The sequence below is a fragment of the Vulpes vulpes genome, chromosome 9 (genome assembly GCF_048418805.1).
Source record: "Vulpes vulpes isolate BD-2025 chromosome 9, VulVul3, whole genome shotgun sequence".
NCBI classification, from domain to species: Eukaryota; Metazoa; Chordata; class Mammalia; order Carnivora; family Canidae; genus Vulpes; species Vulpes vulpes.
In genome coordinates, this window is record NC_132788.1 from 40,135,893 (window position 1) to 40,280,071 (window position 144,179).

General features: G+C 39.9%; 1 protein-coding gene and 1 pseudogene across 2 annotated transcripts; one reads left to right on the plus strand and one right to left on the minus strand.

The window, feature by feature from the left end:
• The window catches only part of LOC112918522 (protein max-like), a 12,180-nt pseudogene extending 11,880 nt beyond the window's left edge, over positions 1-300 (plus strand).
• A 21,711-nt stretch (positions 301-22,011) lies between these two features.
• Positions 22,012-110,625, minus strand: USP12 (ubiquitin specific peptidase 12). 2 transcript variants are annotated; one of them, XM_072719870.1, is made up of 9 exons: positions 110,236-110,625; positions 62,354-62,434; positions 52,405-52,618; positions 43,703-43,932; positions 40,054-40,130; positions 39,863-39,946; positions 30,154-30,351; positions 26,516-26,594; positions 22,012-25,198 (listed from the first exon to the last, which is right to left on the minus strand). In XM_072719870.1, exons 1-9 carry the CDS (start codon positions 110,281-110,283, stop codon positions 25,097-25,099), a joined length of 1,113 nt encoding a protein of 370 aa, XP_072575971.1. In that variant the 5' UTR covers positions 110,284-110,625; the 3' UTR covers positions 22,012-25,096. The 2 variants fall into 2 exon arrangements, with proteins under 2 accessions (XP_072575971.1, XP_025852481.1); XM_025996696.2 differs by lacking the exons at positions 52,405-52,618; positions 62,354-62,434; positions 110,236-110,625 and adding an exon at positions 48,018-48,100.
• Between the last annotated feature and the right edge of the window lie 33,554 nt (positions 110,626-144,179).

Consider the following 144,179-nt stretch of genomic DNA (forward strand, 5'->3'; position numbering starts at 1 on the left):
CAGCATCCCAAGCAAAGGAGGCATCCCGGCCTGAATCCTAGACAAGGCCACCGAGCGCATCCAGTGTATGCGAAGGAAAAACCACACACACCAGCAAGACATTGATGACCTCAAGCAGCAGACGGCGCCTCTGGAGCAGCAAGCCCGGGCCCTGGAGAAGGTGAGGCAGAGGGGCAGGCCAACTGCCCCTCCTCAGACAGCAGCCCCCATGCCAATGGCAGCACCATCTCCTTCGTTGGCGGAGGCTGGGAGCCCGAAGAGCCCCAATGCAGGAAGAAGCTCAGGGTGGAGACCAGCTAAGCTCCGTGGGGCCACTCAGCAGCACCAACTGTGCATCTCCTCCATCGTCTCATCTGCCTTTCAGTTCATCCCTAGAGCCCTCGCAAACATTTAAGAGACTATTTTTCCTTTCCCCTTTTTTCTTTTTTTATTTTCTTTTTTTTCTTTTTTCTTTTTTTTATTTATGATAGTCTCACACACACACACACACACACACACACACAGAGATTGAGAGAGAGAGAGAGACAGAGGCAGAGACACAGGCAGAGGGAGAAGCAGGCCCCATGCACCGGGAGCGGGACGTGGGATTGGATCCCGGGTCCCCAGGATCATGCCCTGGGCCAAAGGCAGGCGCCAAACCGCTGCACCACACAGGGATCCCTTTTTCTTTTTTTTAATTTTATTTTTACGGAGAATCTCTTGGACAACAGCTCACATTCTCCTTCCCCATTTCCACAATTTTTTAAGCCAGTTCCCTTCAGGGATTCCCTGTCCCCACCAGCAATGTTTAAAACAAAACACCTCAACTTGGCAGCTTTTTCTGCAGAGGGCAGACCGCCCACCGGCCCTCTGAGCACATGCTGTACTGACCAGCCACCAGCGTCTCCAGCCCTGCTGGACACAGGCCCGGAGGACTCCCGCTTCCCAGGCCCTGCCCCCAGGGCCACCCTCACCTCTGTTACATTGACTTTATGAATCTATGGATTGCTCCACGTTAAGAAGATGACTGGTTTGGAGTCAGAATTAATCCCCCTTCTTTTTGAGGAATTTTTTTTTCTAAAAGGCTATTTGCCATTCCATTCGAAAAACCAGATCCTTTAAGAAGTCTGTGGTATAAAAACAAGAGGGGACAGATTTGCAGCACAGAGTCTTTGGCCTGTTTCATGCCTGCCTGTCTCAGCCAGCGTTAGGAAGGGCTGTGTGACACTCGTGCGGTACTTGTGGGAGACCGTGCAGCAGTGAAGTGGTAGCTGCCCAGGGGTGGTAGGGGTGGGACAAGGAGGGAGGATCGGGTCTGGGAGAGGTTTTGTACTGGGGGCCAGTGATGACGATGTTTTGATACTATTTCCTGCTACTGAAATTTGAACCTGAGTGAATTGTCCTCATTTCTGATGATACCAGTATTGCAGAGCAACAGATTCAGAAAGTAATGATCAAATCTTCCTTTCTTTTCCGTGTACATTTCTAAGAGATAGAGCCAACTAATTTCGTATATAAATACTAAGAGCAATTTACCCAGCACTAAACCCACACCCCAGTGTAGACCCTTCCCCACCCTCGCCCCACTCCTGTTCCAACTGCCTTGGACCTCATTCCCATTGTGTGATCCAGCCCTGGTGCTGGCTACAGTCAGCAGGTCACAGGGAAGGGCTTTTTGTGTTTAGGCCATATTTCTTTGTCTTTTTCCTACTCCATTCCTGGCCTCTGCTGATTCTAGTGTGTACTCTCTAGTCTCAGTCTGTGTTTGATTCCATTCCATGGAAATAAAAAGTATGTTGTCCACACTGCACAGGATTTGTCTTGCAAGTTGAGGTTTTCCCCTTCACTCTAAGACTATAAATAAAAACTTCTTTTATCCTTAAAAAAGAGTATTTATTGACTGGATAAGTACATACATGATGAAGAGAATGACAAATTCACAAATATCTGGAGTTCTATCCTGAGCTGGCAGGAAGTCCATCCTCACACATACCTGAGATATGATAATACCTGAGAGTATTATCTCACCCACTGGCCACAAATCCCCCTGGAGCTGTGGGGTGAGCATGTGGAGACGCCACATATGCACACAGCTGAGTTTCCCATGCTCTGATCTGCAGTCTAGCAGGTGTTCTGATGGGAAGTGGCTGTCCTTAAAGCTCTGCATCTTCTCCTCTGCCTCATTCCAGTCCTCCCGAGGCAGTGAACTGAAGATCCCCCAATGTCCCTGAGCACAGAGGGGCTGGGTGGTTCACTGGGGAGCAGCCTTATTTTTCTCTCTCCAGCCCTCTTCAGTTTTCTTTTAGCAACTTCACTTTGTCTTGGGCTCTCTTCTTCCCAAGGTCCTGGAGGCAACAAGGTTAGAAGCACAAAATAGACTTTAATGCAAAAAAGCATTAGCAGAGGTAATTAGGGTCATTTCCTAGTGATAAAAGAACATTTGGACAATTTCCCATTTGCGGCTATTGTTCAGTGTAGTTGGCAATGCATAATGTTCTTATAAATGTTCTTGAACCTCCAAATTGTTTTGAATATGATCAATTCCTGAGAAGATATAACAATTTTACATACCTAATAACATATAGCTTCAAAATAGAAAGCAAAAGAACCCCAACAGAACTCAAATGATAAATAGACAAATCCACAAACATAGTGGGAGGTTTTGACATGCTTCTCTCAGGAATTAACAAACAGATAAAACTTAACAAGGCTATAGACTTGGAACAACCCAATTCATCTTTCTGGAAAACAGTTTGGTATTAACTTTAAGATTCTGGATATGTGAACCCAGAATTTCCAACTCTAGGTACACATGCAGAGAAAGCCGGGCACATGTGCACCATGACTCACAGCCAAAGATATTCATCACAGCGTGGTCCATTGCCAACAGCCCTGTACAACAGCCAATTTCCCATCTACAGTCAAATGGATAAATAATCATGGCATAGTCATATGAGAGAATCATATACCTCAGTGAAAATCAATGAACAAACATAACGGTATAGATGAGGCTCAAAGAACAATGTTGAGGGAAAAGGGGCAAGATAAAAGAACACATCAAGTATGATTTTATTCCCATGCCATTTAAAAACAACTGAAGCTAGAATTTATTCTTTAAGATACACACATCAGTGATCACACTATAGAGGAAAGTAAAGAGATGTTACCACAAGGTAGGACTATCGTTCCTCTGGGTAGAGTGGTAGGGGTTACCCAGGGGGATCTCAGGTGCAGGATCTGTCCTACTTCTTGACTAAGCAGTGATTACCCAGGTGTTCTCTTTAGGATTCTTCATTAAACCATACCTATGCCTTTATGCAAGTATATGTATGTTGGTTGTATTCATTCACCAATAAAAGTAATGTTTCAAAAACTTAAGAAAGGCACCCCCTCGGATCTCTCCTGGCCAGAGAAAAGTTCTGCTCTCTTTCTCTGCCCCCTTCACTCTTTGCTCTTCCTCCCACCTTCAGCCTCCTCCCACATGAGTCCTCCTCCCTTCCCCCAGGGGGCCTAGGTACAGCAGGCTACAGGTCTGGCTGGGAAGGCCTCTGGCTCTGGCTTCTTCCCAGCATGCTGGCCTTTGCTGGGATGCCTCCCAGGAAGATTCAGGTGTGGGCCTGGAGGGAGTGTCCACTCGGCCTGTTTTGATTCTGGGCCCTAGGCTGCCTCCAGCCCTCCACAGGGCCAACACTGGCTTATTAGGGGCCACATTAGGCTCACTGTCACAAAGAACCCATATTTGTCTTCACCTCCCCGTGTTGGGCCCGTCAAAAGGAGGAATTGGGGTGTTAGTGTGGAATTCCTAGGTGCAAGATCTTCAGTCCCTTGCCTCATCTGTTTCCAAAGGCCAGTACCTAGGGGTGGAGGCAAAAATGGCAAAAAATTAAGGCCAGGCCTGTAGGGTAAAATCTCTGAACCAGGCTCTTTCCATTCCTCTGCCAGAGAGAGCTAATCCTCAACAGTGACCTGATGCCTGGACATTTCCAGTCCATACTGGGGTCCCAGCCAGGTCCCAAGGCTGCCAGGAACCTCTTTCTCTCCCATCAGATTGCTGACACCTATATATAAAATAGATTCCCATAAACAGACATTTTTCAAAAGCTTTAAAACCACAGACAGTCTACCTAAAGCCTGAGAAATGTAAGCCTTGCGCTTATTTTTCCTCTGACATGGGAACCCTGCCGAGTAGCATTCCCCAACAGCGACTGCCAAAAATGGGCAAGATCAGCCCCCACGGGCACCGGGCCATCTCCCTGATACTCTGCAGGCCCTACCACAGGCCCCTAGAGCCACCCCCACACACACACCCGCCCATCAAGTCTGCTGCAAAGACAAACAAAAAGCAGACTCTGGGCTTCCTGACTGGGCCCTCCCCACTAGAGGGAGAAGAAAACCGGAAGAGCAGAAGACAATGAGGAAACAGCTCCTAAAGGCAGGCCAACTGCTTCAGACGGTGAAGGCAGTCAAGTTCTGCCCGGTCATCTCACAGCCAGAAACCAAGCTGTCTCTCTGCTAACTCACAGGAAGCTCCACATCCGGCGTGGAGGACTCTGGGAGGCCTGCGGGGCCACCTCCCGGCCCCTTCCCGCCAGCCTACTACCTGCACCTCTGCTCGCACAGGTCTTCCTTCCCCAGCTCTTGTCTCTCCTGCCCTTCCCCTTCAAGCCACTCCAAAGGGCTCAGGCTCCCAGCGCTACTTCCTGTGCGTCTTCTGGTCTCCCTTCCTCCCAGGCTTCTCCCCACCGGCCCCCCAGGCCTCCAGAGCACCTTCCAGCCCCTCTCAGGCTTGCACTTGGCTTTCTGGGAGCACCTCTCCACTGGGCCCCTCCCAGATGGCTGACGCTTCCTTGCCTGTCCCCTGTGTGGCTTTTAGCTTCCTCTCTTGCCCCTCATTCTCACTCCATTCTCTTTATACAGCAGCGGGGTGACCTTTTAAACATAGGAATCAGACCTGGCCAGTCTCCTTCTCTTTCTCAGAAATAACCCAGTGGCTGCTTCTCGTTTGCAGGATCAGATCCAAAGTCTTTCCCGGGGCCCCCATGCCCTGGATGACCCCAGGGTTCACCTTAGCCTTTGTCTCCAGGCAGGTTGGCCTTTCTCTTCCTTAAGTACCAGCTCAGGCACAGCTCGGGGTGTCAGCCTCATCAGCCCCTCTGTCCCAAAGAGTCTCCCCTAGATCTCCCCATGGCTGCCCCCGGAGGTGCATCTCCACTCTGCTTCCTCACTGGCAAGGCCTGTCCTATGACTGACTGCCTGTCCCCCGCCCCACCCCCCATCGCGAGTCTGCTTACGCTGAGTTCATACACGTGCATGGTGGCATACATTACGTACAGCGTATTATATGCCGTTCTCCACCGTTCTGTCACCTTCACCAGAATGTTCATCTGAGGGCAGGGATGTTGTTGGCCTTATTCATTTCTGCATTCCCAGAATCGAGAATTCTGACACACAGTAGGCGCTCAATAAATCTATGTTACATGATGAACCAAGGATAAAAATACATATTATATACTTTAAACATTTAACTTAAAAAACATATATCATTTATTTATCAATATTTTAAAATATATACATATATTTCTTTAAAGTAAACTCTACGCCCACATGCGGCTTCAACTCAACCCCAAGATCAAGAGTCACAGGTTCTACTGACTGCCAGCTAGGTACCCCTATTTGCCAATATTTGGACATAGGGCCAAAACCCTTTCTTTGAGCCTGGTGCCCTCACTGGGGATCCTTGCTGTCTCGGTTTTGCATAACTCACACCTATACTGTGTTATCCACAATTTTAAATCTCAACTTCTTTAAAGTGGCATGAAATCTTAGTCTTGAAAAGGACTTTTGCTATAGAATTCTTCTATATTCTTATTTACCCCAATCTCTACACACTTAAAGCAAATCTTTAAGTCAATTTGCTTTCACTGAGTCTTTCCAAATAATTTCACTTAGTTCTCAAGGAAATAACGCTTTCTTTTCATACTCATCGTATTGGCTTACATAATATTAAGTTGGGATGACATAGTAGGTAATTGAATCACTTAATTACTATAACACGTATTGTGAGTATAACTGGTTTAGGAATAGACACCACTCAATTCAAAGGGGGTGTGGGTGGGCTGGAGGGCCGTGATGTTCACTGGGCCTGGAGAGGCCGCTATGAGGAGGGTGGAAAATAGAACCTATTCTGCAATATAAAAATCCTGGCAAAAGCACATGGCCACTGTGATGGAAACCAGCATGGACCCCACCCAAGAGAATGGGCAAAGCAAAATTAGGTCAGCCAGATGCAACAAGGATCCAAACAGAACCCAGGCAAGAAATTTCCTTCGGCCCCTCCCAGCTAAGGAAATAGCCCACATGCAAAGTTAGTCCACAGCCACGATGAAAGCTGGGTTTTGATAAATGTAATTATCCCATATCATCAATTAATAAACTGAACATAGTTCTCACTCTCTGGTAAGAATGACTGAACAGTGATTCTCCATCCTGAGTAAATTATTCCCTTCAGGTATTTTGAGTTCTGAACCCAAAGTGACACTAACTTCTGACTCTTGCTTTCTTCACCTGGTAACATTTTATGCCAAACCCAGACGTCTCAACCACCTTGTTGCTGTGCCCATTTGTGACCATGTGCTCTTGGGGATGTAGGCCTTGGCTATGGACCTCATCCCAACCACATTCACCATCCTGTCATTCACCGGGGCCCTCTGCCTAGTGGCGAGGGAACTATGAGCTCAGTAATGGGCTCTGAAACCAGTGTCAGGGACGCCTGGGTGGCTCAGCAGTTAGGATCTGCCTTTGGCTCAGGTCATGGTCCCAGGATCCAGGGTCAAGTCCTGCATGAGGCTCCCTGCAGGTAGCCTACTTTTCCCTCTGCCTATGTCTCTGCCTCTCTCTGTCTCTCATGAATAAATTTAAAAAATTAAAAAAATAAAAACAGTGTCAGATGTTTATGACCCTGCAGGCATTTTAGCCGCAGCTTTCAAACCCTCCTGTGGAATGAGAAGGATGAAGGTCAAAGCCAAAATATTTTCCTTTGGGGTGCTTCCACATATATTTATGACCCTTGCTTTCATCAGCCCATAGCTGAACTTCACACCCTGCCCTTTCTGGTGCATTGGAAAGTCGGTTTGTTATATGCAGATGTGAGCTAGTTCTGCTGCTCTGACTCACATTATGGGGCCCACTTCAGAATGACCTGATGGTGGTGGCATGCAGAGGAGACCCCAAAGCACACAGAAAGGGCTGTTTCAGCTGCAAACCCTGGACGTGCCCCTTAAGCCCATTCTCAGATGAGAAGGGGCCAGGTGGGAAGATAGCGCTTCCAGTGTGCCTGAAGGGCACATGCCTTCGATGGGCCGTCAAACCAGATGCCAGGCAACATTAAACGGTGTGACCACTTCCTCTGCTCTGAGTCATTTCTTCATCACTTGGCTGCCTTTGGAGTTTGCTTAAAGGGAGAATACGCTCTTCAGGCCAATGCACGCACTTGGTCTCTTTGGCGGGTATATTTTTAATTATAAATTAATAGCCTCTCCATTTCCTGTTCAGCCTGTGGTCTGAGACCAATCACCTTGAAGGTCTAACAAGATGGTTTCTGAACTTGTAAGGCTTAAGGCCAGACCCCAGATAAACATCTCTGCAAGGCTTCCTGGCATGCGGTCAGCCAGTCCTAGTTGATGAGAATGAGGGTAGGGTCCTCAGCCCTGGCACAGCAGTGTATCCAGACACACAGCCTCAGCTCAAATCAGTTAAAAGCAGAACCTTTGGAGGCAAGACCAGAACAGTGGCCTGTTTTAGAAGCTCCCCAGGAGATTCTGAGCTGCCAGAGTTGAGAACCACTGGCTAAGTGTATCTAAGATGAGCCCTCAGGTTCTGGAACCAATGTAATCCTTTGATCTGTATTCTACTAAGCATTTGTAGTATTATTAGCTACCATATACCGAAGCCCCAATATGTGCCAAGTACTATGTCATGTACTTTCATATACAGTATCCGAAACCTAAAAACAATCCTGTAAAGTAGATATTGTTATTCCCATTTTTAAGTGTTTTTTTTTTTTTTTTTTAGCTAAGAAGACAGACTCAGAATGGGTAAATTGAACAAAACTCGCACAGCTGGCTCGGTAAAAAGCCAGTATCTCCATCCAGATTTATCTGATTCTGAAATCCAAACTTTCCCTATTAGGGACATGTTGTCTCTTAGCTTTAGTGACTATAAGAACTATGGTTCGAATGTTCAGATTCAAAGTGCTTTTTTTCCAAACCCCAAGTTCCATCCATAGAAAATCTGGGCCAGGAAGATTGTTCCTCCGGAGGCTATTGACATGAGAATAACTGTCTGTTCAAGAGGCTTAACACATTTGTTATCGTAATCTAATTTTGAACAACAAACTAGAGGATAATTTTGAGATAAATTACATTTGTGTTTTTTGACTCAAGGGGCCAATGTTATTGTTTATGTAACAACCCATCCTCTTTGCTTATTTTAATCCTTGAGGAAACAGTTACCTTCCCGACTAACTCACTCTGGCCCTGATTTTGGAGACTTATTGCAATGCCTGGATCTGACCACTTTATGCACGGGACAGTGGAATTAGGTGCATAAAATGTTGAAACGGAGGAGAGCCCTTCTAATTGCACAAGTTACTCCTGAGGGATAGAGCATCCCTGACATTACCCGAAATGAACTTATGGGGACGAGGCCTCCCCCTCCACTCTCCACACCCCCAGATTGACAGCTGTGTTTGGCGTCATCACAGGGTTGGCTGCACCAGCTCTGGGTTCTATCACAACCGTGACAAAACGAAGGAGCTGAGCTGAGCTATCCAAACATGAGCACACATGGAACTTTGATAAAAGCACACGTTGCTTATGAAGGTAACATCCCCCTGTAAACTGGGCAAGGAGGCTTCCACAGTCAAGGCCAACGAGGAGTGCAGTGTGGAGGGTATAATCTACGGTGTGGGTGCAAGAGGAATTCTCATAGCAACACGGACATTTTACTCAGCTTTGTAAGTTTGTAATGATCTCTCAGTTGGGGCGCTGTTGGGGTACTCCCAGCCTGAACTCTGAGATACTACTCCATGGAACCAACTGATAAATACAATGGTGAGCACAGTGCCTCAGGTTTCATGGGAGGTCCATAAATATTTGTGGAGGAAGTGAGCAAGCTGGGGACAGAGATGGCATATCCCTCAGGACTTTTTGTATTTATTGCATTATTGCATTATATAAATCTCACAACGATTCCCAAGTGAGGAAATGGAGCTCCAGGGAGCACATAGCTAATAGGCGGTGGAACCAATTTCCAAACCAGTTCTGTCTGCCTCTGGGCCTCACGCTCCTCTCTGCACCACCTACTAAGAGTATCGCAAGAGAGGACTTGGCGTCTGTCGGGGATGATGGGCTCCGACATGTGCCCAGCTGTCCTCCCCATATGAGGTCCTGGGAGTGGCCCCTTGAGAGAGTCAGCTCGAATCCGTCCGTCTGCAGGGCACCGCGGCACGTGCGGCCCGGGCACCTGGGGGCTGGAGATCTGGTAGCCGGGGCGGCCCAACGGCCAAGCGGCCGAGAGCAGCCGGTCAGCGGAGATGGAAGAAAGCAACCACGTCCAGCTGAGCAATCGGTGAGGCTTCCTGGAGCGGCTGCTGTTCCAGAGGGGCCTCCGAGAGAAACGGAGGCAGGGGCAGAGGCCGTGGCCAGCCCAAAGCCCCCCCGCGGAGAGCTTAGGACTCCGGGGAGGCCGCCGAGCCATCTATGGATTCCAAGCCTGATTCCCGCAGGTCCTCCCCTCAGCCTCACTTCATCAGCAGGGACTCTGCCCACGAGCGTGCTCACCTCCCACATCCTCATCTCCTCGGCTGCGAGGGGAGAAGCAACCCCCTCCGTGGCTGCCACGCTGTCCTCGCACCACTAGGAACAAGCTGCCTGCCCCCAGGGAGAACCACCCAGATTCTCGCACACGGAAGTGCTCCACGAACAGCGGCTCTGGGTCTTGGTGTCTGGGGTCCATCAAGCAGTCCGATTGGACGCAGGTAGGGTACAGGCCGAAGTGTCTTCATCCAGAGACCTGGCGCACCCTTTGGTACCTGTGAGATGTCCGTGATAACACGGTCCCTCAGCCTCGCGGGCCCTTCCCAGTGAAACAGAGGAGGTAACGGCTACTCCAAAGGGTAGAGGTAAGGGTAAAGGTGATATGCCCAAAAGCATGCTGTACAACGCCTGACACGTGTAAACGTTATGGGAGCCTGGCCGCTTCCAGAGTCCACTCCAGGCCTTCTAGTCCTTTCGGAAGCAAGATGGTACAAGTTGGGTAGTTCTCAAACCGAAGTCTAGAGAATACATGCGTTCCGTGGGATGCTGATAGTGTCTGATGACAACATATCAAAAAATCTTTCCTGAAATGTATTGTAACAGCCATACAAGAAAAACGTTAAGCACTGCTATAGAGCTGTCTATGCTAGTTTTCAATAAGGTGCAGCGGAGACAGAGGAGCACGGCAATTCCATCAGTACAGTCCTGGGCTCAGGAACAGACAGGCAGCTCGAGGAAACTGAGGAAACCCAAAGAGCTACAAGCTCTTTCAGTACACAACACAGATGGCGTTTTATCAACTCAATGGGGAAAAGACATTTTACTTGGTGAATGGCACTGAAAAAACTAGCTAGCTGTTGGATTTCCTCCTTCATTCCATACTTTCAGATTCTATGATATGGGGGCACCTGGATGGCTCAGTCCTTTGGCTCAGGTCATGATCCTGGGGTTCTGTGATTGAGCCCCTCATCAGGCCTCTGCTCAGTGGGGAGCCTGCTTCTCCCACTCCCTCTGCCTCCTGCCATGCACTCTCTCTGCCAAATAAATGAATAAAAATCTTTAAAAAATTCTATGATGTGCACAGAAAAGGGATGTTAATTTTTTTAAAGATTTTATTTATTTATTCATGAGAGAGACAGAGAGAGAGAGAGAGAGAGAGAGAGAGAGAGGCAGAAACACAGGCAAAGGGAGAAGCAGGCTCCATGCAGGGAGCTTGACGCAGAACTCGATCCCAGGTCTCCAGGATCAGGCCCTGGGCTGAAGGCAGTGCTAAACCGCTGAGCCACCCGGGCTGCCCCAGATGTTAATAATTTTTAAGTCATTTTTAAAACCCCTACCTAATGACTCTTCAAACTTTCACACTCCGCAAAAACTTGCTGTTTAAACACAGCAGTAAAGCCATTTGTGTTCAGGACTCCCCATGAATCAGCCACAAGACCTCATTCTGCACTGAGAGCTTGTTCCTATTGCAGGGCTTATGTGTTTGCTATTCATCCTAGGGGCCGGAATGCTCTCCACCCAGCACTTCCCACAGCTGGCTCTCCCCCTTCCAGTTCAGCTCAAATGTCACCTCTTCAGAGAGGCCCTCTTGTTACCCCATATGGATGGCAGGCCTCTCCGGTTCAGTCACCACAGCACATGCCCTGCTCATTCCCTTCCTACGTGTCACGGTATCTCATGCTGTGTTGTTTGCCCCCGTTAGGGGATACATTCCTTGGAGGCAGCCAATCTCATTTGCTTCTTCATTGCCTGGAATAGTGCTGAGCACAAATTACCTGCTTAACGCATATTTCTTGAATGGAACAATGAATGAATGACCCCTTCAGTTTAAGTATCGGTCTAGAGTGTCTGATTAACACTCATTTTCAAGGAAGCTGACTTGTTTTTTTCTCTTAACCATAATAGAACCTTGTTTTCAACCTTCTGTTTTATTATTTTAATTTTTTAAAGATTTTATTTGTTAGAGAGCAGAGGCCAAGGGAGAAGCAGGCTCCCCACTGATCCAGGGCTGGATCCTAGGACCCTGGGATCGTGACCTGAGCCGAAGGTAGAAGCTCAACCAACTGAGCCACCAAGACGTCCCATCTTGTTTTATTCTTTTTTTTTTTTTAAAGATTTTATTTATTTTTTATTTATTCCCAAGGGACACACAGAGAGAGAGAGGCAGAGACACAGGCAGAGAGAGAAGCAGGCTCCATGCAGGGAGCCCGATGCAGGACTCAATCCTGGAGCTCCAGGATCATACCCTGGGCTGAAGGCAGATGCTTAACCGCTGAGCCATCCCCCATCTTGTTTTATTCTTAAATGCCTACCCACCTGTGCTTGGTCTGTATCTTGTATATCTTGAGTTTGAGACCTTCTACTTATTTAATACTTTGACACCAAAAAATGACAGATATTGCCTCCAAACCACAGCTTCTTTGTTGACTTTCTGATGCACACTTAACCTACCGGTCCCACGCTCAGGAGTTTATGGTGGACTGTCAAAGGGCATAGGGGCTCCAGCAGTCAGTGTTCTGTCTACACAGACTGCAGAAGGGGAGCACCTGTGTGGGCTGCTCTCTCCGTACAAGACAACACGCACTCTCCCTGCTTCTAGCTCATGTGCTCATAGCAGACCCAGAGACTTAGCCGTGGGAAGACTAATCCCAGTGGCTGTGACCTCCCCTTGCACAATGTGACCTGCTCCCAACATCTTTCCCTATTGGCATCTCCAGGCCCTGAATTCCTTCCTGTTCTTTCCATCTTTCCTCTGCACTTCTAATGAGGGGCCAAAATGCTTTTACCCAATAAATACGCTCTCTAGATGGCAGATCTCTTCAACAAAGTCAAACAGAGAAGAAACAGGAGGTTAACTGTGGCAGGCCGTATTTCCCGAAGACAGGCCCTGGACCTCCCTCCCACCTGTTCATCACTGGCACCAGGTGGTATTTGAAGCTGTGGGAGTAGATGAGGAGGCTGCCCAGAAGTGTGAAGAGAAGGGAGTAAATGGCCTAGAAAAGAACCCTGGAGAACACAAACCCCCGAGGGCCAAGCAGAAGCCATCCCCCCGCCCCAACTTCCACAGCTAATCCTTCCATCACATCCTTTAGATTCTACCTCAGTATTTTGTGTCCCCCACCCCCACCCCACCTTCCATTCCTGCTGCTGTCACCCTGTCCAGATTCTCGTGCCTTCTCAATCGGATTACTACAGGATTCTCATTGGTCTTCCCCCTCCAGTTGGGAGGGATCGACGTTCACACTGCAACTAAACTGATCTTCCCCAAATGTCATTCTGATAGTCATCACTTGAAATCCTTCACAAGTGCCCTACGTCCATTTTCATAAAACCCAAACTTACTAGCTTAATAAATCAGACCTCTTGGATTTAGAACTCTTTCTTCATATTGCCAAATGCACTCTACCCAAATATGCAATGCTCTTCTGTGCCAGGTGCCTTCCCGATTCCTTTTTTTTTTTTTTTTTTTTTTCGATTCCTGTTTCTTTATACGTGGGCTGCCTCTCCCTCTCCCCCTTCCTGGATCCACATAAGGATCCACTTCTTGAAAGCTCAGTTCAAGTAGCATTTCCTCTGGGAGGCCTTCTCTGCCCAGCAATCTGATTTAGATGCTCTTCCTCTGTGTTCCCACATTATCTTATTTATGTTCCCATTATGGCTCTCAACACTCTGTATCATTGCAATTAATTATTGATTTCTGGTTCTTTCACTGAACTGAATATACAAAGTCTCGTTGAACTTTGTGTCCTCAGCAACTGGCATACAGTAGACAGTAAACATGTACTGAATAAACACACCATTGCTAACATTCATTGGGCACTTTCAAAGTTATCCTCACTTCCTTTTTTTTTTTTTTTTAATTTTTATTTATTTATGATAGGAACACAGTGAGAGAGAGAGGCAGAGACACAGGCAGAGGGAGAAGCAGGCTCCATGCACCGGGAGCCCGACGTGGGATTCGATCCCGGATCTCCAGGATCGCGCCCTGGGCCAAAGGCAGGCGCCAAACCGCTGCGCCACCCAGGGATCCCTATCCTCACTTCCTGAATCCTCATCCACACTATGCGTGAAGTAGACACCACCAAATTTCTCTATTTTACAGACGAGGGCTGACGCACAGGAGTTTACTCAAACGAACACAAGGACTGGTGGGGTTGGGCTGTGAAGGTGGTCTGCCTCTAGAACATGTGCTCTTAACCACACTACACTATCTCTAAATAACTCCTTCAGAACATTTTTTAAAAAATACTATTTATTCCTGAGAGATACAGAGACACAGGCAGTGGGAGAAGCAGGCTCCCTGCGGGGAGCCTGATGTGGGACTCCAGGATCATGCCCTAGGCCGAAGGCGGTGCTAAACCGCTGAGCCACCCAGGGAATCCCCTTTTTTTCTTTCTTTCTTTTTTTTTTTTTGGAATCCCCTTTTTTCTAAATGAACTTATGCTCTACACTGTAAGCTCCATGAGAACAGAAATTGTGTCTTAGTCATCTTTATGTCCTTTGCAGCAACACATACGATGCTTTTCCCATAAGGACTCCTTCCCATAATTCATTAAGTATCTAAGAAATTAGTGTGGGGTTTCAGCCCAAGTTTCTAGACAACACTATCTGAGCAAATACTGCCCTGAAGTGTACTAAGTATCTCAACTCCGTTTCACAACATTCCTACATGACAGTAGTACTTCTGCCATTTTATGAATGAGGGATATGGGCTCAGGGGGTTACGTAACTTGCTCGAGGTCCAGAGTCTGGAAGGGTCAGCTCGCTGTCTATTCCAGTGCATATGAGGATGTGACACGCAAGGAAGGCAGTAAATGTTATGGTCACCCACCAAGTGGTCAACAGTTCAGGTCCAGCCAGGAGACCTTTGCCAGAGCCACTTGGCAGAGATTCTCCTGGAGAGACACACTAGGTGAGATTGAAGAGGGTTTGGAGCCTCCCATCTCTGATGGGACTGCCTCACCTGTACCCCACAGAAGGCAGCAATTGCGGGCAGGTTCTTCAGATCTCTCTAGACTGGGCTTTCATCTATCCAGCATTATATTCGTTTTGCAAAACTTCTTTCCACAAGTTTCCAAGTTGCCTGTCAACTGCATTTTTTTTTCCTTATCCTGAGGCGTCTCAGGGTCCTTAAAATTTATCAGCTTTCCATAAAAGGGAGTTTTTGTTTTTTTAATGCCAGAGCAAATGATACAGACATAATTACTTCCAATAAAAGCTTTTAAAAGGCACCCAACAGGGGATCCCTGGGTGGCGCAGCGGTTTAGCGCCTGCCTTTGGCCCAGGGTGCGATCCTGGAGACCCGGAATCGAATCCCACGTCGGGCTCCTGGTGCATGGAGTCTGCCCCTCTCTCTCTCTCCCTGTGTGTGTGACTATCATAAATAAATAAAAAATTTTTTAAAAAAAGGCACTCAACATGAGGCTGCAAATTTTATGTCTGTCCTGTTATTAAATGTCTCAAAATCACTGCAGACTTTATTGAGACATTCAAGGAGTTCAGTAATTACCTCAGAAGTGCAATAGTCATTTCAGCTTTTTACCAAATCTTAAATTCTAAAGTCAAAGCTTTGTACATGTGGCACACAGGGGTACATCCTGAGCATATGAACTCCTAGTGGTGTACATGCCACCATGGCCAGGCCTGCCCAAACTGCCAGGCAATTGTCGGTATTAAAATCAAGTGCTTAGAAACAAATTGTGGTACTCTGTACCATGCGGCACCCCCATGATCTGACCCCCAAGCCTGGTCCTCTCTGTGGGCTCCTAGCAAAAGGCTTCTCTCCTCCCAGTTGTGTGAGCTAGAAGTCCTCCCAGATATGCCTCTTCCCTCGCCCCCCTCCAGCTAGCCTAATGACCAGTCCTGTCCCACCTGAGGCCTCATCACATCCACTCTGGCTCCTTCCACACCCCTCTTCACACCACAGCCAGGAGTTATCTTCTCAGAGTACAAATCTCCCCACCCCTTCCTGCTTTGGTGTAAGATCATAAACCTTATCCCAGTTTGTAACTTTGCTTTCAGTAAATTAATGTAATTTCAAAGCAGTTCCAATCCATAGCTGTATATGGAGTGTATACAGCATATATGATGTACAGAAATCAGACACTACAATGCCCCTGCTGTGTTCATGACAGGGATTTAAAAATATATCTGATCTTTTGAACAGAGTGCAACAACTGCTAAGAGTTTTAGAATATTAAATATATGGAACACTGGGGTAAAAGGGGGGCTTACCTGTAGTTGTATTTTCTGAGGCTTCCATCATTACATCTAATAATCTAATCCACTGACATGCAATTTTGCAATTTACCTTCCTCATCATTCTATCATCCTTGCTTTTTTCCTGAAAATCCATGCAAAACTGGCAGGTTAAACAAAACTAGACAGTAGAAGTCCAGCCAAGAAAATGTCATTTCCGCAGCCTAAAATAAATACCATTTGGAAAATGGTTTCAACCGAAGGGAAAAGGTACCAGCAAACCAAAGTTTCAGTTAAAAACAACACAACTGGGTAGCCCGGGTGGCTCAGCAGTTTAGCGCCGCCGTTAGCCCAGGGTGTGATCCTGGAGACCCAGGATTGAGTCCCACACTGGGCTTCCTGCGTGGAGCCTGCTTCTCCCTCTGCCTGTGTCTCTGCCTCTCTGTGTGTGTCTCATGCATAAATAAATAAAATCTTTAAGAACAAAACAAAACAACACATCCAATCATTGCATTTATCATCCCAAACTGTGAGCAGATAGCATGATTTCACTCTCTTGTTTCTGGGCCTTGCAGTAGTCAGAGAAAGACTGTAATGACATGGTTGAGTATAGTAAAATCAAGATTCTACTTTATCCTTCTGCAATTTTACTTAGAAAGGACTCAACATGTGATTTCCCAGACTTGTTGAGCGAGGTGTCCTTCATTTAAGGTAAGCAGGTCATTTTGAGTATGTCTTAAGTCAGTCACAATTCAAAAGTCCCTAAATCCAAAGGACCCAATGGTTCTTCAAAAGAAAGCATTTGCAGAGACGGTGGTGGGAAGTCACCCAAGGCCATCCTGCCTCCTCAAACTGAAGGCAAAATGAATTCAACATTGCTGGGGATGGGCAGCAGGCATCTGAACATCTGTACAACTCTCCGGTGATTCTGCTCATCACTCAGATTTAGGAATGACTCATCAAACCCGCAAAGTGGGACTGTTTTCCTTCATCTTAAAACAGAATTTTGCTTATTTGAAAACAATTGAGAGGAAGGAAGTTTTAATTAGTAAGTCTTACTGTCAGCATTTAATTATAGGTCAGATCATTGACAACAGGTGAGGAACTTCAAGAAAGGAACCAATTATTAAAGTGAACTATAGGGCAGCCCCAGTGGCGCAGCGGTTTAGTGCCGCCTGCAGCCCGGGGTGTGATCCTGGAGTCCTGGGATCGAGTCCCACATCGGGCTCCCTGCATGGGGCCTGCTTCTCCCTCTGCCTGAGTCTCTGCCTCTCTCTCTCGCTCTGTGTCTCTCACGAATAAATAAAAAATAAAATAAAAAAAAAATAAAGTGAACTATAGTAAGCAACATACGATGCAGAATAGCATAAAGCTGGTTTCCTCAGAAATCAGGTCCATAGTGGCCACCAGGGTGAATTCCTGAGAGTAAGTTAGAGCCTTGGCTTAAAGGAACAAGGGGGGGGAAAATAGTATTTGAAGCAGGCTTAGACATTCTATTACTGAAGAGTATTATGAGTTAATATTCTTAAATTCTCATTATAGTTAGTATCTCCAAGCCCTTTGACGGTTTTTGACTTCCAGATTTCTCTGTGGCTCTAGCAATCTGACTGCATCTCTGTGAAAGCAATGATACTTTTTTTTTTTTAAGATTTTATTTATTTATATAGGAGAGACCAGAGAGAGAGAGAGAGGGAGGCAGAGACACAGGCAGAGGGAGAAGCAGGAAGCAGGCTCCATGCAGAGAGCCCGACATGGGACTTGATCCCGGGTCTCCAGGATCACACCCTGGGCAGAAGGTGGCACTAAACCGCTGAGCCACCCGGGCTGCCCAGCAATGATGCCTTTCTATTCCATTTTTCTCCACCTGTTTTGTACAGCTGTGTAGAAGTTCAAGCATTCAGTTGACTTTCCTAGCAAGCTGTTTCCTTGGACTCCTTCTTAGGTGGTAGATTCCTCAAGGGCAAAGACTATACCTTCAACTTTCTTAATAGTGACCTACAGTGAGCATGGAAGTATTGGTTATTTGTAAAAATCTTTTGATGCTCTCCTACTCTTCCAAAGAGCTGAAAAGCAGGGAATACTTCCAAACTTAATTCTGTGAGTCCAGCATTACCTTCATAGCCAAGTCAAAGACAATTTAAAAAATTACAGACCAGTACCCCTTATTAAATACTCATGCAAAAATCATGTACAAAGTACTGACAAATTAAATTCAGCAGCATATTAAAGAGACTGTACTACCAAAACCAGATGGGATTTACTCCCCAAACGCAAGAGTTGTTCGACATACGAAAATCACTATAACGCATTAACAAAACAAAGCAAAAAAACCCGCACAAAATCATCTCAATGATACAGAAAAAGCATTTCACAAAATTCAATACCCATTTCTTGACACAAACACTCAGACTAGAGATGAAACTTCCTCAATGTGGAGGCCATATATGAAAAACGCACAGCTAACATCACACTCAGTGGTAGAAGGTTGAAAGCTGCTTCTCAAAGATGAGAAACAAGGCAAGGATGCCTGTGTTCAGCACTTTAATTCAATGCAGTATTGAAAGTTGTGGCCAGAGGAATAAGGCAACAAACAGAAGTAAAAGGCATGCAAATTTGAAAAAGATGAATTATAATTATCTGTTTGCAGATGACATGATCTTATAAGTAGAAAATCAAGATTTACCCCAAAACAGTTAGAATAAACAAATTCAGCAAACTTGCACGATATAAAATCAATATACAAAAATCAGTTGCATTTTTATACACTAACAATGAATAATCCAAAGAGGAAAGTTAAGAGAACAAATCCATTTACAGTACCATCAGAACAGTAAGATACTTAGGAATAAACTTAACCAAGAAGGTAAAGGATGGTTACATTGAAAACTATTAAAAAAAAAAAAAAACCCACGAATGTCGCTGAAAGAAATTAAAGGCAACACAAATAAAGGGCATTGTGCGTTTGTGGAAGACAGATTCAATGCAATTCCTATCAAAATCTCAGCAGCAACTTTTACATACATTTTTTAAAAAATCCAAAAATTCATATAAAATTTCTAGGACCCTGAACAGCCAAAACAGTCTTGAAAAAGAACAAAGTTGGAAGCCTCAGGTCTCTCGATTCAAAACTTGCTATGGTAATAAAAACAGTAGCGAGTGGCATAAGAACAGACATACTGACCAGTGGAATAAAACGGAGCCCAGAGACAAACCCTCACATATATGGCCAATGGATTTTTGACCAAAGTGCCAAGATCATTCAAGGGCAGAAAGAACAGTCTTTTCAAGAAATGGTGCTGGGAAAACTGGGTCTCCACATGCAAGACAATGCAGTTGGACCCTTACCTAACAACATATTTAAAAATTAACTCAAAATAGATCAAAGACCTAAACATAAGAACTAAAAGACCCTGAAACTTTTACTAGAAAACAGAGAAAAAAATTCCTGACATTGGATATAGTAGTAGTGATTTCTTAGGACGCCAAGGCATAGGCAACAAAAGAAAAAAATCGCTAAGTTGAACTACATCAAAATTAAAGACTTCTGTGCATCAAAGGATACTATCCATAAGAGTGAAAAGAAATGGGAGAAAATATTCAGAACTTATAAAGAACCCCTACAAATAACCCAATTTTTAAAATAACCCACTTAAAAAAATAGACAAAGAACTTGAATAGACATTTCTCCAAAGAAGTTATACAAATGGCTAATAAGCACATGAAATGATGCTTAACAGCCACTCATCATTGGGGAAATGCAAATCAAAACCACAGTGACATCAACTCCCACCAGTTAGGGTGGCCACTACCAAAAACACTCAGGAAAAATAAGTGTTAGCAGGGATACAACAGAAACTGGAGTGTTGGTGCATCACTGTTGAGGAAAGTCAAGGGGTGCAGAGAGCAGCAGGGAAGTTCCTTAAAAAGTTAAAACAGAGGCGCCTGGGTGGCTAGGTTGGTTAATTATCTGCCTTCAGCTCAGGCCATTGTCCTGGGGTCCTGAAATAGAGCCCCGCATCGGGCTCCCTGCTCAGCCGGGAGCCTGCTTCTCCTTCTAACAACCTCTGCTGCTCCCCCTGCTCATGCTCTCTCAAATAAAATCTTAAAATAAAAAATTAAAAAAACAATTACCACATGATCCAGCGATTTCCTGTATATACCTAAAAGAACTGAAGTCAGGGACTCAAACAGATATTTGTGCATCCACATTCGTAGTGGCATTACTCACAAGAGCTCAAAACTGGAAACCACCCAAATGTCCATCAAGAGATGGATAAAAATGTGGAATATTACCAAGTCGTAACAAAAGAGATGCTGACACTTGCCCCAACAAGAACAAAGCTTGAAGACATTATGTAAGCACGGTAAGCCAGATGCAAGAGTACAAACACTGTAGGAGTCCACTTACATGAACCACCTAGGGCCATCAAATTCATAGACAGAAAGCAGGAAAAAAGTTACTAGGGCTGAGGGGGAGGGGAAGTTATTATTTAATGGGTATGGATTTACTGTTTGGGGAGATTAAAAATCCTAGAAATGGATGGTGTTCAGAGTAGTGCAACACTGTCAGTGTGCTTAATGTTACTTAGTGGCCCACTTAAAAATGGTTAAAATGGCAAACTGTATGCTGTGTTTTCCACAACAGAAGAAAACACCTTGGTAACAACAGTCACAGTGAAGGGCTTGGCAATGAAGTTCTACCTACTTGAAACCTGCATCTGCTACGTTCCAGCTGAGTGACTCTGGGAAAATGACTCAATCTCTGGAGTTTTAGTTTCTTCTTTTGTAAAATGAGGTATCATGAATGCACTCAGAGGTCATTGTCAAGATGAGCATTAGGAAGGAAAACGTAAAATGCCAAGTATAGGGCCTTATCATGCCATCAGCTAACAAATGATGGCTGATTTTAGCAGCTCCAGAAAGAAAGGTAGTATATTATCATAGAAAACATAAATGAACAAAGTTTAAAAAAAAAAGCTTCAAAAGAACACAAACAGGTCTTGGGGAATAAGGCAACTTGAAGAAAGGGAGGGGCAGTCTTGGCTTTGCAACAGTTTGTGAAAAGCACTGTTGAATACTGAGTATTTCACTTATTAAAATTTCAATATGAAGTGTGTGATACAGATGTTTGAGAGACTGCAGTCTCAGGTCCCCACTGGCAGTCTAGATCACCTGTTACTGCGCTTTTTGTAAGACCACTCCAGAGAGAGGAGTAAACAAGTGTTTCCAGGACAGTCTCCTGAGAGTGAGGAAGGCAGATGACATAATAAAGGCAATGTTAGTAACTGAGTCACTCACTCAACAGTGGAGCAGAGTTTCAAGTACAGGGTGAATACTCAAAAGTTACAGATTTTACAAGAGCAATCACTACACTGTAAGGGATGAGGAGCACTAAAAAGACTGCCTTTTACTGTATTTGCCCCTTTAAGACTCTGTGATCCTAAATTTACATTTTTAAACTTGGGATTTTTGGAAAGACAACACTATAAAACACATAAAAACAAATGCCAGGTACACGATGATTCCATGTGCTGTTTTACACACGCGGAATGCTGTTCTGGGAAAATCTCTTTGGGTAACAGAAATAGTTCACAGCAAGAGCAGTAGGGCAGGTCCCCAAGTGTATCCAGTTGAACTTTAACAACCCCGGGGTGACGGGCACCGTGTCTTTGCAGTGGAAGAAACCTCATCTTACTTCTGACTCCCCCAAAAAGGAAATATGAATAGCCCCCTGTTGTCCAGAAGCCCTACTGATAATGTAAACAGGTCATTAACACACATTTTGTGTATGTTTTATAGCTGATGTTCTTACAATAAAGCTACAGAAAAGAAAATGTTAAGAAAATCCTAGGAGAAAATATGCTCACAGTACTATACTATATTTATCAAAAAAAAAAAAAAAAATCCGCTTACAAGTGGACCCACACAGCTCAAACCCGTGTTGTTCATGGGTCAACTCTTCTTCTAATTCAAAGACATTTGAGGCAAAAGGGAAAAAACACACTTAAAAACCCACAAGCACAAATAAACCAACTTTAATAGATATTATTTTATATTTATATAGCGCCTTCTTCAAGAACCTTAGATGCTTTACAGACATTATATCTAATTAATCCCCACAACAACCCTGTGAGGTAGGTATTACTCCCATTTTACAAGATAGGGAGACTGAAGCACAGAGAGGTTAAGTGACTTGCCCAAGGTCACACAGTTAAATTCACTGAAGAGCCAGGACCGGAACGCCTTAGCCTCCCAGCTCCCAGTTAAATACCTCATGAGAGAATCTTTAATGAAAAGTATCCTTAAAGAAAGTATCAAGAGTAGTATGTTATGAAAGTGAGGCCTTTCTACTGCCATCACGGAAAAAGAAAAAACCCGATACTGATGGTTAAGAGGCAACAAGACCCATATATTACACATTTCCTTTCTCCCCTTCTCCTGAAGTCTCATGGCCCCTGTCTTAAGCAATCTTCTAAAGGTAAAGTTTCCAAGACAGAAACCATACGACTTAGCAGTGAGACTTAATTTAGAATATTTACTTTCAGTTACGATAATTTATAGAAATTTTTATTCCAATATACAAAATATGGGACAGCCATCCCAACAAACATGTACATAGTTAGAGAGCAATCAGCCACCATTTACAACTTAACCCCGCCCTTCATTTCTGTCACAGTCAACCAACACACAACCTCACAATGCTTTCTAGATGGGTCACTTTTCTTACTAAATACCTGCACTTTTTTCCCCCAACCCTAACCCTATGTTTTTAAAGTATACTGAGTTTCTGATAAGCTTCAAAACATTTTATGTAGATGCAGCTGAACGAACAGTAAAAAGGAAATTGAGAACTATCACCCCACAGTCCCTCCCCTGACAAATCATACTATCAAACACGGTGTGGATGTGAACAGTGTGTGACTACCAAGGAACTCAATAAAAATGCTACAGCTTGCTTTAATATGAAATGTAACCTTGCCTTTTACTGTGTTTTTTAAAATGCAAAATGTAGAAACATGGTGCCGTATTCCAATGCTGGACCTCTATGCAAATGACTTCATCTATCTTTCTTATCCATGCTGTGGCCTGGCTCAAGCACAAACGGACTCAGCCTCACTTTACGTCTTTCTCTGTGCCAAAGGCTGTGGAAACACAGCCTGGAGTGCCAAGACAATTTGGTTTAAGCCCTCAAAATAAAAAATGTATCCACTTCCACGTCTGTGACCTTCCCCACATTCTCCGTCGTGATTCTCTGTGCAATGTTGCCATCAGGCAGGCTCCATAATTTGTATAAACCCCCTCCAGCCAGCATAAGGCTTTAAGCAACTCTAATCTTAAAAAGTAACTTGTCAAAATACATCATAATTTTCTCCCAGCACATCTTGTTTCAACAGCCCAATTAGCCAAGTGACCCTGTTAAAAGATCAGTTCATGGAACGAATAGGTGAAGTCATTTCCTGAGCTAAAAGATACAGATAATAAATGTTAATAAATAGCAGCAGACAAAAAAGTTTTTCGTTTTTTTTTTTCATATTCAACAGTGTTAGTAAAATAAGTTTAGAAAATTACAGCAATTAAAAAAAAGTTACTGCCTAAAAGGACTTAAAGGACATCCAAGGCCTGATCACTCTTCTGAATATGTATATTCAACTATTTCCTGCACGGTACAATGGGCCACCATCTGACAACTTACTGATGATGCATGGGAAAGTGTCAACCGCAATGGTTCACGTACATTTTACATCACACATATTACTTCTTAAAACTCCCAACAGAAGGAAGTCTTAACAAATGCCAGGTTTAATTTCTGAACACTCTTCCAGTAAGATCTGTAAAGATGAAGGGGTGGGGGGGAGAGAAAAGGACTTGCTCTGTGTGCTCCTGGTCTGCGTCACCAACACTTGATCCTGGGCGGGTTCGTGGCAGCCACACAGGCTGCTCGGGTTCTGACAGATCACTTCTTTCCAGGGTAGAGAATGACATTTGAAAAGAACGTAACTGCTATGACACGAGGTTTCCAAACATGGCCTCAACCTGAAACGTTAGAGTACTTAAGAATTCTAAAGACTGGTGCACCACTGAGCCAGAACTTCTTTTATTGTTCCAACTGTGACAGGGAATTTTTGATAGCTTTTTACTGTACTGAAATTAAAGCTGAATATTGATTTATAAACTATAACAAAAGGACAAATGTTTAGCCAGAGATATCAGTTCCTCCTGAAAAAGAATATTTACCTCCTCTTGTTGCAATTTTTCTTAAGGTATCCTACGATTTAAAATAGAGTTTAAAATTCACCTTAAAAATAGAAACAAACAGAAGGACTAGTTAAACTGACAAAAACTAATAAAAATATGCTCAAATTTACTGACAGAATCGTGGGCACTTCACACAATACTTAGACTCTACCAGTTTTAAGTAAAATAAATAAGAAAAAAATTATAATTACAAAGCCAGTCTTTCCCCTTGGGGAAACAAAAAGCCACTTCTGACCAATTGTTCCCTACATATACATATACTGTATATTATTATAAGCTTCTTCAGAGAAGCAAAACATATTTGTCTTCCTGACACTGGATTCTAGTTATCTATTAATTTTTACATCAGGAAGGCAACTCCAAGTGTTGGGCCCAAATGTAGTTCTGGTTTACGCTTGAAAAGACCACCAAATACTCCTTCTGTGTATCTGCAACACGGGCAAAGTTACACAGCGTGTTCAATCCTCTCCTTAAGTGATTAATACAACTTAGCACGGATTCCTAGTCTTTCTACTGCACCCCCAAGGAGTTCAAATCATTATTGGTGCAATTAACAAAGAGAAATGCATGTCAATTACTGGAAGGCTGTTTTACAAGAGGAGCTGCTATCTCTGATCTCACTTCCTTGTTGTGTGGAACTGCAGACAGCATGATACCTGAGCAAATAAATCAACTACCATGATAGGAAGAGCGTGTTAATCCACAGTCTTTGCTTTATTGTGTGCAAAGTGTGCTACTGCCCCCTGAGCTTCCTGCATTTCTCTTTTCTTGAAAAATCAGTGCTTGATCCTTTCCAAAATAACCAGAGAAGAAATGAGGCAGAAAGTATCTCTTCATCACGGTCCCTCTCAGTCCCGAGACTGATAGAAAAGGATGTAACCAGACTCAGAGTTCTTTGAGATATCTGATGTCAACCCGTAGAATTCTTCAATAGCTTGTGCATCTATTTTCTGTGAGGTAAAATGGAAACGTTAGTACAGAAATGAGCTCCTGGAACTGCTTTAGTTCAGTAAAATCTTCCACATTTCTTAGAATTGTGCTTTTTCCTTGTTTATTTTTTTTCTTGGTAATTATACACACACACACACACACACACACACACACGTTTGCCAACATACAGTATAACACCCAGTGCTCATCTCATCATGTGTCCTCCTTAGTGCCCGTCACCCAATTACCCAATCCCCTTATCCATCTCCCCTTCTGCGACCCTTCATTTGTTTATAAAACAGCTCTGCACAATAAGAAAGGCTTAAATTAAAAAGAATGGTCATGCCCATACACATTCTCACCAATGTTGAAGCAAACAGGGCTCTCATATACTGCTGGCAGAAACGGAGAATGGGACAGAGACTCTGGGGAAATGTTTAGCATTATCTTTTAAAGCTGAACATAAAGCTACCCTTTGATCTAACAATTCTATTCCTCAGTAATAGAATTACCTGAACTACATGAAACCTTCAATTCCCAACCATTTGTGACCTACAAAAATGGCTAGATGGCAATTTCGTATGGTCCTACCTAACGTACACCCAATAAAAATGAGTGTGTGTGTCCAACAAAAGACTTAGATCTGAGTGATCGAGGCAATTTATCGGTAATAGCAAGGGACAAAAAGGCACATTTCTACCTTGTTATATCCTTACAAGGCAACCAAAATGGACAGCTAGATACAAAAGAAGTCATACTGGAGAAGTCCGTTTATATTCAAACAGAGGTAAAATTAATCATAATGATCAAAAACAAAATACTGGGTTCAGGGAATGGTGGATAGAGGGGAGGAAAGCCATGAGAATTGACCAGGAAGAGGATGGGGGTGGTGGGGCTCAATAAAGAGTGTTGAAAATATACTCAGTCTTCATCTGGAGAGAGATTACTGTGTGTGTGTGTGTTTGTGTGGGTGTGTTCGTGCAGGTACACAGGGGTAAGCATGCATTCACATACAAAAAATTCAAGTGTTGCTTAAGATTTGTGTACTTTCTGTATATTATGGCTCAATAATTTTTTTTTAAACAATGAAAGATTGTTTTAAACTAGCTATCTTGTTGAGGGCTTTTGTTTTATTCTAAGCATTTTTAAGGTCACCTGACCATTCAAGCATGAGGTTTGGTTGTTGGGGAGTAAGAAGTAGGAATCTGACTGCAATCTGAAGACCTTGATATTTGTCCCATAATCGTCACCTGTCATATGAATGAGAAGCTGGGAGAAAGAAGAGTAAAATACACACATAACTTTGAAGAAAGATAAGAAATTCAGAAACTACTTACTTCTACAATGTCGTCATCAAACAACAACCAAAACTCATGACTCTTAACTATTGCAATATAATGACCTCGATTGGGACCACTAAAACAAAGAGAAAGGAAAGTTAATTTTATACAATGTTTATTAATACCATTCTTCTATGCCCTCAACTTCATGTTCTATAAAGTAGGATAATAACTGAAACTGACAAAAAATACCCCTTTATCTATTCTTCCCCAAAATATCAAGCTACATTGATGTGAACTGGCATTCAATTTTAAAATCAAGTAATTATTACTCTACTTTGAGATATAACTAGCATTCTATTTATATAAAGCTATGCTATTCAAATTATTTGTTGTATCTGTAATAATTATTTTTAAAATAGTTTTCAAATTTGTTTCTATGAAAAATTTAAATATATCTATTTTTTTAGCATTTTGAGGGAATGACAGGGGGCCAGAGCCCCCGAGCCAAACTATAGAACAACGCATGTAGAATTCTTTTTTCTGTCTTATTACCTTGGCCATAGTTTTTCTCTTGAGGAAAGAACATGCGATGCCTTAAAAAGCAGATATCAAATCTATAGTTCTAAAATCAAGCTTGACCTTCATAAACTTCTTTAAAAATAAATGACATTGTATAAGGATTATCAGTGCTATTTTTAAGTACCTCGATCTTAGCAACATTATTTGAATTGTCTCTGCATTTCATTTTAAACAATTCTGCAATAAATCTAGAAATGCATAAAAATGCAAGTGGGATTATTTCTAAAAAATACTTTGCTTTATAAAGGACATGGCAAAGATTTTAATCTCTCCCAGTTTATGTATGACTTATTATAAAAGCTTCTATATAATTCTTTATTAAGTTATATTTCTGTTGTAATTATTATAGAATTTGAGGTAATTTTTGATACAAATTGTGGTTTATGGTGAATATTATCTTAAAAGTAGCAACATTAGATAATAGAATAAGCAGCATCCTGTGTCTGTCTTGGCTCCTCTGATCCTGCTAGGTGAGACGAGTACCTTAGGTGACAAAATGACAAAAACAAGAATATAGAGGAAAATGCCTCAAAACTTTCTTTTAATGCTTTAAGGCTTTTAATGCTAAAACAAATCTTAAAAAAATAAGCTATAAATATGTATGTATATTTTCCCTGTTTCTATAGGGTTCCTCTAAGAATTTTTTTTTTTTTTTTTTTTAATTTGTAAGGTGGTGAACATGAAGAAAAATCCCAGAAAGGCTGAGGAACGGCACCTGAGAGAGAGGGAGACAAGTGGGCTGAGGGCTGGCAGGTATGAGACTGCAAAGGGGAGGAAGCATTCTCCTTTGGCAAAGAGGTAGTTTGAACAACAGACAAAAGTTAATTACAGAAACTATAATAAGATGAGGGAGGGCTGAAGCTAATAAATTTATACCTAAGAAAGCTGTGAATTAGGGATTTGCATCCTGAACAGAAAACATGCTCGGTTCAGTACATATGAATGCCTCCTGTATTGGTTGCTGTGGGGATTAGAAAGACACCAACAATGCCCGGCCCTGAAAACACTGTGACTACAGCAGAGAACCCTCCAAAAACACAATATAGGGCCAAATAGGATATAAGAGTAGAGCTGCAAGGGTCGTGCAACCGACATATCTCATCCAGCAAGAGAGGAGGTGGGAGGGAGAGGGCTGAGGAGTCACGGGGACCTGAGATGGGCTGCAAGGATCATACTTAATGATTCTGCAAGCACCTGCTAGAAATCTACTATGCCCTAGACATTAAGGAGAGAGAACGTGTAAGCTGGATTGGCACAGACTTATTAATGATGAGCATCCTCCAGAGTTGAAGGATGTGGCCAAAGCACACCCTTTATCCTTGCAAATGAAATATAACTATGAATAAATCTTATAAATAAAAAATAAGAAAGATCTGAAAATGTTATTTATCTTTTGTTAATGGACAAATTATTTCCTGTCTTAAGAAGTGTCTGTTCTCATAACGGAAAAAGACCTACAGAATGATAAATATAATAGAGTCTTAAAGCAGTAAGTAATGGCTAGCAGTGCGCAGCCAGCAGTTCTGTGAACACAGAGGCTTGGCACAAAATGGAGCCGGGCTGGACAGGACAGAAGAGCACCCAGGACATCCTCCAGAGAGGTTTAAAGGGCTGGGGAAGGGGAAAAGGCAGGGGGAATAACAGTGAGAGAAGGAGTGCGGCAGGGGGCTCTGGTTGTGATCAGGAATCTCAGAGTTCTGGCCTCCTGAGTAGAGCAATTCCAAAACTCTATCATTATCTAAGCAGACTGAAACTACTCACTGTTCCCGAATTTGAACATTAAAGAACCCTTAAAGAACTGAAAGGGCAACATGATGATGTTATTGTTATGCAAACGTAGCAGCAACTAAGTGATGTGCATTCCCCCTTTAAACCTACACCACAGCAAGGTCGTTAATTAATATTGTTTCCTTTTTAAACAAGTGAAAGCCGGCACTCAGGGAATTCTGTATGAAGTCATACCAGCCATAAATGGCAGGATCAGAACTGAAAGCCAGGTTTCTTGGACTCTAAAACCTCTGGGTTCAATCACTGCACCAAGGCTGTTTCCTCCATTCAGATGTCTCTACCCTTCCTTTAGAAAGAATGTTCCAAACATGGAAAAGGAAGATTACTGCTGAGGATGGGAGACTGGGAGGTAGGCCTGACAGGGACAGTGGAATTACAGCAAGGTGACCACCCTCCTGTGTCCTTACAGGTTCTGAACAGAAAGCTGGGAGGGACAGCTCAAGGTGAGAAAGTCAGGGACTTTTTTTTTCATTGGCTGTAACATCCTGTTGGTACAGCTTCCCCAAGCCATGGGGAAAAGAATGAGTGTCTCTTTTAAAATTATTACAGGAGGGCAGCCTGGGTGGCTCAGCGGTTTAGCGCCACCTTCAGCCCAGGGTGTGATCCTGGAGACCTGGGATCGAGTCCCATGTTGGGCTCCCTGCATGGAGCCTGCTTCTCCCTCTGCCTGTCTCTGCCTCTCTCTCTGTCTCTCATGAATAAAATCTTTAAAAAAAAAATTATTACAGGAAATTCTAAACAACCAATGAAGACTGCATTTTCCAAATATAAATTTTGATTGTGTGATGCTCCTGTAGTTTTGAGAATTTTTTGAGCTATTTTATAAATCCACATACACAGAATGACATATCATACTAAACTATCAGGAAATAAATATACTGACTGATAAAATAAAAAAACGTGTCTTTAAAGATGATTTCCAAAGCCATCTTAAATGTTTTCATAACCATGAACAATTAATCTCAGAAATAATTTATTTCGCAAAATCTATTTAGGCAGCATCATTTTTACCAACAAGAGGGAAAGAAAGAAGAAAAAAAGAAAAGAAAAAGAATAACAAAGAGGTCTTCAAGTTCCTTTATAGTACTATTTATAGAACAATAAAAATAAAATTTGGGCAATAATGTTTCAATATATAAAAGCTTAAGGAGGAAATAAGTATACTGTATCTGAAACACCCCATTTTGCAATCAAGTTACCCTGATACTGAAGCCCTGAAGGATAAGGAGGCCCGGAAGGTCCGCCCTGGAAGCACCTGGAACGATCCTGAACACCTGCCCCAATGGCCAGAGAGCCTCGCAGGCTCATCCCATGGATGCAGTTACCTTCCACAGTGAACCACCACGGCAACAAGGTCGTACATTCTGTCAGGATTGGTTGCATCGCCAGAGGTGTTAAACAGACGAAGTTCTAAAGGAAAAACTACCCGGTAAGACAGTTTTGTGTATCGATGAAGTTGATCCATGTATTTAAACCTCTTCAGGTGCAGAGCTAGAATCATGGGCAGTTTTTTAACTTTCATCCTATTCAAATAAACATGGAAACAAAATTTCATGAAAGGCATTCATACCACGTCCTTAAAAGAACTATCGAACTTTATGACTCCAGTAACAAACAGTTTTAACATTCGCTTTTAATAGCCCAGCACTGCCCACTTTTGCATAGTTCTACCAATTATTTTTCTATTGGCAAAGCGACATTCTAAACATCTTAAGACTACTCACTCTGCCCATCACCACCAAACGACATAATCTGATTTTGCACTCCATATGGCTTCAAAATAGACAGACTGGCATCAGTTTTTTGTTAAGAAATCCTTATTCTGAAATACAGATCCCTAAGGATAAGGCTAACTGCATACGATACCAATGATGGGTGGAGGAAAACCAATTCCTTGCAGCTGCTTAACTTCTTTGGATGTAAGACTGAAAGCCATTTGTTCTATCAGTCTATATAATTCATAATGGCTGTAGAATGGGGCATAATGAGAAAAAGCATTAAAGACTATTCCACGAACGGTGTTTGGCAGAGATAAGAAAGAACTCCATATTCAGAATAATGACTACATGTATTCTAGAAAGAGAGTTAAATAATCTGCAAATTTAGGAGATAAGTCTTTAACTATAAAACAACTGGTTATCCTCCACATTCTAAATAATCTTTATTGTACCCTTAAATGCCATTTCTTCCTGACATGACTTCTCTGCTCCTACTTTCCTAAAGAGTTTATTCTTCTGAAGGTTCAGCTCAAATGTTGTAACCCCTGGCATAAATAACTCCCCCATAAGCACTTCACAGAATCACTGTGTGTGTGTGTGTGTGTATATACACAGTTTATGACACTATAAAATATTTAGATTATGAGTCTTTCTCTTCTAGGATCTGAGATCTTGGCAGGTAGAAACCTTTTTTTTTTTTTTTTTTTTTTTCACTTTATTTCTCTATCAAGCAACATGCCTGGCACATGACAGATACTTGACAAATGTTGTGGAACTGAATTCTCTATGTGTTCAATGAAGCAAAACACTTTTCATAATTAAAAGATGAAATTTACTAAGCCATTGCCTCTAATGAAGTGAAAACAAGAACCATTCTATAGCACTACATTAAATCTGCATCCCACAAATCTTAAATGTGGTGGGCACCTTATTTTTGAGAAACATTTACTATTCTACCCTGGCCTTTGAAAAACATTAGCAAGAATAAGCATAAGCAGATAATCATTCCTATAAAGAAATCTAGCAGTAAGGATTCTTTATGGCCTTTGCCTCAGTAATTCCACTTTCAGAACTGAAATGTATCATCTCAAATGCAAGATTTCTGGAAAAAAAAATCACATCTAGAGTTATTTTATATTGTGAAAAACTGGGAAAATCCTAGATATAGGCATATCAAAGATATTGTGGGTTCAGTTCCAGACCACTACAGTAAACATCACAATAAGGCCAGTGAAATGAAATTTTTGGTTTTCCAGGACATACAAAAGTTAGATTTACGCTATACTGTAACTAATAAATGTGCAAAAGCATTATGTCCAGAAAAACAATGCAGATACCTTAATTTAAAGCTATCTCACTGCTAAAGAAAAAGTAAACCACCATCTAATCCTTTAACAAGTCATAATCTTTTTGCTGAAGAAGAGGATCTTGGCTCACTGTTGATGACTGTTGACTCATCAGGGTGGTGGCTGCTAAAGGCTGGGGTGGCTGCAGCAATTTCTTAAAAGACAACAATCAAGCTTGCCATCTTGACCCTCTCTTCCTTTCATGAACAATTTCTTTGTAGCATGGGATGCTGTTCGAGAGCATTTCATCCACAGAACTTCTTTCAACCTGAGAGTCCATCTTTCAAACCCTGCCGCTGTTTTATCAGCTAGGTTGATGTAATATCCTAAATCCTTTGTTGTCACTGCAACAATCTTCACAGCATCCTCACCAAGAGTAGATTCCATTTCAAGAAACCACTCTTTGTTCATCCATAAGCAGCAGCTCCTCATCCGTTTGAGTTTGATCATGAGATGGCAGCAATGTGGTCCCATCTTCAGGCCCCACTTCTAATTCCAGTTTTCTTGCTGTATCTAGCACATGTAGTTACTGCCTCCACTGACGTCCTGAACACCTCCCCTCCAAGTCCTCTGTGAGGGTGGGAACCAACTTCTTCCAAACTCCAAACAGAATGTTATTTTGACCTCTTCCCATTTTTCTTAATGGCATTCCATTTCCAGAAAGTTTTCCATTGACTGCCCAGATCCATCAGAGGGATCACTTTCTATGGCAGCTAGACTTATGAAATATATTTCTTGAAAGACTGGAAAATCAAAATAACTCCTTGATTCCTAGGCTGTGGAATAGATGCTGTGTCACAGGCAGGAAAACATTCATCTTGTTCATCTTCATCAGAGCTCTTGGGTGACCAGGTGCATTATCAATGAAGAAACAATATTTGAATCTTTTTTTTTTTCCCTGAGCAGCAGGTCTTTACAGTGGGCTTCAAATATTCAGTAAACCATGTTGTAAACAGATGTGCTGTCATCCAGGCTTTGTGGTCCCACTCATAGAGGACAGAATAGATTTTGCATCATTCTGAAAGGCCCTAGGATTTTCAGAATGGTCAATGTACACTGGCTTCAACTGAAGTCATCAGCTGCATTAGCTCCTAACCAGAGAGTCAGCCTGTCCTTTGAAGGCTTCTCTAGCTATGAAAGTCTTGATGGCATCATCTTCCAACAGAGAGTTGTTTTGTCTACATTGAAAATCTATTTTTCAGATTAGCCACCTTCATGAATTACCTTAGCTAGACCTTTTGGGTACCTCACTGCAGCTTCTACACCACCATTTTGCTACTTCACCCTGTACTTTGTTCTGGAGCTGGTTTCTTTCCTTAAACCTCAGGAACCAACCTCTGCCAGCTTCAAACTTTTCTTCTACAGCATCCTCACTTCTCTCAGCTCTCATAGAATGACAGAATTAAGGCCTTACTCTAGATTGGGCATTGGCTTAAAGGAACACTATGGCTGGTTTCCTCTTCTGTTCAGACCACTCGAACTTTCTCTGTATCAGCAAATAAAACTATTTCGCCTTCTTATCTATCATTCATGTGTTCACTGGAATAGCACTTATAATGCCCTTCAAGAACTTTTGCCTTTGCACTCACAACTTGGCTGACGTTTGGCACAAAAGACCCAGCTTTTACTCTGTCTCAGCTATCAACAGGTCTTCCTAAGCTTAATCATTTCTAGCTTTTGATTCAAATGTAAGAGACGTGACTTTTCCTTTCACTTCAGCACTTAGAGGCCACTGTAGGGTTACCAACTGGCCTAATTTCCATATTGTTGTGTCTTGGAGAACAGAGGCCAGAGGAAAGGAAAAGATGTGGAAGGATGGCCGGTGGATGGAGCAGTCAAATCACACATTTGTCAAGGAAGCTCATCATCATATACAGGCACTGTTTGTGGTACCCCCAAACAGCAAGAGATATGTAGCTGGATTCAGTTTGCTAATGTGTTGATTTTCACATCTTTGAAATATCACAAGAGGGGTATTACTGGTCTGTAATTTTCTTGTAATACCTTTGTCAGGTTTTGGTATCAGGTTTATGCTGGTCTTAAAAATGCATTGGTGATCATTCCCTCTTGTATGAAGGAGTTTGTATAAGATTTATTGTGCTTTGCTTTATTGCACTTCACAGATTACTGCCTGTTTTTTACAAGTTGAAGGTTTATGGCATCCCTGAGTCAAGCAAGTCTATTGATGCCCGTTTTCCAACATACAAACCTCACCTGGTGATGATATAACAGTTCTACTAGATAGAATGATGATTTTTTTCCTCATGTTTTTTCTAAAGACTAATAACTGTAAAAATGGGAAGATTCCTTTATATTTTAGCAAAGTAATAATAAATATGTAACAAGCATCTTAAAATATTAGCATAGCATATTTCTCCTGAAGATTTTGGACTGCTAGCCTCCAGAATCCTAATACATTTCTGCTGTTTATAATCCCCCCAGTCTACAGTGTTGTGTTCCAGCAGTCTCAAAGGACTGAGGCAGGGTATGTGTGCCAGGGGTGGTTGGGGATGTTGACTACAATGTGGCGACAAAATACTCACTGCTGACATGACACTAACCATGAGTAGGACCTGCACATGGAAGAGTAAGATATGGATCTAGTTATGAAAATGGAGCAAATGGGAAGAACTTGCCCTCAGAAATAAGAATCTCAATTACTACATCAGGGCAGCAGAGACAGTGGCCACGATAACTTGATGCTGAGTGGCCTGGGCACTGCAGAAGTCTTCCCCAATGCCTCATACAGAAAGCACTGGGCCTGGAAGTGGGTTAGGCTAAAGATGGCATCAAGGGAGCAAGGAGTGAAGAGAGGAAGGATGTGTAGCAGAAAATCAGTCAGGTTGGCTCAACTCCCAGTCCAGCCACTCATGATCAGATCCCCATCTAAGACAGAGAGGAGGGACAGAGGAGCACCACTCCAGCACCAATCCCACCCCAATGCCCAGATGACAGGAAAACACCACCTGAAACAAAGCCATCAAATCCTCTCATTTCAGTTCCCCAGGGACATCACTTCGCTTTTACCCATATGCTTTATCCACCCATTGGACAGCTTATGGTTGTTTCACCTACATTTACCAAGCTTTACCCATATGCTTTATCCACCCATTGGACAGCTTATGGTTGTTTTACCTACATTTACTAAGCTGGTATTTTTCCTGCACTGTGCTATATATAGTTCAAAAGGTGTGCTATATAAAAAGGAGTCTAGGCTATGTGCAGGTAAATTCTGTATATAGCTAGATAAAAAGATAAATTTATTTATCTATTATCTATTTATCTATTATTTATTTATCTATTCTGAGGGTCTCCTCAGAGTCTATAATATGAAGCATGAATAAATAATGAAGAGGAAACTTTATTATATAGCAAATTCAATTGATCATGGAATATTTATTTTATGGTAACATTTCCAGAAATCGTTCTTTGGTATTCCAAGACTGAAACCTTTGGTTTTGAAGACATTGTCTTTACCTTAATACAAACAGATATATTCTGAATGAAGACCAAACCATATGCATTTTTCTGTGGTTAAAACACACATAACATAAACTTTACCATCTTAACCCTTTCTAGATGTATACTAGTGTTCCCGACAAAGCACACTGTTGCACAACAGATCTCTAGAAATTTTTCATCTTGCAAAATGAAACTCTACACCCACTGAACAACTCCCCTTTTCCCCTTCCCCTTAGATCCTGGCAACCATCATTTCACTTGGTTACTAAAAATGTCACTAAAGATTCCCCATGTAACTGGAATCACACAGAATTTGCCTTTTTGTGATTAGCTTATTTCACTTATCATAATATGCTCAAGACCCATCCATGTTGCATATGACAAACTTTCCTTCTCCTTGAAGGCTGAATAATACCCCACTAGATGTTCATCCTACATTTTATCCTTTCATCTGTTGATGGACATTTAAGTTGTTTCCACCTCTTGGTTATTGTAAACAATGTAGCAATAAACACAAGACTGCATATAATCTCTTTAATACTCTATTTCTAATTCTTTTGGATATATATGTAGAAGTAGGAATGCTGGGTCATGTGGTAAATTGTTTTTAATATTTTGAGGAACCTCCATATTGTTTTCCAAAGCAGCTACACCACTTTACATTCCCACCAACAGGGTACAAGGTTCCAATTTCTCCACATCTTTACCAACACATTATTTTCTCTTTTTCTGACGTGGTCATCCTAATAGTGTGACGTGATACCTCACTGTAATTCTAACTGGCAGTTCCCTGATGATTAGTGGCATTAAATATCTTTTCATATGCTTGTTGGCCATTTGTTTATCTTCTTTGGAGAAATGTTTATTCGAGTTTTTCGCCCATTTTTAAATTGGGTGGTTGGTTTATGGTGTTGAGTTGTAAGAGTTCTTTCTATATTTTGGATATTAATCTCTTATCACATATTGGTTCTCAAATATTTTCTCCCATTCATGCCTTTTCACTGTTAATTTTTTTTGTCATGCATAAATTTTTAAGTTTGATATAGTCCCATCTGTCTATTTTTGCCTTTGTTGCTTGTGCTTTTGGTGTCATATTTTAAAAATGACTGTCTAATTCAATGGCAGGAAGATTTTCCCCCATGTTTTTTTCTAGGAGTTTTATAGTTCAGGTCTTATGTTTAGATCTTTAATCCATTTTGAATTAAGTTTTGTGTATGGTGTAAGAGTCCAATTTCATTCTTTTGCATATGGATATCAGTGTTTCCAAAACATTTGTTGAAGAAACTATACTTTTCCTTGGCATACTTGTAGATCACCTGACCATGTAAGTGAGGGTTTATTTCTGGGTTCTCTATTCTGTTCCGTTGGTCTACATGTTTGTCTTTATCTATAGTACCACACCGTTTTAACTACTGTAGCTCTGTAATATGTTTTCAAGTTAGAAAGTAGGAGGCCTCCAGCTTTGTTTTTCTTTCGGTATTGTTTTGGCTTTAAAAATCCTTTCTAAGATTTCCCATGTGAATTTGGATGTTTTTTTTTCCCTATTTCATCAAAAAATGCCATTGAGATTTTGGTAGAGATTAAACTGAATCTATGGTCTGCTTTGGGAAGTATGACCATTTAAACAATATTAAGTCTTCCAATCCATAAACATAGGATCCCTTTTCCATTATTTGTATGTATCTTTTTTAATTTCTTTCAGCAATATTTTATAGTTTTCTGTGTACAAGTCTTTAGCCTCCTGAATTAAATCAACTTCTAAGTATTTTAATCTTTTTTGGTGCTATTGTAAGTGGGATTATTTTGTTTAACTTTCTTTTTTAGATTGTTCACTGTTAGTGTACAGAAACGCAACAGACTTTCACATGTCCACTGTATCTGCACCTCTGCTGAACTTATTCTAATTTTTTGTTGCTGTTGTTTAATCTGTATATAAGGTTTTCTGTATATAAGACTGTATCATCTGTGAACAGAGATAATCTGACTTCTTCCTTTCTCATCTGGATGACTTTTATTTCTTATTCTTGCCTAACTGCTCTGCTCAGGACCTCCAATACTATGCTGAATAAAAGTGGCAACACTAGGTACATCCTTGTCTTGTTTCTGATCCTGAGGGAAAAAAAGCTCTTCAGTTTTTCACCACTGGGGATAATGTTAGCTATGGGCTTGTCACAGATGGCCCTCTTTATGTTAAGGTATGTTCCTTCTAGTCCTAGTTTGTTGAGTGTTTTTTTATCATGGACAGGTGCTGAATGTTGTCAAATGTTTTTTCTCTATCCACTGAGATGATCGTGTGGCTTCTGTCCTTCAGACCAAAACCATCCATCCATCCCTCCATCCTAAATAGAGAGAGACCATGCCAGAACAGGAGAGGGGGATAGGGGCGAAGGGAGAGGGAGAGAAGAATTCTAAGCGGGCTCCACAAGGCAGGGCTGGTCTTATGACCCTAAGATCATGACCTGAGTCCAAATCAAGAGTCGGACACTTAACTGAATGAGCCACTCAGGGGCCCCCAAACTAAAAACTTTTAAAGTCAAACTGATTTTTGTTTCTTTAATAAGAACTACAATCTGCATATCCAACACAATCTTATTCTGTTATTCTGAGACTAGAAACTATAGACTTTTACAGCTGGTAGGGATCTTAGATGTCAACTAATCCAAGTGAGACCCAGAAAGATTAAATGGCTTGCCCAATATCTCAACGGAAGTTACCAGAAAGGCTAACACTAGATCCTAGTAGAAAATAGATAATTTTCTCTATTGCTGTCTTTCCAAACAACTTATCCTACAGAAATACTCTAAAACCTGTGTGAAAATGTAGAAGGAAATTACCAACACTAAAAAGGAAAAACTAGGGATCCCTGGGTGGCTCAGTGGTTTACTGCCTGCCTTCTGCCCAGGGCGTGATTCTGGAGTCCCCGGATCGAGTCCCACATGAGACTCCCTGCATGGAGCCTGCTTCTCCCTCTGCCTATGTCTCTGCCTCCCTCTCTCTCTCTCATGAATAAATAAAATCTTAAAAAAAAAAAAAAAAAGAAAAGAAAACTAGAAATGATACCTATGCTGTCGCTGAAACTGGGGATTTAATTTTGACTTCATGGTTTTTCAATATGGATAGATAGATCAGTAGGCAAGATAAACAGGTATGGATGTAAGCATATGTATAGTACATATATATGTACACACACCATCCAGCTCTGTCCACTAAGGGGGCTCAGGAGCATAGATATCTCAGTATCAGTGAGTACATCTATACCAAAGTCCTGCTTTCTAAACCTCATTCTCCTCCTAAAAGAAACCAGGCCTCCTTGGATAAATGGCTGGTACCAGAGTGGGGGCAAGGAAGTACCAAATGAGCCTGGTCTTGTTTGTGCCAGAAAGTAAAGAAGCACTTGAGAATGATGGGGCGTGTCAAAAAGACAGGTGCCAGCTTGAAGGGGCTCCCACTGCCAAAGCTGGGATAATTCGCACATGAAAATAAGAATGGAAATGGATCATAATCCACTGAAGAAAAAAAATCCTTGACTCCATGCTGAGAGTTACAAAATAAAAAAAAAAATTATATATATATATAAGTCTGATGAGGAATGGGTATATTTACAATCTCAAAACAGCTCCACACAAAATACTTATGAATTCTATAAATGGGCAAACTAGCTTAACAGTGAAGAACTCTGGGAGACATCACCTTAATCAAATGTTCAAAGGATAAAAACACCAGTAATAGGATGTGCAAATTTTTAAAGTCAAGAAAAGACTGTTTCAAATGTAAAAACACTAAAGAGACATGAAAACTAAATGTAATGTGTGTTTCTGGACTGGATACATTTTTTCTATGAAAGACATTACTGGGGCATCTGTGCTAATAAATAAGCACTATAAGAACAGTAACATATTGATGTTACTTTCCCCATGTGGGTGAATATGGCAAGAGGAAATAGCTTGTTGGTAGGAAATAGCCACTCAACTGTCCAGGATCACAGGACATCATATCAGGACCGTACTTTCAAATGCTTCTGGGTAAAAAAGCATTCTTGGTACTATACATACAATTTTTCTTTGATCTTGAGATTGTTTCAAAACAAAAAGTAAAATAACAAGAACAATGGTGATGATTCCATTCTGTGATACCAAAGAAGAGAAGATACAAGATCCTTTGTAGGAACAGCAGAAGTTAGGGTAGGGGGTGAGGAAAGTATTTTTCCCCTTATCTCACCTTACCAAGAAAAAAGTTTACATAAGCAGGCAAGCTTCAAAGTTAAGTATTTTAACTGTATTGGTTTATGATTCTTAAGCAACTTTTATTAAGTGTAGAAAATCACCTGAGGATGCAGAGTTGAATATTGTTTGTCTAGCAATAATAACTTAGTGGGTCTTAATTATTTAATGATAAAATTAAGAATTTTTACTCAATGTAAATTTTCACATATCACTTTTAGCTAGAAAGGCCCATCTACAACACCTACTGTCAGAGAATCACTAAAAAATTTAAAAATACTAAATTACCGTTTGTGTGCTTCCTGTTTGCTGCGACATTCTTCACAGTAATATTTGTATTCACTGCACAGAGTTTCTGTGTTGCTAAAACCCCTGTGTAAAATTCAAAATAAACTGTATCAGAAAACCATGTATCCATTTAAAAATACTTTAAGCCAAAGATATTTATTAAATTTCAAAATAAGTAACTCTACCATTACCTTAAGCAGTGAGTGATCGATGTGTTTTGTTCCACGTCAACAGAAAGGTCTAAAAAATCTTCATCTTTGCTGCTTATCTGTAAAAATAGGGAATTACCTTTGATTTCTTTAAATATCAGTAAATCACTGCTCTGAAATGACAGAATTAAATGCATTCTATTATTAGTTGTAAGTACATTAGAATTCTTTTTCCCCAAGTTCCAAAGAAATCTACTTGGTTGGGATTATCCAAAAGGACACTGAATGAATGACTCTCGTCATATGTACAGGTTAAACAGCAAAGTACATCTGTGACTTATTTCCCTTACTGGCAAAAGCTATGATGTGAAATCCCACTACTTTCCAAAACCTTGGTATTATTGTAAAGCATGAAACAAACTGCCCATATATACTAATTCTTTAAAAAAAAAATAGGCTAAGACTGAATGGGGATGCCTGGCAAAGGGCATGACACCTGTGTTATCATTCAAGGAAATAATTTAGCCTATAATGCCAAATTATATTCCTCATTGGTGGCCTTCTTTAATCTTTCTCAAAAAAAAAAATCTAACATAAAGTTCTGTTTGAATTATGGGTTAATCATCTGATAAAAAAAATTTCATGTCATTACTTATTCATTGGAATTGGATTAGGACAGAACTTCAGGCATCAAATTTCCTTCAATGCTTAAGGTGAGCATGCAACAGATCTCTGACTGTGCCTCTCACCCATAATGGCTATACACCTAGCATAGCAAATGTGTTCCTACTTCAATAGTGCATCAGTTTTATAAGCTCAGTATCATTAATTTGTGACAGATTACATGGCTGAATGTATTATGTACTTCCGTAAATAAGAGTAGCTAGGAGTACCATGTGCACAAGGTCTAGTGATACCACAAGGTAAGTGATCTGGGTCTCAAAAGATTCGGTGAAGTGAGACCAGAAGAAAGCATTATACAACAGAAGAACACAAGAAAAGGGTGCTATTACAGCAACCCAGCCCTCCTACCAACTGGGATATTAACAACTACAATACTAAAATCTGCCATATAAACACTGTTTTCTCCAAGAAGCCCACTCTGAACCTTCAAAAATCCTTCCCACTCCCACCTGGATAGGTCAGCTCTACTATCCTCTGACTCCCACGGACTCTTGTGCTTACCTGAACCATAACATATTGTACTGGAATTGCCTATCTTGTTGACCAGCCTGCACTACCCTATGAGCATCCTGAGATCAGAATCTACGTCCTGTTCATCTTCTGCCAACCTCTATTCATCTTCTACCTGGCATAATTGGTACGTAAATACCTAAACAAAACTAAATGAAATATAATTAAGTGATAAAAAGAAATGAGCTACAAAGCTACAAAAAGACATGGAAGTACTTTAAATACACATGTGAAAGAAGACCATCTGAAAAGGCCTCATATTCTATGATTCTAACTATATGACATTCTGGAAAAGTCAAAGCTATCAAGGCATTAGTGGTTGCCAGGAATTTGGGGAGGAAGGAGGGATGACTTTGTGAAACAGAGAGGATTTTTAGGTAAATCAAATTAAGATACTATAACCATAGATACATGTCATTATACATTTGTCACAACAAACGGAACCACAGAACAGACAACCCCAAGAGTGACTTCAATATGAATTACAGGGACAACTGGGTGGTTCAGTGGTTGAGCTCCTGCCTTCGGCCCAGGGCATGACCCTGCAAACCAGGGATCAAGTCCCACATTGGGCTCCCTGCATAGAGCCTGCTTCTCTCTCTCTCATAAAATCTTAAAAAAATATATGAATTACAGATTTTAGTTAATAATGTATCATGATTGGCCCATCAACTGCAATTAATGTACCTCATTAATCAAGAAATTATAAGGGAAAGTGGAAGACAGGAGATATTTGGGAACTTTCTGTACTTCCCACTCAATTTTTCTTACATCTATTACTTAAAAAAAGAATAGTTTATTAGTCTCCACTAGTGAATATTTATCTGATTCAGTCAAACAAGTAATTATGTCAAACAAGTAATTATATTATTCTTCCAAACATCCACAAAATATGTCTTACTTTTCTTGCTTGTGGACTCTCTTTCCCAATGGGCAATGCTATTCACCTATGCTATTAAGAACTAGTCATAAAACCATCATCATAGTAATGACTGGATTAGGCAAAAATCCTCAGTGGATGCTAAATCCTAGGGGAGATTCTGATGAACAAGGTATTTGTGTCTCCCCACTGACTGGCTACTAGTTACCAGGACAAAAGAACCAGTCATTATCAACTAGAGACACCGAACAACACCTTGAATGGGAGATCAAAATTAATTTCACCAATGAGAGGCAGATGGATAGTGTGCCAGGTGTGAAACCCTGAGAAAGATACAACAGTAACTGAATCACTGCAGCCAAGAATGCATACCTGGATGTAAGCAGAAGGAAACATTAGACAAACTCAGTATGTGAAATGTTAATTTTTTTTAAAAAGGACATATTCTTAAAAATGTAGGTATCACAGAAGACAAAAACAAAAACCAAAAAACTATGTTCCAGATTAAAGGAGGCTAAAGAAAACAACTAGATGCAATGCAAACTACTAAACTCTAAAGTGGATTCTGTATGAAGGGTAAGAAACACTATAAAGGGCACTGTTGGTTCCATTGGCAAAATTGAAAAACAGATGCCTGATCTTTCATTCCTCAAATGAGAAATGAGGTAACCAGGTAATGATAAAACAAAAGGATCGGGTTATCTGATCCCACATAAAATCCATTTTCAAGCTTCTTCCCTACTGCTCATCCTTACAAAGTACCCAACAAGTATGCGGTTTCCCTTAGTTGAGTGTACACAGCATGCTTTAGTTTTTATTCCAGCAATAAACATAATTGTAGAGAAAGGGAAAATAAATTCATGTACCTCCCTGACCTGTAAATTTCTTATGAGCTTAAAAAGACAAAGACATATAATTTCCAGAACATGGCTCCATGGGCTTTTATACTGAAACAAAATAAAATACAATTGACTCTTGAACAATGCAGGGGTTAGGGGTGCCAAAACCTCCTACCCTCTTCCCTGCAGTCAGAAATCGTATATTAAGACTGACTCTTCAAAAAGCTAACTACTAATAGCCTCTGTTGGCCAGAAGCCTTACCAATAACATACTCAATTAACACACATTCTGTATATGTATCATAGTATGTATCACAATAAAGTCAGCTAGAGAAAATATTGAGAAAATCATAAAGAAAATACATTTATAGTAATATGTATTACTATATATACTATATATACTATATATATACTATATATATATATACTATACATATATATACTATATAGTATATATACTATACATATATATACTATATATATATATACACTATATATAAATCTACAAATAAGTGGACCCACACAGTTCGAACCCCTGTTGTTCAAAGGCCAACTTGTGGTCCAAACTGCAGTATTTTTCTGTCACCTCAGGTATTCACTACTAATAAGTGGCATTAAAAAAGATATACAGAGAGTCCTTTCAACTGACAAGTTCATCTTTAATAATCCATTTATACTACACCTAAGAAATTACAACCTTCTCTCATACTCATCCTCAAAAAGCTTTTAATAAAAATGAGTTAAGTCTGCTCTACACAAAATTTTATGACATACTTACAGTTTCACAAGTAAGACATCGGGTTTCATTTGTCAATGTTCCCTGAAAAATCTCATGAACCCACGTTGGGTCTGGTGTGCTGTTGTTGTTCTCACTGTCAATATTACCGTTAGGTAAACGGCCATTTTGTTTTTCTTGCTTTCTCTCTTCTTGTAAAATATCGGCAATTGTATTTAGAAGGTAATTTAAGAATTCATGGGCATCTTGTTGCATGTAGTTGTCAAAAAGTTCTAAAAATAAAAATATATTAGAGATTTACCTTAGAATTAGTAACTTCATTAAAACTAAACTTAAATATCTAGTATTCTATCAGAACTAAGTTCAACCGATTGGTATTGTTAGTCATATACAAGAAATAGATTACCTTTCACATAAAAGTATGACTAAACTGGGAGAAAATACAGATAAGATGAATGTGAATCCTCATTTTAAAGCAACAATACTAAGTAATCCACAAGAAAAGGGCAAAACAAATCCTATCCTCATACATATAATGGAATGAGGATATTATGGAAGAGATCAGAAACAATTGCTTTTTATTAGCTCATCTTATTATTCCACAAAGATTATAATATGGCAAGTTTATTTTTTTATGTATATATTTATTTGACACAGCAAGTTTTAAAACAGAAGCTAGACAACCTTTTGCAAATGCAAAGCCAATTTTGTAAGAGCTACATAGAAAGTCTGTTGAAATGATAATGACTGGGTCATGCCTTCTAGGGATTCAGTCAAAGGTGAGGCCTATAAGCTGGGACTTTTCAAAGTGTCTCCAGGTGACCTTGATCTGCAGTAGGAATCAAAAAGGTATCACAAATTATCTATTCAAGCCAAATAATCTCTAAAATGTGAGATTTTACAACTCTATGAAATGTTCCCCTGTTAACTATATAAAATCAATGAATATAATGGAAAAACAGTCACTAACATGAAGGGCTTTATACCCTGCACCTGACATGACACAACCTAAAACTGAAAGGTAAAGACTTCATAGGCAGTATCCTCTTTGATCTTTTTAACACTCTGCGACACTGTTATTATCTTCCAAATGAGGGAACAGGATCAGAGAGGGAAAGTCCTATTGCCAGAAAGTGGCAGGCCCAGGACACAAACCCGGCAGTCTGACTCCACAAACTGCATACAGAACAGCATCCCAGGGTGACCCACCCACACAAGGGCACCTGTGGCTTAGTCATCAAACCCATGGAGAAAATTACCTAGTCAGAAAATGTTTATCTTTAGATCCTTGATGCACATTTAATAAATTCCAGAAAGATTACAGTTAACATTTTTTTTTTAATTTTTATTTATTTATGATAGTCACAGAGAGAGAGAGAGAGAGAGAGGCAGAGACACCGGCAGAGGGAGAAGCAGGCTCCATGCACTGGGAGCCCGACGTGGGATTCAATCCCGGGTCTTCAGGATCGCGCCCTGGGCCAAAGGCAGGCACCAAACCGCTGCGCCACCCAGGGATTCCCAGTTGACATTTTTTTTAAGTAAAATAATACAACTAGGAATAAAACTTATAGAAAGACTAATGTTTAAAAAAATTACATTTTAAAAGAGTTACAGTTATTACTGCATAAAATTAAGTTCTGTGCATTAGAAATCAATGAAAAAGTTTTTTAAAAAACTATTAAGGGCAGCCCCGGTGGCCCAGCGGTTTACTGCCACCTTCAGCACAGGGCATGATCCTGGAGACCTGGGATCGAGTCCCACGTCGGGCTCTCTGCATGGAGCCTGCTCCTCCCTCTGCCTGTCTCTGCCTCTGCCTCTCTCTCTCTCTCTCTCTCTCTCTCTCTCTCTCTCTCTCTGTGTGTGTATCTCATGAGTAAATAAATAAAATCTTAAAAAAAAAAACTATTAACATTGTTAATACATAAAGAGCTTATATAAAAAGAAAATACAAAGTATGGAAGGGATGTGAAATCAACAATTTATAGAAACAAAATTCAAAAGGTTAAGAAACATGGGAAAATGTTCAACCTCATGGTAATCAAAAAGGCCTTGATTTTCCAGCCTGTAAAATGGAATACCATCTTTCTTTGCAAACTTATTCTACAAACAGAATGGGAACAAGTGAAGATGTGGATTTGGGCGGTGTATTCATAGAAAATAAAGAAATGATTTTAATCTTGGTGACAAAAACACCTTTAAAAAGCATCAGATTTAAGGTGCAGCTACTAGAGTAAGGCTGTCTGGATACCTATGATGGTTCTATTTTTAATTACCTATATGTCGCAGGCAATTTACTTAACCTCTTTCTTGGATTTGAAGTCAAATCCAGTAATATTAATGCAGTTAGAGCCACACTTCATTTCTCTGCTGTAAGCTTGTCCTGAGGGATGTGATTAGCCTTCAACAAACTCCTTATGTTACTTTTTAGAACAATAAAAGCCCTGAGTCCTAAGAGATACTGCATTAGCCTATGTGGACTTAACATATCTGATCTGTAATTTGGTCTTCTATGTGTCCAGTGCTTTTTGCCCATAAGGGATAGATCCAAGCATTGTAACACCATTCCCCATACCCCACACCCAGCAGAAGTACATGTGTCACTCCCAACACTGTGACACAGCCCACCCTTCCTGGCAGTCTACTCCATCTCCCTGAGACCAAGCCAAGTCATGCTCATAGCTGTTAGATGGTTCCACCCCACACAGGACTGGTCTAGGCCAATGCTGGGATAATTTAAGTCAATTCCCTCTCACCTTGCCTCTCAATGCAATAATCCTTCATCCCTGAAAATACTGATCCACTTCCCAAACCCACTCTCCCATCCTCTACTATTCTCATCCGTTTCTTGTTTCTCATTTCCTTCCTTATCCTTGGGTTTTTCTTCTTTCTCAACCCTTTCTGTTGTTTCCTCCAGAAACCACTTTCTTTTCTAAACTCCCCATCTCTTCAACCTTTGGCATTTTCTAGCTCGCTTCTGCCACTTCTAAATCAATTATACTTTCATTTGCATATGAAAATCCACCCTCAGTCAAAAAAGCTACCGTGAACCTCCTTCTTTCTGTGGTCATCTGCCAACTTCCCCTCACCTGCTGATTCATGGTCTTTTTGTCCATTCTGACTCCCTCACTAACCACACTTTAAAAGTGTCTGGGCAGGGATCCCTGGGTGGCGCAGCGGTTTGGCGCCTGCCTTTGACCCAGGGCGCGATCCTGGAGACCCGGGATCGAATCCCACGTCGGGCTCCCGGTGCATGGAGCCTGCTTCTCCCTCCGCCTGTGTCTCTGCCTCTCTCTCTCTCTCTGTGACTATCATAAATAAATAAAAAATTAAAAAAAATTTAAAAAAAAAAAATAATAAAAGTGTCTGGGCAGCTCTGTAAGTGCACATGACATCCTTAGAAGTCCCTTTTTCATCTCTCATGTATTCATCCATCCCCAGGCCACAAATCTACAACCACCCAGGTCCACTAAGAACTAGAAAGAAATTATGCTAGAGTTGTTCAGGGGGCTCAAGGAAAGTACAAACAAATTGGAAAGTCAGGGAGAAATCTAAAAGGAAAGATAATGGGAAAGGACTGGTAAAAACAATTTATAAACACTCTAACAGCCTAGCTTAAAGTGAGATGCAAACAATTCACTGCGATGGATCTCTATATGCTGGTTCAATGCCACAAACTAAGTAGGCTCTTTTCCACTGAAGTGTTTTATAACCGAAGTTTTCAAAGAATATATTTTTGCCATAAATATTGAAAATATACTACAAAATTAAAATACCTAAATAAAAAATTTTCTGGTTAATAAAAAGTCCCATTTTTCCTGTTGAATTATTTTAGCATCTATGCGTGTCTTTCAAAATAATTACCTTTTTTGTAAGCAAAAGTGTGCAAAAAAAATTTTTTTTTCAAACTTGAAACTTTTTTTGGGATATTCTTCTAACACAGAACAAAGACTTCACATTCACAGATATACCTCAAATGACTTGAATGCTCTGGAAATGAGATTTAAAATAAACCAGAAAATACTCTTTAAGCATTTTGTTCAAAAATTTAAAACAATTTATAGTCCATTTTGCATAAATGCTGAATGTGCCAGAATCTTGCTGTGCCTATGACTAGCCAATATAGATTTAAAAAATTCAACCAGGACCACATAAACATCAAAACAACATCAACTGAGTGGCTGCAGACAATCTCTGTAAACTATTACATTTAATTTCTAAAATCTTGGTTTCCTTCTGGTTTGCTTTCTTCTTTGCTAAGTAGCACAATGGGAAAAGGTGTTCTTCAAAGTTGCTTTGGTAAATTAAACAAAATCACTCATTCATTCACTCATTCATCAAGTATTTAGGAAGCACCTACTATGTGCCAGGAACTGGATTATGTGCTGGGAATACAATGGTGAGCAAAAACAAATGGGTTCCCTCCATCATGGAACTGACAGTCTAGTGGGAGAGACAGATAATTTCATTAATAAATGTATATATCAAAGGTATAAATTATTAAACTCCTAATATAGCTGTAACATTAATGAAAAAAAAAACCCTAGATCAATGCTTAAAAATGTTATGTGTTCTTCACAACTCAGAAATAGCCTAGGTTTTATTACACAAAAAAATCTTTCATGCTCTTTTGGAGAAAAAGGAGTAATGAATATGGGGAATTATTTACTCAAATCTACCTAATAGGGGTTATTTGTGATTATTTCCTCACTTAAGGAAGACTAATACTTAAATATATACTTATATATTTATATTACTATCTCTTGACATCACCTGAAACATCACTGTGTACATACAGGTTTCTTGAGAATAAAGATCTTTTCTATCTCATTCACTGCTGTATCCCCAGCACTGAGAACAGTGCCTGCCACATATTTATATGTGCTTGACATGTTATGAATGAATGAACAAGGTAATGAATGAATGAATGAACAAACAACCTACCAAATGAATGATAGGGGCTGAAATAGCTAGATGATATGAGAAGAATAAATCTGTCCCAAAACAACAGCATGAACCAAGTATGCTGCTAAGATTCAGTGAGTCAGAGTGCACACCTCCAAGTGCCAGCTAATGCATCTTTGAAGCCCACCTTAAATGTCCCCAAGTTGAGTCAATGCTAGCAGAGAATTAGATCATCGATCTATGTTTTCATTATTCTAAAATAACAGAGTGCCTATTGGAAGTTAGTGTGAAAAGAGAGGGCTTCATTTCTTACCTAGATTAGTACAATAGCTTCCTGGCTGGTCTACCTGCTTGTATCATGCTCCCCATGCCCACTCATTCCCACTGCCATGCCACTCAGCAGCCAGAGTGATCCCCTCCTAAAGCAGATCGAAACCTATCTCCCACCTGGCTCAGCACCCTCCCATGGCTTGCCATGGCTTTCAAAATAACACCCAAGCTCCAGGCCTTGCCTTTTCTATCTTCATCGAACTCCATTCCAGCCACATTAATTTCCTTGTTGTCCTTCAAGCACTCAGGGCAGCTGCAATTTTAATTCTACCCTAGAATGATTTTGCCTCAGACATTCCAATGGCTTCTCACTTCAACTCTCTAACATATCAACTCCCTTTCCATGCCTTAACTTTTTTCATGGCGATAATACATTGTATTACATGACTGTTCATCTTACCCACTAGTTTCTGGCACTCAGCAGAAGCTAAATATATTATAGTTAATAAATTCAAACATTCAGCTGGTTTCCCATCATCAAAGATAACACACTTATGGAGCAAGTGTTATCACACTGTAAAAGTATACTATGCTACAGTTCTGATATGCTATGATTAGGTAACATGAATTAAAATTTTGAAAACAAAAATCCATTAATAAAATGAAAATAGATTCTTCCCAAGTAATATCAAAATGATTAGTTATATAAAGTAATAGTGGTTAACACAATTTGGAGCTAATATCTACTGAAAATATAAAACATGAATTTTACAGCATACCATGGATGAAAACTGATTTAAGAACAATAGTCCAACAGTGAAAGTTGGTGGAAATTCTGAAATGGGCAACATCCATTTGTTCCAGAAATTTAAAAAAAAAAAACAACAACCAGCAAACATAATCTCAGGAGAGTTTAAAGCAATGGATAGCCCATTAAATCCTCTTTAATTTGTATGCTCTCGTCTACAAAATGACAAGTAAAAAATCAAAAGGTAAAACTATATTTCAAAACATACAAAAGTCAGCAACATCAAATAATAATCATGCTTTTCCATTAAATACTGTTTCCGAGATACAGAAAAATGAAATAAAACTATGAGAAGATAATTTGGAGTATTTATCCTGGAATCAGTTTCATTGAACAAAAGTTTTAAGAAGTCCATTGTGCATCAATTTACTGTCTAAACATAAAAATTTTCAGAAAATATTGATTAAAAAATAATAAACAGTGTAAAGACATCCCAGGTTTGACAAGCAAACATATAAAGCCACATATACATAGCTTTCAAAACACAGTAACTTGAGCTCAGTGTTCAGCATAACTTAATCTAAATTTAAAAAATCACTGCACACTTATAAGAAGAGATAGGAGAGAGCTTGCTCCTTTCTCTTTCCCATGTGGGGACACAGCAAGAAGGCAGCCATCTGCAAACCAGGAAAAGAGCCTGTATCAGACACTGAAGCTGCCAGCACTCTACTCTTGAATTTCTCAGCCTCCAGAACTGTAAGAAACACAAGTCTATTGTTTAGGCCTCCCAATCTATGGTAGTTTTGTTACAGCAGCCCAAACTAAGAGCGTATACCATATATTGAAGAATAAGGTCAAGGGGTGCCTGGGTGGCTCAACTGGTTAAGCGTTCAACTCTTCTGGCTCAGGTCATGATGGCAGAGTCGTGAGACCAGGCACTGCATTTGGGCCCTGCACCCAGCTCCACACTCAGCAGGGAGTCTACTTGAAATTCTCTCCTTCTTTCTCTCCCTGTGCCCCTCCCCCCATGCATGCTTATGCGTGCTCTAAAATAAAGAAATCCTAAAAAAAAAAAAAAGAATAAGGGTCAAGAAAAATGTACTATTAACTGAAAGAAAATAATGTGGCAGATGCCTTGGTGGCTCAATGGTTGAGCATCTGCCTTTGGCTCAGGGCCTGATCCTGGAGTCCCAGGATAGAGTCCCACATCAGGCTCCCTGCGTGGAGCCTGCTTCTCCCTCTGCCTGTGTCTCTGCCTCTCTCTGTGTGTCTCTTATGAATAAATATTTTTAAAAAAGAATATGTATTTTGTGTTTCATGTTTTTGATGCTGAACATTGCTAAAATAAAAAAAAAATCACCAAGAAAGGATGGCATGTTCAATTACCACATACGTGAATTTTCTTCTAGGACAAACTTCTTGAAGTTTCATACCAATACACACAAAAAGACTGAGAGGACTTGGATCACTCAGCTACATTCTAGCAGAGCTGTATTTGGCATTCTTAAAAGTAGAAGATACTACACAGATCAATAATTTAAGAAAGTAAAGATGTTTAGCCTTTATAGGGAAAACACAAAAAGATGTATTTTTGTGAGCGAATGATTAACTGCTTTTTATCTGAATATGGTGGAAACGAACAAAATCTCTAACACGTGAATCAGATTCAACAACAGCTTATCGCCGTATTTTCTCAGTGTCTTCTTACATTTTGGAAAACTAGATATGATCCAGGTTTATCTCAATTCATGGGATAATGAACAATGCCAACTGAGTTAAGGTAAGGATTATTTAATGGTGTGTTTAATAACCAATCTCAAAGACCTCTCAAATCTTATTTCTGGGGGCATCTTTTGATAACAAATCAAACTAAAAACACCACTCAATTTTATTTCTATAATGATAAAAATGCCTAAATCAAACAAAACCGAGCATTCTACATGGTCCTTAAATCCCACTTAAATTTCTTGAGGTAACATACCACACTAGACAGAATATAGGATCTGGATGTCAGGAAGATGGACAAGCCATTTTAACTACTCTGAGCATTCACGATCTCATGTAAAGTGAGGTAATAACATCTGACTTCAGGGTTTGCTATGCGCATTAGACGAAAAACATTTAGGGGAGAAAAAACAAGTGAGGCTTAATCAGTAACTATTTTAAAAAGGAGGTGAGTGGAGTTAAAACCACCTACCCTAAGCCAAAAAGTTTTATTATTCTGGCTTCTCTCCTGAAGTACGACCCCTGGCAAGCTTTTTGGCTTCCACTCCTTGTATGGCTAAAATGGGGGAAATAACCTGCTCCCTAATTCAGGACATGATGGGGGGGGGGGGGGGGACCAACTTCACTCTTGATAGAAAAGCCAAGCAGGCACCAACAAAAAAAGAAAGAAAGAAAGAAAGAAAGAAAGAAAGAAAGAAAGAAAGAAAGAAAGAAAGAAGAAAAAAGAAAAGAAGAAGAAAGAGAAAAAGAAAAATAAAAGAAAAAGAAAAAGAAAAAGAAAAAGAAAAAGAAAAAGAAAAAGAAAAAGAAAAAGAAAAAGAAAAGAAACAAGTTATCATTTCTCATTTCCTGGCATACAGAATTTGGTCTTTGCAGAACATACTTCCAACATTAATCACACCTCCTTATTAAATTACTGTGTGACTATCTCCTCACTAAACTGGTAGTACTTCCTTAAAGACAAGAACATCAACTTTGGTTTTCCAATGGCTAACATCCTTCAGGCTTGGAAGACGCTTGGTCAGTGCTTGATGAACTCTAATATGCTGTATTTACCCTTCCTGTTATGTGAAAATACATTCAGAAGTAGGAGAATTACCATTTTCCTTCCGTAATCTTGTTATGAACTTCTTAGGAGGAATGACCCCAACCTTCTTCTTCTGAGTCGCTATACTATGGAAGAGGTCTGCTAGGCAGGTAAGAAGGTTCTCCTTCTTCCTAGGTTGGCTCTTGTATGCTAGAACTTTTTCCCGAAATGGACGACAAAAATAAAGTGCTTGAAGAACTGAATTACAGTAGCAGGTATTCCCAAACTAGAATAGAAAAAAAAAAAATCTTGTTAAATTTGGGGCAACACATTTTCAAGAGAAAGAATTTCCATGTGTATAGTTTAAAAAACAGAAGGAAGACAGTGAATTTATGATCCTCATAAATTAAAAGGCATCTGAGAGTAGAAATAATTACTCTGACTGCAAATTTGCCATCTTAACATTAAATGGATGCTCTAGGCATTGGCTTCAGGTTAAAACTGAAGGAAAAAATATGTAATAAATTTGGTTGTTATGAAAACTGACTTAAACTATACAGTTTAAACAGTGAGAATAGTTAAGGCTCAGAATTCTGTATAATTTCTTCTTCAATTTCCATTTACTGCATTTTGGACCCTAAACATTTCATATATTATACATTTTAAAATATAACTCTCAAAAATTATTTAAAAACCCCCACAAAAGTGAGGTATTCTATCAGATTAAGTGCCATTCAAAAATAAAAACAAGAGACCCCTGGGTGACTCAGTCAGTTGAGGGTCTGCCTTCAGCTCAGGTCAAGATCCCAGGGTCCTGGGATGGAGCCCCGAATGTGACTTTCCTGCTCAACAGAATTTGCTCTTCCCTCTCCCTCTGATCCTCTCCCCTGCTCATGCTCTCGAGCTCTCTTAGAATAAAAAACCTTTAATAACAGTAACAAACACCAAAAATTAAAAAGGGAAGTAAAATGAGATCCTCTGAACTGTTAAAAATATTCAATGTGCCAGCATGACCACCACTGAAATGCTGTGATGCCCAGTCACATCACTTGTGATCTATTACAGACTTCAGGTGCATTCAATCCTCAACTACTAACCAACTTCCTACTGGTCATGTGATCTGGAGTGTGTAACTACAGCTTCCTGAACTTCAACTTCCTCCTCTTTAATAATGGGGAAAAATAATCTCGCCTTATGAGAAAATGACACACATTTTGGCAACATTTATTGTCTTCCTTTTCCCTTCCCATTAATAGATACTGGCTCCCAAAGCCAGCTGATAAAACATCCAAAAGTTGATCAATGAAGACTTGGGGAGACTTTGAAAGTGTAAAAAAAGGAAAGAGGACAATTTTCACAGCACTACCTGCAATGATGTCACATACTACCTAAAAAGTCTAGGCAGAAAAGACTGTTTTAAGAATGGGCAATATAGGGGCACCTGGGTGGCCCTGCTGGTTATGCGCCAGATTTTTAGTTTCCGCTTGGGTGGTGATCTCATCGTCATCTTGGGCCATGGATCAAGCCCCAACTCAGGCTCTGCACTCAGCACAGAGTCTGCTAGAGATTCTCTCTCTCTCCCTCTGTCTCTCCACTACCACCTTCCCACTCATACACACACTCTCTAAAAATGAATAAATAAATCTTTTTAAAAGGGGGCAATGTCAAACACATATCCACAGACATGTATGTGTTTGCTTATATTTAAAAACTAATAAAAATGGTTATTTATGGAGAAAGAGGAGAGGAATCAAGGTACATTTTTAAAAGCACTTGCTTTGCACTGGTTTTTTAAAAAAAGTAAGCTAAATCGAAAAGATCTCAGGAAAAAAAGAAATTCTTAAAGCTGAAAGTGAAACCTAAATGTTTATCTAGTCCATTGGAGAATTACACAAAAAATTAGTTTGAGCAACTTAAAAACACAGAATTTTTACTATACATGCCTACTGAAACAGTCTGAGAATAAAAAAAGAAATCTTAAATGCATTCAGTAATCACACTGTTAGAACTAATTAATTGACACTGTTATTTTGAAATTACTATATATTTCTGTAGGTCAAAGCAAGCAAAGAATTACGTTAATATCCTTAAGAACCCAAACTGTTAATGCAAAAGAAAAAAGACACAATAATAAAGGTAAGAGTAAAAGCCCTATAAACTTAAATTGGAATCTGAAGTATCAGTATAAGCTCATGTCTTTTTATAAGTGTGTGTGTGTGTTTTCAACCTCTATCCACGGAAAAGACCTAGCAAGCAGCCCCAAATTTCCTGGCACACTGACTGTAATCTCAAAAAACCTTTTTCCCACAAAAAGGAACTAGGATGCCTTGCAGATATGGCTACACTAGGTCTGGGACAGGAAATATACAAATGCAGATTAGCCGAAAATACCTCTTTATGTGGATTCAAGAGCCAACTTTCATCAAAAAGAAATAGTGATTGATAAAAAGCACATCAACTACATAAAAATTTATGAATAATGACTTTTTAAAAACCCTTCATTAGTCTTCACGGAAATTATAAACTAATATATAAAGGGAAAGCATCAAAGTTTTCTCTTCCTTTTTTTTTGGAGAGTGAGAGAGAGCATGAGCATGGGGTGGGATGGGTAGGGGCAGAGTGAGAGAATCCCAAGCAGGCCCATATCGAGCATGGAGCCAGACTTGGGGCTCAATCCCATGATCCTGAGACCATGATCTGAGCCAAAATCAAGAGTCGAATGCTTAACCAACTGAGCTACCCAGACCTCCCTTATCTTGTCTTTCTTATAAGAATAGTATTTCAGGGGGAGCTAAATAGTTGATGAAGAAGTACTAGCTTATAGCATAATTCCAGCTAATAAATTCAGAAGAAATGATTGTAAACAATGGATTAGGCAATAATTAATTATCAATGGACACCAAAGCATTAAAGGCTGATCGGGAACTTTTAAAACGACCTGAACACCAGGTGCATTCCATCATTAAAAATAAACCACCACACTGTATGTCTCTTGTAGAAATATGTAGCAATTCTTATGAAGTATTCTTGTTTTAAAAAACAAAACTACTAAATTTTAATCAAGTGTCTGGACAAATCTACCAATTTACAAGATATTCAAGGAACAGAGAAATGAGTTAAACAATACCACAAAAAGGAATAGAACATGAGGCCCAGTGAGGATACCTGATTTTTACATTCATATTGCTGGCCAGAGCCAAGAAGTGGTTCATAAAAACAGATGCTTTAAAGACTTTCCAGAGAAATGCTAAAAAAAAGCAGATGATAAGCAGATGATCCATTGATACTATAGATAAATATAACTATGGATACTTTAATAAAGCCTATCCAGGGGCTAAGTAACACCTGCAATAGAACCTACAATATTACAAAAATTAATCTATCAATTACTCAATATTAGTCTAAAAAATACTAGTATTTGTATCACAGTCTAATGACGCTAATGACCAACTATGCCTCTGTCAATTGAGGAGAAGACTCAATCTCCATAATTTGGACATTTTTTTTTTTGAAGAATAAGCAATAGGGACTCTAATGACTTACACAGAGTAGGTAAAAACAAAAGATAGCATCTCACAGGACATTAGAAAAATTTATAATAAAGCTTGACCAACTTATAAAAAAAGAAACAAGTGGGATAAGCTAAGGAAACAGGGAGTCTATTACATTGTACAGAATGCTGGAAGGTAGCCTCTCGCTCATCTTCTGAATATAAAACAACAGGTAACATTGTAATTAATTCTTTTGAGGTCTTCTCTGATCTTGCACTTATCTTCATCAATCCCATTAAAGAAAAATTAAAGCTTGAAACTACTACAACTTCTCCAGAATAAGCAATCACTTTCAATCTTATTCATAACTGAAACTTTTCCCTTCAGCTTCTCTGATAGTAATTTACTTTCAAGTTCCTAAAACCTAAAAATATATCTTTCTAGTGTGTCACTTTCATGCAAAAGATTATCTGGAATGATTTCCCCACATTCTTGTTTACAAATGTTTAATTTCTAAAAAAGACATTGCTTTAGGGTTGAAGTCTACCCTGTATCTTCTCAGCTTGTTCTGAAGATCAAAGGTATAACCAGATTTAAAATCAGGAGAAATAAATTTTAAAAAGCTGCTACCCTCAAGGTCTGACCATTGATTTTTCAGTTGCTTATTGAACACAATGACCTGTGTTGCTTTCTGTAACACTTTTCCTAGTTTTAAAATAAATGCCTCCTCCACAAATATTTATTATATCCTCATCACTAAGATCATTTTTGAGCACACATCCCTAATGTGCTACATTACATACATTAAAGTATACTTTTATAAAATGTAAAATTTTATATAAATAAAAATATACACTACATCCAGTTAGCCTTTAAACAATGTGGGAGTTGGGGGAGCTGACTCCTCACAAAGTCAAAAGTCAGCATGTAACTTTCAATTTCCCAAAAACTTTACTAAGACTACTGTTAACCAGAAGCCTTATTAATAACAATCAACACATATTTTGTATCTTATATGTATTATATACTGTGTTCTTATAATAAAGTAGGCTAAAGAAAATGCTATTAAATCATGAGAAAAAATATATATAATACTATACTGTATTTATAACCCTACCCAAAATGCATATAGATAGACCTGGGCAGCTCAAACCCATGTTGTTCAACAGTCAACTGTAAAATGTCATGAAGACAAAGTAAATACTTAAGATTTTTATCTTACTTAGATTGATTTTATTTTTACTAAAAATTATTCATATTTGAGAGCAACGAAGATGAGTAGGCCTTCTGGTAAACTGGGGTTATAGATTTTTAATACTCTGATAGTCTGAGTTTTATGTTCAGCTATTTGTGGTTTTAATGGCTATCAAAGATACACAGATACATAGATAGGTCCAAGGGGGGAAGTTTCCTTTATGGCCTTTTCTTTCTAAATTAAATTTTCAATCCTATCTATCAAATTTGCTTGAATTCATTTGAGTAATTATCTGCCTTGAAAGCAAACTAGAGTACCAGAGAAACTAAGTGCACAGGCTCTGAAACCGACTGTCTAGGTTCAAGTCTGGTTCTGCTATCCCGGCTTGAGAAATTACTAAACCACTCTGTTCGTTCATCTGCTTCCTCATCTGTAAATGGGGTTTATAATACAGTGCCCACCTTCTAAAATTTTGTAAAGAATTAAATAATCCATATGAAGCACTAAAAACAGTTCCCAGGACTTTATCACTGCATTATTATTTTTGAAACCATCTTTTTAAGTCATCTGTCCATTTAGAAATATTAGATGAACTAAAATTAAATCATATAATTTCTAAATCTACATTGAAATGATAATAGTTTGCAACCGCATAAATGAGTAAGAGCTGGTTATACTATCAACTCTCTGGTGCTACAGAACTTGAAGTACCATAAGACCACTTCACACAGAGTATGGATACCAGTATCACACATTTATTAAGAATTAGGAAGGCTGGGGCATCTGGATGGCTCAGTGGGTTGAGCGTCTGACTCTTGATTTTGACTCTGATCATAATCTCAGGATGGAGATCTCAGGGGATGGAGTCCCACATAGGGCCGTACACTCAGCAGGGAGTCTGCTTGAGATTCCCTCCCTCTCCCTCTGTCTCCTCAACCCACTGCTCGTGCTTTCTCTCTATAAAATGAGTATATAAATCTCTTAAAAAAAGAATTTCTAAGGCTTCTCTCTCATTTTGAGTTAAAAATAAACATTAACAACTCTGTATTTCTCCCCATACCCTAATTTGTTCATCCTACATACATCATTTGGAGACTACAAGTGTTTACCAACATTATGTTAACAGTATTGCCTTCAAAAGATGTTGTAAAATGTTTAAACGCTCCACTGTCTGCCATGCTGATAATGATGATGCCTGTCCTGTGGACATTCCCTTCTAAGGGAAGACCCTCTTCTTCCCCTACCACAGTATGTTTAGTGGCCCTATTTTTAACACTATACCCCACATTCCCCTACCCACCATTCTCACTACAACCAAGTGGACCTAATCGAAAAGTGCCCTTCCATATACTTCATATACTCCACTGTCCCATCATTCCTTATAGAAAGTGACTTCTCTACATAAATTCTATAGGCTTGTCAATCACAAAACCTTTTATAGACCCTGCCACAAGGTCGGAGCACTTGATCCAACCTCAGCAGAGTACTTGGGACAGACTTCTTTTGTAAGGTCTAATATGAACATTCTCTGGGATCGCTGATAATACAATCCTCAAGCAGCCTATGGCTATCAGGTGGAGAGAAACTAAATGAGAATGAATCAACACAAATGAAAACATAACCAAGACATATAATCAACTTTATAACCCACAAATGGAGAGAAAGTTTTGTTTTTATTTGTCTCTCTCTCCTTTATAATAGCTCCTATTCCCTGAATCCAGAATTCTACCCAATGAGACTACTAGCAATTCAGGTTTAAAAGCCTTTTGAAAGATGGTCTAGAAACACAACTGTTATTTTATAACAGATTTTAGGAAAAAGCACATTCCACAGTGTAGCCTCAAAAATAGATTTATTGAGGCCACATATCTGCTGGCACCTACTATATTAGAAAACTATACAGAACCATATAATAAAACAAAGGGGAAAGGCCATTAAAAAAATGCAGGCTGCACAAAAGGTAGGAAAGAGATACTAACTGAAATCACTCCTTTTCTCTCAACTTTACTAAAATAAGTACTCACTAGCTACAAGATATAAGGGGAAAAGGGCAATCTGGTTCATCAGATTAAACCAATTCATTTTCAAAGAATTTAGCTGACCCTATAAAGAGCTGACATTTAAGTAGGATATTCTGCTGCAAGAGAAAGCTTCCAAAAGGCTCCCTTACCTACTTGAGACAGCTGTTGAACTCCAAACCACACTAGTATTTCTCCTCTTTGCTTTTCAATAACATTAGAAATATTAAAGCATTCACAAGAGTTAAACCAATAGAAAATTTGCATTCTGTATTACTCAAAGTACAGTGACAGACATGAGAACCATTTAGAGTGAACGGCCATAAAAACTATCATTTGTGAAAATATTCTAAGAAAAAGATAGCTACAACTAAAAATAATGGAAAATAGCTTGTATTAACAATGTTGAGAGTAACCTCTATGCTGAATTTTCTGCTTGTTAATCAAACTGTGGTCTTCTTCTGTCCATTAAAAAAAAAAAAAAAAAAAGGCTGATTTTCTAACTGCCCAAATACATGTATTATTTCCCAAAGGCAAGTGATAGTGAATGACTATGCCACATTCTAGTCACAAAAAGGGTCCAGACAGGCAGGTCTAATAGGAACTCTCCTAAGTGTAAGCTTTTTATTAAAAGCAATTAAAATGAACTTTGGAAATGCACACTTAGCTAAGAACAGACTGATAAGAAGAAAATACACCTGTGCCTCACTTAACAAAATCCAATGCTGGAAAAGATAAACCATAGAGTTTCTTAAGCAGTTACATTCCAGTGTTGTTTCAATAATCATTACCTGACAGGTACAGAGAGGGGGGAAAATGTTAAAATGTTCATCTCTGAATTGAGGGTACTTAGTACCCTCAAAGCTCCACCCTTCACTTTTTAAGAGACTCCTATAAATAGTGTGATAACTCCATAAATTTTTTTAAAAAGGAAGAAAGGTGAAGGGAAACAAAGAGAGAGAGTGATGATATTTTAAGAGCTGAAAAATAAGACCTATAGAAAAAGGTTAACAGTACAGAAACCAGCTACAAGGTAGCCTGAAAGTTTAAATCACAGAAAAAGTTAATCACTATACTATGCTCAGCTGCATGTACACTCTGACCACCAGTTAATTTCTCAATATAATTCAGTTGTTCATCAATCTATCATATCTGGAGCCCTGGCTACCTTAGAGATCTCAATTCTTCATCATAATAACTAGGCACAGAGATCAGAAACTACATTTCTACGTACCAAATGAGTCTCTGGAAGGGATAAAGACAAAGCTTCCTCTAATGGTCTCTTATTAACTTCACTCCCTCCCGCTTCTCTTGGGTTTTACTGAATCTCAGTCAGCTTCAGGGAGAAGCACAAATACTACCCTATTAATTTGGATTGATCCATGGGGAGTAATAAAAATAAAACCTTCTTAGAAATCTTTTTTTTTTTTCTTAACACAATTGGCAGTGGTATCCTGAAAGTGATATATCAGAGGAAAAAAAATAACGTAACTGCAGGAAAAAATACTTTTAGAACTCATTTTATAATAAGATTTTCTCTAGCATGTTGTTTTAGTTGTTCTGAAGGTCAAACAACAACCTTCAATATATAAAATACTCCAGTGCTGAAGAAAATGGACTCTTCTGAGACACTATCAATGAGCACACCCTTCCTACAATTCAAGACACACATTAGCTTTAGAGCATGAACCAAAGTAAGGGTGGGAGTCACAGGGAAGTAGTTTATGAGAGTGAAGCAGCTGGGGTTTGGCCACTGCCAGAAGTTACACAAGGCTTCTGATCACTAGACAACTGGGTACGTAAGTATAAACATTTTAAATATCTGAGATAGAGGTCAGATCGTGTTAAGCAAGGGAAATTAAAGATATTCAATGAACTCCCCTCCTCCCCACAAAACACCAATGATAGTGAAAGAATAAATTAAGCAAAAATTAAAAGGCAAAAAAAATGGGGGGTAGGGGTAGAGGGGTACACCTAAAAACACAGGTCTGGCTGTTAAGCCTTTAAAAGGGTCATTTAGACACCTAGATATGTAACCTTTCTTTCAACCGCAGGTTTAGTTTCCCAGAAGCTGCACCTGCAAGGGAGAGTGTGGTTCAAGAGCCCTTGAGGACAGCATCAAGGCACGGAACAGAGAACAGAGGGCTCAACAAAACTCTGAACCGAGCCACCCCAAGACTGAAACTGAAGAAGCCTACCCTCTTCCCCCACTTCTGGCACCAAGTAACAGCCCCAGAGGAGATGCTCCCGCCACTGCTTTTGGGGGTGGTGGGGGAGGAGGTGCAACTATTGCTAAAGCCTGCTGCCAAGGACATGGAAAAATAAAGCAATGGTTAATTCCATACCGGGAGAATGGGCAGGGATGGTGGTAGGAGAGAATTTCTTACCTACCATAACAGGAAGTTAGGAGACTGTTTTTAATAGCAGCATAGGCACTTTATTTAGAATGTAGGGGTAGATTCCAGGAAAAATAGCCAGCAGAGGAATGCAGCCTCCTCTGAGGAGGGGCACTGTGGATTCTGTTACAAGCTTCATACTCCCAAGCTGACTTCCAGGGCAAGGGGAAACACCCATATCACTTAAACCACTTTCCTCAAATCGCACAAGAAATCCATCTCATACGTCATAATCTCATACGTCGCAAGTAACACACTGGTGTGTTGAATAGAACTTACTTTGTCACCTGTATTATCACCTCTCTGTATATGGTTTAAAACCCTCACCATGGATCTACCTAACAGCACAGTACAACGTAGATCTATGGTGTGCACCGATGATTCAGAAAAGAGTTAAAAATTCTAAAGAAAGTTCTTTCAAAGTTTAAATGATGTATAATTACTAGAACTACCTCCACAAGGACTGGGGATGTATCTTTTTCCTAAATTTTGCACTCATATATCTATACTAGTCGAACAATGCCAGAAGTAAGTGGATAAATACAGACACACATAAAGGCATTTATAAAAGTTTATTTATTATACTTGTACATTTGGATCACTTACATTTAGACATTTACAGAATTCTCAAAGATTTAGGAGATCATTTGGTACAAGCCATACAAAATTTTGGTTATGAAAAATTCTAACACAAAATAGGAAAAATCAGGCTGTCAGGTCAGAAACTGTTCTAAAGCTCTTAAGACCTCAGGCAACTTTGTTTCCCTTCCATTGAAAAGAGAATTTCAAAACAAGTTTCTTGACATTAAGTCTACTGATACAAATACACAATACTCCTTTAATAAATTATGAAATGCATTTATCATTTTAAAAACTCTTTCCAGTGATACTGGTGAAGGCTAAATACCAATTGATACTTACATTGACTAATCCAAAATAGTGCTCATTGACTGGAAACTGTTCTGGACCAATCTCTTTCTCTAATGCCGAGGCATTGGCGCCCTATAAAATAAAAAACAAAACAAAACAAATTTTAGTATTTGTAGTGTTTTCATAAAATGTTCAGTTACATAGGCATTATAGAGACATCCTTTAAAAAACTATGTTTCCTCTAACTCCCTAACATTACTGAAAGAAAAAAAAAAAAAGGATGACAGTGAAGAACAAAGGATTTTTTTTTAAGATTTTATTTATTCATGAGAGAGAGAGAGAGATAGACAGACAGACAGACAGACACACAGGCAGAGGGAGAAGCAGGCTCCATGCAGGGAGCCTGACAGGGGACTCGATCCTGATCCAGGTCTCCAGGATCACACCCCGGGGCTGAAGGCAGGGCTAAACCACTGGGCCACTGTGGCTGCCCAAGAACAAAGGATTTTAATAATATGACTAAAAACTAGTTCACAAGAATTTCCTCAGGAAACCAAAGCTTGGATGAAGAAATTGTATCTATAATGTGTTACTTTTTTCCTAGGTAATGGATTAAAACTGCTGCTGCATCATGTACTCTAACAGGAGAGCTGAAACCAAGAATGTAGATATTCAGTGACCTAACAATTCTCTGGAGGTATATGCCTGAAAAATCCCCATACGGAATCCAACGTGCCAAGAATGTTGTGTGAGGTAGCACTGACAATTGCATGGCTGACAACCATCTAGATAGCCTGTGTTTTATACATGACAACATACTATGCAGAGTCAGCATAATGGAATTAGATTTACATACAAAAGCATGACTACTTCTCAAAAACATGTTAAAAAAAAGAAAAAAATGAGATTAACACACATATAAAAAAAAAAGCACATGGCAAATGGGCTGAAGAATGTACATTAAGCGTACTTGATTGAGTGCATGCTGAAAGAGGCCTGGGACATGAAACTGCGAGTGAAGGACAAAAAAGGAAAAAACTAAAATGAAGCCGAACGAAAGAAGGGCCTTGCCCAGAAAACAAATCGTGTGTCCTGGTCTCTGGAATACAACTGACTCAACTCTCTGCACTGAGGTTTGAAAATAAAGTGAAGGCTGGGGGCAGGCGTGAGGGTGGGGTGCCCCCACACACTGGCACATGACACTAAATGGTCTCTAAACACAGCTAGAAAGGAAAATGACACAACTCTGAAAACATAAGAATTCTAGATGTGTTTACTTGAAAATTCCCAAGAAAACATATCACCAGATACATAAAACTGATATGGTATTACTCACAACATACCTCAAAACCACTCTGCAGAATTATACACAAGACAACACGCACACTATGCCTCTCCAAGTCACCGACATGAGGTTCACACCACCTCCATGCTCAGCCCACTCCTGTTGTTTCCTGACTGAGCTCCACTCCTGGACTTGGGAAGCCCAACCTTTGTTAGACAACATATCCTCAATTTCCTGATTATAAGTACTGATTAAAGGGACCTGGTGGATTGGTGGCCCAATTCTACCAAAACAAGATATTTCCTCTTAATGTCCTGCAGCCATCCAGCATGTGTATATAAACATGATACTGCCTTTATTTTTAATTTCAGACTTATTTTAGGCTTTTTACAAAACCTTGATATAACTGCTATATATTTATACCTAATTTGGCCTTCCACCGTTTTATACCAACATCAAATTCAATTGTTACAGTGACTTCAAGATCTACTGGAGAAATCTGTCTTGGTGGGAACATGGCAAGCCCCACTTCCCATCCCTGCCACCTCAAGTTATCATGTCACAAAATTTTCTCCCATACATTAAAAGGTATCAATGAACCCCAATGTTTACCACCTACTATAAGGATTCAAACAGATATTCGTTTATTCAAATAAGTATTACCCCTTCCCCACAACAGGGAAGAGGATGAGGGAGGGAATGGGGGAGGAGGAAGAGAAAGAAAATACAACCTTATTACATCTATTTATGTGGAACAGTAAGATTCCAATACACATAACTCAGGAAAGTATTTCTGGCTTTTAGGATGAACAGAATAACATGTGAATATTCTCTCTCTAGTATAATCCCAAACATACCACAGACCATGTATTCTGTCCATGCCAGAGGACCCAATTAGCTCCCTATACATCATATACTTTCATGCACTGCTTAGATCCTCTAGCTGCCCTGCATCCTCAAGGTAAATTTGACTATGGATCAAATTATTAGCTTCTCTGCGCCTCAGTTTCCTAACTGTAAAAGGAAAATATCACCAAATACTCTATAGGATAAGTACAAATGAATGGAATGAATGGAATTTAAACCTCTGTAAAAGCATCTGGCACTGCCTGTTACATAAGCTAAACAGGTGTCCCATGAATGTTGGTTCCCTTCTCAAAAGTCAGAAGGAGAAATGAGATAGCCATTACCAAAAAAAACTGATCTCCTCACTCTGGGCAATTCCACCAAGCGGCCCAGTACAGTCAAGTCACTGTACTCCCCAAAAGGCTAACAATAAAGCAAAACCACAATCCAATCAGAGGTGTGGGAAGACTTCACTCTGAAGTGTGATAAAATGGAAACTGCCACAAACCCTATTCATTTAACCCTTCTGATTTAAGAAGCTTCATTTGCAAAATAAAAGGGTCAATCTCCTCACTGATTTTCAAAAACCCAAGCTCCAAGTTTATGTGTTGGGTTTTCAAGTAATCCTTTGCCTAAATTAAGGTTTTCACAGTTACGTATGTTTAGAAAATTAAGACTCGGTAATTTTTGAAGTCTCTTCTAATTCAACATTTTAACATTACCAATCACTTTCACCAATATTTCTGAGGACATTTACTATATAACACAAAACTCCATGGAAGTCCAAATCAAACAATTAATGCCCAAAACACAACTCAACAGGGAGAGATTATAGCAATAGATGGAGTAAGGATAGCAGCTCCAAACAGAAAGTACAAAGAGAGAATGGAATTTACTTTAGGACCGTTCTAAATTCAAGTACAGCATAGTAACATATATCTTACCATGATAATGATGCTGTATAGCAGACTCTCTGAATGTGCAGGAGGATATTTCCTATGGCATGAATTCAAGATTTTCGGCAGAAACAACAGAAGTGCATCTCTACTTCTGGCTGAATGCTAACTACAAAGGCAAAGAGCAACTACGGAATTCAGTTTCTGATGACTGGTTTTCAACACTAGAGTTAGATATAGCTGGGGAAAAACAGCCATCAAGCCAAAAGTTGGCTGTATAATTTTTAGTATCTTTACAAGAGTTCTCAATGTCATCCCTTGAAGATTTGGTTGAAGGCTGACAAACTCTATCATGTCAAATAATGGACAACCAAGCACTCTCCAAATTTAAATTGACCCCAATATCCGATAGTAATGGCTCTGAACAATTCTCCATCTCTACACTTGAGAAATATGATCCTACTACAATTAACAGGGGTTATTAAATCAGTGATTTTTTTTTTACCAAGATAAAGGAAAGAAATGGTGGCATGCTCAGGTAAGAATTTCTGCTCCAAAGCTTTGATAGGTATCAAATTCAACTGTGTTGTATGAGTATGTGACACAGGGAGAAGGAAGAAGACACTCTTTCTTAATTGTTCTGTCTCTATTTTTATAACTTACACAAAAGATTATTTAGACTCAGTATCTATTACTAGAGAATTCATCTTAAAGAAGCAATTAGGTATTCATGACTCTCTTGATGAAAACAAGATGGATGAATTTTAATATTAAAAAAATAGTAATTGATGGAGCTAGTGAGAAAATGAGGAATCTTCAGAAAACAAAAACCAAAATGATGGGAGCACACTGGGAGATATGGCAATGCCAAAGAGATTTCATTTCACACTGAGGGTATTTGTCAACATGAGTGACCTTTACACTCTTTTCTGGCAGCTGAATGAAACGGAGTGCAGGGAACGAAAACAAGACGAAAGGAAGGCCAACAGAAGACCTAAGCTTGAAAAAAGACCTGGATCTTCATGTCAGGGTGAGCAACAAATAATCCTGTACCACAGAGGAGGCAGCAAGGAAACATGCCTGACATGTCCTTGGCACTGAGGATACAGGATAGCTTCCAAAAATTCATAACCCCAAGCTGACCCTCATGAAAAACTATAACCCAAATCCACGCAAGCTGTATGATCCTAAACAAAACTGCCCAAGCAGATAATGTAATTCAAAGAGACCCTGAGTTGATGGTGCCCTCTTTACCCCACAACTAGCAGAATTACAAACTAGCTCTGGAAGGTGAAATTAATCCACCCCACCAAAAATTCCCACAAATAAAACTCCAACAGATTTGAGTTCACAATCAAAACTCATATACACACACACACACACACACACACACAAAACAATAGGCAAATAAAGCACTATGAATAAAAGCCAGCAGAAGATGACAATAGAATTAGACTCTCAAGATATTAAATATCAGAACTATTTAAGACACGATATAAAACAAATGTGCCGGAATCCCTGGATGGCTCAGCGGTTTAGCACCTGCCTTCGGCCCAGGTTGTGATCCTGGAGTCCCGGGATCGAGTCCCACATCGGGCTCCCTACATGGAGCCTGCTTTTCCCTCTGCCTGTGTCTTTGCCTCTCTCTCTCTGTGTCTCTCATGAATAAATAAATAAAATCTTTTAACAACAACAACAGGGATCCCTGGGTGGCGCAGCGGTTTACCGCCTGCCTGAGACCCAGGATCAAATCCCACGTCGGGCTCCCGGTGCATGGAGCCTGCTTCTCCCTCTGCCTGTGTCCCTGCCTCACTCTCTCTCTCTGTATGACTATCATAAATAAAAATTAAAAAAAAAAAAAACAACAACAACAAAAAACAAATGTGCCAAGAGAAACAACAATTGTTTGATCATAAGAACAAAGAGAAGACTCTAAAGCCTAAGCAGATTTTAAAAAAGAACCAAATCAAACTTCTAAATATAAACATTATAATAATTGAAACTAAAAACTCAATGATAACTATGGAAGGCAGTAACAAAAATTAGAAGCTGGGAAGAAGTAGGGATGAAAGGGCAGAGACAGAGGATTTTTAGGGCAGTGACAATATTCTCTAAAATACTAAAATGATTATTCAGAATGTATACTGACAGTAAACAGTAACACAAACTATGGACTTTAGGTGATCATGATGTTTCAAGGTAGTTCATCGGTTATGACAAATATACCAGTCTGGTGGGGGATGCTGATAATAAGGGAGGCTATTTATGCACACGTAGGGGCAGGGCTATACAGGAAACCGCTGCACTACCTCTCAAAAAAAAGAGTCTTAGTAAGATAAATTAATTGAGTCAGAAAAAAGAAAAAACTCAATGGCTATGCCTAAGAAACAAGATTCATAGTGGGTAATACTTAATAAGTATATACAACCCTGAGATCAAGACCTGAGCTCAGATCAAGAGTTGGACGCTTAACTGACTGAGCCACCCAGGCACCCCTAGGTAGTATATTTTAGTCAATATAATGCTAGTAATTCAAACTGACATTTTATTAAAAATAGGAAATGTTTTATGGAAAATATTTCATGGAAGAATGGGTCAGTTGTGGAGCTGCTGTAGTGAGACCACGGTACACTATTATGGCACTGACCTAGCAAAGCTATAGACCTAAGTCTGGTCCTGGCCTTGCCACTAACTAGGTGTAACAACTTGAGGCAAAATGCATCTCTCTCTGGACCTCGGTTATCTCAGATGTAAGACCTCAAAATCTATAGTACTTCCCATCCCCACATGTCTAGCAATGTGTGAATCTATTGGTTCTTGTGATCTCATTAAGACATTAAGGAAAAACAGGTGGATAATCTATTAAAGGTCAAACATTAAATTCTGAATAATAGGACATATTATCACATCCTCAGAAACACTCATCCAATCTAAGAATTTGCAAATCATGAAGTGCCTCCTTAAACCTACCTACTATGAATTCTTAGAAAGTACAGCAACTTTTTTTTTATGACAAAAAAATAACCATCCAAGTGAAAGAAGAGTAAGCTGAAACTATAAGGATGCCTTTGATCTATTATTTTGAAGATACCATCTGCAAACAGGAAAAAAAGAAAATAACCCAGGGGAAGGCTGCTTCTAATTAAATCATTTTATATGGTCAATCATGGAAGCCATGCCTGACAGCCCTCCATTCTGCCTTTATGAGGAAGACAGACAACGCAATAAATTTGAGCAAGAATAAAATATGGTAAATTGTAAAAGGATGAATATCTACTACCTAGAAAATATACTTATCAAGAATATGTCTTTTTATACTAGACAACTGTAGTGAACTATTAGTTCCCAGACGACTTGTTTAAAACAAATATGATAAAATACATTTTTCCCCACTCTCATATTTCAAATCATATCTACAATCCAGTGTTTACCATTCCAAGTGTAACACTGAAGGGTCACACCAGGTCAGTACCCAAAGGAGAACTGCCAAAACAGGCAGGAAAGGCTTCCCGAAAAGGAGACAATCAAGTGACCTTGGGAAACTAAGAAAGTTCTGGAGGAACAGGAAGAGCCCATGTGAGGATATGAACACAAAAGAGACGAAGGGTATCTGAGCAGTGAAAGGATAAATTCAAAGTACAGAAAATACAAGAAGCAAGAATCTTAAACAAGAGAATGAAGAAGAACAGGAAGGCTGGAAGCCCACACCTGCTCTCCTGGAAGACAGCATGTCCCTGAAACTGCATCAGAGACAACAAAAATGTGTATAAAAAATCATTCCTACAGGCATCATAAAAATCATCTCAAAGCAGTCCTTCATAAAAGGTGAAATTCACCAACATTCTGAATACTTACCTTCTACCTAGCCCTGCACAAAAAGTTATACAACATGATTGCCAAATTGTAATACCCACTTAGTGGATGGTGAGATTAATGTGGTGGATTTAACCATCTGCTTTTTAAGTAAAACAGAAAAGATCGTGGTATGTCTCCTTACAAGTAAACAACAGTTTGCAAAACTTTCATTCCAATAATTAAGTATGTGTGTATTAGGTCTAACTGCAAAATCTATTTTCATTGTAAGTTTAAATCAAAAAAGTTTTGATATATACAGTGCTACCAAAGATTTAAAGGGGTAAGAGAAAATTGCAAAGTCATAATCCAATTGGGAAGTAAATAGTGAATAAAAATTGGTTTTTCATGATGACATACACATAGAAAACTATTATAAATAAATTGAAAGTTACAGAGGAGAAAGTAAATGTCAAACTATGCTAGTATATTGCAAATACTATAGGATATTAGGACAGGAATAACTATGAGAGCTGAGGAATTTGGGAAAGCCTTCATAAACAGATGCAACTAAAAAAGCAGTCTTGAATTTTTCTTCAGAGGTATTTCATTATAGCTTTACATGCTGGTAAAATGAGAGCACAGAAGAACATGAGTAGGCACTTAACCACTCCAACTGTGGGCTACACAGTGGACAGAGTAATGGACTGTAAATTAGGAAGCCTGTGTTCCTGCTCTGGTTCTTTTTTTTTTTTTTTTTTTTTTTTTTTATGATAGTCACAGAGAGAGAGAGAGAGAGGCAGAGACACAGGCAGAGGGAGAAGCAGGCTCCGTGCACCGGGAGCCCGATGTGGGATTCGATCCCGGGTCTCCAGGATCGCGCCCTGGGCCAAAGGCAGGCGCCCAACCGCTGCGCCACCCAGGGATCCCTCCTGCTCTGGTTCTAATAGGAGTTAACCACAGTGTCATCTTCCAAAATCACTCCACCTTGCTTTTCTCATCAGCACTGTAAGAGAGAGCAGACTTATCTGGTTTATCCCAAATTTTAAACACTGTAATTCTAAGATAGCAACAACACAGAGTCACAATCAAAGTGTGAACTTAGAACAAAATATTTCACCCCTTCATGCTCCAATTTCCAAATCTCCAAAATAAGGCAGGCAATATCCTTATGGCCTGTTTCTAAAAACTGTATAGAAGATTTAGAACAATGTCTAGCAGAGTAGGCACTAAACAAATAGTTCTTTTACCCCTTCTTACTCCCACCTTCAGATCAACACCCCCAGAAGACTGAAATTGTCAAAGTAACTGAGAAAGTATTTAGAGGTTCCACCCTGATATACAGTCATTCTAAGAATCTTGGTCTAGGACTGCTAAGTAACCTCTGGTTTTAATTTGGCCAAAGTTAAAATGTGCTCCACATAAAGTACAAAGGATTCTTATCGTTGAACCAGACTTAATAGTGGCACAGCATCATCAAAGCATATTACAAAGGGCTGCAAGTGCTGTCTAAGAATCCGAGATCAGCACAAAGCAAAGCCACCCTTGGTAAGACAGCATATGGTACAAATAATATAAAGAAGGAGGTACGGTCTCCAACACAAATGGAGAACTCAAAACACCTTCCTATCTCTGAACTACTATATAACCAATTATCAACCTCTGGAAATCAATCACATTCCTGAAAGGCCCTGGCCTCTGTTACCATCACAGGGCTTCTGAAAGCCATTTGTGTAAGTTCCATGGAGATAGAGAAACCATATAAACTTATTTTCCAATGGTGTATGTGTACATGTTCATATGTACATCCCATCTCCCCTCCATCCTCCATACCACTGCAAAAATCTTCAACCCAATAGGGAAGGCTTCTGGCAAGTTTTCAAAGTTTTCGAGAACATAATTCTTTTCAGAAGAAATTAAAGTAGCTTACTTTCTTCTTCAGCTACTACCATAGAAGCACATATGTAAAATGTTACACACATAAAATTCCCCATGTAAGCAATTAGGGAAAATTCAATTCTACGATTAATCACTGGCCAAATAATTGCAAATTTAAATTTACTCAGAACTACACTTAATTAATCCTTTTCATCTAACAGTATTACATACACAAACATATCATGTAAGAAACAGAAACTAACCAAGTTACATATCTCAATTATTATTACAATTCAATGATAAATGACCAAACCAAAAACATTACACATATAATTTTAACCTCCAGTTTACATACCTGTTAAAACCTCAATGTTCCCGTTAGACATGTTAAAAGGTATGATCTTTGTATGATTTGATCTAATACCTTCAGTGAAAAGTTTAGTTATATAATTCACAGCCAAATGTGTTATTTGTAGGAATATTTACATGCAGAGAATAAAAGATTCAGATTCACTTTCAAATCTTTTAATCAGTCAAGGAACGAGAAAGTAAGAACATTAACTTGGTGCCAACAACAACAAAAAAACCCCACGTTTTTAATCTGTAAATGTTCACGAGACAATGAGTTACTGAAAACTCTCATTAATTCAACTCTGTCAAAAAGTAATAGTGTTGATACTGGGCTTAGAAAGAATTACTCTGCCAAGCCTTCACATTTAGTTTAACAATAACATCAAAAAGAAAATTCTGAAATATAACCAAACGTAGCATGATGACATACTTAATTTGAGTGAGTCCACGGAATTTGACAAATCCCACCCATATCAATACCAAAAAACTTTACTAAGAAATTTATAAAACACTCTCATGGACAGTTACACATTTAAAACATAACTATTTTGGAACTCCCTTACTAGCACCTTACCTACAACAAAAAAAGCTTCAGATTTGGTTTTTGCAGCATCTCTGCAGAGATTCACCTACTCTCGTGAACAAATAACAAGAAATGTATCATTGTCTTAAGCTCCTTCTACTATATACTATAGAGTCTCTCCCATTCCTGTGAAGAAAATCACTATATAGATACAAGGTATTAAGTTGAAGTGAAATCAAAAGTACTTTCTGAGTTACTCTATTACTACAACAACAGAGTTCATACTCTCCAGATTCCAGAGGCAAACTGTATTCCTGTTCACCCTAATAAAAAGTAAGAATATGAAACTGAAATAGTTTTGTCAAACACAAAAAGGAACTGACTGCAGCTGGCACCATGTGCAGTCATGTCCAAAACATAACCATGGGTGGGGTGATGCCGCAGAAAACTGAGCTAGGGGTCAGTGCCTCCAATGAAACCATTAAGCTGGAAAACCCATTGAATCAACTATTTCAGAAAACTTAGACCAACCAGGGGAGTGGCTGACGAAGACAGAGGCTGCCCAACCCAGGTAAGAGAGCAAAGTGCCCAATCCAGGTACCAGCTCCTGTCCCTTTACCCCGCAGCACAGGCAGGCACAGGGCTCATGTGCCTGGAGCACTGGCTGGTGTCAGGGTGGGCCATGGAGACCTTGCCCTCCTAACACTGGGGTTATATGTGTTGTCACACTGGGGGTAGCCTGAGGAAACAACACAGACACCTGCATTTGTTTCCACCCTCTAGGGGTGCATGAACTTCCCTTTCTGGGTTTTTTGGGTGGTAGCAGGGGAGACCTAGACTTTTAAGTAAATCTCTGTCAGCTCACAAGCTGACCACAGATAATGTAAAAGAAACAGCAGTAACCACACACAACAAAGAATACACAGTTTGCAAAGTTATTTTGGAAAAGTCACCACACAAACAGATGACTGCAATCCTCAACAGCAATCACTGAGAAAGGGAAAATCTGATTCCCAGAGTCACCACACTGTAATATTCAAATGGTCCAGTTCTCAACAGTAAGTTACAAAACATACAAAGAAACAGGAAACCACAGCATTTTGGGGGGAGAAAAAGAATTTGACAAAAACTATCCTTGAAGAATGCTAGATGTCAGAATTACTAAGGCGTTAAATCAATAGTCTTAAATATGTTCAAAGAACTAAAGGATACCAAGAGAATGCTGTATGAATAAATAGGCAATGCCAATAAAGAGATTATAATAAAAATGAAACCGAATAGAACATCTGGAATTAGTTAAGAATAACAACTGATGAAAGAAATTCACTAGAGGGATCCAATGGCAGATTTGAGCAGGCAGGACAAGTAATCAGCAAACTTGAATATAAGGAAACTAAAATTATCCAGGCTGAAGAGCACAATGAAAAAACATAGAAAAATGAACTGAGGGACCAATGGAACACCATCAAACATACAAAATATGTATCAGGAGAATTCCCAAAGAAGGATAAAAGGAGCAAGCAGGGGAACAAAATCTTAAGAAATAATGGCCTCAAACTTCCCAAATTTGATGAAAGACTTGAATCTACATATCCAAGGAATTCAACAAATTTCAAGCTGGAAAATCTCAAAAAGATCCACACAATATAATCAAACTGGCAAGGGACAAAGACAGAAAAATCTTGAAATCAGCAAGACAGAAATAACTCATCATAGGAATCCACAGTAAAGATTAAGAGCTTCTTTTCCATCAGAAATTATAGATGCCAGAAGAGAAAGGGACGATAGGTATAAAGTGCTGAAAAAGAAAAAGTGTTGAACAATTCTGTAACTGCAGACTGTCTTTCAGGAATGAAGAATTAGGACATTCCATGACAGGCCTTGGGGGATTCATTCATTACTAGTAGCCTGACCTCTAATACTAAAAGGAATCCTTCAGGCTAAGATGAAAAAAATACTAGGCAATCACTCCAAGCCATGTAAAGAAATAAAGAACAGGTAAATACAATAGCCAGTATTACTGTACTTTTGCTTTTAACTCCCTTTTTCTTCTAAAAACACAAACACATTAAATAAATATAGATCTGTGTTAATAGGTACACAACGTATAGGTGGAGGGAGGGACGCCTGGGTGGCTCAGTGGTTGAATGTCTTCTTTCAGCTTGGGTTGTGATCCAGGGGTCCTGAGATCAAGTCCCGCAATAGGCTCCCCACAGGGAGCCAGCTTCTCCCTCTGCCTATGTCTCTGCCTTTCTTTGTCTCTCATGAATAAATAAATATAATCTTTTAAAAAAATAAACAAAAATAAAGGTGGAGGGATAGGAAGGTACAGGCACAGAATGTTTGTGTGCTATGGAAACTGAGTTCGTATTCAAACTAGGTTTTTATAAATTTAAGATGCTAATTGTAATATTCAAGAAAATTTAAAGAAAATAAGGGAATCAAAATGGTACATTAGAAGTAAATACCAAAAAGGCACTAATGGAGGAATTAAACAACAAAACAAAACAAACACACAGAAAACAAATACCTAAATGCAGAAGTCCTTCCTTATCAATAATTACTTTTCAATGTAAATGGCTTTAGCTCTCTTATCTAGTAGAGATGGCAGAACAGATAAAAATATGATCTAACTATAGGATGTCTACAACAGATTCATTTTAGATAAGCAGACACAAAGAGACTGAAAGTAAAAGAATGTAAAAATATATTCTAAGCAAATAGTAACTAAAAGAGGGCTAGAGGGAAGGAAACTATCATTATCAAACAAGATAGATTTTTAAGTCAAAAAAAGTTATGGGGGGGGGCATCTGGAAGGTTCAGTTGTTTGGGTGTCTGTCTTCGGCTCAGGTCATGAACCTGGGGTCCTGGGGTCAAGTGCCGCTCTGGGTTCCCTGCTTGTCGGGGAGTCTGCTTCTCCCTTTCCCTGTGCCCCCCCTCCTGCTTGTACCTGCACTGTCTCTCAAATAGGCAAAATGTTTTAAAAAATTTAAAAATAAGTTATATGTACATCTAAAACTAATGTAACATTGTGAAATATACCCAAAAAAAACTTTTAAAAGTACTATATTATATACTTGAAAGATCTAATTAAGTAGAGCTTAAATGTTATCACCACAAACACACAAACACAGAAATTATGTGAGGAGATGGAGGTGTTAACCTTCAGGTGATAATCATTTTGCAATATACACATGTATCAAATCACCACCTTAAACTTGCATATGTCATATATCAATCTCAGTAAAGCTGGAGGAGGGGAAGATATGAGACAAAGAACATTATATACTAATACAAGATTTAATCCATCAGGACAATGTAACAATTACAAACATAACATGCACCAATCAACAATTGACAAAATTGAGGCAGTTGAAGATGACTGCACAGGAGAATCCCGAACTCACCTCCTTCCATGGACAAAACAACTCTACAGCTAAAATATCCAACAATTCCAAGGGGTGTGGGAGAGTGCTGAAAACTAGCTGAACATTTCCTCCATAACAAAGGATAGAAAGGCCACATCAACAAGGAAAAAAAGGCAGAGACACTATCTTACCAAAACCCCTACTCCTGGTGCAATGACCAACAATCAGAAGTTGAGAGGGATCTCACAAATACGGAGAGATCCTTCAAGCACTTGAACCCTTGGAACTTGCACCAGAGAGACAAACCTCAGGACATCTGGCTTGGAAAACCAATAGGGCTTACATCCAGGAGACACAAAGGGCTGTAGGAAACAAAGATTCTGCTCTTAGAGACAGGACTTGTGTGCAGACTCATTCACTCTAGGACGCAGGGCAAAAGAATCAGACTGAAAAACACCTAAACCATATAAGGGAGATTTATTTGTAGGCCAGAAGGGAGTGGCATTATATACTCAAAGTGTTAAAAGGAAAAAACTTCCAGCTAAGAACTCTATCCAGTAAGGTTATCATCATTCAGAACTCAAGAAGAGAAAAGAGTTTTTCAAACAAGCAATAGCTAAGGGAATTTATCACTACTAAATTAACCTTACAAGAAATATTAAAGGGACTTCTTCAAGATGGGGGGGTGAGGAGGAAGGCACTAATGAGTAACAAGAAAACATAGGAAAGTAAAAACCTTACTGTTAAAAGTAAATACATAGTAAAAGTAATACAATAATCACAAAGACAGTATAAGGTTAAAAGACAAAAGTAGTAAAATTAAGTAAAATTTCAATAATTAAATGATACACAAAATAAAAAGATGTAAAATGTGACATTAAAAATATAAAACATAGGAGAGAAGGAGTAAAACTGCAGAGTTTTAGAATTAACTTCCCATTACCTTTAAAACAGACTATTTTATATATGGGCCATTACAAGTGAGCCTCAGGTAAAAAAGTAAAATAAAAACCTACATTAGATACATAAAAGGTAATAGGAAAATAATCTAAGCATAACACTATAGAAGGTCATCAAAACAAGGGAAGACAACAAGAAAAGTAGAAGGAAAGAGAGGAAGTACAAAGCACCCCAAAAAATTTACAAAATGGCAGTAAGTCCATACCTATCAGTAATTACTTTAAATGTAGGTGACCTAAATTCTCAATCAAGATAGTGACTGAAAGAACTAATAAAAAAACAAAAAACAGACCTATGTATACGCAGCCCAAAGAAAGTCACTTTAGATGTAAGACACATACAATGAAAGTGAAGGGATGAAAACAGATATACCGTACAAATGAAAACCAAAAGATACGTGGAGTACAGACGAAAATAGACTTTAATACGAAGACTGTAATAAAAGACAAAGATGGACATTAGATAATAATAAATTAATTCAACAAGAAGATACATTTGTAAATATTTATGCACCCCACACAGGAGTATCTAAATATATAAAGCAAATATTAACAGATCTAAAGGGAGAAAATGACAGTAATACAATAGTAAAGGACTTTAATATCCCACTTACATCAATAGAGAGATAACCTAGACCAAAAAAAAAAGATCAATAAAGAAATAATAGCCTTAAACAACACTTTAGATTAGATGAACTCAGTAAACATATACAGAATATTCCATTCAAAAGCACAATAGACATTTTTCTCAAGTATTCATGGAACACTCTCCAAAACAGATGTTAGCCCACAGTCTTAATAATTAATATAAGAAAACGGAAAACATATCATCTTTTTTACCAACCAAAACAGTTATGTCTAGAAAGCAATTTTAAGAAAACACAAAACTAAATATCACAAATACGTGGAGACCAACAATACGTTCCTGAACAACCAACGGGTTAATGAAGAAATCAAAGGAGAAATAAAAAAATATCTTGAAACAAATTAAAATGGAAATACATCACACCAAAATATATGGGATGGAGCAAAAGCATTTCTAAGAGGGAAGATTACAACAATACAGGTCTAGTTCAAAAATAAAAACCTCAAATAAGCAATCTAACTTTACTCCTAAAGTAACTATAAAAGGAAGGACTAAGGCCAAAGTTAGTAGAAAGAAGAAAATACAGATCACAGCAGAAATAAAATAGAGACAAAAAACAGATCAATGAAACGAAGAGTCTTTTCTCCTTGAAAAGATAAGAGAAATTGACAATGCTTTAGCTAGACTCATTAAGAACAACAGAGACAGGGCTCAAATGAATAAAATTCGAAATGAAAGAGAAGTTACAAATGATACCAAATACAAAAGATCTAAGTGACTGTTATGAACAATTACATGCCAACAAATTGGATAATCTAGAAGAAATGGATAAATTCCCAGAAACATGCAATCTTCTAAGATAGAACCTGAAGAAATAGAAAGTCTGAAGAAATGATTACTGGTAAGGAGATTGAATAATCAAAATCCTCCCAACAAGCAAAAGTCCAGGATCAGATGGACTTCACTGGTGAATTCTACCAAACAAGAAAACATCAATCCTTTTCAAACTCTTCCCAAACTTCCAAACCCACTTCACAAAGCCAGCATTACCATGGTATCAAAACCAAGTAAGAACAACACAAAAAGATAACATTACAGGTCAACATCTCTGGTGAACATGGATGCAAAAATCCTCAGCAAAGAATTCGTGAATGGAATTCAAAACAAACTGAACTGATCGTACACTGTGATCAAGTGACATTCATTCCAGAGGCGCAAGAATGGCTCAATATCCAGAAATCAACCAACATAATACTCCACATTAACAAAATGAAGAATAAACATCGTATCTCCACAGATGCAGAAAAGGCATCTGACAAAATTCAACATCCATGTATGATAGAAACTCTCATCAAAGTGGGTATAGATGGAATGTACCTCAACATCATCATATATAGTACAGAGGATTTTTTAAAAAATTAAAAATAGAACTGCCATATGATTCAGTAATTCTACTTCTGGGTATATATCCAAAGAAAATGGAAACATCTTTTCATAATTTGAAAAGATGTGTGTACCTCAATGTTCATGGTGGCATTATTTATAATAGCACAGATATAGAAACAATCTAAATGTCCACTGATGGATAAATGGATAAAGATGTGACACACATACACACACACAAATACTACTCAGCCATAAAAAAAGAATGAAATCTTGTCATTTGCAACACCAAAAATGGACCTTGGGATTATTATGCCATGCAAAATAAATCAAACAGAGAAAGGCAATACCATATGATTTCACTTTTGTGCAGAACCCCCCAAAAAACAAAACAAAGAAACAAAACTCATAGACACAGATAACAGACTGGTGACTGCTAGAGGGAAGAGGGGGAATGAGTAAAATGGGTGAAGAGGATCAAAAGGTACAAATTTCCAATTATAAAGGAAGTCATGAGGGTGTATAAATCATGATGACTATAATTTAAAATATTCCACTGCATATTTAAAAGCTGCTGAGAACAGAACTTGAAAGTTCTTACCACACTCAAAATTTTTTTTGCAATTCTTTATTAAAGCAGATAGTAACTAGACTTATTGTGATGACAGCTTCACAATGAATATCATTATACTATACACCTATATGTTATAGGCCAATCATACTTCAATTAAAAAAAGAAATCTTAAAAACTGACAAAATTGAAGGGAAAGCAATCAATTGTACAAAAGTTGGATAATTAAATACCATCTTTCAATAATAGGTAAAACAACCAGACAGAAGTTCAACAAGGAAACAGGACTTATTAATCAACAAAACCAAAAGCTGATTGTTTGTTAGGATCACATTTGACAAACCTTTAGCTAGACTAATGAAGAAAAAAGAGAAAAGATTTAATTTAATAAAATTAGAAGAGATTACTACCGATTTGACAGAAATACAAAAGATTATAAAAGAATATTATAAACACCTATATGCCAACAAATTGGAAAATCTAGATGAAATAAATTACTAAAAACAAATTGCCAACTGACTTAAGAAAAAAGTTGAAAATCTGAAGATTGAAAACAAGTAAGGAGATTGAGTCAGGAACTGAAAACCTCTCAACAAAGGAAAGTCCAGTTCCAGATGTCTCTACTGATGAATTCTTACCAAACACTTAAAGTAGAACTGACACAAATCTTTCTTAAACTCTTCCAAAAAACTGAAGAGGAGAAAACACATCCTAACTCATTTTATGAGGCCAGCATTACCTTACCACTGAAGCCAGACTAAGTCACTATAAGAAAACTACAGACCAATATTCCTTATGAATAGAGATACAAAAATACTCCCCACAAAATGCTAGCAAACCAAATTCAGCAACATATTAAAAGGTTTCTTGACCATGACCAAGTGGGATTAATGCCCAGAATATATAAAGAACTTCCACAGCTCAAGAAAAAAAAAGACAACCAGTGGTGCCTAGGTGGCTCAGTTGGTTAAGCATCCAACTCTTGATTTCAGCTCAAGTCATGATCTCGGGGTCATGATATGGAGCTCCGCATTGGGCTTGCACCAGGTATGGAGTCTGCTTAAGATTCTCTTTCTCTCCCCCCTGCCCCTGCCTCTTGCTCGTGTTCACACATGCACTCTCTTTCTCTAAAATGTATAAATCTTTAAAAAAAAAAAAAAAAGATTTTCTCTCTCCTTTTGTCCCTCCCCCCCTTCTTTTTTTTAAAGATTTTATTTATTCATGAGAGACAGAGAGAAAGAGAGAGAGAGAGAGAGAGAGAGAGAGAGAGGCAGGCAGAGACACAGGCAGAGGGAGAAGCAGGCTCCATGCAGGGAGCATGATGTGGGACTTGATCCTGGGTCTCTAGGATCAGGCCCTAGACTGAAGGTGGCGCTTAAACCGCTGAGCCACGGGGGCTGCCCCCTCTCCCTCTCTCTTAAAAAAATAAAAGCAAAAAACAGAAAGACACCCAGCTAGCAGGTAAGTACATGAAAAGATGCTTAATATCACTACTCTTTAGGCAAACCCAAATCAGAATCACGAGGTACCACTTCAACGCCCATTAGGATGGCTAGAATCAAGACAGTAAAAATAAAAATTAAAAAATTAAAAAATAACATCCTCATGATGAGAATGTAGAGATATAGTGGTTCCTCCAAAAGTTAAATATGGTATAACCATACGGCTCAATAGTTTCAGTCCTAGGTATATATCCAAAAAATCTGAAACCAGGAAGTCAAACAGACATATATGTCAATGTTCACAGCAGCACTATTCATAATAGCCAGAAGGTGGAAACAACTCCAAATGCCCATCAAGGGATAAATAAATAAATAATACATAGAATAATATGAATATTATTCAGCCATTTAAAAACATTTAGTACTGATTCATGCAAAAAATAATGAATCATAAAAACATGCTAAGTGAAAGAAGCCAGACACAAAAGGATAAATATTGTATGTTTCCACTTATATGAAATACCTACAGTAGGTAAATTCATAGAATACAGAAAGTGGAGTACAGGATAGCAAGATTTGGAGAGAGAGGGAGGAATGGGGTTTCTGTTTGGGGTAATGAAAAAGTATTGGAATTAGACAATGATAATGATTACACAATGTGGTAAATGTAACTAATGTCACTGAAATGTACCCTTAAAATTAGGTAAAATGACAAATTTTACATTATATATATTTTACCACAATTTTTTAAAATACGTGATTGAGAACACCTGGGTGGCTCAGTGGTTGAGCGTCTGTCTTTGGCTCAGGTCGTGACCCCAGGGTCCTGGGATTGAGTCCCGTGCATCAGGACTCCCCCCAGGCTCCCTCCCTCAGGGAGTCTGATTTTCCCTCTGCCTATGTCTCCACTCTCTGTGTGTGTGTCTCTCATGAATTAAATAAAATTTTAAAAACAAACAAAACATATGACTTAGTCACAAGAGTATAACACTGGGCTCCCGTGACAAGAGCTAAATACATTTCCCCATTGTTTTTTTTCTGGAGAGTACACCATTCATTGAAATCAAAATTTCTTAGGTGAAAAACACAATTATAGGGTTCAGACAAGGCCAAGTGTTGCTTATTTAATATTGCAAGCCCAAAAAGGTAAGTTAATTCTTGAAGTAAACAATACTTAAATTCCACTGCTTTGATTTGTCAAACCACAACAGTGCCAAACAAGGATATGAGAAAAATCTGGAAGGGATCTATGTCTCTGAGAAAAGATCAGGTTGGCAGGGTATGAAATAAGAGTTGTCCAGCTGCTGAAATAATAAAAGGTTGAATGATACCCAATGTTTACATGTGGTGCTTCTCAAAAACTGCAGTAAAATTCATCTTTTAAAATAAACACAGATTTATATATTTTAAACACAACTAGAGGGATCCCTGGGTGGCGCAGTGGTTTGGCGCCTGCCTTTGGCCCAGGGCACGATCCTGGAGACCCGGGATCGAATCCCACGTCGGGCTCCCGGTGCATGGAGCCTGCTTCTCCCTCTGCCTGTGTCTCTGCCTCTCTCTCTCTCTGTGTGTGACTATCATAAATAAATAAAAATTTTAATAAATAAATAAATAAATAAACACAACTAGAATACAGATTCCAGAATGCAGTAAGAAATCAACATCATTAATGTCAGAACTTGAGATTGGGTCATGTCATAAAGAAGAAAGATGGGAACTGGTAGGAGACACTTCAGGTGTCACAGGACATGAGCCAAGCAAGAGTAAAACTGTTACAGAAGTAGTGAAATGAACAGTGAATCAAGAGTCTGAGAGCAGGTTCTGTCATCATTTTACAAACCCTATGACCTTAGCAAGTCACTTTGTCCATCTTAGTTTCCTCGCTTCAATGATACAGGAAAACATCTACTCTCCGTCCCTCGTGGGGCTGTGGTAGAAATCAACAAATGTGAAACTTCTCTGTAGCATTAAAGCACTATGTAAAGGTATGATTAAAACATTAGTCACTGGGGTTTCTCTAAGTGGTCGTTTTACCAAACTGAGCAACATGATGGAAAATTCCAGTACAGGACAGAACTTTCTGTAAGTGCACTGTTTCAGATAGTTACTATGTAGGTGGAAGGCAAATATGCCAATCTTCAATCTACTCAAAAATCTGGATTTAGCTCCCTATGGGCAGTTGTTAAAAATATTAGAATAAGTATCAAATCCCTTCTGTATGCCTTATTTAAGGCTTTAATAAATATTGCATGTTCACAATCTGAAAGCAATGCAAATGATAAAGGGGGCATAAAATAAAAACATATATAAGTATTATTTACCATTCCTTCCTTTACATTCCTTTCCCCAGGGACAACCACTGGTAACAGTTGGGTTTTAGTTTTTATGATGATTATTAGCACTTAATATATGCATCAGTCAAAAGCTTTTAAATCTAATACGCAAAGGGCACGTGGGTGGCTCAGGGGTTGAGCGTCTGCCTTCTTCGTCTGCTTTCTTTGGCTCAGGTTGTGATCCTGGGGTCCTGCTTCTCCCTCTGCCTGTGTCTCCGCCTCTCTCTGTGTCTCATGAATAAATTAACAAAATCTTTTTTAAAAATAAATCTAATATGCAAGATGAGAAACTTGTGCACACACGCACACACACCCTCCAAACTTCCATTCCCCAGGTCACCTCTTAATTTTTATTGTGTATTATTGGATATAATATTGCTCTAGGGCTTCTAGTAATTCTCCATTTAAATCTCTAGCTGGATTTACCAATTTCATTAGTACTTAAGAAATTCCTGCCATGAAGCAAAAGAAAATTAGCACATTTACCTTTCCTTCCTACCTTTCATTTCTTCCACCTCCTAATTAATTCGTTATGTACTCAGGGATTGTAACACTTGCATTCATTTCTATAACTAGATCTGCCATGATTTATTCAAAAAACACTAACTAGAAAGAGATTACTCAAAGAGTAGCTAAGGCATGCTAAGCAGCTTGCTTTGGAAAGTATAGAGGGGAAGATAGAGACACTGAATAACTTAAGACATAAAGTTTTACTTACATATGCCAGACATTTTATAGGAAACTGGCAAAAAAAAAAAAAAAAAAAAAGAGATGCCATCACTCCAACAAAAGCAGTACAAGAAAGCAAAAAAAAAAAAAAAAAAAAGAAAAAGAACAAGAAAGGAAAAGAAAAGAAAAGAGAAAAGAAAAGAAAAGAAAGAAAAGAGAAAAGAAAAGAAAAGAAAAGAAAAGAAAAGAAAAGAAAAGAAAAGAAAAGATAAAGGTGGGTAGTAGGTAGGAAGAAAGGGAGGGAGGCAGGGAGGCAAGGAGGGAACGAAGGAAATGGGAGAAGAGAAGCCCTACTCTTTACACTACTGTCACCCAAATGAGAATCTTTCAAGCTACTTGTTCTCTTTCAAGCTCCCAGGTTTCCTCAAGAATCTGGAAATCCCTGGGTAGTTGTTCAGATTTGTGAATGAAAGATGATTAGCAGAAGTACCTGGCCCGGGGTTCCCCTGCGCTTGTCCAGAGAGCACCCGCTGCAAGCTCTAGAGAGGCAGCTCTGTGTGAGCAGCAGGCCGGCAAGCAAACAAAGCGGGGAGACACTCGGAGGGCGGAGGGCGGAGGGAGGGACTGCACCGTTCCGGCTCCGGAGGTAAAACCAAACTACCATAGGCCCTCTCAGTGCTCTCTAGTCTCGAGGCCTAGGACCTATCAGCTCTCCTCAGATAAGAGGTCATTCACCTCCCACAAAGACCATGTCTCTGGCTTTATCTTAAAGGTGAAAACCCAGCATGCCAGCTACTCTGAACAGAAGACAGAAGGCTCGGCTGAGCCAGTTCCTGCAAACCAACTTCTTTTATGGATTACCATGGCGACCGCATCACAGCCACACTCCAACAGAAGCTACAGATTCCCATTGCCACCTTCCACAAGGCTCTCCTAAGAAGGCTACAGTCCGTTGTTTTCTCTATTGGTTATTGTCTTTCCTGCTCTAACTCTTCCCACTTGCTGCTGTCTCCTGCATTCTTCCTATTTTTCACTCCACTGAGAACTCAAAAACGTCTGGTCCACTGGTAGCACCATTTATGCTCTAGCTCTGTTACAGTTTAATAAACTGAACAACACACCACACTCACATCCTTCCATCATTTCCACAGAAATTTGACAAGTGAAAGGGTAGGAGGTCAGACTGGCCTCTGGTTCCTTCCAAGATATTACTTAGAAAGTAAGAGTTTTTAGTTTAACAAGTATAATAGTACTCCAAAGTAGTCAACTCTCCCCAGAATACAAATACTGTGCAAATCATATAAAAATAAACATTTTTCTTTGCTAATAAACATTTTAATAGAAGGGATATATGTGATGCTAAATCAACCTCATTAGAAACTCTCAGCCCATATTGAAGCCGTTTCGTTCAGACCATTATTCCAAGCACAAATCTCCAATGTTTTCCTAAACATCACATAATAGAAATATCAAAGAAATTTATAGATCAATGATCAATTTCAGAAAAAAATTTATTTTTATTCTGATTTATTTAAAAATGATGTTATTAGTCATACCTTATGACATGTGTCCCCACACTATACATGAAAAGGACTCAAGCAGCTCTTTTAACAGGGTCACTGAAGATCCACAAGCTAAAACTTGGAGAGAGGTAACACACAGCTGAAGCATTTCCATCAAAAGCCATTCAATTTCTACAATTTCTGTCACATTTGGTTTGCCATCTAGGCTTGCCTCCTCCTATATTCTGAAAACTGGCACAGAAGGAGGGAATAGGTGTCCCCTACTCAATCAGGTGAGCTGAGGAATAAGTGGTCAATGATTCAGAGGTGAGATTAAATGTATCCAATGTATCCACATGCCCAAATATACAAGGTACTTTCTCCCAAACCTCTCAGAACAGAGGGAGTTACTTTTATTATCCAGGTCCCCTAGGTGTCTATCATGTCCAAAAAACAAAACAAAACCTCTCACAATTATGTCCTTTTGAATAACAAAGGATTGTGGACCTGACACAACCTTGCTAAATGACAGTTCTAAATGCCTTTACTTTAGAGAAGAGCTTAAACGCATTTATTAATTATGCCTAGATATGATCTCATCATTGTACAAGATGGATACTGGAATAAATAAGACTCGAAAAATTACTTTTATAAAGGAGAGAATAAGTCAGCTATCAGTGATATATTATCATGGGAATATTAGCAAATACACAAACAAAAAATCAATTGTGAATATTATGAAAATAGAAATGCTATCATCCTAAGCCACGGTATCCACTAATGCCATCAAAAATAAATTTAAAAGTGCTGTACGTAAGGATATACCTAAATGCAAGTAAAGACAACATGCTCTGACAAACTATGCTCAGATCACAAAAATAACTAGAGGTGAACTCAACATTAATGTTAAAGATACTTATGAGCAATTTGAATGTAAATAAAAATATAAAATAAAAACACCATCTCAAATCTCTGTGTAACAAAATTTATAAATATAAGTAATCGTTTCCTACACTATCTGAATTTCTAAACATTTATATTCTACTCACTTAAATGTTAAATGTTATGATATCTGCTGCTTTATATATAGGCAAGTAACTATATAGAAACATCTACTGCCAGAAGCAAGCTGGTGGAAGAGGGGAGTGCAAAGGAAAATTTGCTCTTCTTCACTAGCCAGACTGGGTAAAATAGCCCACCCTGAAACATATAAACTGTTTTCATAGGGCTCAGTCCATCTAGACTTCAGGAAGCAGCAGTGCCCTTCACTGCCATCCTTTTCACTGGAGGCCTCGGCTGTTCCTGAGCTATGACTGTTTCCCCAGAACAGGCGAACAGTGAGAAAGCAGTCAAGAAGAGGGGTCCTGTTCCCAGTCCCCATGGCTTGCAAGACTCTCAGATGATTTCTGCTGAGATAAAAGGGTGACTTTAAGCAGAACCTGATTTTCTGTCACACTGCTGAGGGTGGCAGAGTTGGGGTCACATCGCCCCAGACAAGGGAACAAAATTAAAAATGAACTACTGGGACTTCATCAAGAGAAAAAGCTTCTATGCAGTGAAGAAAACAAGAAAATTAAAAGGCAGCCTACAGAATAGGACAAGATATTTGCAATGATATATATAATACAGGGTTACTATCCAAAATTTATAAAGAACTTATCCAACTCAACACCCAAAAAAACAATCATCCAGTTAAGAAATGGACAGAAGACATCAAGAGACACTTTTCCAAAGACATCCAGATGGCTTAAAAGACACATGAAAAGATGCTCAACATCACTCATCATCAGAGAAATGCAAATCAAAACCACCTCACACCTGTCAGGATAGCTAAAATTAACAACGTAGGAACAACAGGTGTTTGCAAGGATGTGGAAAAAGGGCTACTGGTGGGAATGCAAACTGGTGCAGCCACTCTGGAAAACAATATGAAGATTCCTCAAAAAGTCAGAAATACAACTCTATGATTTAGTAACCACACTACTATTTATACAAAGAATACAAAAACACTAATTTGAAAGGATATATGCACCTCTTTTTTACTGCAGCATTATTTATAATGGCCAAATTATGGAGAGCCCAAGTGTCCAAAATACACACACACACACACACAGACACATACACTAGAATATTACTCAGTCATCTAAAAGAATGAAGTCTTGTCATTTGCAGCAATGTGACTGGAGCTAGAGTATATTATGCTAAGTGAAATAAACCAGAGAAAGACAAATACTATATGATTCCACTCATAAGTGGAATTTAAGAAACAAAACAAACATATAGGGAAGGGAAATAAAGGAGAGAGGGAAACAAATCATAAGAGACTTAAACGATAGAGAACAAATTGAGGGTTCTCTACAGTTTTCTGTAGCTATTCCAATTAAAACTGCAGAAATTGGGACCCCTGGGTGGCTCCGTAGTGGAGCATCTGCCTTCAGCTCAGGTCGTGATCCTGGGGTCCTGGAACTGAATCCCACATCAGGCTCCCTGCAGGGGAGGGATCTCCCTCTACGTCTCCACCTCTCTGTGTCTCTAATGAACAAATAAATAAAATCTTAAAGAATAATAATAAAACTGTAGAATTAAAATTCAAAGAAAAAAGCACTCTAATGTTAAATTTGACTTGAAAATACCAATGTGAACTAATTTGAGAAAACTTTCCTTACTATAAGGTCCACTAAAAGAACCTCAAGGGAAGCCTGAGTAGCACAGTGGTTGAGCATCTACCTTTGGCTCAGGGCGTGATCCCGGGGTTCTGCAATCAAGACCCGCATCGGGCTCCTTGCATGGAGCCTGCTTCTCCCTCTACCTGTAACTCTGCCTCTCTCATGAATAAATAAAATTAAAAAAAAAAACAATCTCAAAACCATGACATCCCAGAGCAATGAGCACACCTAAAATCCATATCTTGGTTTCTAAATGCCATTCTCCATAAAAGGAACCAAGATACTTTAGAGAAATGGTTGTTTGCAGGGCTAGGGAAAGTATGAGATGGCCTTAGAATATTTTATGCCAGGAAATTAGTAAGTGTTCAAAGAATGATAAAGATATGACAAGGGGAAGGGGAGACAGCTTAACATCCAGGCCAGGTTGGGGTTAATTTATGCATCCAAATTAATAAAAGATTATAATGTATTGAACAAAAGAGAAGTCCAGACTGCTATAAATAAACACATGAATACATAAAAGGGAGGGAACCTCTTTGTGGCAGAATGCCAACTCATAGCTATAGAAAAAAATGACTATCCTAAAACCAGTAAGTGAAATGTGATGAGGAGCGGCATATTTACTTAATAAAGTATCTCCCCCAAAATTAAATACAAAGTAAATGCAGTAATTTGAAAATGAAGAAACCTGCAGGAAAACCACAACCAAAAGATTAAAGCTACTATCACCAATATTCGCACAATCAGCATCATGTTTCCTGAATAGGACACATCTTCTGTGGTATTCCTGTTAAAAATGCATAACCTGGGTGGCTCAGGTCATGGTCCCCATCCTGAGTTCCACATCAGGCTCCTTGCTCTGTAGGGAGCCTGCTTCTCCCTGTTGCTCTGCCTGCCTCTCCCCCTGCTTGTGTGCTCTCTGTGTCAAATAAACAAAATCTTAAAAAACAAAAAACAAAAAAACACAACAGCATAACCTGAATCTAATCATAAAGATTTACCAGCCAAACCCAAAGTGAGTAACAGTATACAAACTATCTGGCTGATATTCCCCCAAAATGTCAAGGTCAATAAAGACAAAAAAAGGGGGGGGGGGCTGAGAAACAGTTATTAAAGGACATTTTTTTAAAAGCTAAGTAAATACCTATGATAGTCTTTAATTTGATTCGACCATTCCTGGGACAATTGGCTAAATTTAAAAATGCAGATTTGGTAACTATTGATTTTCTAAATTACATTTTATGAAAGAGAACATCCTTGTTCTTGGGAAATGCATACTGAAGAATTTAAGAATAAAGTGACACAATTCTCCAATTTATCCTTAAAAACTCCAGGTAAAATCATGAGTGTATGTATGCCAAGGAAATTTAGCAAAATATAAATAACTGATGAATCTGAGTAAAGGCTATTTGAGAATTCCTTGTACTACTCTTGCAACTCTTCTATGTATCAACAAGTCATGGCAGCATCCATGACTGGCAAAAACCAGAATAATTTAAGCATCAAAAAGAGTAACTAAATATTAAACCAACTATAACTGATTATAAAGCATTCAAAAACCCATTCTGATACTCAAAAGAGAGTAAAAGAATGAGAAAGAGGGGAAAACTCATTCATAGCACTGGTGGGGAATGTCATACTGATTCCTTATTCTAAAAGCTGAAAAAATAAAATAAAATAAAAGCTGAAAAAATTTTAAAATATAAATAAATAAATAAATAAATAAATAAATAAATAAATAAATAAATAAATACATGCTGAAACACTTATTCTGCCTTTATAGAAGAGGTATACTTCTTCCTATAAAAAACGAAAACAAGGGATCCCTGGGTGGCGCAGCGGTTTGGCACCTGCCTTTGGCCCAGGGCGCGATCCTGGAGACCTGGGATCGAATCCCACATCGGGCTCCCGGTGCAAGGAGCCTGCTTCTCCCTCTGCCTATGTCTCTGCCTCTCTCTCTCTCTCTCTGTGACTATCATAAATAAATAAAAATTAAAAAAAAAAAAACGAAAACAAATTCTCTGCAGATGAATGCCTGCTAATAAGCATGGAAGGAATGACAGAAAAACATCATTTTGCAACCCAAAGAGATCTTTGAAACTGCCCTAATCATCAGTGGGTGCACAGGGGAATTAGGATATCAGCAAAGTGCCAAATACCTCAGATTACTTGGCAACTGCAAAGTAAAATATTTCACTCAGATTTCAATGAAGAGATCTGATGGTTTCTACTTTAATCACAGAATCAAATTCAGCATCACTAATAGATACAACTACCATCATGTTCCACATTACATGCTGCAATATGAAATACATAACATTACTCGTGAAGTATCTTTATCAAAGAATGTTTAACCTCGGTCTAATCAAGCCTTGTGACCGAGTTTCTACTTTATAGGAGATATAAGAGATAGAGAAACAAGAGATAAAAGAAGTGTTCAGACATATTTGGACAGGGTCATTCGATGAGACAATCTGTCCTGTCTGTTCAAAAAGTCAGCGTCATTGAGAAAAAAAGAAATTAAGGAACTGTTCTAGATTTAAAAGAACTACAGAGACAAAAGCAGAGCATCAACCTTGATTGGACTGTTGTTCAAAAAAAAACCCACAGAAGACCACAGAAGACATTTTTAAAACAACTGAGGTGATGAGAATATGGTCTAAGTATTAGACAATATTGGAAAATAGCCATTACTTTTCTTGGGTGAGAAAATGGGGACTGATTAGGTAGAAACATGCCATTATTTTTAGATGATCCATTAGGGTCTACCTACTTAACCATCTCTCAGAGTTCAATCCCTTCATCAAAAAGGTCTATAATTTTTAATCTGAAGGTTAATTTTATTCATCAGAGCCTATACGAGGAAAAGAGAAGTTTAATTCAAAACTACTAAGAATTAGGCTCTCTCAATCCCCAGGGAAGAGAGGTGCTCTGCTGTTCAAGGACTCCAAGTCACTGATTAGCCCTGACATCAAGTCACACCACTACTGTGCTGACAGGACTTTCCCCAGTGTTTTCCCTTTCCCTTTCCCCTCACCCTGAAACTGCCCTCAACTGTGACTGGGGATTTTCACCCGCAATAAGAGGATGATGTGTAGACAAGTCAAGAGAGGTACATTATTAAAACTTGCTTTTGCTAATATAGGGAATTCATAATTTGCAATTATAAGCAGAACTGCCATGAAAATGCAGGGTTCCCAGCACATATCTCAAGGGTTGAGGCGAACTAACACTTACTGGACACCTAACATACACGATCTTATTTACTCCTCCCAATAGCAGAGTTGTGGAACAAGCAGTTGAATATGATCATTACAAACAAAGACCCTGGATCCAGACTTCGGGGATAGGAGTCCCAGCTCCACCAGCTCAATTACATCAGGGAAATTCCTTAAGCTATTTTGTGCCTCAGTTTTCTTATCCATAAAAGCCATGCACCAACCTCAAACTTGCTGTGGGGACTGAATGAGCCAATATGCATAGAAGTCTTAGAATAATAATGTCAAGCTTCCAGTAAGGTAACTAATTGTCACACATATTATTTTTTACCCATTTCCAGATGAACTCAGGAGTTTAAGGTCAGGTGCCCATGGCTGTAACTAACCAATGGGAGAGGGGAAGCCTGAACACAAGTCTGTGTCAAATGCAGAGAGCCCATTCATTATATCTACTTCCCTTCCTTCCCAATTATCAGGTTCTCTTCAAATAACTATAAAAGTGAAAGGTGTTTTTCCATGACTATCCTTCTTGCAGAATCACAGGCAGCAAAAGACACGAAACTCTGAGCCATACTTTTCTGTGTGAAACAGTAGCTAGCTAGCCCCTATGAATGAACTCTAGGCCATAATGTTGTGAACTCCAGGAATAACTGGTACTCACACACACCTTGTCCATCTGGCTAAGGAGCTGAATTGAAACACTGTTTCTATGAGAAAATGAATAATCAGCTCCAATCAACTGACTTTGGAAACCAATCTATTAGTTCAAGACTTCCTGCTTTTTCCCCAGTGTTTGTTATTCCGGTTTGGTAGCTTTTCAGAAGGAAGGGCAAATTAATAGTAATGTAAACTAGCTCACACATAGCTTCAATCTAAATTACGATGTTGAAGGAGTTCATTTAGAATCTGGTCATCACTGTGAATATAATGATCCCAAATTTAGTTCTCCTGTAGTACCTCTCAACATAAACGGCCAGTTGTCCTAAGGTCCCTTTTAACTCTAAAACTTTATAAAACCAAATTGTTGTGGTCAGTAGAGAAAATGAGAAACAATGAAAATCAGTATATGTCCTGGGCTCCAAGATGTTACAGAGGAAAAGACAGAAGCAATAAATTTTAAAATGTCTAATTTGAGAACACTAGCATTAATAATTAATCCAATTATCCATAGCCCAATTAAGAGGCTATGCAATCATACAAATTTTTTTTAAAAATCATATTTGCTATGTATGGAAAAGACCAGGAGAACATACAAAAACACATTATTAATTACCAGAATTGGGTAACTAATTGGGTTAGCACCTAAAAGGGTTATAGGTACTTTTAGTGTCTTCTTTACACATTCCTGTTCATCATAAACATATATTCCTTTTGTAATAAGTAAAACAACAGAATTTACTAAGTGCCCATGTAATTAATGAAGCTATTGCATAGCTATGAAAGGCTCAGGGATGGAAAGTAGTGGACTGAGCAGTTACAAAGGGGGAGGGGGGAAATCAAGCAACTGGTTAACCACTTCCAGAAGATGTCAGCCCTAATGGGATTAATGCAAAAACAGGTAAGTGTTCCACCACTGTAGAGTTCCAACAATGGCTTGTAAGTAAAGTTAGAGGCACTTAAACGATTCAGTTTAAAGGATACCTAAACTAAGCAATGCTATTCCCCTTCAAAAAGTACAGTTCTTTCAGTCCCTACCTGGTTTCTGAAAGGACTTCAAATGGCAATACCTCCTTCAGCCCATCTGTTATGGGTGGAACTGTGTTCCCCAACAAGGCATTAAAGTCTGACCTCCCAATAGCTCAGGCTGTGACCTAATTTAGAGAGTCTTTATAGAAGTAATCAAGTTAAAATGAGGTTATTAAGGTAAGCTCTAATACAGTTTGACTGGTGTCCTTTCAAAAGGGGGAAATTTGGACATAGACACACATAGAGGGAAAACAATTTGAAGAGACACAGTGAGGAGAACCATCTAAGGAACACCTGAAGCTGTCAGAAGCTAGGAGAGAGACCTGTAACAGATGCTTCTCTAGCACCTTCAGAGGGGGAATAACCCTGCTGACACCCTGATCCCACTTCTGGCCCCCAAAGCTATAAAACAATACATTTTCCTTGTTCTAAGCACTGTCCGTGGTACCTGTCACAAAGCCCTACAACACTAATACCCCATCTTACAAATTCCATGCAGCTAGACACCCTCATATCCACTGCCTTTTTAAAGAGCTAGCATGGAACAAATTTATTTGCAGGATACAGTGAAACTAACCTACAAGCATGACAATATGTAACTACTCATAATAATAATTCATATTATTATTTTAGTTTCCACTGAATTTTCTTATAAATGCCTTCTGTGAGAATGTTTGTAATATTTAACTATAATAATATACTCGCAGCTGAGACAAAACAATTCTGAATTAATCTAATCATTCTGAGTTACAAAGTTGATATACCATAACTGAGATGTCAAAAAAAAAAAAAAAAAAAAGCAATACTGCCAATTAAGAGGTAGAGACAGGGTAGCCCTGGTGGCTCAGTGGTTTAGCGCCACCTTCAGCCCAGGGCCTGATCCTGGAGACCGAGATTGAGTCCCATGTCAGGCTCCCTGCATGGAGCCTGCTTCTACCTCTGCCTGTGTCTCTGCCTCTCTCTCTGTGTCTCATGAATAGATAAATAAAATCTTTAAAAAAATTAAAATAAAATAAAATAAAATAAAAAAATAAAATAAAATAAAAAATAAAATAAAATAAAATAAAATAAATAAAATAAAATAAAATAAATAAATAAATAAATAAAATAAAATAAAATATAAAATAAAATAAAATAAAATAAAATAAAATAAAATAAAAGGCAGAGACATTTAACATAAACCACAATTTAAGATGTATTGGTCATAAACACAAAGAAACCCACAAACAGAAGCAGAGAGTCAAAGGAGAAAATCTTGAAAGCAGCAAGAGAAAAAGGAGTCCTCACTTACAATGGAATGTCAATAGGATTAACAGCTGACTTCTCAGCAGAAACAATGGCAAGGAGAAGGCAATGGGATAACATATTTAAAGTGCTCAAAGAAAAAAAAACTATCAACCAGGAATATTAAATCTCACAAACTATGAAATAAAAACTTTCTCACCAGAGCGAGGGAGGGAGAAAACTTGACAATTTTTTGCTAGCAGCCACATCTTACAAGAAATACTAAAGGAGGTTATTCAGGCTGAAAGTAAGTGACCTAAAAGAGTATTTCAAGCCCACAGGAGGGAACTAAAAAGGACCTGTAATGGTAACTGTTTCACTACAAAGACCACTATAAACACATTGTTTTCTTCCTTTCCTCTTTTAACTGATTTAAAAAGCAATTATACAAAATAACATGTATATAAAGTATTGCTGGAACTATAATATATATACGTAAATATAATATACCTGTAATATATGTATCAATAACAACACGAGAGCTGGGTAGAAACAAAGCTATAATAGGCAATGGGCTTAGGAAAAAATGGTAAGATACGAATTATAACCACGTACTGATGAGTTTCTAACATTAACAGATGTAATATGTGCAAAAATAATGCCACAAAAAAGGGAGAAAGAAAACAGGACCACCACGATGTAATTCCTCTATTCCAGTGACATAGAGGATTCTGGATCAAGTCTCTAGATCTACCAGTTTACAGAAATGCACATGACAGAGGGATATTCTAAACACCACTAAAAGGATACAATCAGCAAAATGCAGAGTATGAGAAAAGCTATGGGACAATCAAATTTCTTCAACAGATAAGCTTATTTATAAAAGAGATGAAAGATCCAAACTTAAGAGAGAGAACATCCAAATGCAATGTATGGATGCAGCTATGTAAAACCATTTGAGATAATCAGGCAGTTTCAACAACTGGATTAAGGGTATTAAGAAATTGGGAGATGGGGGGCTGGACAGTAAATTATACTGTGGTTGTACTGAGAAAGAGGGGAACTCCACACTTAAATTACTAGCAGTAATTTCTGGTGGCAAAAGCACTAGATGTAATTTGGAGAGATCCCAGACAGAATCCTTCCCAAACCACAGTCTGAAGTAAGCTAGTCATCCATACCGTCATTTGTGAAACAGAATACTATTACTTATTGGGCCAGTTCACAGATTTATGGTTGCTGTTCAGAAAAAAGAGGTTAATAATAAAGGGGTCTAAAAATGAAAATAATAATCTTGGTTTAAAAAATTATTTTAAAAAATGATCATGGTGAGGCCTCTTCACAGCAGGTATTTGCCATGAAAGTATATTCTGCATACTTTTACTAATGACTGACCCACAATAACCAGGTCTGTCACTTTAAGAGAATATTTCTATGAAACCACTTCCTCTGGTCCCTTTTTTACTTTAGTTTTACATATAAGAAGCTAAAAAAGCAGGCAGAGTGCCATTAGTTGAAAAGGACCAAAGGTTTTTAGACTTCTCTTTCTCTGTCACCACTTTCAGGGAGGAAAGGAGTGAGTGTTCTATTTATGATGTCTTCCACTCTAATCCTTTACCCACCGGATCAAAAGTACTTGTCCTTAACTCACTTTAGCAAAAATGAGTACCGTAGGCTACAAATGTGATTATTAACCACATACACACAGCTTTTGTTAAACTATCAATCTTCACAGAAGGCTTTTGCCTAAACCAATAAAACAGAATCAATTTAACAAATCTGAGGACAAAAAATTACTAAAGTATTAAATTACTTATACATTTCTAATCCCCAAACTCTTGTTAGCTGTTTCATTCACTCATACATTCTTACCTCCTATCCAAAGCCCTTGTCCCACCCTCATCGCCCTTCCTATTACCTTTTGAATCCCAGCAAGCTCCCCTCCACCACTCCCCAAAGCCCCGAGCTGGTCCAGGTTTCATTTGCTTCAAACACCAGCCTGTCTTCCATTCAAACAACAAATCTGAAGTCTGTATCACCACTTAGATTGCCACGTGTGAGTCCAGTCTTCCCAACCAACTGCAAGTCCTTTGAGGACAAAGACTGGTAAAGAGGTCAAGAGCTCTGCATCCTGGGTGTCTATGACACACCCCAACTTCATGACCATTCACAGATGCCAACTGCAGAAATAGGCCTGACTGCTCCACTGCTCTTATAGGGTGAATGCGATCCCCGATTAAGGCACCTGAAGTACTAACCCCCAGGACCTGAGAATGTGACCTTATCTGAATAGAGGGGTCTTTACAGAGGTCACCAAATTAGAGGTCATTAGAATGGGCCCTAATCCAATGGCTGGTGTCTTTATGTAAAGGGAAGCCTGGGGCAGCCGGGTGGCTCAGCAGTTTAGCACTGCCTTCAGCCCAGGGCCCGATTTTGTGGAGTCCTGGGATCGAGTCCCACGTCAGGCTCCCTGCATGGAGCCTGCTTCTCCCTCTGCCTGTGTCTTTGCGCCTCTCTCTCGCTGTCTCTCCTGAACAAATAAATAATTTTTTAAAAAAAGAAAAGGGGAAGCCTGGACAAAGAAACAGACATGCGCAGAGGACAGTGATAGGAGAGACAGAGACACCAGGAACAGTGCCAAGTGAAGATGAAGGCAGAGATTGGAGGGATGCGTCTACATACCAAAGACTACCAGCAAACACCAGAGGCTTCATGAAAGGCATAGAGGACTTTCTTGTCAGCCCTCCAAAAGAACCAACCCTGCTGACTCTTGATTTTAGACTTTGGCCTCCAGAACTGTGGGACAATACACTTTTGTTATTTTAAGCCACACAGGTTTTGGCGCTTTGTATGGGCAGCTCTAAGAAACTAACATAATTGAGGTTCAAGAAAATGAACATGTGCAACAGCACTGCATAACCAAACCTTTCTAATATGATGGACACTGATAATAATGGAGAATAAAATGAGCACAGTTTTGACCTAGAAGGAAGCAATCAAATGACAAAGAAAAATAGCCATGATACATTAAGTAAAGACAGCAAGCTACAAATCAACCCACAGATTTTGTTGGGGGTGGGGGTGGCACACATACACACGTTTGTACATGCATAGGTAACATCTAACTACACAAACACACAGACTCTTAACAAGCAATTAACTTTTGGGAAGGACTGCTTCTCTCCTCTTTGCAGGACATGAATTTTTTTTTTTTTTTTTTTTTTTTACTTCACACAGTTTCTTACTCTTTAAAATAGTGAATGATACATTTTTTTAACATTTTAGATACATAGAATTAAACTATTGTTTCCACGGTAATCAGATGTATATTATTTAACAATACACACAGTTAAACCTGATTTATTTAACTTTTAAATTCCTTATTTTGATAGTTCAAAAGAATGCATTAGTTACTAAGCTACAAGGCATATTTACCACTCCATTTCTAACAGTGACCTCATCGTCATATTTCAGAGTCAGTATTAAATATAGTTTGTTTGCAAAAATAACAGAAGGGAAATAAGGCAACATTTACCAACCGCTCCATGTCTACCAGCATATAATCCTGGAGGTTTTACAAATGTTCTATCATTAAATTTCACTTCTCAACTGGGACCTACCCAGTCCAGCCTTTGCCCTGCCTGTTACAGTTCCAAGCAACATTTAAAGAGAGCCTTGTTGGGCAGCCCCAGTGGCACAGCGGTTTAGCGCTGCCTGCAGCCCGGGGTGTGATCCTGGAGACCCGGGATCGAGTCCCATGTTGGGCTCCCTGCATGGAGCCCGCTTCTCCCTCTGCCTGTGTCTCTGCCTCTGTGTGTCGTGTGTGTGTCTATGAATAAATAAAATCTTAAATAAATAAAGAGGGGGGGGGGGCCTGTTAACTTTGTTGTCAAATAAAAAACATACCTAAATATCCTTTCTTGAATAATCCATTCTAGGTCTATCATCTGTAAGTTTGCCTAAATCCAAACCCTTTTTTCACCTTTATGTATAAGATCTCAATTGGTGAGGTACCTAGCAACATTACCACAAAGTGGCCACTCAATAAGTGTTAGAAATCTATATCAAAGTTCCTTGGGAAGGCTGAAAATTACAAATCACATTCAACTTCCCAAAGTCTAAGGTGATCTAACAGAAAACAGCAAGAACATCACAACAAAGCCACGTTGTCAGGGCTGAAATGGGCTAGTTGCAGAAGTGAGAAGACAGGGGGAATTAAAGCAAGCAGGCTGGCACAGCAGGGCCACAGGGTGCCCGGAGAGCCACTGACCTCAGCAAAGTTGGCCATGTGGTCTTCAAGGGACAAAAACAATAAAATTATAGAGAACAGGTGAGATTTTACTTGTTAGTTTATTTATTTTTTTAATATTTTATTTATTTATTCATGAGAGACACACAGAGGCAGAGACATAGGCAGAGGGAGAAGCAGGCTCCATGCAGGGAGCCCGATGTGGGACCTGATCCTGGGACTCTGGGATGACGCCCTGAGCCAAAGGCAGACATTCAACTGCTGAGCCACCCAGGCGCCCCTACCTGTTAGTTTAAAAGGGCAATCCAGTGGTCTTCAAACAAGACCACAATGTTGCCAATACCCAAGTGTGGTTACTAGGATAAGGCTTGATATTCACTGGAGGGGTTGGGGTGGGGGGGATGGGGATTTTTTTCATTCAACTTTTGCCTTTGAAAAGTTGACAAAGTCAAGGCATCTGCTTTACCCAGCATGGGAACACGTCAGATCTTTGCTGAAATGGATTCTCTGTAAAGGATATGTAAACCTCCTCAAATATTAAAAATGTGGTAAAAACAAATGAAACTAATTAGTAAGCTAAAGAAACTAGTTAAAAAAAAAAAGAGTGAACAGTCTTTTAAAGATACATATGCAAATAACGAAAACAAAAATAATAAATTTGCCTAGCAGAATCAAAGCACAGCATTTCTGGTTTTGTTTTTGATCAATTATATCTAGTTTTGAGCCTCTGAACTTTCAAAATTGTTCCATTTGTTCACCTTTAAAGAAATAACCCTACCAACCATCAGTCTGAGAATATCATTAATGTTCTCCCCTAAGTCCATCAAATGATGAATGAGGAAATACTTCATTTCTATTCCTCACCTGTTCCCAGATTAACCAAAGCATCATTCAAGGCTGGAAGTTAGAAACCTTCTAAATATTTTTTTTTTATTTTGAAGAAATAAGAACATCCTTCTTCTCCACTATTTCAAAACATTTTCCTCATGCAAACTTCAAAGTACCAACTGCTACCCCCAAGGTACCACTGTAATCAGCCTGCATGTGAGTATCTTCATAAAGTAAATTAAACACCAGGGAATCTTTCCAACATCAGCGAAAACAAAACAAAAACAAAACAACTGCAGAAAATTCTAGAAAAAAAGATAGTAACTTCTTCGGTTATAATGTTTCTGTCTACAGAATCTCCTATTACAAACATATTTACCATTCCAAAGAACAGAAGGCTTTTATTTTATTCTCTCCTTGCCCCTAGTACTTCCTTTACTGCTTACTTTATTTGTGCCAAGATGGGCTCTTTATAAGATCCTAATTTAAAAGAATTACAGGGATGCCTGGGTGGCTCAGTGGTTGAGCATCTGCCTTTGGCTCAGGGTGTGATCCCGGGGTTCCCGGGATTGAGTCCCACTCCTACATCAGGCTTTCCACAGGGAGCCTGCTTCTCCCTCTGCCTTCGTCTGCCTCTCTCTCTCTGTGTCTCTCATTAATAAATAAAATCTTCAAAAAAATAAAAATAAAAATAAAAGAATTACATAAGTTCACTTGTCAATTATCCCTGAAAAACCCAGATAGACCAAAACTGGAGAAATTACCAAAATTTACTCTCCATAATTTTAGACCTTTAAAAAAATGTTCCTTGGGGACGCCTGGGTAGCTCAGCAGTTTAGCACCTGCCTTTTGGCTCAGGGCGTGATCCTGGGGTCCTGGGATCGAGTTCCACATTGGGCTCCCAGCGAGGAACCTGCATCTCCCTCTGCCTATGTCTCTGACTCTCTCTCTGGGTCTCTCATGAATAAATAAATCTTTAAAATAAATAATTAATTTTAAAATGTTACTTGAAGGTAATTATAGAACGTTCGCTGACATAAGGTAACTGCTCCATCCCAACACAATTTGGCAAACAACTGTATTATTTAATAGGAGAGCCAAACCCACTTGATAGCTTATGGGGAGGGGGGGACCACTCTATGAACCATTAAAAATATCTTTAAAGAAAAAAAAAAGAACCTAAAACTTTGCTTCATTAATCATCTGAGCCTCCTAACACTAGGATCCTCAAAAATATTCAAACTTTAACATAACTATACTTTGGCAAAGCCAATTTGTAAGCCCCGTTGTAACTCCGTGTATATGGCACCTTAATGTGCCTTCCATCCTTTCCTTAGGAGAACAAGGAGTCCTATCAATAATGGTCATATGATTTTAGGTTCTATTTATAGCACAAAGGACTTCCACATGAATCATCTCATCTCACATGCATCGTCTCACGTGACCTAATGGGAATTATATTCCACTTTACAGTTGAAATCCAAGTACAAATAATTAATGAAGTGGGACTCAAAGCTACACACACACACACACACACACACACACACACACACACACAAAGCCTAGAAGTTAGGGACTTCCCAAACTCTTGTTTAAAAAGGAAGGAAAAATAATTTTGTCCCAACCATTAAAGCTCTAACATACTGGCTTGTAGATACTGTTACAGATTTGGGAGTCAAGAAACCTAGACCTCATCCCCAGTGGATGTGGGGATGACCTGAAGCCTATTTCTCTTATCTGTGAAAAAGTGGTATTACTTGAGCTTTCCTAGTCCTTAATGGATCTTCAAGACACCAGTTATGGGAAAGTATGAAGCTAACAGAAAAAGGACTAGGTAACTTTGAAATGATTTTGAAGTATCTCAAAAATCAATCTACACAATTGGTTTTCTTATGTATAACAACAGTATTGTATTGGTATATATGCTTTGTGTTTTAGGCAGGTTTCTTAACAGTACTTTGGTTTTTATCCTATTTGGTAGTTCCTTCATTAGAATACAGATTAATAAATCTAAATGGATTAAGTGTATGTAATAAAGCTTATTCCACTTTATTTTGGTTTTCTGTTGATTTTTTTTCTTCCAAATTTTGCATCTTGCTTTTCCATTTTCCTACCCTGAGAGTCTGAGTGATAGCTTAATTTTCAGCTGGTTTCTGGGTGCGTATATATCCTTCATTTTTAACATGTATATATAACTTTAACATTTCTAATATGGGGGCTTTTGGGGGACCAAACCTTTATCAAGTTTTCACTACCCAATGAACTGCCTTCTCTCTACCCCATCTTGTTACTGTCATCTTAACACACACACACACACATACAAGCAACTTTTATCAATCAATGTAATTAGATTTACTGGCATTCTTCTTTTTTAAGATTTTATTTATTCATGAGAGACCCAGAGAGAGAGAGGCAGAGACACAGGCAGAGGGAGAAGCAGGCTCCATGCAGGGAGCCCGACGTGGGACTCGATCCCGGGTCTCCAGGATCACACCCTGGGCCAAAGGCAGGCGCTAAACCGCTGGGCGACCCGGGCTTCCCTTTACTGGCATTTTTTACCAATTCCACTATTTGATTATCCCCACAACTTTCCTCTGAATTTACATTCACCCAGGCTAAATACATATATTAATGATATCTTAATGAGAGTCAATAGTTGGCACACTCTCTTAGTACTGTATCTGTCCCTTCCTCCCCTCCAGCCTTACTTCTCCCAGGACTCCTTCCATGCCAAACTAGCTACAGATTGTAAAAGTAGCACTTTATCCCATGACTCTAGACCTTTGCTCGCATCTAGAATCCCACCCTTTGTCTACAGGATAAATGACTTCATTTCACAAAGTTCAAACCTCTTCTGTGAAGCTTTTTCCCTGAAGTCTTCTTCTCTCTCAGAGAAAGAGAACCACTTCCTCTTTAACATATATCAATACTTATAGAAAAACTATCTCCTTGAGCTCAGTTGTTCTGTATGCCTACTGTCCTTCCAAACCTTTTCCTCATGAGGGCACACCTAGACAGTAACTGTAGAGTCCACAAAACTATACAGGGAAAACTGCTCTCACCTGGATGTGACTTGGTCAAATCCAAATACCTCCTGGCTGCCTAGAGGCCACAAGGATTACTTTCTCAGCACAACTAGAACCCATTCAGAACAAAATAAATGGGAAGCTTTGTAAGACCAGGGCTTATAATTGTCATCTTTGTATTCTCAGTACCCTCATACACCCTGATATAATGCAGTTCTCCGTTAATACTTCCTAAAAGTACTTACTGGAAAAAAAGCACTCTGTACCAAAAAAAAAAAAAAAAACTATCAAAAAAAGCATGTCACTAATAGTTTATAAAAAATCCTCCCCATCCTGCCATGAAAAACACTATCAGACAGAAGACTTATTAGGTCACTAAAACACCAAAATAAAATCAAAGGCAACAGTACCAGAACTTAGCTAAAAGATGCTGTAATTTAAAGCAGTATTCACAAGTAGGAAATGCATGGATGATTCCTGCACCTATGAAGCATTTCAATAAGAACATCTGTCAGCTATCACTGAAATAAACATCCACTTCTTGTTTTAAGTTGGAAATAAAATTTTTACTGGCATTCAGCCTTAGACATGTGGATTCCTCCAGATGGGGAGTCTAGGCAAGCTTATACACTCTGTAGGCACTACACGATTTTTAGAAAAAGCGAATTGTCTTTCTTACAAAGAAGCAACAGGAAAGCATAAGCCAGTGAACATATAGGACTATGAAAAGCTGCAGTACCTCACATGCTATGTACCATATTAAATATCTTGTGTTTGACACTGTCACAAAATTCTTAACTATTTTTGTGAAAGCAAAGATAATACTTTTTCTTCCAAAACAAATTGGGCCTATAAACTGTCTCCCTCACCTCATTCTAATACAAATTCCAAGAATAAGATTTTAAATGATCAAACTTTAATTTTAGGTATTTTCAACAACACTGTGTCTCTGGTTGGGAGTTTTCAACCCAGCAACCCACAAGTCACTGTTCAAAATATCTAGCACTGGGGATCCCTGGGTGGCTCAGCAGTTTAGTGCCTGCCTTCAGCTCGGGGTATGACCCAGTCCCAGGATCGACTCCTGCATGGAGCCAGCTTCTCCAGCTCTGCCTGTGTCTCTGCCCCTCTCTCGCTCTCGCTCTCTCGCTGTCACTCATGAATAAGTAAATCTTTTTTTAAAAATCTAGCATTTACGCTTTTCTTACAACACCTTACAACACTACAGATATCTAAATAACACTCTTCCAGCCCATCAGACAAGGAGAGAATAGGTTTTAGACAAGATCTAAAAGTAGACTGAGTAACTGCATGGTAGGCCAACAAGAGATGTTATTCTAGGAAAGGACTGAGGCAGGAACAATAGGAAAATACAAAAGGAAATAAGGCCTGAAGCTGACTTTAATACAGTTTGTCCAATGACGACAAAAAGTTGAGGTATTTTTTTTCTAGTACAAAAAATAAGGCGGGCAGCCCTGGTGGCGCAGCGGTTTGGCGCCGCCTGCAGCCCGGGGTGTGATCCTGGAGACCCGGGATCAAGTCCCACATCGGGCTCCCTGCAAGGAGCCTGCTTCTCCCTCTGTCTGTGTCTCTGCCTCTCTCTCTCTCTCTCTGAATAAAATAAATAAATAAATAAGGCAAGATTTTTCTTTTAAAAGTAATATTCCCAACTTATCTAAACTTCTAAAACATGTTTGAGAGCGTCACAAATTAGACTTTTATTTCCAAACAAAAGGAGTAAAATCTTTCTACAACCTAAAAGAGAAAGACAAATGCTCCATTCTTGGTTTATATCATAATCTAATCCATTTCAAAATAAATCTGTGCTTCCAGAGGCATATACTACTAATGGGCTGTTTCTTATAATCAAAATGAACTGCAATATTTGCATCTCATAAAATAAATTTCAGTTTTACTCACTAATATTTGTTGAGCTAACATTAATTAGTAGTGCCAAAGAGTTCTTTCCACACTGAGGGGAGCAAATCAGTGTAGAGGAGTAATAAAGAACCACCATCACTGTTATAGAGTGATTACTATGAACCAGGTATCATTTTATACCCATTTTACAGATGAGGAAACCATGGCACAGAAATTAAATTGTCCAAGGTCACACTCACACCTAAGGAAACAAATACAGAATCTCAAAAAAGGGCACCAATTCAAAATTCTTTTAAATGGTATTAGAAAAGAAAAAATTTTCAAATGTAAGTAGTTACATAGATTAGCCTATTAATAAATAAATGGCAGTATCACTGACCTCCACTAAATGCTTTTACAGGAAGAAATATATTTTTACTTCTGACTCTAATTGTCCATGAACAAAACTGCAAAATAGGCATAATTCATATTTATATCTAATTCCATGCTCCTTATATTATATAAAACATGAATGGAGGCAACCTACTAAATGGGGAAAATATCGGCAAATCATTATCTGGTAAAGGACTAATATCCAAGATATAAAGAACTAATTCATACAGCTCACTACCAAAAAAAAAAAAAAAAAAAAAATCTGATTTTGTAAATGGGCGAAAGATCTGAACAAGCATTTTTCCAAAGACACACAGCCAATAGGTATATGAAAAGATGCTCATCATTAATCTTCAAAGAAATGCAAATCAAAACCACCATAAGGTACAACCTCATACCTGTTAGAATGTATTAGCAAAAATATAAGAAATAAGTATTGGTGAGGATATGGAAAGGGAACCTTTGTGCAATATTGGTGGAAATGTAAATTGGTACCACTATGGTAAACAGTATGAAGTTTTCTCAAAAAATTTAAACACAGAACTACTATATGATATTACAATTCCACTTCTGGGTATTTACCTGAAGACAATGAAAACACTAACTCAAAAAGATATACGCACCTCTGTGTTCACTGCAGCAGTGTTTACAATAGCCAAGACACAGAAGCAACCTAAGTATCAACCAATGGATGAATGGATAAAAGAAATTATGGTACGTACATAAAACAGAATATTACTCAGCCAGAAAAAAGAATGCAATCTTGCCATACACAACACCATGGATGGACCTAGAGGGTATTATGCTAAGTAAATCAGACAGAGAAAGACAAATACTGTATGATCTCTCATACATGGACTCTTAAAAAAACAAAAACAAAAAACATCAAACTCATAGATACAGAGAACAGACTGGCAGCTATAGGGCTACAGGGTGGGGGCGGAGGGGTGGTCAAAAAGGAAGAAGAAAAAAATTAATGGATAAAACATGATTAGAGCTTCCAAAATAATGATGACATCAATAATAACTGATAAACTCTTAGGAATCAAAGTATTCAGTTTTAGATCTTGAAGGAAACAAACACACAAGAAATTATTAAACTGTCTAATCTAATCCCTTTATTTTACAGATGAGAAAAATCAACTAAGAAAATTTTAAGACATTTTCCCATATATATACAGAGCTAAATGTCAAAATGCGAACTAGAATTTATCTTCTGGTCCAACTGTTCTTTTTAATGTATCATGCTGTAGGATACCATGCTGTAAGATACATAATAAAATATTAAATATTGGGATGCCTGGGTGGCTCAGTGGTTTAGCGCTTGCCTTCAGCCCAGGGCATGAGCCTGGAGTCCCGGGGCTGAGTCCCATATCGGGCTCCCTGCATGGGGCCTGCTTCTCCCTCTGCTTGTGTCCCTGGCGCACTCTCTCTCTCTCTCTCTCTGTCTCTCATGAATACATAAAAATAAAATCTTAAAAAAAAAAATTAAAAATTAAGTTTCTGGAATTAAGTTACTAACAAAATCTAAATTAGATTTTTGGTTAGACTAAATCTGGAAAAATGAAGGTTTCTGGAAAAGAATTAATGCTACTAAGTAAACAAGTGCTTAAATCAGCTTTTCTGAGACAGTAAAGGTTTCAGGAGAACTAGAATAAAAATGATTTCAAAGGCAGGAAGAAAGAAACTTGCAAGTAACAAAATGGAGGTTTTCCATCTTTGGGGGCCTAGTCAAAAGCCTGGAATCAAATAAGACAACAAGACATGTTATGAATAAGTCTGACTGAACTAGCCACATGGATCATGGTAGGGTAAATAATTAACCTGCTCTGAGATCTATTATAAAAAGATTAGTCAGAAATAGAAGGTAAGCAAAACCACATGATACAAAATAAAACCAGTCTTTATAGACATTCCACACATTTGCATATGGTACTTAAAACTATACTTTTCAAGCATATTAAAAGTTTCAAATCCCAATGGTCTTACCTTTGTGAAAACTAATAAGTGCCTAAGATTAGAATAAACCCATTATCTTTTACAAAATTCCATTTCTACTAACTATATGACTTTATCCTCTAATGATCAATAAAATAACCTGTCAATAACCTAGTAGCCTATCACTATACCTCTCTCTGAGTTAACAATCTTGCCTTATTATCATTTTAAACATTATACTATCCATGCTTATCCTACAATTGTACAAATTTAAAAACTAGCAAGATAATCATTCATAGGGAAAACTGAAACATAAAATTTTATCTAGGGTATAAGCTCAATTAAGTTTTTTTAAAAAGACAAAATGTGCTCCAGGAGGTATTTTTTTTTGCTTAAGAGTTTTCAAATGCTTTTTACAGAATATTTTCCAAATTGCCTATGAAAATGTATCATTTTTAATAACCAAAATGTATTTCAGCCAAAATCAGATTAGCAGGCTTAAATAAAACTTGTATAACACTTACTTTAAATGTTCTCTCCACTAAGCCTCCTCAGACACATGCTCAAACATTCCTTATCAGTATTTAACCATTTACATAAAAAAAAAATACTCCTTTTTGAAGTTTTCCTGCCTAAAATTAACATTTATGGTAAAAACAGCAAAAATTAGTAAAACAGTAACAACTCACTTTGAATGTTCCTATCAAAGAAGCACAATTTTACTAATAAAATAGTAATAAAAACTTAACTATTTTACTAATAAAAGAATTACATCCATCCTATTTCCTGAGAAGGAACAAAGCATTTTATTATTAAATACAATATTCAGGCTGCATGAAAGGAGACCAGAGTGCACACACACCCATATCCACACCCACCACCCACCCCTGGGAGCAATCAACAGGGCACAGGCTTTGAGGGTTCTTCCTCTCTTTCCTTTTTTTTCTGGAGTGATGATAAATTACACTGACATTACACACATGTTAACTCTCACTGAGTGACCCCAATGAGACTCAAAACTAAAGATAAACAGCCAGCTTCACCTGTGACTTTCCTCCAATAAGTAGTTTAAAAGCTATTATGTATAGGGTGCTGTGTGTTAGATATAGGCTTTTAAGAAGTAAATCTGCCAGACCCACGGAGAGCTGACTTGTGGCCTTGACCTCGCCATGTTCTAATGGCTCTACTTCCCCTGCTGTGACTGGGAGTGGGCAAGCAGCCAGACCAGGGCCACCCCAGGATCTACCACTCCTTCTCCTTTATCCAATCCCCTTCCTCAACAATCTCTTCCCAGCCATGACTTCTACAACCCAAACAGGAAGGGATGTAATGGTGCCAGTTGGCGTTAACAATCATTAGGCAGCCCCTACCACTGTGCTAAGAGCACCTGCTTCCAAGTAACAGCCATGACCCATATTATAACTTTCTAGTTAGGCCACCCAAACTGCTCTCCAATTCCCACGGCAATTTCCAAACCTAGGCCCCTCTATATGTATCCAGCCACTTTTCCCATCGTTTCACAATTATTAAGTACACTATTTAATATTAGGTAACTACTATGTGATATTTGAAGCAACCTCAAAGGCAAAACAGATACCGTGTGATACTGAAAATATATTATTTCATGGACAAATAAGGAGACATTTCTAGAGGTTTCTTTGCAAACTTAATCACTATAAATCTAAACAGAATCATTCAGGTCAGGCTATAACACTAACTTAAGAAAAACAGATTTTCACATGTTAGCAGAACAATAGTGACCTAGAATAAGATGTTCCTGAAAAGATTTTTTTTTAACAGTTACTTAATCCAATGAAGGTATTGCCAATTTGCCCAGATACCTTATGTTGACAAATGAAAAAGTTAAGTAAACTTCACTATTTCCTAGAATAAAACTCCAATTCATCATTAAATATTTTCACAGATGCTGATTCTCTGAGCAGAATCATTCTCTTTAGGACCAGCCCCTCCTCCCTGCCACTCCCAGCCTCATCCATGCTGAACAGGCTTCCGCAGACATGGGTAGGCGAAATAAAGGGCTCTGGGAAATTGTTCTAGCATTTGCAGAAGTTAGTGATCCACCAAATTGTAGAAATAAGCACTAGTCCTTCCCCTTAAGGCCTTCACAGTCTAATAAGGAGACAAGAGAAAAATTTACAACTGTGTGAAATCATATGCGGGGGATGGAGGGTAGAGATGGACAGGGGTAGGATTATTCAGGAAGGCTACCAGCTTAAGAGACAGGTAGGCACTCACCAGACAAGAAGCGAAGGAGGAGTGTTCAAAGCCTACCCAAATAACATCTACAAAGGCATAAAGGTAAATATCTTTACTTTTCTTGACTGTCAATTTTGTAACTCTTAGGATGGGATGCAGTCTTCTTTAAAGAATAAGATTACAGATTACTTTGAAATACACAGCACTATTTTGGGAGTGCATCAGAATTTATTCAAATATGAATACAGATACATCCAATTCTAACACTGGTTTTGGAACAATCTTATTGGACCAGGCACTGATGTTTCCTTACTCACCAACAATATACACACACCACATGCAATTAATGCACTTCAGTGGAAGCCCTAGAAGGAGCTTTGAAGTCTGACATTCTTCAGGTTAGAATCCCTTACTCAGCGTTTGACTTAGCAAATCTCTTCCTCGTTTTCCTAATCTAATTAGAGCATTCATATTTATTAATATGTTTACCTGAATACTGTTTGTGTCCCTCAACGAGATCATCAACACCATGAAAGCAGGGACTGCCTTGATCACTATTATTTCCCCAGCATCAGCCAGTCTCTTGCCCTTAGCAAGGGCTAAGTATGCACCTTATATACTTGAATGAATGAACGGTCAGTAAAGTGTAAAACACATCACTCCTGAAGCAATAGACTTTGACAATGAACTATGACCAGACAATCTGTATAGCTCAGCAATCTGGAAACATTATCACTTTCAAAGAATTAATTATCACATTCCTTCTGAAACAGAATAAGATAGTAATTGGCATATCTAAAAATAATTAATCCAAATGATCCCAGGGAATCGTTTATTAATATAGTCCTTTAATAGCAACGCTTTCCTAAAACGTACATTGCAAGAAAGAACAAACATCCTTTTGGGGAAATGGATTCTTCAGTGACTCACTCTTGAACGTGATTTCTTTAAGACTGTAGATTTTAATCCCACCTGACTTCAGCCATTTTTTGTACTGTTCCTCAGAGTGCAGTATAGAATCTGCTTCTAAAGCATCTTCCTTCCACTCTGATTCACCACTCCTTAAAGAAAGGCACATAAAATGTACTGCCCTCAAATCGAACAGGGCTTGGGGAATCTCCTTAGGCAGTGGAGCGCACAAAAAGGGGGCAGAAGAGCAGAAGGAAAGGTCTCAGAAATGTTAATAACAATCTGTAGGCCCATACTGCAAAGAATAACTTTTCTCTGTGAAGGCTCAGAATTATGATCCCTAGATGCAAGCACCCAAGGAGCTAATGAAACGAATGTGCCCCATCGTGCGGAGAAACTGTGGCCCTTCTGGGCGCCCACCCCTCCCCACCCCACCCCCAATCACGAAAACACCAAGACTGAACGCACTCACGTTCGGCTTTAATTAATTCGGGACCTTGCAACAGGCATTAGCACTTCTCCCTGAAAGTGTATTTAAAAGCCCCAACGAAACCCAAACAACCTCGCTTGCAGTCAGTCCCCGTAGAGAAACACACTTCCAGCTACACGCAGATGTGCCTGGTGGATTAAAGTAAACAATCGACGGGGAAGCTTAAGCTGTTTCCAAGATTAACGTGGATTTGCAAAGACAAGACTGCCACCTGGACACGCGGGAGGAAAGCGGAGAGCTCGCCGCTCAGGGAGCGTAAGGAAACGGGGAAAAAATTCAACAGCACTTATTTAAAGTTTCCACCTTCACACACACCCCCTTCCCCCAGGCAGCGGGCGGGAGCCTCGGCCTCGCCAGAGGCGCGCGGAGGAAATCTGCACTTGACTTCCGTCCTCTCCCGGCAGGAATGAGACCCTGCCTCCCCGCCCGGACCCGGACCCCCGCCCCCGCCGCCGCCCCCGCCCCCGGCCGCCTCCCCGCTCCGCGCACCGGGAGGCGCTGCTCGGCGCCCCCCTCCGACCCCAGCCGGGGCCCGCGCCGCCCGCCGGCCCGCCGGCCCGCAGCTCGGGGTGCGCCTCGCCGCTCCGGCCCGGCGCGGGGGAGGGGGAGACTCGGGCAGCGGGGGCCGGGGGCGCCGACCGCCGCCTCGCCGGCCGCCTCCCCGCTCCCCGGGAACAGCCGAGCCCCCGCGCCCGCCGCCGTCCAACCGCCCCCGCCCGGGCCCGAGCCGCCCGCCCCGCGCTAGGCCCCGCGGGCCGCCCGGGCGAGGGGCGGGGACGAGGGCCGCGTCCCCGCCGCCAGCCCGCAGGGGTCCCGGGCCGCCCGCGCCGCCCTCCCGCCGCACCTACCATGGTACAGATGGAGGCGAATTTGGAGACTGTCATTAGGATTTCCATCCGCCCAACGCCATCTTCCACCCAATCACAGCGGCGGCGGCGGCGGCGGCGGGCGGGGGAGGAGAGGAGCCGGGCCGCCCGCTCGCACCGCAGCCCGCGGGCGGACCCCGAGCCGCCGCGGACCCACGCACCGAGCCTGCTCTGCCGCCGCTGCCGTCGTCGCCGCCGGCGCTCCGGCACTCCCCGCCTCGGGCCCCAGTCCCCGCCTGCCGCCCGCTCGCCCGCCCGCCCCCGGCTCCTCCCCGGCGCAGGGCGCAGCCGCTGCCTCGGGGCCCGCGCCTGCCCGCGAAGCCGCCCGCCAGTACACCCCGCCCTGCGCGCCGGCGAGCGGGCTCCGCCGAGGCCCTAAAGCCCGGCCTGCCCGGCAGCTGCGCGGCCCAGCAGCGCGCCCCGCCCACCCGCCGCGCGCCCAGACCGCCCCGCGCGGCCCCGCCCACCCGCCGCGCGCCCAGACCGCCCCGCGCGGCCCCGCCCACCACCCGCCGCGCGCCCAGCCCGCCCCGCGCGGCCCCGCCCACCCGCCGCGCGCCCAGACCGCCCCGCGCGGCCCCGCCCACCCGCCGCGCGCCCTGACCGCCCCGCGCGCCCCGCCCACCCGCCGCGCGCCCCGCCCACTCCGCCGCGCTCGACTCTTCGACCCCGGGGCGCGCGAGCTGGGGAACTCCGGCGCGGCCCCACCCCGCGCTCGGCCAGACCCCGCCTCCCGCCCGCGTCCCTCGCGGTCCTAGAGCCCGGGCTCCCCCAGAGCCCAGGCTGGTGGAGCGGCGCGGGGGCCGCGAGGGCAGCGGGGGCGGGTCGTCCAGTCGGTGCGCGGGCGGCGGCGGCGACCTAAGTCCGGAGAAGGACTGAGCCGCAGCCTCTACTAAGGGCGAGGGGACAGCTGGTCCCCACTGCTCAAACATAGAACGGAGGTGATCTGGATAATTCTGGGTGGGGTGGGAGGAAACCTGCCTCTGTTAGGGTTAGAATAACCGGGTAACCCGACATCCCCAGCGCTTAACAAAATACCAGGTGGTCTGTGGGGTCTTTGACCTGTAGTGGGTGAATCATCTGGGTCAAAGCACCATAACTTAGCGAAAGACAAAAAAGAAACTATATACTTAGCTCCTTGAATTAGGAAGAAAGATAAGTGATGGGGAACGGGGGCCAAGCTGCCTTCCCGCCTCCCTGTTGGCCGTAAATTTAGAATATGTTTATAAATATAGTACCTAAATATATTTGTTCTGAAAGTTGAGTTGCAAAACAGAGAAGATCTCAACCCAACAGTGATGATGATGTTGCCATAGACAAGAAGTCTCCCGAGTGAGAAAAATGTCCTGTGAGAAACCCTTAAGCAGGGTCAGCTAGGGGGACAGTTCCTCTTTTCTACTTTTATAAAATACATCATTGCATCCTGTTCAGGTCAGGAAGCTTAGCTTTATTTCTTCCTATTTGAGAAAGTAGTTCAAGTTAGCAGAATAACTTTATTATATTAGAAAGCTTGTAATATTTCGCAATTGTGATGCGAGCTGCAGCGATGGGGTATTTTTTTTTCGGGTTCCCCGTTTCAGTGTGGCTGAGGGCCTGAATTCAGATAAAGCTCCAAAATCAGATATGCCTTACCTAATAGGTTCAAAGCATTCAAAACACAAAGCAAACAAAATTTAGGTGCAAAACAATTTCTGGTACATGAATGCCGTTTCCATAGTGATTTCCATTATAAGCTTGCTTGGGGAAAAATTGCAAACAGAATATAGCCAAGTCCCATAGTAGCTGGCTTGGTTCTCCAAACACCTACCTCCGTGTAAGCTGGGGCCCTCCCTGTTTGCCCTGATACCCAAGCCAGGGCTTTGGACCCGGCTTTTCACCACCACACACTCAGGTACTTGGAGTGCTTGTCTCCTGGTCTCCCTTCCTACACTTGGAAGTATCATGCACCTGAATTCTTTCTATGTTCTATTCTGCTTAGACCCCCAGGGCCTACCAGTGTCACCACACTGGCAGACCCTGTCTTGCCTATTTAGATAAATGCCTGTTGTAATCCTGCTCTCCCCATTTACTCTTCTGTTCCAGGAAACAGGTCTAATGTACAAGAATTTAAGCCCTGCCCTCCATCTACACTGCCCATGCCACTTTGTCCATGAATCCTAAAATGTCACAGGAACAGAGGCCACCAGCTTTACGTAAGAACAGGCCTTTTTAAAATGGATTCCTGATAGAATTACCAAGAGTTGTGTCTAGGTGATGTCATAACCTTAAAATCCATAAGAGATGTCATAGATCCTAATTGCAGAATTTTACAATGCCTTGTCTCCCCAGCTTAAAGTTTACTGGGGAGGCACAGTACAAAAAGAGATTCTTCTATATGCTAGGTACCATAATTGGGTACTTTTTAACAATATGTAATATAGTTAGGATTTGACTAAAGAGGCACCTGGGTGACTCTGTGGTTGAGCATCTGCCTTTGGCTCAAGTCCTGACCCCAGAGTCCTGGGATCAAGTCCTGCATCCAGCTCCCTACTCAGCAGGGAATCTGTTTCTCTCTCTCTCTTTCACTCTGCTTCTCTCTCTCCCTCTGCCTGCTACTCCACCTGCTCATGCTCACTTACTCTCTCTCAAATAAAAAATAAAATATTTAAAAAAAAAAAAGGAAATATTTAAAAAAAAAAAAAGATTTGACTGAAACACAGCCCTTTGGTACCCAGAGCTTAGGAGGGGTCATCTAGCCTTAGAACCCAGTTTTTACCTGCAGCTATATCAGCTTTACAGAGACCTTCACTGCACCTCGAGAGAGATGGGTGTGTACAACTGACTTCTTTTGGGACTTCCTGAGTGTGTAAACTATAAAATATACCCAAATAACTTCAAAGACCAAGCAAGTAAACAAACTAGGGCCAAGCTTAGCCTAGTTGGTCCCACATTATTTTAAAATTTTTTTCATCTGGATAGTTTTACACAATCCTGTAATGTCCTTGCAAGCCACTTTATATTTTCTACTCCCATCTTGTCTCCAGTTGACCACATGTCACCTCATACATGTCGCCACATACATGGAGATAATGTGGGTTCAGTTCCAGACCATCATAATAAAGCAAATATTGCAATAAAGCAAGTCAAATTAATGTTGGGGTTTCCCAGTACATAAAAAAGTTATGTTTACACTATAATGTAGTCTTCTAAGTGTGCAATAGCATTATGTCTAAAAGCAATGTGTGTACCTGAACTTAAAAAATACTTTATTACTACAAAATGTGAACTGTCATCCAAACCTTCAGTGAGTCATAATCCATTTGCTGGTGGAGGGTCTTGCCTCAGTGTTGATCTGCTGACTCATCAGGTTGGTGACTGCTGAAGGCTGGGGTGGCTGCAGCAATTTCTTAAAAGAAGATAATAAAGTTTGCCACATTGACCCACTCTTCCTTTCATGAATGATTTCTGGGTAGCACGTGATGCTATTTGATAGCATTTTACCCACAGTGGAACTTTTTTCAAAACGAGTCAGACCTCTCAAACTCTGCTGCTGCTTTATTGGCTAAATTGATGCATTATTCTAAAGCCTTTGTGGTCAACCCAACAATCTTTATGGCATCTTCACCAGGAATAGACTTGATCTCAAGAAAACATTTTTTTTTGCTCATCCATGAAAAGTAGCTCCTCATCCGTTCAAGTTTGATCATGAGATGGCAGTAATGTGGTCCCATCTTCAGACCCCACTTCTAATTCCAGTTCTCCTGCTGTTTCTAGCATATCTGTAGTTACTGCCTCCACTGACGTCCTGAACCCCTCCCCTCCAAGTCCTCTGTGAGGGTGGGAACCAACTTCTTCCAAACTCCTGTGGATGTGGATAGTTTGCCCTCTTACCATGAATGTTTTCAAAGCATGTAGAATGGCGAATCCTTTCCAGAAAGGTTTTATTTGCTTCACCCAGATCTATCACAGGGATCACTCTCTGTGCCTATAACCTTACCACATGTATTTACTAAAATATAAGACCTTCAGGGTTTCATACATAGCAGAGCAGCTCTCTCACTGCAATCTATTAAAAGTCAGTCCTCAACCCAAGAAAAAATAGTAAAAATAATAACAATAATAAAATAAAAAATAAGACCTGAAGGTCTAAATGAGTCATTGATCTGTGGGCTGTAGAATGGATATTGTATCGGCAGGCATAAAGACCACATTCATCTCATTGCACATCTCCATCAGAGCTCCTGGGTGACCAGGTGCATTGTCAATGAGAAGTAGTATTTTTAAAAAAATCATTTTTCTCAGCAGTGGAGCTCAACAGTGGGCTTCAAATATTCAGTAAACTGTGTTATGAACATGTGTTATCATTCAGACTTTGTTGTATCATGTAATAAAGCACAGGGAGAGTACATTTAGCATCATTCGAAGAGCCCTAGGATTTTCAGGATGGTCAGCAAACACTGACTTCACGTCACCAGCTGCATTAGCTGCTGACAAGAAGCTTTGAAGCCAAGCACTGACTTCTCCTCTAGCTCTGAAAATCCTCGATGGCATCTTCTTCCAATAGAAGGCTATTTTGTCTATATTGAAAACCTGTTGTTGAGTGTAGCCAACTTCATTACTACCTTAGCTAGATAATTATGGATGATTTGCTGCAGCTTCTACACCAGCCCTTGCTGCTTCACCTCATACTTTATACTCTGGAGTTGGCTTCTTTCCTTAAACCCCATGAAGCAACCTCAGCCAGCTTCAGACTTTTCCTTTGCAGCTTCCTCACCGCTCTCAGCCCTCATAGAATGACAGAGAGTTAGGGCCTTGCTCTGGATTAGGTTTTGGCTTAAGGGAAGGTTGTGGCTGGTTTGATCTTCTACCCAGACCCTTCAAACTTTCTCCATATCAGCAGTGAAACTGTTTCACTTACATATCATTCGTAACACAGCACTTTTAATTTCCTTCAAGATTGTTTCCTCTGCATTCTCAACTTGGCTAAATTTTTGGTGCAAGAGGCCTAGCTTTTGGCCTATCTCAGCTTTCAACATGCCTTCCTCACTAAGCTTAATCATTTCTAGCTTCGATTTAAAGTGAGACACATGTGACTTATTCTTTCACTTGAGCACTTAGAGGCCACGGTAGGGTTACCAATTGGCCTAATTTCAATATTGTTTCTCAGCGAACAGAGAGGTCTGAGGAAAGGGAAAGAGAATGGAGAACAACCTAAGCAGCTGGAACACATACATTTATGGGTGCAGTCTTTGGCACCCCAAAACAATTACAAAGTGATTGCAAAATCACTGGTCACACAGAGTACCTGGGTGGCTCAGTCAGTTAAGCGTCTGCCTTTGGTTCAGGTCATGATCCCAGGGTCCTGGGATGGAGCCCTGCATCAGGCTCCCTGCTCAGCAGGGAACCTGCTCCTCCCTCTCCCTCTGCCCCCCTTATGCTATTTTTCTGTCTCTCAAGATGAATACAGTCCTTAAAAAAAAATAAAGAATGAGGATAAAAATATAATAAGTAAATAAGATCAGAGATCACTGTAAGAGATATAATAATGAAAACCTCTGAGATATTGCAAGAACTAGCAAAATGTGACACACAGACATGTAGTAAGCACAGGATGTTGGAAGAATGGCTGGACACACAATTGCCACAAGCCTTCAAAATAAAAACCCACAATGTCTGTGAACCACAACAAAGGTGAAGAGCAATGGAATGAGGCGTGCTTGTGTACTGCTTGCTATTTCTCTTCTCCCTGAAGGCATCTGGGTTTGTACCAGCTAGCATAAATAAACAAAATTTTGCCTGTGGTGGCGTGGGGAAGGAAGTAAGGAGAAGGAGGTAGAGATGGGGGGTAAGACAACATGATGGTAATGTTTCCTGAGGACTTTTCTATGCACGAAACAACTTATCAAATCCTCACAACAATCCAGCGAGGTAAGTGCTATTATTATCTCCATTTTCTAGGTTGGGAAACTGAAGCACAGAGACAGCTTTCCTAGATTTGCACAGCTAGTAAGCAACAGAACCAGGATTTGAACCTGGCTGCCAAGGCCACATTTGCATCCACTCTGCTATGCCAGCTCAGGTAAAAGTGCCTCATTTTGATTCTGGTATGATAAGGTAGGATGAGAGGCACTGATTCCTTTGGGACCCACATGTAGGCCTTAGTTATGAAATATATTCAAATAGAGATTTCTTTTCCTCAGTTTCCCCATCTGGAAAATAAAGGTAATAGTTATGTCTACCTCAGAGGGGTGCAGTAAGGATAAAACGTGGAGACATGTTGAGAACAGTGCCTGGCACCTGATGCAAACTGGAGAGCTTTGAATGACCACTCAAAGTCAGTATTTTAAAAATCAGAGTGGGTGCATACAGCGCTCAGCCTAGCCTGCCAGTTTACTCTCTCCAAATTAGCGAGCTTCTGCTATGTGCCAAGTACCCAATTAGCACTTTAGATACATTTTCTAATGTAACCCTCCCAGTGCCCTTGGAGCTCAATCATTTTGTGCTCATTTAACCACACTGGCCATGGCCTTGCCCAGCCAGTGCAGAGCCAGGAACCACCCCACACAACTGTGGCTTGCAAACCCCATGATCTCTCCCCTTCTTTACCCTGCCCGTTGCCAGTCAAATGACTCAATTTCTTAGTGGCATTAACATTGTCCTGTTATTCAGAGATAGATGTTAATGAAAACAGTAATGTTCTCTGTCGGTTTGAATCAACAAATCAGTGACTTACTTTTCAAGGCTGACTTCTAATTTTGATGAGTAAAGCTGAGTCATCCACACAAAGGATGCACAACTGATTTGTTGGGCAGGATGGCATATAGCTAATAGATCTAAGACTTTGTCATTTAAATCTAGGTTTTAAAAAGGTAAGTCCTGTGATACTCTATTGAAATCTGAAATGTGAGTTCATTTGTTCATTAAAGCAAATATCTATTGGTCACCTACTGATGAATAAGAGAATTCTGCACCCTTGGGAAGCACCCAGGCCATTGGAGTAGACAGATGACTGCGTTTCTGGAAAAGCACTGAGTAAATGAAGAAGTGCTGGCAGCTCCCAGAGGGGGTGAGAAGAGCTCTGCTCACAGTGGGCACAAGCTGAGGACAGCATTGCAATCCAGAAGAACAGGATGAATAGCGGTAGAGAGGGGAGGGCAGTGGCCTCCAGGCAGAGGGAGAGTCTCATGCACCGGCCCTGCAAGAGCAGCACGTGTCTAAGGCTTCAGCGCGAGGCGCGTTGCAGGGAGTCTGTGAAGATGAGTGAGGAATGCCAAGGGGAACAATCGGACCCACAGAGACGTCAGCAAAGGTTGTAGCCTCTGAGATCTCTACCGTCAAATCCATCAATACTGAGAGGTAGAATCAGTGAACCTTAAAAGGCTCTTTGTTCCTTATTCATCATAATATCAATTTGGATTCCCAGTCCAGCAATTTGTTGAGACCAAACATGGCAGAGAATTTCAAGGAGACATCAGGCTTACAGGTTCAAAACTGGGGAGAAAACCTTGAGGTCTAGAATATTTTCTTCGTGTATTTAGCTCTTCATTAAGCAGGGCCTGACTACCCAGATGCTGAGAAGGACGACACAATTACCTCAGCTGTTTGGAAAAACTCAAAAGTTGGTGAACTTACCTTGAGAAGAGGATACGCTTCCAAATGCTCTCATGAGCCCCATCCCTTTCTTCTATGCAAATTGCAGAACAGAGAGAAATAGAGCCATAAAGTGTAGAGCACACTGACAACCTCGGATATGAACACTGTCTGTCCTGGCCACACAATTATTCAACAATGTGTATCTGAATTGCACTTTTGTATGTCAGTACCTATCCTTGAATACCTGCTATCTGTGAAGGCTTGTGGCAGAGCTCAGGGAATGACAGTCCTGCCTTCAAAGAGTCTGTTACCTCGCTGAGAGACAGGACATGTATACAAACAACTTTAAAGGTGACAAGTGCCAATTGTGTGATTTACAGTATTACAAGGGTTCAGAGAAGAGAAAGATTGTTTCTTTCTCAAGGTTCTCAAAAAAAATGCTCCTAGAGAGTCAGGTCATCTGATCCAAAAGGAAAAGTTGGAAAATCTCAAAGAGTAACATACTTTCATCTTGTAACTAATTGTTAAAGAAAAACCTCTTCCTCTGTAAAATGGGTATAACAATATACCCATCTGACATCTTTTGAGAATTAATACTTGTATAGTACTTAAAACAGCACCTGGCACTTAAGAAGCAGATACTTTAGTTATGCACCCCTCCTCCTCTTCCTCTTCCTCCTCCTCTTCCTCCTTCTTCTCCTTTCTATCTTCCAGTTTCATCTCATACCCCTCTCCCTCATTCACTGTGTTCGTATCACATGTGCCTCCATTTGTTCCTCAAACACCAACAAGCTCCATGCCACCTATAAGGGTTCGCCCTGGATGTTCCTCGTCTCCGGAACTCTCTCCCTCCCTCACACAGTCACCCCCCTGCTGTCACTGCATCCCCTCCTCTCAGGGAGCTCCATTAGAACTGGAACCTCATCTATCTGTTTGGAGAGCTCTTCCCCCAAGGCCTGCCAAAGAATAGTAAGTGCTGAGTAAAGACTTGTTACTCTGTGAACCCAAACGGATACACACCTACGCTTGGTAGTAGGTCCAAATCCGGAGCAATTAAGAATAAAATAATTCTGATCCATTGAGGTGTTTTATCTTCTCTAATCAACACAATCCATCTGAAGGCTCCCAAAGCACTCAATGATGCTCTGCTGCTTCTCTGACTCTCGTCAGCTGGGAAATTCCCATGGTCACCTCAGCTTTTGCTCCATTCTCATGAGAAAGTTCATCAAAAGAAAAGAAAAAAAAGAAAATATAACACCCTCTGGGCTCTAAAAACTCTCAAGTTTTACTTCAACATTGTACTTCCCCAATCAGAACTCTGATTTTCTTTTTTATGTCTTTAGGGTTTTTTTCCTATGGAGAGAGCTGCTTCTATCATGCTCTCTCCCTCACAAACTCCTCAGGGTGTCTTTCCTATACAATTTACCGGACTTTAACTGTGTGTTTGGACTTTGTATAGTAAAAATGTAGCCCTAACTTGTGATTTTTACTGACAAATTTGTATCTTAGCACCCACTAAACCTCCTTGCCACTTGACCTTGATCAGCCTAGCCAGGGCACCTGGTGAGAGGTAGTGACCACCTGGGGGTTTCCTGAAATGTTCAAGCTTTCTCATCAGTTGAGAGAAAGAGGCGTGGCTTCCACTTCTTCTTTCTAAAAAATGCTCTATTAAAATAGCCCAGCATGGCAATGCTGAACAGAAGCAAAAATTCCAAAATATATTTAGTATAAAGAAACTCCTGTCAGATACACAAGAAACAGGTCATAATGCCAGGATTGAGGAAGTGGGAATGTGCGAGTTGGGGGGGGGGGGCCAAGATGGAAGTGGGAATGTTTACTGTATTCTTTTTTACACTTTTTGGGTTTTGAATCACACACGTGTGTAACTATTTCAAAAAGTAAATAGATTGTTTTTAAAGCTTAAGCGACATATTTCTATGACAATATTTTCTTAAAAGATTTTATACATTTATTTATTTGAGAGAAAGAGAGAGAGAGAGAGCACAAGTGAGGGAGGTGAGGGGGTAGCAGAGAGAGAGGGACAAGCAGACTCTGTGCTGAGCACAGAGCCTGACATGGGGCTCAATCTCATCACCCTGAGATCATGAACAGAGCCGAAATCAAGAGCTGGAAACTCAACCGGCTGAGCCACCCAAGTTAAGAATTAGGGCACCCAGGGCACCTGGCTGACACAGTAGAGTATGAAACCCTTGGTCTCGGGGTTTTGAGTTCGAGCCCCACATAGATTACTTTAAAAAGAAAAAAAAAAAAAAAAGAATGAGAGAGCATCAGAACACTCAGTTGAATCCCCTCTTCCCCACCCCCCACCAAGGATGTCCAGTTCATTTGTGATGCTGAAAGCTCTTAACCCTCTAAGCTCCAGTGTCCTCGTTATACAAAGGAAAAGTTCCCTATGTCGTCATGTTGTTGGGGAGTTAAATGAGAAACTGTGCATAAGTCCCCAGAAACACAGCAGGCCCATAGGATGAATGAGACCAAAGGAACATTCACCTGGAATCTTTCCTCTCCTCTTCCCAATAAGACCATTTGGCCAGAATAGTGTGTGATTGCTTAATTTGAAAAGTAATGTAGAAATAACGCACATGGCCATCAAGGGATGAATGGATAAGCAAAACTGGTCTACCCCTACAGTGGAGTATTATTCAGCCTGAAAGAGGACGGAAATCCTGTTACATGCTACAAACATAGATGAATACTGAAGACTTGTAAGTGAAATCAGCCAGTCACGAAAAGACAAACATTGTTCGATTCCATTTATATGAGGTACCTAGGGAAGTCAAATTCATAGGGGCAGAAAGTAGAATGGTGGTCACCAGGAGCTGGGAGGAGCTAGGAATAGTTAACTATTTAAGTAGGACAGAGTTTCTGTTGAGGATGATGAAAAAGTTTTGGGTATAGATACTGGTGATGGTTGTACAACGATGTGGATGTACTTAGTGTCACTGAACTGGACGCCTAAAAATGCTTTAAGTGGTAAAAAAAATATATGTAATAAATTTATGTAATTAATTTATGTGTATTTTACCATAATAAAAAACAATAATTTTAAAAAATCACCTTGTCGACAAAACAGAATGCCAATTTGTTCATTTATGCTGAGTTCCTTCCTCTTCTGGGCACCAAAATCACTGATCACTTTTTTTTAATTTAAATTCAATTTATTAACATATAATGTATTATTAGTTTCAGAGGTAGGAGTCAGTGATTCATCAGTCTCATATAATACCCAGTGCTCACTACATCACATGCCCCCCTTAACGTCTATCACCCAGTTCTATTATGTTGACTTGCCTACAGATTCACCTTTCCTGCCACCCAGTCTACTTCTCCAACCAAAGGGGATGTGTCTTATCTGTTCTTTGATGGATCTGCCCTTGGGTACCTGCCTCCCTGCCCATCTGCTCAATACTTGTCCTTCGTGGGCTTACCTGGCCCCAAGAGGCACCTTGACTCCTTCTTTCCCTTCTGGGCTGACCCCTTAGGACACAGTGACTCAGCTTTTGGATTGGCCTCTTGGCTTGGCACTTGGCCCCTACAAGATTCAGCTTCCTGTATCTGCTCCCTGTCGTCTCAGTCTGCCAAGCAGCTGAGCTCATTTTCTGCTTGTCACCACCCCTGAGAAAGGACAACAGAAGCCGCTAGCCACCCAGTCTGGAAACTTTAGCATCATCCGTTTCTTCTGTTCCTCACCTCCTGACCCTCCGTGCAATGTCCACTCTCCCTCAGCATTATCTCAAGGAACCATTTCCTTCTGAGCCTACCCTCCCATGCTGCCTGAGACCAGGGACCATTCATCCCCTGATGAGCTTCAGCACGAGCCTCCCATCTGGTGGCTCTCTTCTCTAGTCTGTGCCCCTCCAGGTCTTTTTCTACATGCCTGCCAGAGCTATTGTCAGATGCAAATCTGGTCGGGTGGTCTCCTGCTGAAAAAGCTCCACAGGCCCCAGATGCTGGCAGACCAAGTCAAAGTTCTTTGGTTGGCAGGATAGGTCCATCACGCTGCCACCCTGACCCCCCACTCCACCTGCAGCCCCTCCTCTCACTGTGCCTCACTCTACTCCAACACACTGGAGTGCCTTTCCCTGAGCACCTCCACCATCCACCACCTTCTCCCACGTTGCTCCTTCTTCCAAGACTGATCTTCTTCATTTTCCCAGAGCAGTCTCTGTTTACACCTGTAATTCGGAGTAATTATTAATAGCCTCCCTTTCACTCTCCAAATGTCTCAGTTTGGTCGACAGACTATGTGGTCACACTACACTTGCCCTAATTCTTCACCTGGAAAATCTCTGCTCATGTTCTAAGATCCGCTCCAAGTGCTGGAAGAAGTGCTGGGAAGCCTTGCCTGAGTCCTCTGGAGGAAGTTGGTTCCTCCTTCCATGCTCCTTCAGCCTTTTATGCATATAATTCATGTCAGTGTTTACCATGGGGGATTGTTAGAGAATTATTTATACACATCTGTCTTCCTTACTTGACTTCTTGAGTCTCGTGTATTTTTGCATCCCCAACACTCAGAAGAGTCCCTGACATGTAACAGGCATTCATTTAAAACTTGCTGAAGAGGAATGGAGAAATGAATTCATGAGATGTTTATTAAGAGCTATGTGCCAGGCACTGTTCCAGGTTCAGCAAGACAGGTGAACATCGACATTCTCATAGAGTTTACATTTAAGTGGAGGAAACAGACATAAGTTAATTTCTGAACAAATCACTGGTGATGGTGTAAGTTTGGGGTTCACTTTGACTAAGCAGGTTCATGCCTGGAACTGGGGCTGGGAGTCAGCTTCCCTCGAGGCACAGGGTGTCTGAGGGATGGGAGCCACCCTGGACAATACAGGCATTCCAGCAGAAGAGAAGATGCGAAGAATAGATGCCAGCTACACCATGTCCATTTGGGATAGGATTGGAGAAATAATTGATGTCCAGGCCACAGCTGCCTCTGGTTAATGTCTTCTTTCAATACTGTCAGGGTATCTCTGGGATAGTATGTTTAACCTCAATGAATATAATTCAGAATGTTAGGGTGCCTGGGTGACTCAGTGGTTGAGCGTCTGCCATGGACTCAGGTCATGATCCTGGGGTCCTGGGATCAAGTCCCACATCAGGCTCCTTGCAGGGACCCCGCTTCTCCCTCTGCCTGTGTCTCTGCCTCTCTCTCTCTCTTTCTCTCATGAATAAATAAATAAAACCTTTTTTTAAAAACAGTTCAGAATGTTACTGAAAGGCTTGGATGAATTGCTCCCCGGGTATGCATGATGCAAGAGTCTGTCATTCATATTTGTTCATGGTCAAGATCGGTCAACCTTGTCATTAAAACTTTCTCTGACTGGCGCTACTCTCTAACTTTTGCATCAATAGTATTTTTAGTCATCATAACATCAAAGCTGTTAAAAAAAGCATACCCCCAGAAATTGCCACCATTCCAATATTAAAATAAAAATAGACCTACAAACATGAGAATGATAATATGGTCTGTTCCACAGACATAGTTCTGCTAGAAGCAAGGCACCCAGGGACAGTAATTTCTAAGAGAGGCCTCTTAGGATTAGGTCTCCACCTGGAAAGCCCTAAATACTTTTCCTCCTGGGTCCATAATTATGGTCTAAGAAAGTCTCAATCCTACCAAAAGCACATCAAAGAAAATTTCTTCAAATCTTTTTTTTTCCTTATGCGATGATGGAAATACAAGTTTATGGATGAAAATATCATTTTGATGTTGATAATGAAGTTGGTTGGAGAAAATGGGAATTGAATCATTAAATACTGGACGAATCCTTCTGTGCTTTTCCCTTTTAATGCCTGCGTTAAAACTGGACATCCCGTTTTCTGCATTACTGCACTAGTGTCCAATGAAGTGGAACCCTCCTCAATCCAAGTGATCCGTTGTCTGTTTTAACCTGATAACCCTTTCATTCCATGCCACCACTTCAATGTAAGTAAGTTTCCTGCTCCCAATACGGCAGTAAATGTCTTTCTCTCTCTTTTTTGTTTTTCCCTTTTCTTTCCTTTTACTTTTTATTATGAAATGTTCAAATTTATTTTATTTTATTTTTAAATATTTTATTTATTCATGAGAGACACAGAAAGAGAGAGGCAGAGACACAGGCAGAGGGAGAAGCAGGCTCCCTGCAGGAAGCCTGATGTGGGACTCGATCCTGGAACTCCGGGATGACACCCTGAGCCAAAGGCAGATGCTCAACCACTGAGCCACTCAGATGTCCTAACCAGTTTTTCTACATAAGACATACATACAGTAAAATGCATAAACCTGAAGTGTACAATGTGTTTTGACAAATGTCTATACCTGTTTAACTGCCATCCCCAATCAACATATAGAACATTTCCATCACCCTAGAGAGTTCCTTTACCATCCCTCAGTTTTAGTAGTTATCAATACATGATGATGCTTGTTTTCATCTGTACCCCTACCCCACAACTCCCAGGATGACTCTGAAGCAAATTCAGACATCAGATTATTTTATCTGTAAACACTTCCTTATGTTCTCTAAAAGATAATCAAAATATTACTATCACACTTAAATGAACAATAATTTCTTTATCAAATTACCCTTTATCAAACATTATCAAATACCCAGCTGGGTCCACAGCTCCCCAATTCTCTTTTTATAATTGGTTTCTTTACCTTTGATCTATACTGTTGATTTTAAAAAGACACCCCGGATGAATATTTCCAACCCATTGTCACAATTATCTGCTGAGTACTCTTAGCCTAGCAGAACCTGGATTCAATATATAACTTCCAATTTCCGTTTCCAATTTTCCTCTTCATGCAGCTTATCCTTCAGCAAAAGTAAACTGGTTTTTGTATGAATAAACCTCGTTTCCATGACGCTGAAAATTTGATTCTGTGTCTCTTCTCTTCACCCTGCATGCAAATGGTCATTAAATAAATCTTTGTTGAATACCTACTAGGTATCAGGGCTTCGTTGGTAGCTAGAGAATCCAGTAGTAAACAAGATAACCACAAATCCCACCCTCACAGGGAGATTATGGCATCCTCCTATCTCTACTTGCCAGAATCCATGTACTTAAAGGTAATGTCCAAATATCACCTCTTCTGTGAAGCCTGCCCTGATCTCTTTGGTCAGAAATATTGTCTCACTCTTCTAAAACTCCTGCTTTGCTCCATTTAAACTGCTCCTAGAGTGGTTTAAATGAACAGAAGACATGTAGAGATAATTACTTCATCTCTGTAAGATCTTCAACATCTCATGGGAACCTAAAGAGTAAATGAATATGTTGAGAACAGTTACAAAACATACACACAAACACAAACTCTTAGCCTGCCCGCTTAGCACAGCTGACAGGGTGTCCGTCTCATCAGGGAACAGTCCTGAGTTCAATCCTCAGGGAGGACAGCTCTCTCCCAACCTTTTTTAGCAGTTGATCTGGCCTAATATTATGTTGGCAACAAGAAAGGGTGTATCAGGAGCACTTAGGAAAAAAAAAAACAAAGGAATAAAAAAAAATCATCCACTGACTGCTAAATCTGGACCATTTCAAGAAAAAGTATATTTGAGACATTCTCAACTCAGTATAAGTGACTGCAGTGCTTTGAGGACCCTTGGGGGGAAAGCCCATGTATAAAGCAATCGAGAATTGATTGGCCTGGAGATTAAGAGGATATACCTCAAAGTCTTTTCCATCTTTTAGTTATCTTGTTCCATTAGGGTATGTTTCTGAACTTGGCACACAGAATTAAAAAGCTGATCACCTGCAATCAGAAATCCTTAAAAATACTTCTCTACCCTAAGCATTTGAAAACATAGAAAGGGGGTACCTAGGTGACTCAGTCAGTTAAGCATCTGCTTTCAGCTCAGGTTGTGATCCCAGGGCCCTGGGATAGAGAAGGTGTAAGGCTCCCTGCTCAGCGGGGAGTTTGCTTCTCCCTCTCCCCACTCTCCTACCCTGCTCAGTGTTCTCTCTCTTGCTATTTCTCTCTCTCTCTCTCTGAAATAACTAAATAAAATCTTAAAAAAAGAAAAGAAAACATAAAAAGGCATAAAGAAGAAAATTAGAATCACTCAGAATCTACCAGTCAGACGAAAATCAGTCTTAACATCTTGGTTTGTTCCTTTCCAGTCTTTTTTCTCTGAGAGTAGAAAAACATTGCTCTGGAGTTCTAGGTTTCACATTGCTGCTGAGGATAGGAGGACTTATATGAGAACATTTTGTTTTCCACGTTAAAGCAATGGGGTCTTTGTTCTGACTTGCCTCACTGATGACTCTTTCTTTCCCACCTTTTGTTCACACCCTTTTTCCACTGAACCCGGAGTTCTGATCCTGTGATGCTAATTGGAATCTTTACTCCAATCTCTGGTCCCAAACTCATGTTCCTGATCAGGATCTCAGAGCCCTATCACTTTGTATATGTTAGCCTTACTACCTTGACTCAAAACCAAGTTCTTAGGCCACATCTGATCTTTACTATAATATAATATATTATATATATAATATATATTATATATAATATATATTATATATATTAATAATATATTAATTATAATATATAATTATATATATAATTATCAGCATTTTCCCATGACATTAAAAAGCCTTTGTAAATTAAAATGGAATAGTTGCAAATTATTTTTATTCTCTCAACCATATATATTATATATAATATGTTATATATAATATATATTATATATATTAATAACATATTAATTATAATATATAATTATATATATAATTATCAGCATTTTCCCATGACATTAAAAAGCCTTTGTAAATTAAAATGGAATAGTTGCAAATTATTTTTATTATCTCAACCATTCTCCTGATATTGACCTTATGTTAATTTCAATTTGTCAGTATTCTGAATAACTTTGTAATGAATATCTTTGTAAACAATCTTTAACCATGTCAGATCACTTTCTTAAATCATATATGTGGAAGTAAATGTATTGACATAAAATATGGCCTAAAAACATTTGATACATATTGCTAACTTGATTTCTAGAAAGTGTGGGACCTGTTTAACACTCCTGTAGCAGAGTAGAGTGTGTCTGCCTTTTCGACTGTTGCCAACATGGCACATTATTGTTAAAATAGAGAACAAAAAAGGAATTAAGGAATAGAAAAAAGCTCTCAATGTAATCAGAGTGTCTGTAAAAAATGTACAGCTAGCTTCATACTTAACAATGACAGACCAAATGCTTTCCCCACAAGATCAGGAACAAAGCAAGGATGTGCACTCCCACCACTTTTATTCAACAGTGTATTATTTTTAATATTTACTAGCAGGAGATATTTAAAACTACTGTACTTTTAAATTTGCATTTCTTTGCAAGAGTAACTTGTTTATTAGCAATTTGCATTTTCTCTTTTATGAATTATGTATCTGTAGTCTTTGCCTGTTGGTATCCTAGGGCTTTTTAAGTTATTTCTGTAAGCTGCCTGAATTTTTGTCTTAAATAGTTATTTCTACAAATTTCATTGTTTGCTTTATTTTGAATGCCGTATTTTTGCTGTAGAGAAGTTCACTTCATTTTATTTTATTTTTTGTGAGCGAAACTATTGAGTCTCTTTTTTTTAAGATTTTTATTTTTTTAATTTATTCATGAGCAAGAGAGAGAGAGAGAGAGAGAGAGAGAGAGAGGCAAAGGGAGAAGCAGGCTCCACGCAGTGAGCCTGACGCGGGACTTGATCCCCATCACGCCTTGGGCTGAAGGCAGGCGCTAAACCGCTGAGCCACCCGGGCTGCCCACTATTGAGTCTCTTTTTAAATTGTGTTTATGCTTAACCATTTCTTCTTTTTGTTGTTGTTGTTACATAAACGGACACATTTATTACAGGCTAGCCAGGTTCAAACAGTGGAGCTTCTACTGGTCTTTCAATTCCTTCAATATTTTATTTTTTTTAAAGTAGGCTCCACACCCAACATGGGGCTTAAACTCATGACCCTGGGATTAAGAATAACATGCTACCACCTGAGCCAGCCAGGCGCCCCTCAATTCCTTTAGTCTTCTGCTGGCTGATTTCACAGTGGCAGGAGAAGTGGTGTTGAGGGTCCAGGCACTACCAACTACCATTCTCATGTGGGAACCATGGTGCCACAACCCCACAGTTCTTCCAACTTCACAGAATGAGTAAGTATACCTGGCATGCTGGCTTCCTTCAATTTTTTTCACCATTTTTCTGAGGGAGGCATCATAATGGGGTGAGTGGGATCCCATATTTATCAATGATGCCTACCTTCTTGGTGTGTTTTACCACGTCGTTGCAAACTAGATCCCAGCCCAAAGAATACCTTTTTTTAAAAAAAAAAAAGTATTACATGGTACTATAGAAACTATATCACTTCTATATTCAAGGATTAGTTGGCTAGTACACAGCCCTTTGATTTCAATAACCACTTTTCCTATGGATAGTAGGAAAATTGCAGCTGGCACTATTTGTGTCATTATGGTGCATCAACAAGAAAAAAAATGGCTCAGAGAATCCAATTTGCAATATTGGTTCAAAATTATAATGTGTAGAATTCATGCTCAGTTTTGGGCCATGTTTTCATCTATAAAACTCAATTAAAAGGATGATAAGGCTGATATTCAAGAATCAGATAGTAGCTATAGAGTATCATCTCTTCTTGTCTGAATCAGTCAAGTAGAGCCAAAATCTTTTTAAAAAATTATATAGGGACATAACACTTTATGATAGAACTTCACAGGGAAAAAATAGTTTAATTTAGATCAAAATTTCACCAAACTGTTCAAATGGAAATAGAGGAGTGTTTCCTCTTGTTCAAGAATAGCTACAGAGTAAGGAGAACAAATGAGAAGTTATTCTTTTTCTTTTTTTTTTTAAGTTATTTTCTTTTTTAGGATTTTATTTATTTACTCATGAGAGACACACAGAGAGAGGCAGAAACATAGGCAGAGGGAGAAGCAGGCTCCATGCAGGGAGCCTGATGCAGGACTCGAACGGGATCCCGGAATCATGCCCTGGGCCAAAGGCAGATGCTCAACCACTGAGCCACCCAGGTGCCCCAAGAAGTTATTTTCATGTGTCCTCAATCAATAGAATTTCCTAAGCATACTGAGTATTGCATTTTTTAAAGATTGTTACTCTAAAAGGGGATAATTTTTAAAATTTTAGTCTGTTTGTAAAAGTGATGCTAAAGCATCTTTTATTTTACTTTATTTGGAGCTTAATTCATGTAGAATATCTCCAAGTTAATAGCTGTTATATTACTGTGTTTTTACTCTACCTCATATTCTCTTGTCTTGATAATGAGCTGGATATTAATCAATAAGACAAAAAAGTTTGGATATTAGTCAATAAGACAAAGTTACCTCAGAGTAACTTTTTTCCTGGATTATTATAAGCATATGATGAATAAGATTTTCATGATACCAAGATTTTCAACATAAAACAAAGGGGAAGTCCAGGTGAAGCAATTTAAAAAAGTAATTTAGACAAAAGTACAAAAAAAAAAAAAAGAGTCCTGGATTACTGAACTTCAAAAAGAACTCATCAATCACAATCTCAAAGCACATCATCAGAAGGAGAAGAAAATTGCACTAAACAGCACAGCCGAAAGGTGATGTGAACATGTAAAGGACTCTGGCTGCTTGGCTGACTCTGCCTCCCCCATGTTCAGTTCAGTTCAGGCTTTCTAGAATTTGCTTCCTGTACCAGCACAGTGCCTGCTTATAGTGGAAACTCAGTGAACAGTAGCTATTATGAATACCTGTTGGTAGGTCCTTGGGGAACAGAGCCCATATTAAAAAGGTATACCAAGTGGATGGGCTCTGGGGCCAGGCTGTCCAGATGCAAATCCCAGATCTGCTATTTAGCAACTATGTGACTTTGAACATGCTTATCTAACTTCTAAGTGTTCATTTCCTCTCATTGAAAATGAAAATAATCATAGTATCATAGCTTTGTGTCATGATTAAATGAGACAAAGCATAAAAAATAACTGGTATGTAGTAAGCGTTTGGTATACTTGAACTATTCATACACAGAGGAAAGAAAATCATAACCTGCTAGATATTTCCTATCTGTATCAGCCTATGCAAGTAAAACAAAGCAAAACAAAGTATATATATAAACACATTCTCAAGGGTATTGAATCCATCAGGATTAGGTTTAGCTGCATGAAGTAAATAAATACCCATTCCCCACACACATACATTCAAACCAGCAGTTTAGAAAAAGAGAAATTAATTTCTCTCATGCATAAAATAAACTAGGAGTTAGGCAGTCCAGAGCTGCTCTAATGGATTCACCATTATCTCGATCCAAGTTCCTTTTCTGGAATTGCTTCTCCTTCCTTAGTGAGCTGCCTCATGGTTCTGGAAAGTAGCTTGACCACCTGATCTCCTTGTCCAAGCAGGGGAAAGGAGAAGGCGGGTAGGAGGATGGGCCTGCCCCAGTCCTTTGAAAATATTTGCCAGTAGCAGCATCCAACATTTCCATGAACATTCCATTGGCCAGAGCTTGATCTCAGAGTCCCATCCAGCTCCAAGGCTAAGGAAGTAGTCTTTACTCTGACAGGTCCTGGGCCCAGCAGTAATTGGGGGCTCTAGTAGCAAAGAATGGATATTAGGGAGTAAAATGCAGTTTCTTACCACAGCCTAGTAGATAACAAACTGGCTCTGAGAGAGAAACATATTGATAATATTCAAGAGAAATGAAGACAAACATAAGATTTATGTATTTGCTTACTTATCTGTTAGGGCACGATTGTCAATGGTTTGCTTTACTGCCTCTTATGCTTGGATCCTAAAAATCATAAAAAGGATTATGTTCTCAGTCCTCCCAGAAATGCTCACCAGAGTATCCTTCCCATTCTGCTCTCCTTGGCTTAAAAGAAAAAGGAAAGCTCTTGGGAGGATTTCAAAGAAAAGGCACCAAAATGACTAACAGCTCAAAACAATAAGACCTAGGATGGACTTTCAGGAATGGGAATGAGTCAGCCAGAGAAAGGAATGGCTAGAAGGTGACTACATAGTGATGTTCTGCTACACAAAGGATGCTGACGCAGAGGGAGAGGGGGAGAGGGAGGAGGACAGGGGGTGGCCAGCTGTTCATCTCCACTGAAGACTAAGGCGGGAAAAGGGAGCAGAAGTGACTTCAGGTGACATGTAAGGAGAAACGTGCTGACAGGGACTGGCTATTAAAATACTGCATGTGGAGATTATATAGTGAACTCTCTGAACGCTGAGATTTTTGCGTATGCTCCTCTGGGGGGGGCAGGGGTTGGGGACTGGAGGGGCAGGCACATGCAGAGGGCAGGTGGGAGACTTGAACATCTGCGGTTTGCTTTCCTGTGCCTCAGTTTCCCTCATGGAATACTACATTTTGGAGTTCAGAAGACAAACGGCTACGTTGACTTAAAAGTTAAGTTCTGGGGGCACCTGGGTGGCTCGGTCGGTTAAGTGTCTGCCTTGGGCTCAGGTCATGATCTCAGGGTCCTGGGATCGAGCCCCATGTGGGGCTCCCTGCTCAGGGCGGAACCTGCTTCTCCCTCTCCCTCTGCCTCTACCCCACTGCTCACGCTTGCTCTCTCTGCCTCCCTCTCTCCAATAAATAAATAACATATTAAAAAAGAAAAGAAAGCTAAGTTCTGGTTTGCATGTGTACAGAAGGATAATAACTGCACAGGATCTATATTGCAAAACGGATCCTATGAAGAGGGAGGAATGAATTAAGTAACACAATGGCTTTCCAGTCAAGATGGTACAAGAAGATGCATTTCATCCACTGCAAACACTAAGGATGCCAAATGAAATACACCAAGAGTCAAGAAAGAAAATAGAGGCACTGCTGAGAAACAAGCTAATGACTTAGGAGGGCCAGAAACAGAAGAGAAACAGTAAGAGCCTAGGGAGGTGGAAACTGGGCCCTGGTCTCAACACAGGCAGTGGTAGCCGAGAACCTGGCTCCTCTCCCGTGCTCTACCTGGGCCTGCAGACGGAGGCCACACTCAGCTGAAGCCTGGAGGCCGAGGCACAAAACCCCCTTCCTCCTCTTTTCCCTTTCTCCTCTCCAAACCCCGCTCCCCAGGTGGTGACTACTTTCCCTTTTGAGCTCTCCTGGTGGCCGGCCACCCACCCAGGACATGAGGCCACCCAGGCACCTGTGGGCCCTACTGCCTCTCCTCCCCTCCCCATCTCTCTCTTCAAGCCTGCCAGTGTTCTCACATTTTCATTCTCTCCTACACCTTGATGAAGTCCTTTGTGCTCTGGATCAGGTGCATTGCAAAACCCAGTAATGTGACTGACCCCACGGAAAAGGAAATATACCCTCTGTCATTGAACCGGTGTCATGATTAAATAGAAAACTTTTCAGAACTCTATACATGGCTCAGAATCATGTTGTGTTTTAGTTTCTTATTTGGATCATGACTTTCTTACAGAGTGTTTTCCCCACAGGATGTTTCTCATCTCCTTCTCTGTGTGTATGTGTATGTGCGTGTTTATATGCGGTTACTGAAATGTTTTTGCTTTATCGTTAGGAACTTTCAGGTTCCTCAATATTCAGTGCGTGTAATGAAATCTATTTTGTTCTTAAAGTTGCTCTTCCTGGAGCCTTTTCACTTCCTGCTTTAATTTGAACTGACAGCTTTCCAGGCCTATTGCACAAATGACCCCCTGCGGTTTCTTTTCAATGATTTCCTGAGCTAGTTCCCTTGGTTCTCAGATTCTCGACTCCCTCTTCTTGGATTCCTTCTCGGCTTGAGAGGAATACATCCTCAATGAATTTTTTTTTTTTCAGGAAGGCTATATATAGAGATAACCTTTGTGGGTGCTTACCATTTTTATTTTATCCTCACCTTATTTGTTTGACAGGATATAGAATTCTTGGTTGAAATCCTTTTATCTTATAAACTCTGAGTCATTGCTTCACTGTCTTTCAGCAGGCAACGTTCCTTCAGATATATCTGGGGCCAGTGTATTCCTCATTTCCACCTGAGAAACTTATTTTCTTTCCTTTCTATAAAATGTTAGTATTTTTTTTCCCCCGGAACATGTCTCAACATTGATACAGACCACCCTCCAACCTTACCCACAGAATGGGAGTGAACAAGAACTTTCTTTGAATCTGAACACTTGAGGTTTTTCTTCAGTTCAGGGGAATTACGTGCTATTTCTTTAAATACTGGCTCTTCATCCACTAGTCTCTCTGCCTGCAGCTCCTCACAGATAGATGTTGGAACCACATTTCTGAACCTCCCCTCCTGGTTGCGTCCGTATTTTGGAACCCCTCTCTGTCCATCTCTTCTGATCACTATTTGATAGCTGACTTCATTCAGTTCTTTTATTCGGAGTTTTCATTTTAGTAATCGTGCTTTTAATTTTTGAGAGTTTTTCACTTTCTGAGTGTTCTTTTCTCATGGCCATCTGTTTCTATTCTTTTCTTCAATAGATAGTATGTCTTTTGGAGCTTAGATTAGAAAGTGTTTTCAAGTTCTATTTCTTGCCATTATCTGTCTCCCACTCTCTGAAACGATGTGTTCTGTTTGTGCAAATTGGTCTTTCACAGCATGAATTTCTTCTAAATGCCTCATGATTTTGATTGACATGGATGATAGATGATGGGATATACTGACTTTTCCCTTTGACTCACCTGAGCTTCCTTTGCAGATGGGCAGGCCTATTTACCCAAAAGGCTTCTCCTTCACCCCACCCCCATACTCCACCCCCAACAGCACAAGAGTTAAGCAGGAGGACTCTGGGTAAATGGGCGTGTCTTCCTCACAGCCAGGATTCTCAGAATTGCCAGAATAAGGAAGAATCTTCTCTGAGAGTGGGGTCTCCTCCTTGTGGCTTTTTGTGAGGGCCCTGGGTCTCTCAGCACCTGTTCTGCCTCAATCCACAGCTTCCCCCGCCCAAGGCCCTCCCCACACCCACCCCATTCCTTCACCTTCATAGCTTTTACTTTGTTGGAGGAGGGGTGCACAGGGTACCTGGGCAAATGGTGCTGCATGGAGGGGAGGGACTGACTGAGCCATTCATTCTATAGATGGTTCATCACCTCTTCTCTCCCAACCTGACTCCAGGTCTTGGAATTTCTTCCGAGTTCTGCCAGGAAAAACAGCCACCATTTCCATGGTGGCCTGGGGTAACTATTTTATTCTGTTATGATCCCATCTACTTTCTATCCTCTATAAACTTTTCAAAATGTCTTGTCCAGGGATGGTGCTTTCTTGTTTTCAAGGCCCCATGTCATTCTACTGTTTTTCTATATCCTTTCTCATTTCAGTGGGGATCTGCTCAGCTCTGGAGTTACATCCAGGAAGAAGACACAGTCCCTTCTCACATGGAGTTTATGTTCTTGAGTAATTACAGTAAAACAGAGGGCTCTGGCATTAGCACAATAAGTGTTGCAGGAAGGATTCCCTAACCAGATTTACGGGTAACAAAGGCCTCCAGAGGAAAGGTTGAGATCTGAAGCATGAACAGGTATATATTATGGCAAGGGAATCAACATTGATAACTTCTGCTGGAGATGCTTAGGTACATTATCTCCCTGACTCTCTCAGTAATCTGGTGAGATAAGCATTCTCAATACCAATTTATAAGTAAGGAAATTGAGGATCTGAGAGGTTAAGTAACTTGCCCAAATCACACAGCTAGTAAGTGGTAATGCTGGGATTTTAATCAATTGGGGCATCTCGGGAGCATCCCCGGGGGGCTCAGCGGTTTAACGCCTGCCTTCACCCCAGAGCATGATCCTGGAGACCTGGGATCGAGTCCCACATCGGGTTCCCTGCATAGAGCCTGTTTCTCCCTCTGCCTGTGTCTCTGTCCCTCTCTCTCTCTCTGTGTCTCTCATGAATAAATAAATAAAATCTTAAAATAAAATAAAATAAAATAAAATAAAAACAAATCAGGGCAGCTCTAAAGCCTACATGCTTTTCTACATTAGGTGCTACTTCCTTTTTTTTTCAACTTTTAAAAATTGTGATAAAGTATACATGACACGAAATTCATTTTAACCATTCTTAAGTGTACAGTTCAGTGGCATTAAGAACATTCACACTCTGGTGTGGCTACTATCACCATCCATCTGCAGAACTCTTCCCATCTTGCAAAACTGAAACTCTCTATCCATTAAACAACTCCCCCCACTGCCCTCCTTCAGTCCTGGCAACCACCATTCTAACTTCTGTCTTGACTACTCTAGGCACCTCATCATTGGAATTGTGCAGTATTTGCCTTTTTGTGACTAGTTTATTTCACTCAGCATAATTCCCTCAAGGTTCATCCACAGATGCCAATATCTTTTCAATACCCTGTACCTCCTAATAATCTCTAAAAGGAAGAATGTGTCCCAGCCTGAGCTGCAAAAGGGAGGATTCGGCTGTGATAAAACTTGATATTATTAAGAAAACTGCTGAAACTATGATGAATCAGCAGAGGACCCTAGACTTTGCAGAACCTAAAATCCTTCACTAACTAGGGGTGTACAATCTCTGTTTCTATTGTTTGTAGATAGGGAGTACATCATGTCCTGGCAGCCTAACTTTAATCAATATGATCCAGAGAACTTCCGGCTCAATGACAGAACTCCTAAATTCTTTTTTTTTTTTTTTTTTAATTTTTTTTTATGATAGTCACAGAGAGAGAGAGAGGCAGAGACATAGGCAGAGGGAGAAGCAGGCTCCATGCACCGGGAGCCCGATGTGGGATTCGATCCCGGGTCTCCAAGATCGCGCCCTGGGCCAAAGGCAGGCGCCAAACTGCTGCGCCACCCAGGGATCCCAGAACTCCTAAATTCTATGTCTGAGAAAGGAACCCTCCCTTAATATTGGATCAGGGTCCATTTATTCATTTGCATACAAATGTTCCATTATGGTGGTCATGTTCCAGTGAACTGTACTATTTCATGTACCGTATGGTGGATGGCTGCATCTGCAACTCCAGACCCCATCTTTACCTTCTCCTCTCTGCCTTGTGTCCTAAAGGCTGAGTCATAGGGTCGGCTTTCAGTTGGATTTGGCTAATTGGAGGCACTAGCAGGAGATTGGAGAGTGGTTGGCATATTTATTATCTTGGCTTTTTTTCAGCAGGGTTGCTGTGGGTTGGCTGCTCCAAAGGCAACACTTTCTGGCACCTGGTATGCAGCTAATGACCTAGAAACTGCTTTCACTACTCCCCTTCTCTATCAGCAAAAATAATTAAAAGTGGTGTGCTTTCCTGTGTCAGGGACAGCACTATATCCTAACGGTCTTGCCTCAGGGCTAAATCAAATCCTGCTGTCATAATATAATCTGGAGAGACTTGTTTGTCTTGATATTCTACAAAACATCACACTGGTCCGTTACACTGATGGCATTATACCAATTGGATCCAGGGAGCAAGAGGTGGCAAGTACCTTAAACACCCTGGTAAAATACATGCATGCCAAGGAGCCGGGTGATAACCCCCTGGAAGTCCAGGGGCTACTATATCGATGAGGTTTGTAGGGGTCCAGTGGTCTGGAGCATGTTTGAGATACCTCCTTCTATAAGTGAAGTACAGCTGTTGCACCTTGCCCCAAATACTACAGAGGACATGCAACACTTCATGGATTTCTTTGGATTTTAGAGGCAACTTAAACCATAGTTGGGTGTGCTGCTCTGACCTAATTATTATGTAGCTTACAAGGCTACCAGTTTTGAGTGGGCTCAGGTCCTGTGCCCTGTGAAGAGGCCCTGAAAAAGAAGTCCAGCTGCATTACAAGCAGTCTGACCTGCAGACCCAATAAAGTGGAAGGATCTGTGGCAGAGATGCTATAAGGAGCCCCTGTCCAGAACCACTAAGACCCAAGTAAAGTCAACTGCTGACAACTATTTTCACTTGAAAAGCAGCTCCTGAACTGCCTGAGATGCCTAATAGAGACTGGGTCACGAATGACCACGTGAGTTGAACTGCCTGTCATGACCTGGGTGTGCTCAGTGGGATTCATTGCAAAGTGTAAATGATAAATAAATATGAGACCAGTCTCTGACAGATCTGGAAACCACCAGCTTCAGGATCAGGTGGCTTAGGCTCCCGTGATGCCTCTTTCTACTGCTCCACTGCCCCTCTCTCAACACACACTGATGGCTTGATGGGGGATTTCCCTATATCCACTTACAGAGGGAAGAGTGGAGGCCAAATTTATCAGTGGACATACGTGATATGGTGGAACCAGACAAAGGTGATATGCCACCCAGCTATAGCTGGTTATATAACGGTTTATAGAAGAGAGTGAAGGTAATCCTCCCCAGTGGGCAGAGTTTCAGGTACTATGGTTTACTTTGTATGTAAGGGAAGGTGGTCTGAGGAATGACCGTCTGGTTCATGGGCAGTGGCTAACAGGTGCGCCAGGTTGTTAGGGACTTGGAAAAAATAAATTGCATGTCTGGTGATATGGCTGGGGGAAGTTATGTGGAGGGACTTCCGGAATGGGCATGGAGCATAAAGATACATATATCCCATGTAAATGCCGATCAGACCATCTACTGTGAAAGAGGCTCTCAATAATTGTATTAGTCATCTCAGGCTGTCATAATAAAATTCCACAGACTGGGTAGCTTAAACAACATTTACTTTTTTACAGTTGTGAAAGTTGTAGGTCCAAGACCAAGTTGCCATCAGGGTTGGTTGCTGGTGAGACTTATCTTCCTGTAGAAGGCTGCCTTCTCTCTGTGTCCTCACATGGCTTTTTCTTCTATGCATGTTAATAGAAAGAGCTCTCTGATGTTTGTTTTTTCCCATCATTCCCTTTCTTTCTTCCTTTCATTCTCTTTTTTCTTTCTCTCTCTCTCTTTCTTTCTAACTCCCTCCCCCCTAGCTTTATTAAGATATAATTGACATAGAATCTTCCTCTTCTTAAAAGGAGGGCAGTCCTACTGATTCAGGGCCTCACTCTTCTGGCCTCATTTAATCTTATTTCCTCCTTATGATCATATCTCCAAGTACAGAAACACTGAGGGTTAGAGTTTCAACGTATGAAAAAATTACAAGACAATGGGGAAATGTGATCAGTAACTGAGTGTTGATGGTGTTAAGGGGTGTTGTTAATTTTTTAAAGTGTTATAATGGTAATTTAGGTTATGTCCTTTAGAGATGCACATTGAAATGTTTATAGATGAATGAGCTAATGATTGGATTTGCTTCGGAATAATTTAGAAGAGGAGGACGTGAGTGCTGGCGTGGAAATAAGATTAGCCATGAATTGATGATTATTGATGCTGGGTCGGTAGTACATGATGATTTATTATACTAGATTATTTTATGTATGTTTGAAGTTTTCTATAATAATTTTTTCCCTGAATCTTCAAAAATCAGTATAAAAATATAAAGCATTGAGGCTTAAAGTGAAATTCAAAGAAAAGTCATCCTGGGATGAGGGTGAGGATGTTAGGGCAGTTGGACAGGATGATTGTTACTTTGCACTTTTGCTCAAGATTAGATTGGAGGTAGAATATAGATTATTTATTTATTATTTAAAAGTGAGATATAGGGGTGCCTGAGTCACTTACGTGTCCAACTCATGATTTTGGCTTGCGTCATGATATCAAGATCATAAGACTGAGCCCTGCCTTGAGCTCTGTGCTAAGTGTGGGGTCTGCTTGAGATTTTCTCTTTCCCTCTGCCCCTCCCCCTGCTTCAGCTTGTTCTCTCTCTCAAATAAATATTTAAAAAAATAAAAAGTGTGATATAATTGACATATAACATTATATTAGTCTCAGGCTTACAACATAAGGATTTGATATAGGTATATATTGCAAAATGATTGCCACAAGAAATCTAGTTAATGCTATCACGACATGTAGTTACAAATGTTTTTCTTGTGATGAAAAATTTTGAGATTTGCTCTCTTAGGAACTTCAAATACAGAATATAGTACTGTTAACTACAGTTACCGTACTGTATGTCAAATCTCGAGGACTTATGTGCTTTATAACTGGAAGTTTGTACCTTTTGACCCCCTACACCCATTTATCCCACCCCTTACCCACTTCCTCTGGCAACCACCAATCTGTTCTTAGTGAGTTTAGTTTTGTTTTTTAGATTCTACATATAAGTGAGGTCATATACTATTTATCTTTCTCTGTCTGGCTTATTTCACTTAGCATAATGCCCTAAGATCCATCTATGTTGTCACAAAGGGTAGGATTTTCTTGTGTTTTGGCTGAACTTTATATATTTTTTCCTTTATCCATTCATCCATCAATGGACACTTAGGTTGTTTCCCTGTCTTGGCTATTGTAAATAATGTTGCAGCGATCATAGGGTGCACATATTTTTCAAGTTAGTGTTTCATTTCCTTCAAGTAAATACCCAGAAGTGAAATTATTTCATCATGTGGTAGTTCTTTGTGCGTGTGTGTGTTTGTTTTTTTGAGGAACTTCCATACTGTTTTCCCCAGTAGCTACACCAATTTACATCTCCACCAACAGTGCATGGGGGTTCCCTTTTCTCCACATCCTTGCTAATACTTGATATTTCTTGTCTTTTTGATATTGGCCATTCTAACTGGTGTAACGTGATATTTCATTGCAATTTTGATTGCATTTCTCTGATAAGTGATGTTGAACATTTTTCATGTACCTGTTTATTCTATTATTTGTGATCAGATTTATCAAAACGGTGATTTGAGCCACTTCCAGATTAAAGTAGGAATAAGAATCTTAAAAAGAAACACCTTTCCCCAATCTCCTGATCGAAGAAATGGCAAAATGGCATGCAGGAAGGAAAGCAATTTGGACTACCCAGAGCTTCTCAAACTTTGTTACATACCACCTGGGGACTTGGTTAAACTGTAGACTCTGATTCAATAGGTCTGGGTCAGGGCCAATATTCTAAATTCTAACAATATCCCAGGTGATGTTGACTTTGGACCTCACTTGGAGCACAGGCCATGACTCTCTGGTTCACAAAGCTGTTATAGTTTAGAATTACCCGAGGGCTTTTAAGAAATAAATAATGGCGAAGTCCTTTGACAGATTCTAATTCAATTTATCTAGAGCTCCAGTATTTTTAAGATTTTATTATTTATTCATGAGAGAGACAGAGAGAGAGGCAGAGACATAGACAGAGGGAGAAGCAGGCTCCCTGTGAGAAGCCTGATGTAGGACTTGATCTCAGGATCCTGGAATCATGACCTGAGCCAAAGGCAGACACTCAACCACTGAGCCACCCAGGTGCCCCTCAGGTATTATTTTTTAAAAGTCTCCTATATTCTTAGTGATTCCTTAGGGGAATATTTTTAGGACCAAGTGACACAGTCTATTATTTCCAATTCACTAATGATGCATTTTGAATCAACCGTTCATTCAATCATCCATTCATTTATTCAATTTCCAACTCTAATGATTGAATGTTCTATTTTACAGAAATTATGTCTATGAATTATTCAATTTTTTTAAAAAGATTTTTATTTATTTATTCATGAGACACACACACACACACACACACACACACACACACAGAGGCAGAGACACAGGTAGAAGGAGAAGCAGGCTTCCTGCAAGAAGCCCGATGCAGGACTCAATCCTGGATCCCGGGATCACACCCTGAAGCTGAAGGCAGACGCTCAGCCACTGAGCTACCCAGGCGTCCCTCTTCACCTTTTGAATAGTTTTTAGCATCTTTTGGAAATATCTACATTTTTTTCTGTCACTGGATTCCTACATAATAAAGTTTAACTCTGAATAGCATCCTTCCTACAAATTTCACACTAACTGCTGCTTTTGGAACTAGACAATAGCACAGGAGAACAAAATTAAATAGTCTAGACAAGGAAGAAGAAACATCTATTTTCAGTTTCTATTTTATTGGAGGTGACTTGCCAGTCAGATGATATTTAAAATTATCCAGAATAAAAAAAGAATGGGGAGCTGTACGAACATCATCTTAGTTTGTTCTTAAGCATTGCCCCAAGGTATTAAGCAGAACAAACCTTCTAGGTGACTTCAGTATTGAGGCAGAGATGCAGACCTCTGCATCTATCCAATGCTTTCAGAAAGGAAGGTAGAAATTTGAAGTTTGGGTGCCTGAGTGGCTCAGTAGTTGAGCATCTGCCTCTGGCTCAGGGTGTGATCCTGGGGTCCTGGGATCGAGTTCCACATTGGGCTCCCTGCAGGGAGCCTGCTTCTCCCTCTGCCTGTGTCTCTGCTTCTCTCTCTGCGTGTGTCTCTCATGAATAAATAAATAAAATATTAAAAAAAAAAGAAATCAGAAGTTTTACTCTTCCCATGAATGTCCTTATGAATGTCTCCCTATGCACACATGCAGAAGTCATGGTATATATACTGATGGAATTGCTGGGTCATAGGATATTAGAATGTTCAACTACCAAGATATTACCAAGTTGTGTCCAAAGTGGGTGTGTATATTTATCATCCCACCAGCAGTGTGTAAAAGTTTCTATTCATCTTTGAGACTTGTGATTATACGACTTCTTAACTTTAGCTATTTTAGTGGGTTTTATATGCTAATATCATTATAGTCTGGGTTTGCATTTCCTTCATTACTAAAGAAGTTGAGCAATTTTTCATGTTTATTTACCTTTTGTATTTCTTCTTCCTGTGAAATCTCTTTTGGGATGGTTTTTCCATTGGTTGGTTGTCTTTTTCTGTTTGTTTTATAGGATTGATCTGAATGCTACCTTCTCCATTTGCTCCAGGCATTGCAAATATCTTCTCCTCATTCATAGATTGTTTTTGCCCTTCCTTGTTGGTGTCTTTCATTGAACAGAAGTTCTTTATTTTAAAAAGGTCAGATGTGTCCATCTTTCTGATTAGAGCTTTTTGTGTCTTGAGTACTTTTTCCTTACACAAATATTTTTTAAAAAGATAGTCTTCTATTTCTAAATGTTTAAAGGTCTCACCTTTATACATTTAAATGTTTAATCCTTCTCGAATTAAGTATGAAAAGCCCACTCTTAAGGGCTGGTTCAGAGGTGGAAAAGATATCTACAAATTCCTCCCAAGAAAATTTGCCTGCTGTCTGCTCTGTGGCTTACCAGATCCTCCCCTTATATATATTTTGAACCTCACTCTCTTGCAGGCCAGAACACTAACCAACGTGGGGACCCTTCCAGTCCTAGTTACTTCAGCTTGATCTGGTAGATTGAATTAGTTTCTCAGTTCCCAATCCCAATAGATCTGATGAGGGCAATAAAATACTTCTGAACATAAAAGGAAATTATGACCCTAAGAGCTGAACAAAATCCCCCCCAAAGTGTACTTTTAGGCCTTCATATTATGCAACTAGTTTTGATAACTGTTAAAAGGACTTTCATAGAAAGTCCTTTTCTATGAAAATAACTCTAGTTACTCTTATATAATTATGTCAGGTAACACTAAAACAACCAATTAATGATCACGAATTCAAAAACAACAATTACAAGCCAACTCTGCTGTCAAATCCACATCTTAGTGGCATGAACTCAACCAAAGGAGGGATGCAGGAAGCCAACACTGACACATTACACTATTTCCAACAAAACTCAGCACTTCATAGATGGCAATTGGGAAAAAAAATAAAGCGCTTTGCATTCTGAGATAAAAATAATAGAGCTGCTCTAACTGGCTCAGGTCTCCAAGCTATTAAGATGTTGGATATCCTATAAACCTGGTTTCCAAACAAAAGCAATTCTACTCCTGACTTTGCTATGTTGATATCTGGGAATATATCTTGGTTTTTATGATTATAGTCATGTAAGGAAGTTGTCTACTGTCAGCATTAAGACACTAATATAAACTTGTAACCTTGACAACTTTGTGGTTTATTTGATCAAATACTTACTTGGTCCTCTATTTGGGAGTGAATCCTTCTGAAGTCTGAGTTCCTTGTTTTCTTTACAAGTACATTCCCTTTTAAAATCTTCTCTTTCTGAGCCCTCCTTTGCCTTGTTCAGTTGGATGCTTCATTTGCTTATTGGTCATCTTTCTTGCTTGGCACTTCAAGCTTTCAATGTGATGACGTTTTCTTTGTTCACAGCTCACCCACACACCTCATGTTTTGACTGGGAGTATTTTCATTGGCATTTTACACAGATTCATCCTGGATACTGTCCACAAAGGAGCCCATAGTTTCTTCCTAAAGCAGCAATTCATGGATATGTCCTCTCAGAAACATGTAAAAATAAAACCACAAAACCACAATTATAATGCCCTTTGGTTTGTACTGTCTCAACCTAAGCAAAACCTAGCAGTTAGAATTAAGCCAGTGATTGAAGACTTATTTTAGCAGTTTTTTTTTTTTTTATCCTAGAGTTTCCTTATCAGGAGGGGAAAAAAAAACCCACGAGCATTCTCAACCTTATCAACACCTGTAATAATGAAAGATCTGGGGCCTATAGGGGTCAGCAGTTTCCTCCCACTTGGTTTTTATTTTGGACAGAGTTTATATGTTTTCTTAGGGTGAGTGTGGCCAAACTGCAGTATTTGTGGCTCCCTTGGGACAGATCTTCACATTCTCCCCCTTGCCTGGGGTCCTAGGACACAAGGTTGAAAAAAGGCCCTGAGGCAGACACATTTTTGAATCTGTAGAGATGGAAACCATCAGAGGCATCACAAAATGAGTTGGTTTTTAGGTCAAACCAGGAAGATGTCCATATTCTATAAGTTTAGGTTCATGTGGAGAATGGTCCTGGGTTCAGATAACACAACTTCATATCCTCCTCTGAGGCTCACAACTTGGAATCTAAGCTCTGAAGACATAGGGGAATGTTCCTTGACAATGTGCAGACTCTAAGCAAACACCTGTATCCCATTTCTACCTTTCCCCCGTTTCTATCTTCCAATGGTTGTAGCCAGAAGCAAAGTGGAGAAGCCAAGGACAAAAGCCCAGGGAAGAATGTCTCAGGATTCTGTCAGACTCCATCCGACACGCCCACATCTGACACCCCACATGTCTCAGGGAATGTGAGACAGTTAGTGGATGATTAGTGGATCCGAATCCGTATTCACATAGAATTTGAGCATATAGCATTAAATGCTCTCCACAGCCATGAGTACCCTAGTCCCAGAAGTCACTAGCCTCCCAAGGGCCATGTTGATCTGGATCTTCTGTATCTGAGAAATGTCGAGACACTGGAGAGAACAAATAGCCTATCCTGGTTCTTTCTCACCAAATGCTATAGGCAGGTGAAGCATAAGATGTTTGCAAGACATCAAGCAGAGGTCTTCAAAATAGTTCAGGTAAAAGGGAGAGAGAGATTATTTTCTGAGTTTTCTGTTATGGTCACATTAGAAGTTTGCCATCCTAAGGCCCATGTTCAGTGCTGTACTCTGGAGTCCAACTTTCTGAAAAGGTTCACCAAGTATCCTGCTGCCAGGTTTTCCTGGATTTACTTGTCCCAGGATAACTGAAAGCACTTTG

Bases quoted from the DNA above. Each gene is read 5' to 3' on its own strand.
- USP12 (XM_072719870.1), bottom strand. From the start codon at position 110,283: ATGGAAATCCTAATGACAGTCTCCAAATTCGCCTCCATCTGTACCATG. The intron at 39,947-40,053 runs GTAATGGTAGAG...AATTTTACACAG, and splicing joins TCGATCACTCACTGCTTAAG to GGGTTTTAGCAACACAGAAA. The intron at 25,199-26,515 runs GTAAGTAGTTTC...TTTACCTCACAG, and splicing joins TTGATGACGACATTGTAGAA to AAAATAGATGCACAAGCTAT.